The sequence below is a fragment of the Salmo salar genome, chromosome ssa21 (assembly GCF_905237065.1).
Source record: "Salmo salar chromosome ssa21, Ssal_v3.1, whole genome shotgun sequence".
Classification (NCBI taxonomy): Eukaryota; Metazoa; Chordata; class Actinopteri; order Salmoniformes; family Salmonidae; genus Salmo; species Salmo salar.
The window spans coordinates 48,991,685-49,135,863 of NC_059462.1; the positions used below are offsets into that span (position 1 = coordinate 48,991,685).

The window sequence follows — 144,179 nt, forward strand, 5'->3', positions numbered from 1 at the left end:
TACCATTAACAGAGGAATAACAAAAAATGCAGTGTTTTCTTCCGAGAAAAAAAAAAGGAGATGGATGCTGGCTAGATTTTTTTCAGAAATCCTTGAAATAAAAACCTGTAATAAACTAAAAACAAAAAAATCCCTGTAATTTTCCTCTCGATTCCATTGCTGTTCCCTTGGTAACAAGCAAACCCTTGCCCTTCTGGAGCCTCCTGACATTCGCTTGGAATGTACCATTATGGCTGCTGTGGGGCGATAGGTAGATTTCCATTTCACTAATACTTTCGTTTGACTAAAAGGAGGTTATTTGAAAGACAAAAAATAACGTGCCATATCTGTTAACATTTCAAAAAGATTCATATTTCCAACGAATCTTCAGATTTTAGTATGCACATTGGCATACTGTGCCAGAATGTTACCCTTCAAATAAATCAAACTGGCAGTCGTAGAGCGAGCTGTCAAATGCTTGTTGCTTGTGTCAAATCTGTGCTACAAAGTAACGAAGAGAAATCAGGCACCTGGTTGTTTTCCTCTGAAAGTGTCTATAGCTAGGTAATACGACAATAATTAAGTGGACCATTGAACAGCACCTTGTCCTCTTTACTTCACGTGATGATGAGGTAAGCAGGTAGAAACGCTAGCTTCACCTTGTCAGACATGTTGTCTTGCTAGCGCGCTAGCTCGCTATGTCCCCCCAGACTTGTTGTGTCATGTATTGCAGGTTAGTAAAAGTGAGTACCTAGTAATAAAGTGTTATCCCTAAGAGACTAGCTAAATTGGAGTACAGAAGCTAGCATATTCTGCTTGTCATGTTAGCGCTTGCTAGCTATCAAAGTTCCAGCTACTATACAGTAGCTAGCTAGCTGTGACGTGTGGTGGTAGCTCGTTCACTGACTTTGGTAGATAGCTTGTAGCCTATTTTCCTTGCTAGCTCATGATGAATACAGTAACGGTAGCTCCCAAGACTTCAGATACCGATACTTATTGTTTATTGTTGGTGTTTATTGTTTATTGCCAGCTATAAACTTACATTACAAGTTACTTTGATGACATCTCTTGGTTTTCGGCTTCAAAGTGGGTGGGGGGGAAGACTTTAAATAGAGAGACGTTTACGTTAAAAACCTTTTGCCAGTGTAAACATTTTTGGTTGTCCACCTTATGAGAAAGCATTGAATAAGCTAGTGGAGAAAGTGCTGTTATGTTAGAGATGTTCTTGATTACACATCCAATATTTAGTTTAGTAAATTATTATATGTATTTATATGTAACAGTGAACAATAATGCTTCCAAATCAAAGGAGGAGTTATGTTAAGACTTGGGTCTAGAGATCATCTGAGATAATCACAGAAGGTTGGCGGCACCTTAATTGGGGAGGACTGGCTCATGGTAATGGCTGGATCGGAATCGGTGGAATGGTATCAAATACATCAAACATATGGTTTCCATGAGTTTGATGTCATTCCATTTGTGCCGTTCCAGACTTTTATGAGCCATCCTCCCCTCAGCAGCATCCATGGGTAATAATGCTTATCAACAGAGCATACAGGTTTGGCATCAGATCAGTGTCTGCAGCTAGCCTGGCTGTCAGTCTGAGCCTTTCAGCCATTTTTTTGCACAGCAAATCTGTTCTTGATATGCTATTGGCCAGAGCCTGCTGGGAGGGTCTTCCTGGAGGTGGGTGGGCAGGCAGGAAAAGGGGTGGCTGGAATTGTTTCAGCCAGAGAGTTAAGCAGACAGTCTTTTACTGCACTGTCGTGGAAAGAAAATCCCTGTCTAGGCATGGGCCCGAGCACAACTATACATATGGTGATTATATTTAGACAGAAAGTAATTAGGAGAAGTCGGACTGCTAACCCAGACTGTGGTGGAGGCTAGAAAGACTGGAGAGCTCCAACACTGCATGAGGTGAGAGGATTGTTTCCCTGGCTCCTCTGTTTTCCTGACTAGTTCATAAAGGAATTTGCTGCATTCTGCTGCATACCATGGGTGAGAGGGAGAGATAGGGGACTTCACTCGTAGAGATGGTTAGAATCTGCTTCTCTTGACATTGCTGCTGCTTATAATGGTTGTTTATCTCAAATGTTCAAATTTAGCTGGTCAGTGTGGGGAATGTACCTCTCCCATCCTGCCAGGAAAGAACAAGGTGCTCCCTTTATGCCTGCCTGCTCTGCAACTTCCTGTGGCGTTTCACTACTTACCCAGGCTGTCTGTCCTGTGTCTGACTGACTTTAACTGTGTGTGTGTGTGTGTGTGTGTGTGTGTTTTTTTACAAGGTTTGTAGGAGTGTTATGTACAGGGTTGTGGAGGACTGAGGGCCAACACATCTCATAAGCATGATTTATTCTCTCAGGCAACAGGTGTTCGTTAACCTGTCATCAATGCAAACACAGACAGAATACACCAAGGAAAGTAACTGGAGAAGGACTGTCACAAATAGGGACATGGAAGGTTTACCTACTCTACATTCCCAATACAAAGTTGTAGGTTGGGCTGGTGTACAGTTTTTTTTTTTCTAGGGCTGGGACCTCACGATACGATATTATCACGATTCTTGCAATTCTATACAGTATGCATTGCGATTCGATGCTGCCATTTTATTGCAATTTGCTGTTCCAAACGCAGTGCTCTGTATATGTCTGCTGCAGAGAGACAAGTGAGAGTATGAGAAAATTTGTTTTGATGGGTCATGGGAATAAAAATGCTGAAAACATGTTGGCTCACTTTAAAAATAAGATGGAGAACAAACTATATGTTTAAAAATACCTGAGTTTTGGGGCAGTTACAGACGACTAGCGCTAGCTAACACTGCCTATCAGAACAAAAAAACGAAGTATTGATATAATATCGTCCAAAATGATTTTGCGATATGTAGCTGAATCGATTCTTTCCCCATCACTAGTTCTCCTGTACTATAGGATAATTATTGAAGCTAGACTATGATCTTTTTTTATTGGAAGTTATTAATGTTGCAACTTTCAAATACATTATTTGACAGCAGTGCTTGAATGACAACTTTTTATTTTCACTCAAAACCAGTGCTATTTCAAACTGTTTTGGAAGCTAAACTTAATTAAAAAAATATAAAAATCTCAAGCCAAGAAATTTACAGCATACACTATAGGAAGGGTTTATTTAATGTTGTATTAGTTTGGTCTCCGTGGTTACTGTAGATACAGTAAGTACTGCTGATTGTCTCATACAGCAGTGTGATTGGAGCCTTAGTAACAATATGTCACACCCTGACCTGAGAGAGCCGTTTTTCTCTGTTTGGTTAGGTCAGGGTGTGATGTCATATATTTCTTTGTGTTTGGCTGAGTATGGTTTCCAATCAGAGGCAGCTGTCTATCGTTGTCTCTGATTGGGAATCATACGTAGGCAGCCCTTTTTCCCTCCTTCAGTTGTGGGATCTTGTTTTTGTACAGCTCAGTGAAAGCCTGCAGAACGTGACGTTCGTTTTCCTTTGTTTGTTATTTTGTTTAGTGTTCTGAGTATAAATAAAATGTAATCATGAGCACTTACCACGCTGCACCTTGGTCTCTTCCTTACGACGATCGTTACACATGAAGAAAATTCAAGTCACGCCAGTTCAGTTGGTAGTTAAGACTATTATAATATGAAGTTCATGCTCCTGCAGACTCAGTAAATAGCTACCTGCATTGTGCCTGGCTGAAAGCTAGATGGTTTACAGTAGTAACCTCTGTAACTGTTAGGCCCTAGAGCCAGTTGCTCATCCCAAACAGACATAACAGGATGCCAGAGTTCACACTGACCGAACTAGCCCATCAATCTATAGATAGGCCTAGACCTAGTTTAATTTGTATACACAGCGGATAATTTGACTCCATTAACAAATTTAATGAGAAATTTGCCAAGACCTCTCACATGTTATCAAACTAGAGTCAATCTTTTCATGAGATCAGTCTCTCAGTCTGTAGGAAAGTAGGCTATTTTTAAGTGTCTAAGTGTCATTCTCTGGTCCATAGGATTATTTAAGGCTGTCCCTTAATTTGCATTTTACATCTACCTTTAGGGAATCCAGCTGTCTTTAGGGCATCCCGTGTTTTAGGGCATCCCGGGATAAGTATAAACACTCAAAACCAGGAGCTGAACAGAACCAGGACTACTGCAAAGCAGGATAGGCCAGGAGCAAAATAAGTGTCTCTCTCTCACTGACAACCTTCCAACTGAATTCACAAGTGTTGCAGTGCAGAGCCTCCCACACTAAAATAAAGGTCAAACTATTCAGTGATACTGTTGCATTTCTGTATTTCCGTTGCCCTGATATGTTTTGTTAATAACCGCAAAACCACACACACTTTCTCTACAGTACAGAAAATACAGAAGACTTACTGTTTACAATAGAATAATACCTCTCACGAGAGATGTGCAAGCCTACCTTCAGTTAGTCCTTACAAGCTATTTAAAGTTGCTTGAGAAAGAAACAGATATCACAATTACCCCAATTACATACATTTCTGTCTATTAATTAAATTGTCATTTTTTTTCTGTGACCTGATGTCCTACTTTTTTTTCCCACCAGCGACAGCAGTTAGAATGTGAAGGATATTGTTGTTGGCACTTTAATCATTTACTTCAATTGTAAGTAGCTTAGGTGTCAATTTATTTACCTTCAACCTTTTGTTCATGATGTAGCATAATAAAATGCATTCAGTAGCTCTGGCCATGCCTCCCCAAAAATAGTCTCATCAGCAATATCATGCTGACATTGAGGCTAACATTTTAATCTCTTCTGCCCTTCCAGGATGTCAACAAAATGTATATCGTTGCCTGTGACTATTAGACTCAGGGACCTTTACTCTTTTTGGGCTCCTTCTCCTGGGGTACCCCCAGCTGCTCTGGCTCCCGCCAAGCATATTGATACATTTATCTTATTGGACTTGTCGGTCTGAATAGAAAAGCTGCCTGGAGATGGAGTGCACAGAATGAAAATGTCATAAGTCAAAGGCTGAACACAGATTCAAGGTCAGAAGCATTAGTCAGTCAAATATGTCACTCTGATTAGATGATGGCTGCTGTGTGTGAGGCTGGTGGCTGGGCTGTGGATTTATCACAGAAAACGCATGCACATCTCTTGTAATGTCAAAACAACATATCAGAGACAGGGATTTTTCTGCCATGGAAACCCTTAGGCGGATCCAAATTATAAAACTTGTTTTAAAAAAAATACATTTTCGGGAAGGAAAAACGCTTTCAGTGTAAACCTAAACGACTAAAACCAGATGAACAGTGCGTTCGGAAAGTATTCAGACCCCATTACTTTTTCCACATTTTGTTACGTTACAGCCTTATTAAAAAATTGATTCAATAATTTTCTTCCCCTCAATCTACACACAACACCCCATAATGACAAGGCAAAAACTGTTTTTTAGATTTGTTTATACATTTATAAAAAACAAAAACATAACTGCAATATTACATTTACATAAGTATTCAGACCCTTAACTCAGTACTTTGTTGAAGCACCCTTGGCAGCGATTACAGCCTCGAGTCTTCTTCGGTATGACGTAACAAGCTTGGCACACCTGTATTTGTGGAGTTTCTCCCATTCTTCTCTGCAGATCCTCTCAAGCTCTGTCACGTTGGTAGGGAGCTATTTTCAGGTCTCTCTCCAGAGATGTTCAATCGGGTTCAAGTCCGGGCTCTGGCTGGGCCACTCAAGGACATTCAGAGACTTGTCCCGAAGCCACTCCTGCGTTGTCTTGGCTGTGTGCTTAGGGTTGTTGTCCTGTTGGAAGGTGAACCTTTGCCCCAGTATGAGGTTCTGAGCACTCTGGAGCAGGTTTTCATCAAGGATCTCACTGTACAGTCGTGGCCAAAAGTTTTGAGAATGACACAAATACATTTTCACAAAGTCTGCTGCCTCAGTTTGTATGATGGCAATTTGCATGTACTCCAGAATATTATGAAGAGTGATCAGATGAATTGCAATTAATTGCAAAGTCCCTCTTTGCCATGCAAAGTAACTGAATTTCCACTGCATTTCAGCCCTGCCACAAAAGGACCAGCTGACATGTCAGTGATTCTCTCGTTAACACAGGTGTGAGTGTTGACAAGGACAAGGCTGGAGATCACTCTGTCATGCTGATTGAGTTCGAATAATAGACTGGAATCTTCAAAAGGAGGGTGGTGCTTGGAATCATTGTTCTTCCACTGTAAACCATTTTTACCTGCAAGGAAACACGTGCCATCATCATTGCTTTGCACAAAAAGGGCTTCACAGGCAAGGATATTGCTGCCAGTAAGATTGCACCTAAATCAACCATTTATTGGATCATCAAGAACTTCAAGCAGAGGGGTTCAATTGTTGTGAAGAAGGCTTCAGGGCGCCCAAGAAAGTCCAGCAAGCGCCAGGACCGTCTCCTAAACTTGATTAAGCTGCGGGATCGGGGCACCACCAGTACAGAGCTTGCTCAGGAATGGCAGCAGGCAGGTGTGAGTGCATCTGCGCGCACAGTGAGGCAAAGACTTTTGGAGAATGGCCTGGTGTCAAGTAGGGCAGCAAATAAGCCACTTCTCTCCAAGAAAAACATCAGGGATAGACTGATATTCTGCAAAAGATACAGGGATTGGACTGCTGAGGACTGGGGTAAAGTCATTTTCTCTGATGAATCCCCTTTCCGATTGTATGGGGCTTCCGGAAAAAAGCTTGTCCGGAGAAGACAAGGTGAGCGCTACCATCAGTCCTGTGTCATGCCAACAGTAAAGCATCCTGAGACCATTCATGTGTGGGATTGCTTCTCAGCCAAGAGAGTGGGCTCACTCACAATTTTGCCAAAGAACACAGCCATGAATAAAGAATGGTACCAACCCATCCTCCGAGAGCAACTTCTCCCAACCATCCAGGAACAGTTTGGTGACGAACAATGCCTTTTCCAGCATGGAGTACCTTGCCATAATGCAAAAGTGATAACTAAGTGGCTCGGGGAACAAAACATCAATATTTTGGGTCCTTAATCCCATTGAGAACTTGTGGTCAATCCTTGAGGCGGGTGGACAAATAAAAACCCACAAATTCTGACATACTCCAAGCATTGATTATGCAAGAATGGGCTGCCATCAGTCAGGATGTGGCCCAGAAGATAATTAACAGCATGCCAGGGCGGATTGCAGAGGTCTTGAAAAAGAAGGGTCAACACTGCAAATATTGACTCTGCATCAACTTCATGTAATTGTTGATAAAAGCCTTTGACACGTATGAAATGCTTGTAATTATACTGCAGTATTCCATAGTAACATCTGACAAAAATCTAAAGACACTGAAGCAGCAAACTTTGTGGAAATTAATATTTGTCATTCTCAAAACTTTTGGCCACGACTGTACTTTGCTCCGTTCATCTTTCCCTCGATCCTGACTAGTCTCCCAGTCCCTGCCGCTGAAAAACATCCCCACAGCATGATGCTGCCTCCACCATGCTTCACCTTAGTTATGGTGCCAGTTTTCCTCCAGACGTGACTCTTGGCATTCAGGCCAAAGAGTTCAGTCTTGGTTTCATCATACCAGAGAATCTTGTTTCTCATGGTCTGAGAGTCCTTTAGGCATACTCCAAGTGGGCTTTTACTTTTTACTGAGGAGTGGCTTCTGTCTGGCCACTCTACCATAAAGGCCTGATTGGTGGAGTTCTGCAGAGATTGTTGTCCTTCCGGAAGGTTCTACCATCTCCGCAGGGGAACTCTGGAGCTATGTCAGAGTGACCATCTGGTTCTTGGTCATCTCCCTAACCAAGTCACTTCTCCCGATTGCTCAGTTTGGTCGGAGAGGCCAACTCTAGGAAAAGTCTTGGTGGTTCCAAACTTTTTCCATTGAAGAATGATAGAGGCCGCTGTGTTCTTGGGGACCTTCAATGCTGTAGAAATGTTTTGGTACCCTTCCCCAGATCAGTGCCTCGACACAATCCTGTCTCAGAGCTCTACAGACAATTCTTTCGACTTCATGGCTTGGTTTTTGCTCTGACATGCACTGTCAACCGTGGGACCTTATATAGACATATGTGTGCCCTTCCAAATCATGTCCAATTAATTGAATTTACCACAGGTGGACTCCATTCAAGTTGTAGAAACATCTCAAGGATCATCAATGGAAACAGGATACAGCTGAGCTCAATTTCGAGTCTCGTAGCAAAGGGTCTGAATACTTATGAAAGTAAGCCATTTCTGCTTTTATTTTTTTATGCATTTGCAAACATGTCTAAAAACCTGTTTTCGCTTTGTCATTATAAGGTATTGTGTGTAGACTGAGGATTTTTATTTATTTAATCAATTTTAGAATAAGGCTGTAATGTAACAAAGTGTTGAAAAAGTCAAGGGGTCTGAATACTTTCCGAATGCACTGTATGTAGAAAAGATAATGGACCTATATAATTTTAAATTAATTAATCTTTGAGAACTAACAATCACCAAAATAAAAGCTAGACAGTCAGGGGAAGTTATACAGTATTGATTTTGGTATTAAGTTTGAGCAAAATAACACAAAATGCATTGAATTGCAGGAAATGATCTTTAAAATTGCAATGTTTTCTCTCAGTTGAATGACAGAATATGTAGAATCCTTGGAAATGAGCTTTAAAACTGCAAAAATGTATCTCGGCTCCATGAAGAAATTCTGAGAATTGCAGGAAATTGGCAAAATCATTGCCGCCATGCAAAGAAAATACTGAACATGAAAAAATATTCCTGCCGAGGCGCACATTGAAGATGGTAGAACAGTCCACGTTTACTTTTCCTCAAGTAATTTAATAGAAAAATCTGACGACCCCATAGTAGAATAGTTTCTGTTTACCTAGTCGGCTTGTTCTTGAGATATTTTTCTCGTAGTGCATTTCAGTTATGAATACCATAACTTATTGCACTTGCAAAAACAGCAGTTTTAATGGCCTTTGTTAAAAAGAGGGGGTTTCCAGCTTACCATTCCTACATTATTTATTTCTCAACTCCTAGATATGCGTGAACTGCGCCATTTTAAACCCAGAGTGTTTAGCAGCAGCATGGTTAAGCATGTTACTGTTCTGCAATTAGCAGTGAGAGCATAGGGGAGAGGGGCTAAATGTAACACTGGTCAATTGTAGGGTAACTTGGGGGTACAATGCCACTCTACCTCAAAACAATTTTGGGGGAGTGACTTAAATTGTGATGAGACAGATTATATTTTTAGTTGAGCAAGAGTAATTGTGGCATGACATGGTTTATGTGAGAAGTACAGGCCATGGGGTGTGTTACCCTAACAGATAGGCCTACATTATATTAACTGTGTTTATGAAAGTTTTTTGGCAAATAAAATGTATTAATAGGATAATAACTAGTTAAAATATCACATTTGGGATCTGGCTAATGATTAGCCCAATAGGGTAAATGCAGATAGGGAACTCCATGCTTCAGCCTATTTATTTGTACTTTGCTGCATCAGTTAGGCTACAGCTGATAATGTTTATTGCTAATAGCATACCTGATAATATGGACCATGCATAGGCTAAATACAGTGCATGGTCCAATATGTTATAATAATTTTAACAATGTGTTATTGGGCTAATTTCTAGAGGTGGACATTCTATTTTAGATGGTATCAGCATTCTTTTATTTTGATTCATTTTGGAGTATAATGTCCCTTTAAAAATTCACATACCCCCCCTTCAACCTTTTTCCCCCCCCACTGCTACACATTTGTCCAGAGTAAACACTGCTATGCTGTAACCCACCCTGCTTTCACAACTGTAGCGTTGAGATTGCCTCAGTTTCATCAGTTGAAAAGAGGCCTTAGCCACTCGAGCAGCATAACATGAAAGTAAGCCTATAGTATAGCAATAATTATAGTATAATAAGAGTACTAATTGTATTTTAAACAAATAACTCTTTCCTATCTTCCAGATCACCAACAGAAAGTGCTTTTCAGAAAACATCTCCAACTTCAACCTGCTCTCTGGTCTAAATGTGCATGGGAAGCCAACCCTCCCTTCTAGGCCAGGCCTGAGCAGTGACGGGATACTTCAGCTGCAAATCTTCATCCGCTTCCAATTCATTTCTGAACGACTCCAGTGGCTAAGGTATCCCAAGGAGAAAGATTTACTGGAGGGGAGAACTACCAAAGCACAAATTGTGAGAAGTTGGCAAAGTCAATACCAGGCAAGTCTTCATTAATATTCTTTCAAGGAGCTCCATTGCCTCGACATACCATTAATGAGAGCGTCCTTGTCAGTGGAGGAGTATAGACACACAGTTGTGTCACAGAGCAAGCCCTCAAACCTTCCAGAGGTCTCCCATTGGTGCAAACTGATTGATGAGTGATTGCTCGTTGATCGATTAGCCTTCCTCCCGGCTGATGCAGTGAGGCCAGTCTGGTTGCTTCATATGATTTGAGAACTTTTCAACCACTAATCAGAGACAAAAGTTGTGAACTTTTTTTTATGTGTGGCCGTTTTTTGAGTTAAGAGTCAACTCAACTGATACATTGGACTGGCAGCGTTCGATTGGAACCTCTTGACATGGCTCTCAATATATCTTCAATAAGGGACACAAAATGGCTGACATTGGAAGTGTGTCGGCAGTTTCAGAGAGGAACTTGCTCACGGAGTGATGAGGAATGCAAATTTGCACACCCACCAACGAGCTGCCAGGTTGAAAATGGAAGAGTTATTGCCTGCTTCGACTCGTTAAAGGTAAGGAATGTCATGCACCATTCTTCTGTTACATTCATGACTCTGCTTTATGTGCCAAGAGACTGATATGTAGGAGCCTAAACAGATAATTACATTCTAAAGTGTTTACTGTAAGGAAATGGAGACAGAATCTGTACTGTACTGTTTATTCTAAGCAAATTTGGACATCCCACACTACTACGCCCCATGGGGTGCAGGCTATAGCCTTGTGCTGGCTTCCAGTGGGATTACTGCATTCTCCCTTTCACCTGCGGCTGGGTTTGACTGTCTGCGGCTGGGTTTGACTGTCTGCGGCTGTGCTTGGCTGTCTGCGGCTGTGCCTGGCTGTCTGCGGCTGGCTGTCTGCGGCTGGGCCTGGCTGTCTGCGGCTGGGCCTGGCTGCCTGCGGCTGGGCCTGGCTGTCTGTGAGTCAAGCCCAGCCGCAGGCCATCTGCGGATGGGCCTGGCTGTCTGCTGCTGAGCCTGGCTATCTGTGGATGTGCCTGGCTGTCTGCTGCTGGGGTTAATCCACAGAGAAGCTCACACTACCACCGCAACACAATGCTGCCCACTGGATTATTCTGATGTTCAATCTCCTTACCTCCACTGGCCATTTTAAACACGGTGTGCCAGGGCAAAGGGCCTGGTCCCTGTTGGTCAAGGCTGGTGCTCAACCAACCATCAACAGGAATTGCTACAAAGGACCTATTTTCCAAAATCCCTCTTTAGGTTTTGGTCCTTTTTTGAAGGGTTTAAAAGACGGACATAGTGTTGCAAGTCACTTTTTCTTATTGCTATGGGTGGCAGGGCAGTGGTGGCTGCTGAGGGGAGGACGGCTCATAATTATGTCCTGAACGGAGTCAATGGAGTGGCATCAACCACATGGAAACCACGTCTTTGATGTGTTTGATACCATTCCATTGACTCCATTCCAGATATTTATTATGAGCCGTCCTCCCCTCAGTAGCCTTCACTGGTGGCAGGGAATTTAGGGCCTGACTAGTTGCCCAGCCATTAATCTTATAAAGAGTCACACTGTTGCTCAAGCTCATTCCAGAACAGTGTAGGCATTGAGCTGCTTGTCCTCCAATTCTTGTATACCTACCATCCAACTCATGTGACAGCCTACTTACTGGGCCCTCTGAGACTGGAGTGATCACATCACAAGGCTGGTGATAGAACCTTGGGGGAAGTCTACTCAGAACTTACAGGTTTCTTCATAACAGAGACTTGTGTGCATCTGAATTGAGTTTGAAGTGTAGGTGGACAAGGTTTTACGACTGGGGACAGTATATTGAGTGTACTACTCTCGTTCCCAAAATAAATCATTTTCTTAAAGCTGCAATATGTAACTTTTTGGACGATCTGACCAAATTCACATAGAAATGTGTGTTGTAGATCTGTCACTCATTGAAGGCAAGTCTAAGAAGTGGTAGATCTGTTCTATGTGCTGTATTTCTATGCTTCCCGTTCTTAAGTTCCGTTTTAGCGTCTTTTACTTTTGGTTTTGTACACCAGCTGAAAATACAAGAGTTTTGGTTTAATAAAAATGTATTTCAGTGGTTTAGATGGTACAATGATTCTCTACACAGCTTGTTTTGGCACATAAACAGAAATTAGGAAAATGATTTAGAATTTTAGCAACCAGGAAAAGGCACAGCTATTTCTGCATATTGCATCTTTAACTTTTGTTGTTTATTCTGAAATATTGAGGTGTGCTAGCAAGGCTACATTAATGCCTTTAGCAAACAGGATTAACATCCTCTCTTTCTCAACCCACCCACACGCTTCAATTCAGCCAGTATTGTCTGAATTGTTATGTCACCGTTGCTCTTCTAATGAGAGAGTATTCAGTTGTTGTTTTTTGACGACACTTGAACTGATTTGAATGACACTAGGCTAAATGTCATCACTTCTGGGTTCTATAATTTGTTAATTTCTAAGGTGAATTGATTTCCTGCTGCGGTTCAATTGAAAAAGGCTAATGATTCCTAATCAGGATTTTGATTTGCATGAACGACAATCCGTGATGATATTAGGGGATACATATTAGCCTAAAACGTGTAGGACTATCTGCACTGTTAAGAGTAAGAGAGGATCTGTTGTTAGCCGATGGAAGGGGGATGGGAAGAGATTGGCTAGAAAATATACAAATGCCTCAGTCATGTGATGATGTCACTATTCTGTTGAATAGCCTGTTGTCTAAAGAGAGTAACTTGAGTGTAGTCTGTTCCCGACACTTCCATTGGCTCAGCTTTGACAGTGGTTTCCACTGTGATTTAGCCTTGCCCACAATCCATATTGATGACAATAATTTGGTCTGTGTTTATATTTGACCTATTTCACACATGTATGTGTAAATTGGTCATGTGTTTTTTGCATGTCCCAGCACCCCCTGAGAGATCCTTGTAGAGCGGTGTCATGGCCAGGGTCTTACATTATTAACGGCAACTCTGGAGCAATTAGGGTTAAGTGCTTTGCTCAAGGGCACATGAACACATTTTTCACCTTGTCGGCTCGGGATTCGATCTAGTGACCTTTTTGTTACTTGCCCAATGGTCTAACCGCTACCTGTCGCTCAAGTTGTGTGCTTCAGTAAACTGAATGATAGGCAAGCCATGTTGGCCCACGTTGACAGTTTGGATGTAATATCATAAGAAAAACCAGTGTGTGTTCAGCTTGTAAATTTGATGATAGGCTTACTCCCTTATCAACCTCCCATAGCAAAAGTAATCTGATAAATTATTTTGGAGGTGAACCATTTTAATAAATGCTGACTGGAGCTTAGGCCTAACTCTGAACAACTGGTGAGGAAGCATCTCCTCTTATGGTTGTTACAAGGCTGTTCTCGTCCTGACTCTTCCCCTAACATGCTTAACTGCATGGGATTCCACTATCACAGCAGAAATCCATTCATGACAGTAACTACCAGGGTTTTTTCTCGTTCAACAAGGGGCGAGGCAAGGGGGCATGGAATTTGGAGAAAATGTTGCTGTTTTAAAGGACATTTCCTGTGATTCTACATATTCTTTAATGGAGCTGAGAATTTTTGCCGTTTTAAAGCAAATTTCCTGTAATTCTATGCATTTTGCCATGGCAATGCTGTGTTATTTTGTGCAAACATAATATCAAAATCAATACATCTAAATTCTAGGGCTGGAGGATATCAGTATCGCGATACTCGCTCATATCGTGGAAAGAAAACAAAACACAAAGTGGATTTAAGTTTAGGAAAACAGCCCTGATGTTGGAAACAAACATCATTATATTGTCATCCTGAGTCAACATTTATTTATTTCCCAAACTTATAGCAAACAATATTTTACATACAGCAGGTTTTTAAAGGACAAAAGAGTATGGTCAGCTTCATGTTTTGATTTTTGGCATGTAAAAAAATATTGCGACAATGGTATCGTCACAGCCCTACTAATTTCATTGTTTTTGGCATTTCCAATTGTGTCTGACTGTCTGACTTTTATTTAGGTGATAGTTAGTTCTCAAAGATTGTAAAAAAAATATGTAGGTCCTTTTCTACATAGTTTATATCTGGTTTAAGTTTACATTGAAAGTGTTTTTCCATTAAAAATACGTATTGGATTTGCTGTTTGTTTGGTTTTATGTTTCAGATTATTTTGTGCCCAATAGAAATTAATGGTAAATAATGTATTGTATAATTTGAGTAACTTTTATTGTAAAAAAATTATATAAAATGTTTCTAAACTCTTCTACATTAATGTGGATGCTACCATGATTACGGATAGTCCTGAATAAATCGTGAATAATGAAGAGTGAGAAAGTTACAGATGCACAAATATCATACAGCCCAAAAATGCGAACCTCCCATGTTATTGTAATGGTCAGAGGTTAGTTAGCATGTATTGGGGGTATAACACATTCCTTCGACCTCATGGCTTGGTTTTTGCTCTGACATGCATTGCCAACTGTGGGACCTTATATCGACAGATGTGTGCCTTTCCAAATCATGTCCAATCAATGGAATGTACCACAGGTGGACTCCAGTCCAGTTGTAGAAACATCTGAAGGATGATCAATGGAAACAGGATGCACCTGAGCTCAATTTCGAGTCTCATAGCAATTCCAGGGGGTTGCCTGCCTCTTATCGGAATCAACAGGTTGAGAAGCCATGCCTTTCTGACCTGATGATTTCCTCCCCAGAAACCGGGTTGGGAATCAGGCCTTGTTTCTCCCACTGCTCATAGCCTAACCCAACACTGCTGTGCTGGCTGGGGGCTGGTTGGCTGGGGGCTGGCTGGCTGGCTATCAGTCATGATCTGACTGAGAGGAGCAGTTTCCTGTGGGCTGGTCCCAGGAGACTGTGCTGAAGCTGGGTCAGAGGAAGCCTCTGAAGACCGAGCAGAGAAGGGAAAAGTGCTGCTTATGCCTGGAGCTAGCAGCCAGCCCCCAGCCAGCCAGCACAGCAGTGTTGGGTTAGGCTGTGAGCAGTGGGAGGAACCAGGCCTGATGCCCAACCCTGTTTCTGGGGAGGAAATCAGCAGGTGAGAAAGGCATGGCTTCTCATGCCTCAGATAAGAGGCAGGCAACCCCCTGGAATTGTAGTAGGGAGAAAACCGTTTTTTTTAAAATGTTGGCTAATTTATTAAAAATAAAAAACAGATACCTTATTTACATAAGTATTCAGACCCTTTGCTATTAGACACGAAATTGAGCTCTGGTGCATCCTGTTAACCATTTATCATCCTTGAGATGTTTCTGCAACTTGATTGGTTGGTGTCCACCTTTTGTAAATTCAATTGATTGGACGTGATTTGAAAAGGCACACACCCTGACCAGAAAAGGGGTCATTTTGGTATTGTAGTTTGGTCAAGACGTGGCAGGAGTGTGTTTGTTTTGTTGCATGTTTTATATTTCTATGTTCCATTCTATGTTGTGTATTTCTTTGTGTTGGCCTGGTATGGCTCTCAATCATGGACAGCTGTACATCGTTGTCGCTGATTGGGAGCCATACTTAGGTAGCCCTTTTTCCACCTGTCTTTTGTGGGAAGTTGATTTTGCATTGCTGTGTGTGTAGCCTGCAAAACTGTCTAGCTGTCGTTCGGTTTCTTGTTTTTGTTTAGTGTTCAATAAAAGTTAAAGATGAGCACTCAATCCGCTGCGCCTTGGTCCATTCACTACGACGGCCGTTACACCCGTCTAAATAAGGTCCCACAGGTGACAGCGCATGTCAGAGCAAAAACCAAGCCATGAGGTCGAAGGAATTGTCCGTAGAGCTTCGAAACAGGATTGTGTCGAGGCACAGATCTTGGGAAAGGTACCAAAAAAAATGATGCAGCATTTGAAGGTCCCCAAGAACACAGTGGCCTCCATCATTCTTAAATGGAAGAAGTTTGGAACCACCAAGACTTTTCTTAGAGCTGGCCGCCCTGCCAAACTGAGCAATCGGGGGAGAAGGGCCTTGGTCAGGGAGGTGACCAAGAACCAGATGGTCACTCTGACAGAGCTCCAGAGTTCCCCTGTGGAGATGGGATAATCTTCCAGGAGAAACACTATCTCTGCATCTCAGACTGGGGCGAAGGTTCACCTTCCAACAGGACAATGACCCTAAGCACAAAGCCAAGACAACGCAGGAGTGGCTTCGGGACAAGTCTTTGAATGTCCTTGAGTGGCCTAGCCATAGCCCGGACTTGAACCCCATCGAACTTCTCTGGAGAGACCTGAAAATAGCTGTGCAGCAACACTCCCCATCCAACCAGACAGAGCTTGAGAGGATCTGCAGATTGGGCGATACAGGTGTGGCAAGCTTGTAGTGTCATACCCAAGAACTCGAGGCTCTAATCACTGCAAAAGTGCTTCAACAAAGTACTGAGTAAAGGGTCTGAATGTGATTTCAGTTTTATGTTTTTATATATTGATTAAAATGTCTAAAAAACAGTTTTTGCTTTGTCATTATGGGGTATTGTGTGTAGATTGATGAGGAAAAAATATATACTTTATTCAATTTTAAAATAAGGCTGTAACAAAATGTGGAAAAAGAGAAGGGGTCTGAATATTTTTTCACATTGTTAGGTTACAGCCTTATTCTAAAATGTATTTAATTATTTTTCATCAGTCTACACACAATACCCCAAAATGACAATGCAAAAAACAGGTTTTTAGAAGTGTTTGCAAATTAATTAAAAAAATGTACAGCACCAGTCAAAAGTTTGGACACACCTACTCATTCAAGGGTTTTTCTTGTAGAATAATAGTGAAGATGTCAAAACTAGGAAATAACACATATTGAATCATGCCGTAACCCAAAAAAAGTGTTAACCTCTCTAGGGTAGGGGGCAGTATTTCACGGCCGGATAAAAAACGTACCCGATTTAATCTGGTTATTACTACTGCCCAGAAACTAGAATATGCATATAATTATTGGCTTTGGATAGAAAACACCCTAAAGTTTCTAAAACTGTTTGAATGGTGTCTGTGAGTATAACAGAACTCATATGGCAGGCAAAAACCTGAGAAGATTCCTTACAGGAAGTGCCCTCTCTGACCATTTCTTGGGCTTCTACACTCTCTTTATTGAAAACTGAGGATCTCTGCTGTAACGTGACACTTCCTACGGCTCCCATAGGCTCTCAGAAGGCACCAAACCGCTGAATGATGCCTTTGCAGGCCCTGGCTGAAAAACAGTAGCGCATTTGGATAGTGGTCGATCAGAGAACAATGAGACTGGGGCGCGTGCACGAGGCGACACCATGTTTTTATTTTTTCGTCTTTGAACGAAAACAGGGTTTCCCGGTCGGAATATTATTGCTTTTTTACGAGAAAAATCGCATAAAAATTGATTTTAAACAGCGGTTGACATGCTTCGAAGTACGGTAATGGAATATTTAGAATTTTTTTGTCACGAAACGAGTCGGGCGCGTCACCCTTCGTCACCCTTCGGATAGTGTCTTGAACGCACGAACAAAACAGAGGATATTTGAACATAACTATGGATTATTTTGAACCAAACCAACATTTGTTATTGAAGTAGAAGTCCTGGGAGTGCATTCTGACGAAGAACAGCAAAGGTAATCAAATTTTTCTAATAGTAAATCGGAGTTTGGTGAGGGCCAAACTTGGTGGGTGTCAAAATAGCTAGCCCGTGATGGCTGGGCTATCTACTCAGAATATTGCAAAATGTGCTTTTGCCGAAAAGCTATTTTAAAATCGGACATAGCGATTGCATAAAGGAGTTCTGTATCTATAATTCTTAAAATAATTGTTATGTTTTTTGTGAACGTTTATCGTGAGTAATTTAGTAAATTCACCGGAAGTTTGCGGTGGGTATGCTAGTTCTGAACGTCACATACTAATGTAAAAAGCTGTTTTTTGATATAAATATGAACTTGATTGAACAAAACATGCATGTATTGTATAACATAATGTCCTAGGGTTGTCATCTGATGAAGATCATTATGATTTGTTTAACCTCTTTAGGGTATGTGGGACGAAATCGTCCCACCTACTCAACAGCCAGTGGAATCCCGTGGCGCGTTATTCAAATACCTTAGAAATGCTATTACTTCAATTTCTCAAACATATGACTATTTTACACCATTTTAAAGACAAGACTCTCGTTAATCTAACCACACTGTCCGATTTCAAAAAGGCTTTACTACGAAAGCAAAACATTAGATTATGTCAGCAGAGTACCCGGCCAGAAATAATCAGACACCCATTTTTCAAGCTAGCATATAATGTCACATAAATGTCACATTTAGCTGACGACCCTTCCAACTCCGCCCACCGGCATCCTAATAAGGAAACAAGAACAGAGAGAATATGGCAGAGTGGGAGGGTCGTCACAGTCACTACAGTTACCTCCCAACACAACAGGATGTAGCCTAAGCTAAAACTGTATCATTGTACTAACAGCTATATTGAAAGTAGCAGCCGGAATATTAAATGGAACATCCATTCCATGCCTCTTGAATGGCTGTCAATTTAGCTAGCTGTGAAGTGTGAACTGAATCTAGGCCTAATTTCCTCCTGACACATTTGGGGGGAATTGAGATTAGAAGACTTTAGGTGGTTTAAACTAGGCTGACACCAGAATGACTGACTATTCTTTTGCTGGAATGTGGTGAGCAACGCCAATTTTTATTCTGCGCATGGAACTAAAGCTGAAAGTCTTATTACATGTCTCTGCTCAGAATCACTTTTAATCCCCATTAACCTGCATCCCAAACAGGACTGAGGAGCAAATATTAATTGTGTATTTTGTGCTCAGGCTGCTCCTTCAGCTTTTCGGGCTGTCTTGTTTATTGCATGGTGTTTAACATTCAGTGTGTGGGTGGGGTGGCCAGCGCAGTATAGCACAACACGCTGTTATACTGAGATTAGTCTGATTTGTCTGCTCCACGTCTGCTGCCGTGCTAGCGAAAATTAATGTACAGAGCTGCCACCAGATACAGTACATCACAAAAATGGCTCTTGTGTTTCATGATCTTGTACTTTCAGCGCCTGGTAGATCATATATTGTGAAGCCTGTTTTTAGATGTGGAGAGTTTACGCCAAGGGAAAAAATAAAACCTCTTGTTACTGAGTTATATCTCCTCCAAATAGCCTAGCAATTGTTGAAGTCAGCTATTCGCATCATTCTCTAATCTGAGACAATGTGTGATATGAGAAATTGATAATCAATGTATAAATTGATCACTGAACATCTGCCCCATATTAAAAGGTGACTTTCTTTGACATTAGATGGATGAAACATAATGTATCATTCTGAGATTAGAAATAAATGATTAAAAGCCAGTGTAGCCTAAATCCAAGATTTTTAACATTTGTTCTACCTCAGCAAATCCTTGTGCATTATTCTAGAACAGCAGTGCACTGAGGGCTAGCCAAGGACACCAGAGGGGTGGACAGAGTCCACTTGTTAAACGGAAGGGAACTCCACCAATGCTTAACATTTCACACTAGGAACAAATCTGTCACAGCAAACAAGCAGGCGAAAGAAGTAATGGAGCCAAGGACAGACTGAGAGAAGGACTACTTTAGAGATTTTACATTTTAGTCATTTAGCAGACGCGCTTGTCCAGAGCGACTTACAGTAGTGAATGCATACATTTCATACATTTTTTTCTTCTTCTCCGTACTGGTCCCCCGTGGGAATCAAACCCACAACCCTGGCGTTGCAAACACCATGCCCTACCAACTGAGCCACACGGGACCAAGAGATCAGATCTACAGTACATTAGAGCATTTTTATGATGAGGGGGGTAACTACGTCACCCCTAATTCACCCCTTTCCTCTCAGCAGTCAGCACCTGCTTCACCTTCTTTTCAGAAGAAGGCTAAAGCAAATTGAGGCGCCTGTGCGTCACCCAGGGTCATTATGTTTTATCCCTTATTTACGGCAGTGTTTTTACAGCAGCTGAGACTGCCAAGTCCCCATAATCCCGCGCCGGTCCCCCATAATCCCGCGCCGGTCCCCCCATAAGACTGCCCCGTGCCCCCATAAGACTGCCCCGTGCCCCCATAAGACCACGCACTCCCTTTTAATGTGTTGAGGACCAGTAAATATGTCTGCAGAAGAGCTGAAAGGCCATGCATTGTACAGATGAAAATACTATCGTATTAAAATAATGGCTTCAAACCCAGAATGACCCCAGACATTTACAGTACCTCATCTATACCTGTTTTATGCTCACTCAATTTACATAAATCTATAGGCTAGTACTGTATCCTCACGTTTTGCTTGTGTCTTCCAGAGACCTTTCATGCTGCTAACGTCATTATCATTGGTTATTTATCCACTCCTGGCCTAAGCACTGCATATTGATTTGACATTTCATCTTAACTTGAATAATGTACACTGAGTGTACAAAACATTAAGAACACCTGCTCTTTCCATGACACAGACTGACCAAGTGAATGCTATGATCCCTTATTGGTGTGACTTTTTCACGCTAGGTTTTTCATGCTCAACAGTTTCCAGTGTGTGTCAAGAATGGTCCACCACCCAAAGGACACCCAGCCAATTTACCACATCTGTGGGAAGCATTGGAGTCAACATGGGCCAGCATCCCTGTTGGACACTTTCGTCACCTTGTAGATTCCATGCCCCAACAAATTGAGTCTGTTATGAGGGTAAAAAGGGAGGGGTACAACTCAATATTAGGCAGGTGTTCTTAATGTTTTGTACACCCAGTGTATATTCATGTCAATATGTGACCCGTTTCAGGAAGCTAGGCATATGTCGCATGTCAGTACTTCACAGGAGAGGCATTTGAACGGCTTTATTTTTTTTTATAGCAAAATACGTTTCATGTGAACTTTCATGTGCCTTAATAACAAACTTGTATTCCATCTGTAAATACAAATAAAATGGTTAAATTAAGAGCCTAGTTGGTTTAGCCACGGAAAAAGACAGGAATCTTCCCACTAGCCATGATTGGCTGACATAATGGATGGGCTGGACATGCCGGGAGATGAGTTTGGATTGGTCTGCCATGTAGCGTGCTTCTGTCTATAATGTCAGCTGCTCAATATATGTTGATAGTCCTTTTTACCGCAGCTGTTTTGAAAGATATAACGTTAGCCATCGAGAACTACAAAAGTTTTGCTTCTTTTCGCAACAACATTGATGCCCTGAATTTAGCAGGCGCTATAGACAGATCAGTTGGAAAAAGTTGTGATGGGCTACTTTCTGCACACCACGGTCAGTGTGAAACCGGAGTGACCTGACAACGCTGGTCAAACGAGATGTACACTACCGTTCAAAAGTTTGGGGACACTTAGAAATTTCATTGTTATTGAAAGAAAAGCAAAAAAAAAATTGCCCATTAAAATAACATCAAATTGATCAGAAATACAGTTTAGACATTGTTAATATAAATGACTATTGTAGCTGGAAATGCCAGATTTTTTAAAGTGGAATATCTACATAGGCATACAAAGGCCCATTTCTCAGCAACCATCACTCCTGTGTTCCAATGTCACGTTGTGTAGGCAAATCCAAGTTTATCATTTAAGAAGGCTAATTGATCATTAGAAAACCCTTTTGCAATTATGTTAGCACAGCTGAAAAGTGTTGTTCTGATTTAAAGAAGCAATAAAACAGGCCTTTAGACTAGTTGAGTATCTGGAGCATCAGCATTTGTGGGTTCGATTACAGGCTCAAAATGGCCAGAAACAAAGCACTTCTGAAACTCGTCAGTCTATTCTTGTCCTGAGAAATGAAGGCTATTCCATGCGAGAAATTGCCAAGAAACGAAAGATCTTGAACACTGTGTACTACTCCCTTCACAGAACAGCGCAAACTGGCTCTAACCAGAATAGAAAGAGGAGTGGGAGGCCCCGGTGCACAACTGAGCAAGAGGACAAGTACATCAGAGTGTCTAGTTTGAGAAACAGACGCCTCACAAGTACTCAACTGGCAGCTTCATTAAGTAATACCCGCAAAACACCAGTCTCAACGTCAACAGTGAAGAGGCGACTCCGGGATGCTGGCCTTCAAGGCAGAGTTCCTCTGTCCAGTGTCTGTGTTCTTTTGCCCATCTTAATCTTTTATATTTATTGACCAGTCTGAGATATGGCTTTTTCTTTGCAGCACTGGAGCAGTGGCTTCTTATTTGCTGAGTGGACTTTCAGGTTATGTCGATATAGGACTTGCTTTACTGTGGATATAGATACTTTTGTACCCGGTTCCTCTAGCATCTTCACAAGGTCCTTTGCTGTTGTTTTGGGATTGATTTGCACTTTTCGCACCAAAGTACGTTCATCTCTAGGAGACAGAACGCGTCTCCTTCCTGAGCAGTATGACGGCTGTGTGGTCCCATGGTGTTTATACTTGCTTACTATTGTTTGTACAGATGAACGTGGTACCTTCAGGCATTTGGAAATTGCTCCCAAGGATGAACCAGACTTGTTGAGGTCTACAATTTTTTTCTGAGGTCTTGGCTGATTTCTTTTGATTTTCCCAATGATGTCAAGCAAAGAGGCACTGAGTTTGAAGGTAGGCCTTGAAATACATCCACAGGTACACCTCCAATTGACTCAAATGATGTCAATTAGCCTATCAGAAGCTTCTAAAGCCAAGAAATCATTTTCTGGAATTTTCCAAGCTGTTGAATGGCACAGTCAATTTAGTGTATGTAAACTTCTGACCCGCTGTAATTGTGATACAGTGAATTATAAGTGAAATAATCTGTCTGTAAACAACTGTTGGAAAAATGACTTATGTCATGCACAAAGTAGATGTCTTATCCGACTTGCCAAAACTATAGTGGTTGAAAAATGAGTTTTAATGACTCCAACCTATGTGTATGTAAACTTCCGACTTCAACTGTACCTGGACACTTGTTTCTCAATTTGCTTCTTTTTTTTATAATCATGATTTATTCAAACAGTAATATGCAATTGACCAAAAATATACCAGCTTTCTGAAGAGGCAACAACGGAACGGGAATGCCCCATCTGTGTGTGTCAGGACTCAACATAAAGTGCCTTCAGAAAGTATTTGTACTCCTTGACCCCTTATTCCACATGTTGTTGTGTTATGGCCTGAATTCAAAATTGATTAAATATAAAACATTTTCTCACAATACCCCATAATGACAAAGTGAAAACATGTTTTTAGAAATGTTTGCTAAATTATTGAGAATTAAATATCTCATTAACATAGTGTATTCAGAATCCTTGACTTTTTCCACATTTTGTTAAGTTACACCCTTATTCCCCCCCAAAATAATCCTCAATCTCCACACAATACCCCACAATGAAAAGGCAAAACCAGGTTTATACATTTTTGCAAATGTGTAAAAATAAAATAAAAATAGATTAAAACTTTAATATCATTTTTACATAATTTTTCAGACCCTTTACTCAGTACTATGTTGAAGCACCTTTTGGAAGTGATTACAGCCTCTAGTCATCTTGGGTATGAATCTACAAGCTTGGCACACCTGTATTTGGGGAGTTTTTCACAAATCTCTCTGCAGATCCTCTCAAGCTCTGTCAGGTTGGAGGGGGTTGCACAGCTATTTTCAGGTCTCTCCAGAGATGTTCGATTGGGTTCAAGTCCAAGACTTGTCCCGAAGCCACTCCTGCGTTGTCTTCGCTGTGTGCTTAGGGTTGTCCTGTTGGAAGGTGAACCTTCACCCCAGTCTGAGGTCCTGAGCGTTCTGGAGCAGGATTTCTCTGTACTTTGCTCTGTTCATCTTTGCCTCGATCCTTACTAGTCTCCCAGTCCTTACCACTGAAGAACATCCCCACAGCATGATGCAGCCACCACCATAGGGATGGTGCCAAGTTTCCTCCAGACATGACGCTTGGCATTCAGGCCAAAGAGTTCAATCTTGGTTTCATCAGACCAGAGAATCTTGTTTCTCATGGTCTGAGAGTCTTTGGGTGCCTTTTGGCAAACTACAAGTGGGCTGTTGTGCCATTTACTGAGGAGTGGCTTCTGTCTGGCCACTCTCCATAAAGGCTTGATTGGTGGAGTGCTGCAGAGATGGTTGTCCTTCTGGAAAGTTCTTCCATCTCCACAGAGGAACTCTGGAGCTCTGTCAGAGTGACCATCGTGTTCTTGGTCACCTCCCTGACCAAGGCCCTTCTCCCCTGATTCCTAAGTTTGGCCTGGTGGCCAGCTATTGAAGAGTCTTGGTGGTTCCTAACTTTTTCCATTGAAGAATGATGGAGGCCACTGTGTTCTTGGGGACCTTCAATGCTGCAGAAATGTTTTGGTACCCTTCCCCAGATCTGTGCCTCGACACAATCCTGTCTCGGAGCTCTACGGGCAATTCCTTCTACCAATTTCTTTGCTCTGACATGCACTGTCAACGGTGGTACCTTATACACAGGTGTGTGCCTTTCCAAATCATGTCCAATCATTTGAATTTACCACTGGTGGACTCAAGGTTGTAGAAACTTCTCAAGGATGATCAATGGAAACAGGATGCACATGAGCTCAATTTTGAATCTCACAGCAAAGGGTCTGAATCTTTATGTAAATAAGCTATTTCATTATTACATTTTTTTTACATTCGCAACAATTTCTAAAAACCTGTTTTCATTTTGTCATTATGGGGTATTTTTATTAAAGTGATAGGCCAAAGAACATTTGAGAATTTAGATAATTTCAATAAATTAATGGATAAGACTTCTAGGAGTAGAAGATGGCGCCGGAGAAGAAGGCTGACATTTTACGTGTTCCTATCCAATTGTGTTTTTTTTGTTTGTTTCTTTGCGTTGTTTGTAACTTATTTTTTAACTTATTTTGTCTCGAGGAAGTCTCAAGGTTTTGCTCGCCTGAGGTAGAGTATCTCATGATAAGCTGTAGACCACACTATCTACCTAGAGTTTTCATCTGTATTTTTCGTAGCTGTCTACATACCACCACAGACTGATGCTGGCACTAAGACCACACTCAATGAGCTGTATTCCGCCATAAGCAAACAGGAAAATGCTCACCCAGAGGCAGCGCTCCTAGTGGCCGGGGACTTTAATGCAGGGAAACTAGCACAGCCTGGCATATGTTCCGGGATTCCTCTGATGGTATTGAGGAGTACACCACATCAGTCATTGGCTTCGTCAATAAGTGCATCGATAACGTCGTCCCCACAATGACCGTACATACATACCCCATCCAGAAGCCATGGATTACAGGCAACATCCGCACTGAGCTAAAGGGTAGAGCTGCCGCTTTCATGGAGAGGGACTCTAACCTGGAAGCTTATAAGAAATCCCGCTATGCCCTCCGACGATTCATCAAACAGGCAAAGCATCAGTACAGGACTTAGATCGAATCATACTACACCGGCTTTGATGCTTGTCGGATGTGGCAGGGCTTGCAAACCATTATAGACTACAAAGGGAAGCACAGCCGAGAGCTGCCCAGTGACACGAGCCTACCAGACAAGCTAAACTACTTCTATGCTCGCTTCGAGGCAAATCATTCTGAAACATGCATGAGATCACCAGATGTTCTGGAAGACTGTGTGATCACACTCTCCGTAGCCGATGTGAGTAAGACCTTTAAACAGGTCAACATACACAAGGCCAGACAGATTACCAGGACGTGTACTGTGATCATGCGCTGACCAACTGGCAAGTGTATTCACTGACATTTTCAACCTCTCCCTGTCCGATTCTGCAATACCAACATGTTTTAAGCAGACCACCATAGTCCCTGTGCCCAAGAACACTAAAGTAACCTGCCTAAATGACTACCGACCTGTAGCACTCACGTCTGTAGCCATGAAGTGCTTTGAACGGCTGGTCATGGCTCACATCAGCACCATTATCCCAGAAACCTTAGACCCACCCCAATTTGCATACAACCCTAACAGATCCACAGATGATGTAATCTCTATTGCACTCCACACTGCCCTTTCCCACCTGGACAAAAGGAACAGCTATGTGAGAATGCTATTCATTTAGTACAGCTCAGCGTTCAACACTATAGTGCCCTCAAAGCTCATCACTAAGCTAAGGACTCTGGGACTAAACACCTCCCTCTGCAACTGGATCCTGGACTTCCTAACAGGCCGCCCCCAGGTGGTAAGGGTAGGTAACAACACATTGGCCACGCTGATCCTCAACACAGAGGCCCCTCGGGTGTGTGCTCAGTCCCTTCCTGTACTCCCTGTTCACTCATGACTGCACGTCCAGGCACAACACCATCATTAGGTTTGCCGATGACACAACAATGGTAGGCCTGATCACCGACAACGACGAGACAGCATATAGGGAGGAGGTCAGAGATCTGGCCGTGTGGTGCCAGGACAACAACCTCTCCCTCAACGTGATCAAGACAAAGAAGATGATTGTGGACTACAGGAAAGAGGGCCGACGGGGCTGTAGTGAAGCAGGTTGAGAGCTTCAAGGTCCTTGGTGTCCACATCACCAACAAACTAACATGGTCCAAGCACACCAAGACAGTCTTGAAGAGGGCACACCAAAACCTATTCCCCCTCTGGAGACTGAAAAGATTTTGCGTGGGTCCTCAGATCCTCAAAGGTTCTACAGCTGCACCATCGAGAGCATCCTGACTGGTTGCATCACTGCCTGGTATGGCAACTGCTCGGCCTCCGACCGCAAGGCACTACAGAGGGTAATGTGAACGGCCCAGTACATCACTGGGGCAAAGCTTCCTGCCATCCAGGACCTCTATACCAGGCAGTGTCGGAGGAAGGCCTTAAATTGTCAAAGACTCCAGCCACGCTAGTCATAGGCTGTTCTCTCTGCTACCGCACGGCAAGCGGTACCGGAGCGCCAAGTATAGGCCCAAGAGGCTTCTAAACATTTAACCCCTAAGTCATAAGACTCCTGAACATCTAATCAAATGGCTACCAAGACTATTTGAATTGCCCCCCCCCCCACCCCCCTTTTACACCGCTGCTGATCTCTGTGTTATCGTCTATGCACAGTCACTTTAATTACTTTACCTACATGTACATATTACCTCAATTACCACGCCTAACCGTTGCCCCCGCATATTTACTCTGTACCAATACCCCCCTGTATATAGTCTCGCTATTGTTATTTTACTGCTGCTCTTTAATTACTTGTTTCTTTTATTTGTTATTCTTATTCGGATTTTGTAAAAAAAAAAAAATTACTGCATTGTTGGTTAGGACTTATAAGTAAGCATTTCACTGGTCTACACCTGTTGTATTCAGCGTATCTGAATAATAACATTTCCCTTTGGTTTAGTTCCTATTGCAACTAAGACAAATGACTGAATGGATGACATACTGACTGACTGACTGAACTGAATGAAGGATGAATTAAATGTTCAAATATGTTGGAATGATGAGTTGCACACATCATGCATGCTCTGCATTTTATTTTGCTAGTAGGCAAATAGGCCTACATTAGGGTATAATGACTATGGTTGAATCCCTCCAGAAGGGCATCTTCTGAGGCTGAGGGGTGCTTTTCTGAAGGCGCATGGTGCTGTGGTGAGATCTCAAGCTCTTCAACTGGGCAGCAGTGTCGTGATGGAGGGATTAGCCTATACAGAGACTACCTAAGACCTCTGCGACAAAGTCCATACGTTCATGACCCGATGCATGTAAATCATTTTAAATTCATGTTAACCCCTCCTACAGAATATGCTTTGGCAAGATTGAGTAAAAAAAATGTATATCAAAATACTAATAATTTTTGGGGGAGTGGCAAAGACTCCAGTTGTCATACATAATTAATAGATTCACCAAACAGCTATTATTAATCTGTTTCATTATTCCTGGTAGATACTACTGGTTAAGATTCATTATTCCTGGTAGATTCTATTGGTTATGATTGCGAACAGAGAATGGGATGGTGCAATATTGAATTAGTCCTATTCTGATAAGGTGCATGCATGGGGATGTCCACGTCACCCAGAGATATGTCTATGCTGTAGAGATACCTAGCGGACTGAAACTTCACTGTGTTATGCTTGTCGACGTAGCACTCCTCACAGGCCGTTTGGTGTACGTTTTTTTTTTTTGTGAGATGAAACAGCCGAAAGTCTGAAAGGTATTATTGTACTTCAGAAATTAAATATAAGATTTGTTCAAGCCTTGAATGTTAGTCCGTAATCGTAACATTGTGTTTGTATGTTAACTGATGAAATTTCACGTTTACATTTAATGTTTCACTAATGGCTTTTCTTACAATCCTAACATTTTACGTACAGATTTTCATACAATGCTAACGATACGTACGTTCAACCTTTTGGCAGGGATCTCGCTCCATAAAAACCGGTAACGAAGATCACGGCAGTGACTCAACCCATTAAATTCGAGTATAGTCTGGTACGACGTGACGCACCCCTCCTAGGGACAGCATGGAAGAGCACTAGTAAGACAGTGACTCAGCCCCCGTAATAGGGTCAGAGGAAAGGCAGACCAATCCATAAGCATTTAGCTCTATAGGAGAAAGCCCTGCCTACTGATTTCCTGCAATGGTAAAAGTTTATGCCTATCAACTTTGTTCATTATTATTCTCATAAATTACTCCTAGTGTGTCTGTGGATAACCTCCTGATCATAGTGAGAAACACTTATGACAATAAAGCATTTCAAACTGTTTTCCATTCCATTACTCTGGTCCCATGTGGCTCAGTTGGTAGAGCATGGTGTTTGCAATGCCAGGGTTGTGGGTTCGATTCCCACGGGGGACCAGTACGGAAAAAAAAAAAAAAATTGTATGAAATGTATGCATTCACTACTGTAAGTCGCTCTGGATAAGAGCGTCTGCTAAATGACTAAAATGTAAAAATGTAGCAGTGGTTCCCAAACTTTTTAAAGTCCCGTACCCCTTCAAACATTTAACCTCCAGCTGCGTTCCTCCTCTAGCACCAGGGTCAGCTCACTCTCAAATGTTGTTTTTTGCCATCATTGTAAGCCTGCCACACACACACACACACTATACGATATATTTATTAAACATAAGAAGGAGTGTTTAGGTTTTGTCACAACCTGGCTCGTGGGAAGTGACAAAGAGCTCTTATAGGACCAGGGCACAAATAATAATAATAATATTATAATAATCAATAATTGTGCTCTTTATTTAACCATATTCTTATAAAACCTTATTTGTTCATCGAAAACTGTGAGTAACTCACCACAGGTTAATGTCAGTCTTAGATCCTTGCAACTCCACGAGGTGAGATCTTGCATGGACCCCCAGGCCGAGGGAGATTGACAGTTCTTTTGTGTTTCTTCCATTTGCGCATAATCGCACCAACTGTTGTCACCTTCTCACCAAGCTGCTTTGCAATGGTCTTGTAGCCCATTCCAGCCTTGTGTAGGTCTACAATCTTGTCCCTGACATCCTTGGAGAGCTCTTTGGTCTTGGCCATGTGGAGAGTTTGGAATCTGATTGATTGATTGCTTCTGTGGACAGGTGTCTTTTATACAGGTAACAAACTGAGATTAGGAGCACTCCCTTTAAGAGTGTGGTCCTAATCTCAGCTCGTTACCTGAATAAAAGACACTTGGGAGACAGAAATCTTTCTGATTAAAAGGGGGTCAAATACTTATTTCCCTCATTAAAATGCAAATCATTTTATAACATTTTTGACATGCGTTTTTCTGGATTTTTTTGTTGTTATTCTGTCTCTCACTGTTCAAATAAACCTACCATTAAAATTATAGACTGATCATTTCTTTGTCAGTGGGCAAACGTACAAATCAGCAGGGCATCAAATACTTTTTTCCCTCACTGTATATAGTTTTTGGGGCCTTTTCCCCCAGCATTGTCCCAGCCATATCCGTGACAGCAGGAAGAATTAAGTCATCCACAGTAGTATGGGACTTTCCTGTCCTAGCCACTCGGTAGCTCATAATATAAGACGCTTCTAGCCCCTTCTTATTATTGGTATCTGTTGCTTTTATACATGTCTTACTACTTGAAAGTCGTCTTAATTCTCGCTCAAAAAACTCCTGTGGCTTATTTTTCAAATTGGCATGTTTTGTTTCTAAATGTCTGCGCAAGAGTTAAGGTTTTATCGAGTTCTGAGATAGTACTTTTGCACACACGCTACAGGTCAAAAGTTTTAGAACATCTACTCATTCAAGGAATTTTCTTTCATTTGACTATTTTCTACATTGTAGAATAATAGTGAAGCCATTAAAACCATGAAATAACACACATGGAATCATGTGGTAACCAAAAAAGAGTTAAACAAATCAAAATATATTTTATATTTGAGATTCTTCAAATAGCCACCCTTTGCCTTGGTGACAGATTTGCACACTCTTGGCATTATCTTAACCAGCTTCATGAGGTAGTCACCTGGAATGCATTTCGATTAACAGGTGTGCCTTCTTAAAAGTTAATTTAGATAACCCTATTTGGTAAAAGACCGAGTCCGTATTATGGCAATAACAGCTCAAATAAGCAAAGAGAATCAGGCCTTCTTGATCGAATTTCTGCAAAGAAACCACTACTAAAGAACACCAATAATAAGAAGAGACTTCTTTGGGCCAAGAAACACAAGCAATGGTCATTAGACCGGTGAGAATTTGTCCTTTGGTCTGGTGTCCAAATGGGAGATTTTTGGTTCCAACCGCCGTGTCTTTGTGAGATGCGGTGTGGGTGAACGGATGATCTCCGCATGTGTTTTTCCCACTGTAAAGCAAGGAGGAGGAGGTGTTATGGTGTGGGGGTGCTTTGCTGGTGACACTGTCTGTGATTTATTTAGAATTCAAGGCACACTTAACCAGCATGGCTACCACAGCATTCTGCAGCGATACGCCATCCCATCTGGTTTGGGCTTAGTGGGACAATGATTTGTTTTTCAACAGGACAACGACCCAACACACCTCCAGGCTGTGTAAGAGATATTTTACCAAGAAGGAGAGTGACGGAGTGCTGCATCAGATGACCTGGCCTCCACAATCCCCCGACCTTTAACAAATTGAGAGGGTTTGGGCTGAGTCACCCGCAGAGTGAAGGAACAGTAGCCAACACGTGCTCAGTATATGTGGGAACTCCTTCAAGTCTGTTGGAAAAGCATTCCAGGTGAAGCTGGTTGAGAGAATGCCAAGAGTTTGCAAAGCTGTCATTAAGGCAAAGGGTGGCTATTTGAAGAATCTCAAATATAAAATATATTTTGATTTGTATTAAAAAAAATTGGATTCTACATGATTCCATATGTGTTATTTCATAGTTTTGATGTCTTCACTATTATTCTACGATGTAGAAAACAGTAAAAAATAAAGAAAAATCCTTGAATGAGTAGGTGATATAAAACAATTGACCGGTAGTGTATAACACACTGTGGCTGAGGAAAGACACTACTTCCAATATAAGTGAACTCCAAATCAATGTAGTTCTCATCATATTTGCGCCTCTTCGAGGGTCCAACGTCCTGTCTGTTGTTCTGTGCTTTCCCGGATAAGAGGGCAGTAGCTCTTCAGCTGCATCAGATTCACAACAGTCCGTGTCCATGCTAGCTGGGCTAACAACAAATGTAGAATGACTGATGCTAGCATTGGATGTGCTCGTGGAAGCAGAACAACTTGTCGTTGACAGGTGCACGTGTAGTATTGCTGGTAGTAGCAGTACCACCAGTAGAGTTGGTGTGTGTCTCTATGGGCGCGGGCCTTACTTTTTTTTAACCTTTTATCAATTTTCGAGCAAACGGAATGTGCAGCAGCTATGTTTGGCAACATACGGACCGTTATTGGAATTCCCGTGAGAAAGTAACGGTTAATGTGATTGGATGTTAATTATTTGACTAGGCTACCTGTATTTAACATTGTGTTGTTATTTTGCTGAACACTAGATGGTTTAATTTTATTTTTGGCAGTGAAACAAGGCTTCTCAGGCGAGGAGAAAAAACTCACCCAAATGTATAGCCCCGTTGGAAAATATAAATGGACTGTTTGAAAATGTGATAAAAATAAATAAAAAAATAAAACATTTGAATCACATTTTTATTTGGCGTACCACTGACGGCATTGCGCGTACCCCAGTTTGGGAATACCTGCTCTACAGGCATCCATCTCTTGTGTGCATTTGTCTTGGGGCGCAGTGTGCTCCTCTCTGTCAATCATACTGCCTCTGCAACAACAATAGCATCAGCCAAACTACCATACTATCTGTCCCCACAGAAAAACATTTCAAGTGTGAAGGTGTGATTCTGTGTCACTATGATTGAGTTTCCTGATATTGCATTAGTGTCCTGTCCTCTGAGCTGAATGGTCTTGGTCTGATAGGGGCGTGGGCTACTGCATCTTCAGGACATGATTGAGGCTCAACATGAATCTTTCATGAATGTTCTGGGGATGGTCTTTTGTGTCTTATTTTTATGGACGTCTTTGTCGCTTTCCTTGGTTGTCAATGAATTCTAGTGACCCTGTCCAGTAATGATGCTTCACTTTATGTAAAATAAATATGTATATTGTATTTATAAAGCTGTAGGCATAGACTACTCATGTTAGACTTAGGCCTACGTTTAAGGGATTTATCTTGTCTAATAGTTAGCTTTCTTTTGTGTTTTTACTCTTATTCCAGGGTCGTTGTTCAAGAGAAAACTGTAAGTACCTTCATCCACCTTCTCATTTAAAAACCCAGCTAGAGATTAACGGACGCAACAACCTCATCCAGCAGAAGACGGCAGCAGCCATGCTAGCCCAGCAGATGCACTTCATGATCCCAGGCACGAGCATGCAGCCTGTAGTAAGTACAGTTTATTATAAACTGGGTGGTTTGAGCCCTGAAAGCTGATTGGTCGAAAATCGTAGTATATCAGACATTATAAACTGGGTGGTTCGAACCCTGAATGCTGATTGGCTGTGGTATATCAGGCCGTATACCACGGGTATGACAAAACATTTATTTTTACTGCTCTAATGTGTTGGTAACCAGTTTATAATAGCAATAAGGCACCTCGGGGGTTGGTGACATGGCCAATATACCACGGCTAAAGGCTATATCCAGGCACTCCGCGTTGCGTTGTGCGTAAGAACAGCCTTTAGTCGTGGTATATTGGCCATATACCACACCTCCTCGTGCCTTATTGCTTAATTATACACCATCCAAAAACTCAGATCCTTCATTTCAGATGTGTAGTAGTGTCTGTACTGACTGCTGTCCCTTCTCTTTTACAGCCTGCGTTCAATGTCACCCAGGGGCTTGGTACGAGCCCAGGTCTCAGCTACTCTCCTTACCTTACACCCATGACCTCCATGAGCCATGGGATGAGCCTGATACCCACGGAGCTGCTCCCCAGCACCCCAGTCATGGTCCCTGGAAGCCCCCCGGTCACACTCCAGAGCTCCAACTCGTCCTCCTCTTCCCCCTCACAGAAGCTATTGCGCGTCGACAAACTGGAGGTATCAAATCACCTTCACAAGAACAAGGCCGTATCATTGTCTGAGATATGCTGTATTAATACACTGAGTATACAACACATTGAGAACACCTTCCTAATATTGAGTTGCAGCCCCCCCTTTTGCCCTCAGAATAGCCTCAATTCATTCAATGGCATTTACATCTTTTGTCTTGCCCATTCACTCTCTAAATGGCACACATACACAATCCATGTGTCAATTGTATCAAGACTTCAAAATCCTTCTTTAACCTGTTTCCTCCACTCCATCTACACTGATATGAAGTGGATTTAACAAGTGACATCAATAATGGATCATAGCTTTCGTATGGATTCACCTTGTCAGTCTATGTCATGGAAAGAGCAGGTGTTCATAATGTTTTGTACACTCACTGCACACTCATTACGGAATGCCTGTTGACTGTCAAACAGGGTACATTTCTAGGGTGCTATTACTTCATCCATCTCTTCCTGTGTGGTTGTCCTATTGTAGGTGTGTCGTGAGTTCCAGCGGGGGACCTGTGCGCGAGGCGAGACGGACTGCCGCTTTGCCCACCCCAGCGACAGCCCCATGATCGACACCAGTGACAACACGGTCACCGTCTGCATGGACTACATCAAGTCGCGCTGCTCCAGGGAGAAGTGCAAGTACTTCCACCCCCCTGCACACTTACAGGCCAAAATCAAATCCTCTCAACACCAGGTCAACCATACGGCTGTGGCAGCCCAGGCAGCAGCTGCAGCCATGGTAAGATGCTTCCCTCCAGACCCATGTGCAGCAGCATAGAACACACACCATTGGCCTATATAGCTACTATAATACTGTAGCATCCCTTCTGATTAAGGGCAACTTGTCCTATTCATTTTAAAATGCAATGTCTTCTTCATTCACAGCAGTAGGCCTACTATCTTAATCCTATTCAATAACCCTTTGTTGGTTGATTAGCTAACTTATTGAATGTGGAGCACTGCTTTATTTATAATAATAATAATAATAATTTAGTGGGTGCTTATATTTGTCCTATTTCACACATGTACAAGTATGTATGTATACTTATGTTTGAATTGGAAATGTGTTTTTTGCTTACCCCAACTTCCCCTGAGAGTGGGTCACAGCCAAGCGCCGCCATTATCAACAGCAACCCTGGAGCAGTTAGGGATAAGTGCCTTGCTCAAGGGCACAACTGCAGATTTTTCACCTTGTCAGCGCGGACATTTGAACTAGCGACCTTTCTGTTTCTGTTCCAATGCTCTAACCGCTGGGCTACCTACCACCCTATTTTTATTTCCAATGTAGCTACATTAAAGATTGTTACATCTAATATATGCTCTTAAGACTCAAAATGTAATTTGCCAAGTAAGTAGTAGTCCTCAATTGCCTTTAAACTGTCACATAGCATAAACATACATTTGTGTATCTCATTATGTGACGCTAATCTTTTACCTAGCTGTTTAACTAACCTGTACCTAGCTGTTTAACTAAATATAACCTTTACCTAGCTGGTTCACTAACATTTACCTAGCTGGTTCACTAACCTTTACCTAGCTGGTTCACTAACCTTTACCTATTCGTTTAACTAAACTTTATCTAGCTGTTTAACTAAATGTAACATTTACCTAGCTAGTTAACGAACCTTTACCTAGCTGGTTAACTAACCTCTATCTAGCTATTTAACTAAAGCTAGCCTTTACCTAGCTGTTTAATTAACTAAAGATAACCTTTTCCTAGCTGTTTAACTAAAGATAACCTTTACCAAGCTGGTTACCTAACCTTTACCTAGCTGGTTACCTAACCCTTACCTAGCTGTTTAACTAACCTCTATCTAGCTATTTAACTAAAGCTATCCTTTACCTAGCTGTGGAACTAAAGATAACATTTACCTAGCTAGTTAGCTAACCTTTACCTAGCTGGTTAACTAACCTTTACCTAGCTGTTTAACTAACCTTTACCTAGCAGGTTAGCTAACCTTTACCTAGCAGGTTAGCCAACCTTTACCTAGTTGTTTAACTAACCTAGCTGATTAACTAACCTTTTCCTAGCTGTTTAACTAAAGATTAGCTTTGGCCGTCTCACTTTGATATCATGCTTTTTGATAATCTATGTTCGATTTGCCAGTTGCTGCAAAGTGAACCCTGTTTCTACAGTTACTGTCTTGTTTCATTGTGATCTATTGTCTGCTGTTGGTTTTGCCTTCATCTTAAACTTCCAAGAAGTTCCTAAGAATAAAGCCCTATCTGCTAAACATCCATAGTCAAATTCTCCAGCAGCAGCATTTGAGTAGCTGATTCAACAGTTAACATTACTCTCATGTACACAATGTACACATTTCACATAATGGCACATTCAGACTTCTATTTTGGCTGTTAATTTTAACAACATGCATGGCCTTACATAGACTGTTCTGTATCCTCCATCCTTGCTCTGCTATTTTGTGTTCCTCCATATATTTTATCATCAGTTATCATCTGTTTTCATTTTTTGCATGGTCTATGAATTACTTAAATACTGTTGTATTACAGCACTAGTATTACTAGAGTTGGTAAATGCTTTAGTACCTTTATACACTATATATACAAAAGTTTGTGGACACCTTCAAATTACTGGATTTGACTATTTCAGCCACACCCGTTTGCTGACAGGTGTATAAAATCAAGCACAGAGCCATGCAATCTCCATAGACAAACATAGGCAGTAGATTGGCCTTACTAAAGAGCTCAGTGACTTTCAACAGGGCACCTTCATAGGATGCCACCTTTCCAACAAGTCAGACCGTTGCCCTGGTCAACTAAGTGCTGTTATTGTGAAGTGGAAACTTCGAGGAGCAACATTGGCTCAGCTGTGAAGTGGTAGGCTACACAAGTGGTAGGTCACACACTCACTACCGAGTTCCAAGCTGCCTCTGGGAGCAACGTCAGCACAATAACTGTTCATCGGGAGCTTCATGAAATGGGTTTCCATGGCTGAGCAGCAACACACAAGCTTAAGATTACAATGCACAATGCCAAGCGTCGGCTGGAGTGGTGGAAAGCTTGCTGCCATTGGACTCTGAAACAGTGGAAATGTGTTCTCTGAAGTGATGAATCACGCTTCACCATCTGGCAGTCCGAGGGACGAATCAGAGTTTGGTAGATGCCAGGAGAACGCTTCCTGCCCCAATGCATAGTGCCAACTGTAAAGTTTGGTGGATGAGGAATAATGGTATGGGGTTGTTTTCATGGTTTGGGCTAGGCCCCTTAGTTCCAGTGAAGGGAAATCTTAAGGCAACAGCATACAATGACATTCTAGACAATTCTGTCCTTCCAACTTTGTGTCAACAGTTTGGGTAAGGCCCTTTCCTTGTTCAGCATGACAATGGCCCTGTGCACTAAGTGAGGTCCATACAGAAATGGTTTGTTGAGATCGGTGTGCAAGAACTTGACTGACCAGCATAGCCCTGACCTCAACCATATCAAACACCTTTGGGATGAATTGGAACGCCGACTGCGAGCCAGGCCTAATCGCCCAACATCAGTGCCCAACCTCACTAATGCTCTTGTGGCTGAATGGAAGCAAGTACCCACAGCAATATTCCAACATTTAGTGGAAAGCCTTCCCAGAAGAGTGGAGGCTGTTATAGCAGCAAATGGGAGACCAACTCCATATTAATATCCATGATTTTGAAATGAGATGTTCGACGAGCAGGTGTTCACATACTTTGGTCATGTAGTGATACGTCTGTAATGCTGAGGAATTTTGTAGTGTAGTGAAGGTACGGTTTTTGACTGAAACGATGAATGACCAATGTGTTTAACAAATTTAACAAAAAGTACAAATTTGGTACCTAATCTCACAATAAACAGAGCTCCACATTCTGTACATAAGTTATCATCAATTCAGTGGGTATATTGTTCTCTCTGTTCCCTATTTAGTATGACATGTAAAACACTCAAGATTACATGAATCAGACCTAGCTCTCAGTTGAGAAAAAATTCACAAGGGTGACCATTCACAGTAGCCTAGCTAATGCCAGTTAGCCTTTTACCTATTGTCTCTATTTCAAATTTATGTGTATTATGTACAATCCTGGTATAGCAATTGTCTGTCAATGAATGCATTACTAGAACGTTTATTTAGTAGACTAAACTGTATATTCAATTTGATAATGATTTGATAATTATGAACATATTTTGATCTACTACTGTTTCTGTTTTCTACATTAGAAAATAACCTCAGTCCTATTGTCGTTGCACAGTATTGTTGTGATTCTAAATTCTATTAGATTAAGCTATTAATGAGTATGGTAAATGCTTACATACTAATTCAGGAGTCAGTCATATGTTTCCTTGAATCAGTTACATTTGTTTATTGTGCATGCCTATTGTTTTGTATGTGGTGGTAAACTGCATTCAGATTATTTTTGTTTTCTCCTTCTCACCTATCCACAATGCAATGCTGTCCCCATGACGCACCTCTGCTTGCTGTTACCTGTATGTTAATACGCTTGAATCCCATTGGCCCACTGCCATCATGTGCTCGCTGTCTGCTATTAAAAGACTCAGTCGACTGCCAAAGCAATGAAGCGACCCCTCGAGGCAACTGTAGACCTGGTACTTTGACCTTTCACCTTTTGCTTTGCATGTAGCTATTAATTGTACTGTAGCAACTCACATAATTTAATTTCTCATTTTTGTTTTTATAACTTCTTAAGAATCCTCTAGTATGTGTACAGAATCATTCACCGTCAGTTATCATTCAGTAATTTAATAGGTGTTAAATTAACAGTATGAAGTTTTAGACATTCACTAATTTGATCATAAATACCTTTATTTTGTCATGTAATAGTTGTATACAGTTTTGCTCTACCATTTGGCAATGATTGTAATATTATTTACATACAGTATAAAGCTCATAGCCAGTGACATTATTTACATACAGTATAAAGTTCATAGCAGTAATATTATTTACATACAGTAAAAAGCTCATAGCCAGTGGATTTTTGAGAGCTACTGTTAAGTGTTTTATCTGTGTTGTGTTAACATGTTCTTTGTCCTCGGCAGGCGTTCCCTTATGGCTGCCTGCAGCCCCTACCAAAGAGACAAGCACTGGAGAAGAGCCACGGGGCCAGCTCCTTCTTCAACCCCAGTATGTTGCACTACCAGCAGGCTCTGGCCAATGCACAGCTCCAGCAGACAGCTGCGTTCTATCCCACAGGTATGATTCATAGCTCCACAGCCCAGTTTTCTGAGTATAATCCATGGCTCCACAGCCCAGCTCTCTAAGGATGATCCATGGCTCCACAGCCCAGTTTTCTGAGTATTATCCATAATCCATAGCTATTTTATTTAATCCAGCTCTCTAAATATAATTCATGGCTCCACAGCCCTGCTGTCTAAGTATAATCCATGGCTCCACAGCCCAGCTGTCTGAGTATAATCCATGGCTCCACAGCCCAGCTGTCTGAGTATAATCCATGGCGACACAGCCCAGCTGTCTGAGTATAATCCATGGCTCCACAGCCCAGCTGTCTGAGTATAATCCATGGCTCCACAGCCCTGCTGTCTGAGTATAATCCATGGCTCCACAGCCCAGCTGTCTGAGTATAATCCATGGCTCCACAGCCCAGCTGTCCCTTTATGACTAATGAGGACTTTATAATTATATAATTCACTCCTCATTCGCTCCCTGCTAATGTTTGGTGGTTATATCTGTTTAAGGTGTCTGTTTGTGAGTCAGGTGTCTTTCCTTGTTTTTCTGCATTCCTAGCTATGATGAAGTAATGCAACACCTTGTAATTTGAGCTGTTAATTATTTGCAAATGATGCACATTCAATGTCACTGTCACATGCGTAATAGTTCAATGTCCTGGCAGTTAGATATATCAGTGCGTCCAGATGACATCATCCAGGTTGGTTGAAGGAGACCTGCTTTAATCAAATGTATCAAATTCAGGCCATTGGCCTACATTGTTGTGATACAGTAAGTACATGGCTAAGTAGAACCCCATATTAATATACCATTATAAACTGGGTGGTTCGAGCCCTGAATGCTGATTTGGCTGACAGCCGTGGTATATCACGGGTATGACACAACATTTATTTTTACTTCTCTAATTACGTTGGTAACCAGTTTATAATAGCAATAAGGCACCTCGGGGGTTTGTGGTATATGGCCACTTCACTTTGCGTTGTGCATAAGAACAGCCCTTAGCCGTGGTATATTGGCCATATATACCACACCCCCTCGGGCCTTATTGCTTAATTATATCATGAGCTTAGCTCTTTCTCTCATCATGGCCTTCCTCTGACAGCCATAATCAACAGTAACAGCCACTATGCACTCTTGTTTGATGCTTTATCGCCCTACTAAATTAACTACTGTACTGCCTGGCTGCCCTAGCACTGATTCCCATGTCAGTCGACAGGAGCTATTTTATTCTGCAAGTCTCATCTACACCCTACACTTAAACCCACACATTATACTTCTAACACACATCGGTTGTCATGGGCTTGTATCTGTGTATGCTCGCCAAGCTAAAGAACCCTTGGTTTACATTGAGGGGTTAATGTCTGGCTTGTATTTGGTTTTTGAATGTGTAAAAGCATGCTGAAAACTAGCTAACCTGTTTTTCTCCCTCATTTTCCCCTACTCACTTCCCACTGCACAATCACACAGGGTCAGTGTTTTGCATGTCTCCTGCTACCGGCGTTGGTAGGTCCCTTGTTTCTTTTTTCTGATATCACCTCTAATGAATGGAGAATATGGGTGGAATGTTCTCTCTGTTGGTTTAAAATACTTTCCTGTTACTCCAATGTTCTCTTGGGTAAATGTTCTCTGGGTCAGGGGGTAAGGGTGTTTTATATACGTATATACGTTAGGAACCAGTACATGTTTAAATCACCTGTGGGAAAGTGTATTTTATAACAACTTTCAGCATATATTGTTTTTCTCGGTTAGCTATATCCGTGACAAAGCTCTGGCTTTTATTTTATACTCTTCGCCTTCACTGAGTGGCCTACTTTTTTCTTATGATTATTTAGTTTATTTGTTTTGTGTCTGTTGTTCTCTGCAGTGATAATCATACCGTTGTAGATAATACAAGTATTCAAAATATGTGACATCAGTTATAAGCGCTGCTGGTTGATATTTATAGTTCTTTACTGCTCTGTGGATTAGGACATTTGATCAGTTTCCCAGAGATTTTATTGGACATGTCTTGGTCTTTCCTCTATTTGTATAAAAAGGGAACTTATTTCTAACAAAGCAGTGAAGATACCATCCTAATGATGATATAAGCAAAACATCATTTTTCCATGTCGTAATTGCAAGCGTTTAGTTTCAAATTGTCTTCTCTGGGAATCAGACAAATATCTGACAAATTTCCTGAACTGTTACTTAAAACAGCTTTCCTCCATTATTTATCCCATGCTTTCTTGCTTTGCACTGTGATTGCATAACCCTTTGCACTGTGATTGCATAACCCTTTGCACTGTGATTGTATAACCATTTGCACTGTGATTGTATAACCCTTTGCACTATGATTGCATGACCCTTTGCACTGTTATTGCATGCCATCTGCTGGTCTAACCTAGGGATCCTGAGTGGCGCAGCGGTCTAGCAGCGTCACTACAGACCCGGGTTTGATCCCGGGCTGTATCACAACCGGCCGTGATCGGGAGTCCCAAAGGGCGGCGCACAATTGGCCCAGCGTCGTCCGGGTTAGGGGAGGGTTTGGCCGGGGTAGGCCGTCATTGTAAATAAGAATTTGTTCTTAACTGACTTGCCTAGTTAAATAAAAGAAATATACAAAAAAATTGTTAAATCAAGGTTACATTAAAATAAAAACCTAATGATGGCTTGCTGCTGATGTTTTGTACTGTATTCACCATGCGAAGAAGAAATAGACTAAATGTTGCTATGGTTACCATAATGCTCCAGCTACCTGTTCATTGCTTCCATGGTTCCCTTCCTGAAAAAGTACCCATGATGTACAGTGCTACGCCTGCTACTGTCTCTGCAGCAACTACTCCTGCCACAAGTGTTCCCTACGCAGCAACAGCACCAGCCAATCAGGTTTGCTCCTTTTTTAAAGCTTTCTTTCATGAATCCCTGAGCTCTGAATAAGTGCTGATCATGACATCATCAAGGCTCTCCTGCCTGTTGCCTTGCTTATTAGCAAGCTTGACTAGAATGATTCTACATGCTGTATTAAAATATAGTAATGACAGAACGCACTTAGAGAGCTCTCATCTGCAAATAGTAGTTTGTTGCAGAACTTCCTTAATAGTTTTTTATTTAGTGACAATTGATTTTTATTTAATTCAGGTGTGACTATAATTCTGTCAAGTGATGGGGGGAAAAAAAGCTCTAGATAAGCTTATGGGTTGAACCAGCCTAAATTAGCCCCTCAGACTGAAGAGACCAATTGAATGAATTAAAGCTTAGAATCTGCTGTTATTATCACAAGAAGGACTTAAGTGTGTGTGTGTGTGTGTGTGTGTGTGTGTGTGTGTAGAGGGCTGGGCGTTATGGACAAAATATATCACTGTATTTTTTTTTAAAAGTCGGACCGTATTTGATGGTAATTTTATGTTTTTGAATAATAAAAGTTCTTAATGTGCTTCATGAGTAGTGTGTGACCCTAGGGTGGCAACACATACTTTCTTAAGTGATTTGAATGGGTTTTCTGCCATTCTGATTGAAGTTGAATTGAACTGTATCAAACAATCAAAAAAAATTGTCGACATTTTCATAAATTTCTGCATTTCTTTTTCTTGTACTCATTTGAGATCATTTCCACACAATGGGCTGGACGATATGGGCAAACAATTCTTGGCCTTATTTTTGGCCTTATTAATATTTTTTTGGGGGGGTGAACTGTTGAAATCATGGAAATAGAATGATTATTCTAGTTCTGTAGTTAGAATATAATAGTTGGCACTTTGAATACAGTGTTCTTTGACATGACAATTAATTAAAATGCCAGGGAGGAGTTATTGTGACAGGGTAGGAAGCCAAAGTGTTGGTCAGTGTTTCCTAGCGGACCCTATAATATTTGGTTACATATTGAATGTATTCTCTTAGCTACTTCATGTAGCGAACACATTCATGCTTCCTCTTTGATTTAGAAGATACTGTTGCACAAACAACATGCTGATTTAGGTGTACACCATCACCGGTATTATCAGGCTAACAAAATTTAGGCCCAACTTGCTAAGAAAACACAAACTAGTTGTTTGAAGATGTAAGAAACACAAACTAATAGTGTAGTTATAGAATGTTAGTGGATTTATATTAAGAAGCAAAGTGAAAACAGCCTTGATGTCATCAGTGGTTTAGTGGATGGTATACCCACTTATTTTTCAGTGGGCATTGCGTATACTCACTTATTAATCCCCACTGATACATATCAAAGTAGTGTAGTGGAGGTATATGATGTATAAATACATTTTGCAAACTCCATCTCATGTGCTAGAGAAACACACTTCAATTAAAGGGGAACTACTCACAGCAATCAACATTTCTTCGATTTCCCCCCCAGACCTCAAAAGTGGTCTCCTGATGTGGTTTAAGCATTGTTATGGACTTAGAATATACCATTTGTTGTTTAAAAAGTAAATAGAAAAAAATAAAAAGGTCTGACTTTGAGAACGAAAATCTGAAAATAATGGGTAAAAATCTGAACCTATGAATTTCTGAATCAGTTTATCTGTTTCAATAGTAGGCCTACTATTATCCTACTGCACAGTACAGCTTGGGTTGGCCTGACTGTGAAAGACCAATATGGGCTTCATCATTTTAGATCATTCAGAGTGTATGTCACTGCTTCTCATAGAATGTTTCACACAGTGTGCCTTTCCTTTGCCCGAACGGGCCGTTCGGCAAAAATAGTGGCAAAATTAGAGTATACCCACTTCTCAAGGCACCGCTACACCACTGGTTGTCGTCAACATTGTTGCATGTGCTGCATTGACCATGCAGACTGAACGAAGTTCCTCGTGGTCGAGGAACAACAAATGCGATCCTTGAGTACCAGGGGGCGGAGGCTAGGTCTGTGTGGAAAGTAGTACGGAGAGAGATGACTCAAGTAGCGAAGTAAACTATAAAAATGGACGTTACACACAGCGTATCACATTTAACAAACCAAACATTCAAATACCGTTATAGAAAGTAAAGTAAAAACCCAAACCGGTCCTGCATCAATACCGATATATAGTACAATACGGTATACCACCCAGCTCTAGTGTGTGTGCGACAGGGCTGTCACATGTGCCTGTGACTTCCCTGTGTTGCCTCTTTTAGACACTTCCACTTGGGGGTCAGGTCAGATTCTGGGAGAACATTAAAACATACACATACTTGCAAACCACCAGCCTTGTCCTGAAGCTTATTCTGCTGGATGTTTTGGTATTTTCTTCACCCAGGTTGTTAATATGGAATATACACTGAGTGTATAAAACATTAGGAACACCTGCTCTTTCCATGACATAGACTGACCACGTGAATCCAGGTGAAAGCTATGATCCCTTATTGATGTCACTTGTTAAATCCACTTCAATCAGTGTAGATGAAAGGGAGGAGACAGGTTAAAGAAGGATTAGAAAGCCTTGAGACAATAGAGACATGGATTGTGTATGTGTGCTATTCCAATATTAGCAAGGTGTTCCTAATGTTTGGTATACTCACTCAGTGTATGTGTGTGTCTCCCAAGTGGCGCAGCTGTCTAAGGCACTGCATCTCAGTGCAAGAGGCGTCACTGCAGTCCCTGGTTCGAATCCAGGCTGCATCACATCTGGCTGTGATTGGGAGTCCCATAGGGCGGCGCACAATTCGGCCAGAGTTGGCCGGGGTAGGCCGTCATTGTAAATAAGAGTTATTGTTCTTAACCGACTTGCCTAGTTAAATAAAAGAAATATACAAAAAAAATCTCTAGCTAGGCTATACATTATTTTTTTTACTTTCTCTGATTTCAGTTAGTTTGAGATTTGCAACATTTTACTTTGCTTTTTTGTTGTCGATTTTTGTTATTTTTATTTTCAATGTTATTACAATAACCTGGGTATGTAAACTACTGCCTCAGCTCTGAATCTTATCTGAAGATGTCTCAACTCAACAGAATTATGTTTGTTTTACATGCAGGATTTAAATGTATATTTTACCCATGGTTTTCTTTGTTTCGTCAGCATTGTTTGATTATACTGGTCACAGTTTTGCTACTGTTCTACTTCTGCAGATAAGAACTATTTTTCTTTCATCATTTCCTGCCATGAATCTTGTACAGAACTGCATCAGTACTGTTTTTGTCTTCCAAAAACTCACTGGCACTGTTACTTGGACCTAAGGGCAATCGGTCATGTTGATTTTGAATGCCACCAATTGAGTAACATGATGTCTCAATCTCTGCTCCTAAAACAGATCATCCTCAAGTAACTAACAGGAAAGGAACAGAGTGTCAAGACGCTGCCCTTAGAGGTCCCAAACAGTCCGTCTGTAAATACTACATTTGCTCCACAAGAGAACTACAGCAACCTGCATGCTGAGAAGAAGATTAGAGGCAATGTATAACATTGAGCTATGGTAAAATATATATATATATATACAGATGACATACCAGTGTTGCTAGGACTACTACCATTACTGATATGTAAATGACTGATTTTATTATATGTATACACACATGATTGGGGATTCTGAAAATGTAATTGTAAAGGTATTCAACAATTACATTTATGACCTTTTTAATGTTTTGCTAAAACTACACAACACTCACCCAAATCATTATTATTATTTTTTTCAGAAATGATTGTGCATCTAAGTGTTTGATTAATTTTATTTAAAACACAGATCATTGAAAAGCTCTCTTGTTTTTACCCCATATACAAATTTCCACTTGGCCTGTGCATCAGGCTGGAAGGAATGCTCTTCTTGTTCTTGTAAAGGATGAATGTGACGGAGGATGCATAGTCTGTTGTTGTTTATCTGATGGTTGTTCTCTGAGTATAGGATCACTGCTCCCCCTCCCGGTGTGCCTTGGTCCCTTTATGATGAAGGAATAAGACATGATAATAGCAGAACATTGAATTCTTCTTCCTTATGGTGGCCAAATGGCAGTGATTTAATCAGTCACTAATTCCAGAATTGATAATGAATCTAGCGATCACTGGTTCCAAGTGTCTGTTTGCGCTGCACTGTTTGCGTTATGTCTATTGGGCCTTGAGTGTTTTAGCATTCATCCAAGAAACACCATATACCAGATGTGCCAATGACCTAGCAGAGTGATTGGTGGGCTGAAAATAAGCCACCTTAGAGGAACATTGTAAGAGTTTGGTGAGCTATTACAGACATTTAAAGGGTTAGGTGGTTATACTCCCAAGGCCACAGACATTAAAAGGGGACCAGAATGATACAACTTCAAAAGAAAGGTATAGTACATGTGATCTTTGTTAAAAAAGGCTGACTTACACATGATGGGAGGTCACTTGTTAATCCTGTCTTATTTTAACTGTAGAAGTGCCTAAAGTAATGTATATAACATGCATCTTGAAAAGGCTCTATGTGAAAAAATATTCCACATTAAATAGAAAACCCTCACAATTTCTCAAAACACTCCACAGTCTCACAATAATCACTTCTGGAAGAAAATGAACACCTGTTTTGTGTGATGTGAATTCAGTGCATTGATACTCTTTGTACAGTGGGTTAGTTTTTACTGCTTTAACGTTTCATTGATCATTGACTTTTTTGTTTGTTTTGAGATGTCAATATCTGACAGATCTGAACATGACTGCTTTGGCATGATGTTCAGTGAGGGTTCATTATGTAACATGGTTTAGCTTCATTCTTAATGAGTTGAAAGTGTTTTGCAACTAAAAAAAAGTGATTGGAGATGAGATTAGAAAAACGGATATGTATGGTAATTCTATGTTGCTAATTCATTCTTCTCTTTATACAGCTGTCTTTATCATATCCTCACGTTTACTGCATTGATATCATAGTCTAACATCTTTCAAGTAGAATGTATCACAATATATGTTTTAGTGGTAGGACGTGGTCACATTACAAATGTAAGGAAACTCATAAATCTACATATGTTATTGTCAAAGCTTCATTGTATTTACAAACTGGTCTATAAAACTAGCACTTACAAACACAAGACAGATTTATCCACCAGTCCAAAGTCTATACCTGTTACTTACAGTAGGGTATAGAAGACTAATGAAGCCAGTTATTTACAGAAGGATATAAAAGACAAAAACAAAGTTAAAAATATTGAACTATTTACAATGTATCTACACGTACCATTATTTTACATTTTTGCTCAAACTTGTATGTTTTTATTTGATCTTGAAATAACAGTTAAAAATTTCACACAGGTGCAAACTCTAAATGTTACCCAGTCTTTCATTCTCCCCTTTTCATTTTGTGTGTGAGTGAAATCTGTAGATGTAAAACAAATAAAAAATAAATCTTAACAGTATCAAGGACATTTTTTCCATGATGTTTGATCAATTCAGACAATCAACAATGAGACTCCTTTACGCATGTCCTTACGATCTTTGTCCTTTTCCAACACTTTTTTTTATTTAACATTTTCAGAAAAGTTAATTTTTATGTAATGTTTGATGGAAATAAATGGAATATACTTAGTTTTATTTGTTTAACATTAGTTATTGAACAATGTTGTATTCTATTTTAAAATGAATGTAATTTATTAAGCTGAGCTTTGCTCTGCTGGTGGTTCCTCAAAAGGACCTGTCCTGTCACGTTAGCCTATGAAAAACCATCTGTGATCAGGGATGGAATGTTGGAGCTACCAATGGCAAGCTTCCACATCTCATCTTTGTCACTGCCTTGTCACTTATACAGGACAACACACTGCAGTACGAGCAAGGTTGTAGAATTGCTTTTATTATGTAAAAAACAGTTTATTGTATAGGTCACAGTCTACCAAAAAATAAACATTTAAGTAAATGTACTTTTCATTGTAGTACAGTATAATTTCATAACTATATTAATTTGACTCCTAAAGTTGCAATTACGGAAGCTCTGTATTTTTGGAAATGATGTAATTGTTATGCTTTTCTAGAGCACTGCAACACACTAGATTGTATTGCCGGAATCTGAACATTTCCTATTTTATGGCAAAAACAATATTTTCATTATCATGTTGCCTTGGTATCACAGTACTATATTCATTTTGCATTTGACAGCCTACCCATGGCATTTACATACCCATTAATACATGTTCTAATCTTTCTATTCCACCAGATAAAAAGCGTCCCTGGACTCATACAGACAAGGGAAAACTCAAAAAAGCACTTTTGTTAAACATATAGTCGTGGGTATGGCTAATGTGGCAATGATTCTCCTAAATTATGTCAATTGTTGACCGAAGGCGTCTTTCACAAGAAAAAATGTTTCTATGAAAATGTGTGTTTATTTCAACTTGATTTTTGCTAAATGTTTTGAATGTTATTATAGCTAGATAAATCTGCACCTGAAAATCAGTCGAGATTTTAGACCACTCAATCAAAAGATTTGGACAGTCAGAATGTGTTCACTTTTACTGACCCAATAGTAACATGATTCCTTAGCACTTTGTGAACAGTTGGTAAACTGATCTGAGCAGACTAGCTTATTAGTGATCTTTGCCTTGCCTTTTGATGTATTGTTCTTAAGTTGTTCTGTGTTAGGACTCATGAAATATAAGGATTGTAATTAGTCTATTGCAATTTGTGAAATATGCTGTTTTAATTCTCACTACAGTACATTTTCATTTTGAGGTCAAAATGGTAGATTGTAAAGAGTGCAGTCAAATATTTCACTGAGAAAAGCTTGATGATGAGAAAACTGACAGGTGCCATTCTAAATGGTGGTGCTACAGTTACTGCAGGGTTATGTTTAAACTGCTGTGCTGGTTCACATATGGTTCCATCTGTTGTGCCGTACTCTAGAACAGAGGGGACAAACCCTTACTAATTTTGAATCTGTTCATGTGGCAATTTTAAATGTTTTATTTGTGCTCATTTATGTTCTATACAGTAGTTTTGGTAAATGCAAAATTGTGTAAAATCTAATGTTAAAAAATAAATAAAAGTTTAAGTAAATGCCAAGTTTCTGATTCCTTTGTTTTGGTGATTCACATAGGAAATAATAGGCCTATTTATTTAGGGTATTTTATATAAGCAGAGGACATTATTTCAAAAGCCCAAATAATGAAATGCTCCACCTCAGGAATTCAATGTACATGTTAGGTTTAGTCTTATCCCATTTCCTATGACAAAAAAAAAACATGAATTATTGGGTATTTTTGGATGAATATGCTAAGTTGTTGCCATTTGTATCACATAGTCTGTCTATGCAAATCTGCATCTGATAACACATCTTCGCAGATATTGCAAAGACATTGACTCATCCAAATACATCCACGTCCTGCTGTCTAGTTATTTATAGTCCTCTATACAGTCTAGTCCAAGATGGTATTTTGCTAGCCTCCACTTTCACATTGTACTGCTGTTTGTTTGAAAGACAGCTACTTTTTTGATGCATGTACACGGCTTGTAGCGTTACCATCGCAACAGCATCCAGGCGCACATTCCTTCTCTTGGATACACATCCTCAAACTGCTTCTGTGATTGGATGAGCGCCCCGAGGATGTCACTTGGCTACCGAATGATGGGAAATTTAACACATGAACGGAAATCCAGCCCTAGAATTTTACTGGCCGTTTCCGTGTTGCATTCAGATAGTCATAAGTGAGGTTTACAGCAAATAAAGGTAGCCATTGGGCTCCTGGTACATCTTTCTAGTGGCGAAGACCCGTCTCCTTTTCGTTGGTACGGAAGCCGAGAGGACTGGTTGGTTACGCGGCGGCGGTGGGTCTCCACCCGAGAGTATGGCGGCCAGGATTGTATTGGTGAGCGTATAAGGACGGGAAGCGATGGTGAAAATAATCAAAGAAGAACGCTTGTATTCTTAACTTTTAAAATAGTATTTATTTATCAACATTTGTTGAGTTAATACGCGCCAGTCTTCCAGAATCCGTCATCGGGAACCGTCCTGTTTTTTCTCCAATGTCTTTGCTGGAGCAAGTTTTGTTTTTATGATGCATAGAATGGTAAGCGAAGCGTTTTGATAGCTTTTAATGCACATTTTGAAGTTGTAATCGTTTGGATGCAAATAGTCATGTCTGGTATGCCTGGGGGAATTTCTACAATGAAATCCATTTTCGGTCAGCAAGGCTTTGTGCTCTGCTTTTGTATTTGCCATTGCTGAACGGTGGTAAGGAAGGCAATATTTTTTATATCCGTTCAAAATGGAACAGGAATAAATGCCATTTGGGCGGGGATATTCTACTCTATGTCTCGCGGAGAGTGATAGCTTTCGACAATCTCTTGAAATCATCAACTAACAAGGGAGCAATGCGCGAGTACAAAGTGGTGGTCCTTGGCAGCGGTGGGGTCGGGAAATCCGCCCTCACTGTTCAGTTTGTCACCGGGACTTTTATTGAGAAATACGACCCGACCATTGAGGATTTTTACCGCAAAGAAATCGAAGTGGATTCCTCACCCTCTGTTCTGGAGATTCTTGACACTGCTGGTACTGAACAGTTCGCATCCATGCGGGACCTTTACATCAAAAATGGCCAAGGCTTCATACTGGTCTACAGTCTTGTCAACCAGCAGAGCTTCCAAGACATCAAACCCATGAGGGACCAGATCATCAGAGTGAAAAGGTGGGTGGTTTTGGATCAAATTCATGTATTATGGAAGGCCAACAGTAGGCCTATTTCTCATTGTAAACATGCATAGATGTCAATGTATGATAATGCCTGCTTGTATTTTCCCACTGATAGCTGACAACTCATCTGTCACATTGACAGAAAACATCATTCATATCTCAAATGGTACTACACAATCTGTGAAGAAGCACCTTTGTGCAGAGTAGACACAAAAATGACTACTTTTGAGGATGTGGCCTGTGATGATACAACACTGCCTACTCTGGCCTATTGAAGCATGGTATAGCCTACTACTGCAAACCCATTGGGCACAGACGTCAATTGAACGTCTATTCTACGTTGGTTCAACGTCATTTCATTGAAATGATGCGGAAACAGCGTTGTTTCAACCAGTATGTGCCCAGTGGGTAATCTCTTCAAGTGGTGCTGTATCATCCAACACTAGCCTATCTATCTCTCTGAAGGCAGTTCAACCGGGTTCTTCAACAATATAAATGATATAGCCTATTTAGCATAGTTTTTACAACATATCTGTGTCTTATTTTGTATGGTAGGAGGCATATGGTTGGGCATCTTCTATTTTTCCCCTATAGCTCTAGAGCCATTTTAGTAAGAAGTCCATGCTGTTATTTCTCCTCTGTTAGACTTTACTGTACTACTGAACTACACCAGGCCCTGGACATCAGTAGATCTGAGACCAGTTTCCCCTGCACTTATTACAGTGGAGATAGTGTCTGGCTGGCTGGCTTTCTGTCTGTCTGTCTGACTGGCTACCTCAAATGCAGCTCTGCTCTGTGTGTTTGATGGGCTGTCCATAAAACTGTATGCTGGATGAGCCTGGATGCTGCAACCCCAGTGAAATAGACAGTTGGAATACCTAAGAGTCACATCTCCAGTGCCTCTGCAGAGAGAGACAGAGGCCTGATTCTAACAGACAGACAGACCCTCAAAATGGCAAGAGTCGCAACGTTTGGAGGATCACACTGAGGCCTGTTTCTGAAGAGAGGAAGTTATGTTTTTAATTATTGTCGCAATCTGTTTGGAAGGAATGAAACAGAACAGGCAGGACTCATGCGTGTGAAAAGCACTGATCAGCACTGTCATTATATGGGTGGTCCAGGCCATCTTTAGTGTCCGCATGCATTGTCCTTACATTGTCCTTACATGTTTATAATCATGCTACAATAATGAGACATGCTATAAAGATGACTCGGTTATCCCTTAGCTTAGCAAAGTAATTCATAAAGGCAGAGTGTGCAGTGGCCTAATTTGTGGCGGACTTACAAAGTCACACAAGAAATGAGTCATCCACTCTCAAGACCTGGTTAAAACCTTATACAAATGCACTCACCATATGAATGCCATAGTATCGTCAAACCTGGGCTACATTCACATGTTGGTGTTTCCCTCTTCTAGAGTTGGTGTGAAGTGGGGATTCAGCCTGCACTGAGCTGTGGCGCTGGGTACATCACTCATTGTAGGTGTCAGTGTATCTGACAGGGTGAACGGAGGGAGTCTGATGAGCTACAAAGAGAAGAGGCTCTCTGCCCACCGAGAAGCCTCTCAATGGAGGAGTCTGATGAGCTACAAAGAGAAGAGGCTCTCTGCCCACCGAGAAGCCTCTCAATGGAGGAGTCTGATGAGCTACAAAGAGACGAGGCTCTCTGCCCACCGAGAAGCCTCTCAATGGAAAAGTCTGATGAGCTACAAAGAGACGAGGCTCTCTGCCCACCGAGAAGCCTCTCAATGGAGGAGTCTGATGAGCTACAAAGAGACGAGGCTCTCTGCCCACCGAGAAGCCTCTCAATGGAGGAGTCTGATGAGCTACAAAGAGACGAGGCTCTCTGCCCACCGAGAAGCCCCTCAATGGAGGAGTCTGATGAGCTACAAAGAGACGAGGCTCTCTGCCCACCGAGAAGCCTCTCAATGGAGGAGTCTGATGAGCTACAAAGAGAAGAGGTTCTCTGCCCACCGAGAAGCATCTCAATGGAGAACTAGATTAACAACACAGAACTACTAAATTACTCAACTTTTCATTTGCACCCTTCCATTGGCATGTTACAATCCCCTCAGTCTTTGCATATGAACAACGTGGTCTCAAGTAATCTGATTTCTCCGAAATATCATTATCTGGAGCTGAAATTGCCTTCTCCAATATTTACTACCACAATTGCCATGACCAATTTATGAGTTAGTCTCCTGGATATCTTGGCGTTTGTTTGTTTTCAATAAGCTCACTATCGCGCTGAGTTTGAATTGCATTTAAAACCATTCACATCAATTCCTGTCCTGACTAGATGAAAGAATGACATCAGCATGTTTCCCCCATAAAGAGGTGAGTACAGGGAGAGGTATGTTTATCCATAAAGAGGTGAATACAGGGAGAGGTATGTTTTCCCCCATAAAGAGGTGAGTACAGGGAGAGGCATGTTTCCCCCATAAAGAGGTGAGTACAGGGAGAGGCATGTTTCCCCCATAAAGAGGTGAGTACAGGGAGAGGTATGTTTTCCCCCATAAAGAGGTGAGTACAGGGAGAGGTATGTTTTCCCCCATAAAGAGGTGAGTACAGGGAGAGGTATGTTTTCCCCCATAAAGAGGTGAGTACAGGGTGAGGGGAGGGAGGCTGCCTGGCTGGCGGGGAATCATCCCCTAGTGTGTGTGTGTGAGTGCGTGTGTGCGTGCGTGCGTGCATGCGTGCATGCGTGCGTGCATGCATCAGGTCTGGGCCAGCAGTTTGTGGAGTCAGACACACACCCAAGGACTGTCTCAGAGTCTCTCCTCAAGTCTGGTTGCACTTTCCTAAGGCATTCAGGCTACTTATTATTCCACTGTAAGACACACCAATACCCCATCACAGCCCCACAGGAACAAAGGCAATGCCCATTTATGGACAATAAACCAACCCTTTGCATGACAGTTGCCCATATACAGTGTGTAGTCACACTAATCATAAATGTATCGACAACATGTTATGACTTTGTAATTACCTTATAATTATGTAACACCTCTGTTCTCCTCTGTTAAGCAACTACAAAATGGTAACACAATGTTGTTAATGGGGTAATTGTAGTGTTATTACACAGGTATAACAAGTAAAGTGTAGCGAGGACTAGAGGTCGACCGATTCTGTGTTTTTTTTTCAACGCCGATACCGATTATTGGAGGACCCCAAAAAAACGATACCGATTAATCGGCCTTTTTTTATTTTTAATAATGACAATTACAACAATACTGAATGAACACTTATTTTAACTTCATATAATACATCAATAAAATCAATTTAGCCTCAAATAAATAATGAAACATGTTCAATTTGGTTTAAATAGTGTTGGAGTGTTGGAGAAGAAAGTAAAAGTGCAATATGTGCCATGTTAAAAAGCTAACGTTTAAGTTCCTTGCTCAGAACATGAGAACATATGAAAGCTGGTGGTTCCTTTTAACATGAGTCTTCAATATTCCCAGGTAAGAAGTTTTAGGTTGTAGTTATTATAGGAATTATAGGACTATTTCTCTCTATACCATTTGTATTTCATATTCCTTTGACTATTGGATGTTCTTATAGGCACTTTAGTATTGCCAGTGTAACAGTATAGCTTCCGTCCCTCTCCTTGCCCCTACCTGGGCTCGAACCAGGAACACGTCGAAGCATCGTTACCCATCGCTCCATAAAAGCCGCGGCCCTTGCAGAGTGTAACGCTTTTGGTTTGGAGACGTAGCAGAGTCAGGCGCAGGACACAGGTTGAGTTAAAAAACAAAGTCAAAATCTCCAACAGCAAAATAACAGTGTGAGGAGAAACACCTCCAACAACCACTGACAAAGAACAATCACGGACAAAACAGAAATGGAAGCCAGAGGGTTAAATAAGGAACATAATAAGGGAATTGAAAACAGGTGTGTATAATTAAGACAAAACAAAACAAACACGGAAACATGGATCGGTGGCGACTAGTAAGCTGGTGACGTCGACCGCCCAAACAAGGAGAGCGGCTGACTTCGGTGGAAGTCGTGACACAGAGCAAGGGGAACAACTACTCCAAGTCTCAGAGCGAGTGACGTCACCGATTGAAACGCTATTAGCGCGCACCCCGCTAACTAGCTAGCCATTTTACATCGGTTACACCAGCCTAGTCTCGGGAGTTGATAGGCTTGAAGTCATAAACAGCTCAATCAAATCAAATTTATTTAATCAAATCAAATTTATTTATATAGCCCTTCGTACATCAGCTGATATCTCAAAGTGCTGTACAGAAACCCAGCCTAAAACCCCAAACATCAAGCAATGCATGTGAAAGAAGCACAGTGGCTAGGAAAAACTCCCTAGGAAAAACTCCCTAGAAAGGCCAAAAACCTAGGAAGAAACCTAGAGAGGAACCAGGCTATGAGGGGTGGCCAGTCCTCTTCTGGCTGTGCAGGGTGGATATTATAACAGAACATGGTCAAGATGTTAAAATGTTCATAAATGACCAGCATGGTCAAATAATAATAATCATAGTAGTTGTCGAGGGTGCAACAAGCACGTCCGGTCACAGGTCAATGCTTGAAGCACAGTGAAGAGCTGCTGGCAAACGCACGAAAGTGGTGTTTGAATGAATGCTTACGAGCCTGCTGCTGCCTACCATTGCTCAGTCAGACTGCTCTATCAAATATCAAATCATAGACTTAATTATAACATAATAACACACAGAAATACGAGCCTTTGGTCATTAATATGGTCGAATCCGGAAACTATCATTTAGAAAACAAAACGTTTATTCTTTCAGTGAAAGACGGGTGGCATCCCTAGGTCTAAATATTGCTGTTACATTGTACAACCTTTAATGTAATGTAAATAATTATGTACAATTCTGGCAAATTAATTACGGTCTTTGTTAGGAATAAATGGACTTCACACAGTTCGCAACGAGCCAGGTGGCCCAAACTGCTGCATATACCCTGACTACTTGCACGGAACACAAGAGAAGTGACACAATTTCCCTAATTATAAGACATTCATGTTAGCAGGCAATATTAACTAAATATGCAGGTTTAAAAATATATACTTGTGTATTGATTTAAAAAAAAGGCATTGATGTTTATGGTTAGGTACACATTGGTGCAACGACAGTGCTAAAGCATCACCCGTTTGGCGAAGTAGGCTGTGATTCGATGAGAAATTAACAGGCACCGCATCGATTATATGCAACGCAGGACACACTAGATAAGCTAGTAATATCATCAACCATGTGTAGTTAACTAGTGGTTATGTTAAGATTGATTGTTTTTTATAAGATAAGTTTAATGCTAGCTAGCAACTTACCTTGGCTTCTTGCTGCCCTCGCATAACAGGTAGTCAGCCTGCCTCGCAGGCTCCTCGTGGAGTGCAATGTAAGGCAGGTGGGTAGAGCGTTGGACCAGTAACCGGAAGGTTGCAAAAATGAATACCCGAGCTCACAAGGTAAAAATCTGTCGTCTGCCCCTGAACAAGGCAGTTAACCCACCGTTCCTAGGCCGTCATTGAAAATAAGAATTTGTTCTTAACTGACTTGTCTAGTTAAATAAAGGTGTAAAGAAAATATATATATTGTCCAAAATCGGTGTCTAAAAATACCGATTTCCGATTGTTATGAAAACTTGAAATCGGCCATAATTAATCAGCCATTCCGATTAATCGGTTGACCTCTAGGGAGGACATACAGTATTTCAATTTTGCAGATCATCCTATGCCCTATGTGTTTACACCTTGTAGCCGTGACATCTGTACTTATGAAATGTAGTGAAAAAAATTATTCTAAAACTAATTCTGTCTGGTCTCTCATTCCAATTAGACTCAAACCAATTGGCCTACTATGCCTCCAGGGGTGTTGATGACGCGTTAGTGGTCATGCTGATCAATATCTTCCAACTTTTAGAAAAGGCAAATAGCCTAGTGAAAATTGTAGTCATTGACTTCAGTAGCACGTTCAACACCATCCTACCCCACCTACTGGTGGATAAGCTGGTGAACTTGGGTGTCAACTCTCTACTGATCAAGTGGATTAATAGTTTCCTTGTGAACTGTACTCAACAAGTGAAGTTTAACTCCGCCATCTCTACATCTAGAAAGGTGAATATGGGAGACCCTCAAGGTTGCGTACTTTCACGGACGCAGCCCACACGTTTTGTAAATATGCAGATGACACCGCTGTTGTGGGTTACCTCCAAGCCTCTCCAAGATTTTGACAGAGAAACGTTTCCTCCACCCAGATCAAGCCTCTCCAAGGTTTTGACAGAGAAACGTTTCCTCCACCCAGATCAAGCCTCTCCGAGGTTTTGACAGAGAAACGTTTCCTCCACCCAGATCAAGCCTCTCCGAGGTTTTGACAGAGAAACGTTTCCTCCACCCGTCAAGCCTCTCCGAGGTTTTGACAGAGAAACGTTTCCTCCACCCAGATCAAGCCTCTCCGAGGTTTTGACAGAGAAACGTTTCCTCCACCCAGATCAAGCCTCTCCAAGGTTTTGACAGAGAAACGTTTCCTCCACCCAGATCAAGCCTCTCCGAGGTTTTGACAGAGAAACGTTTCCTCCACCCAAATCAAGCCTCTCCGAGGTTTTGACAGAGAAACGTTTCCTCCACCCAGATCAAGCCTCTCCGAGGTTTTGACAGAGAAACGTTTCCTCCACCCAGATCAAGCCTCTCCAGGGTTTTGACAGCGAAACGTTTCCTCCACCCAGATCAAGCCTCTCCGAGGTTTTGACAGCGAAACGTTTCCTCCACCCAGATCAAGCCTCTCCAAGGTTTTGACAGAGAAACAGCAAAATTCGTCCAGTGGTGTGCAGATAACTTTCTTGAAATAAACGTTAAGAAAACAAAGAAATGGATATGGATTTGAGAAGGAACAAAACTCCACTATCCCTGCGAAGATCAATGGGGAATCAGTCGATAGAGTGACCACATATAACTACCTGGGAATCGAAATAGACAAACTGAAATTCAATGACTGTGACTTTGCAAAGATAAAGAAATTGCAACATAGAATGTAATATTTTTATGCAAACTGAACCATTTACATGTTAATCGCCATATTTTACAAATGTTCTATAAATCTGTCCTGCAGAGTGCTGTCCTTTGGTCTGATATGTGTGTTCGGGAACATGTGAGTGCAAGACCAAGTCAAGCTTCAGCGCTTAATTAAGACTGCAGGAAGGATCATTGGTATAGATCAAGAATCAGCCACCTACCTGTATACACAACTCATCCTCCTAAAACTTGAAAGCATTTTACAGGACAGTAATCATCCCCTTCACTCAAAATTCAGCCACAGCAGCAGCCAGACAAAATCTAATTAAAACAGATAGATATGGGGACTCTTTTAGTCTGTTGGTCCCTCGAGTATACAGCATATTGCACTTTCACTGTACATGTGTAGCTATAGCACTTTGAATTAATTATTTTGTGTCGTTTCTGTGTTTTCATGTTTTATGTACTGTCTTTTTAAGCACATGACCAAACGAATTTACCCCTGGTGGGATAATAAAGTTGATCTGAATCTTTAGGGTTGATGGGATAGAGTATCGCTGAGATTGTGGTGACCGTTGTCTAACATGCAGCTCTCTCCCGTCTTAAGCAGTGAAACAGTGTTTGTTTGAAGAGAAGAGCATGTTCTCTGGAGTTGAACAGTGTGTTTACAGTGAATGTTTACACAGTAGAGGTTACACTGGGGATTCTATGTGCTGGGGCGTCCAGACCGTGACCCCTTAGCTGTTCCCATGGTTGCCTCGCATGACGGCACCACTACAAAGATGAGCATCATATCCACAGATGGTGTTCACTGTCCACTTTGTTTAGGGACATAAAATTACATTCTACGACAAAATGGATGAAAATACAATCATACTGACACCATCTAAAATATAATTTCCACCTCCAGAAATGAGCAAAATTACATATTGATAAAATGATTTGTTTAAATGATTTGTACATTTTGGTCCACATTATCAGGTAGGCTATGCTATTAGCAGTATTCGTTATCACCTGTAGCCTAGCGGATGCAGCATAGTGGCTATAAATAAATAGGCTGAATCTACATTTATCCTATTGCGCTAATCATTAGTAAAGTCCTGCATCGCGTCGTATATCCACAATTCCCTGCAGGTGAGTCGCAAAAAAATCAGCTGGCGGGTAGAATGAAAACATTCTTTCAACCCGTGGGTCTGCTCGCTGTTCAGAACAATTACATTGCGGGTCGGGAACGTTTTAAATCAAGATAATACACATTTAAAATCCCTAGGTGCTTGTTGTGTTACATTAGCATTTTTTGTTTTTTAAACAGACGCTCTTATCCAGAGCCTTGTTCAAGGGCACATCGACAGATTTTTCACCTAGTCAGCTCGGGGATTCAAATCGTCAACCTTTCAGTTACTGGCCCAACTCTATCCGCTAGGCAGGCAAGGCTACCAGCCACCCACGCATTGAGTCTGGAGCAGGGAACTTTCCCTTATTTGTGTGGTGAAAACCTGCTAATTTGTCCACGAGCAGAGTTGAGGTTCACTCTCTCCACATGAGAATACGAGAAGTTGCCAAGTTTACTTTCCCTGGAAAGCTCACACGAAAATGGCTAACGTAGGCCTAACCGGTTAAATAAAAAGAAAGGTTACGAATAGAGAATAGGCACTGAGAAACGACACTGAAATCCCCAGTTTGGAAGGACAACACGGTAGATGGATACACAGCCTGCACGAAGTGCAAGCAGTTAGGTCTATTTGTTTTCGATAATTCAGTTAATTATCATTAAATGATTGCATTAATTTTGTTAATTAGACCATACTCAGACTGTTTAAAGTGTAAACCAGTGCGGATGGTAAGAGCTTGAGCAGCCTCCTGAATAAATGCAGCCTGTATTATATTCTGTGAATTTTCTCCCGATAGCACTTGCAATTTATTTAGCATAGAACACACAAAAAGTCGACTAGGTAAATAGATTAACTATTCTACTATGGGTTGTCATATTCTATTCATTTGCAGAGGAAAAGTAAATGTGGACTGTTCCAGCACTTTGTGCAGGCTGTGTAACCATCTAATTTACGCTGTTGTCCTTCCAAACTGGGGATTTCACGGTGTCGTTGTAGCCTATTCTCTTCTTGTAACCTTTTTATTTAACCGGTTAGGCCTACGTTAGCCATTTTCGTGTGAGCTTTCCAGGGAAAGTAAACTTGCCAACTTCTCGTATTCTCATGTGGGGAGCGTGAACCTCAGCAGAAATATTTTCATGTTCCATATTTTTTGGGGCGGTGGCGGCAAGAATTTTGCCGTGGCGCATAGCGAACAGCTAAATGACTGCACATAGAAACACTGATTAGCTTACATTCTGTTCCTAGTAGTAGATCAGGAAATGACTCAACCTCTTGTCTGAATCATTAGCCATTTAATTTACCATCATATTGTAATGGAAGAGTAGGCTGTCAAATAGTGTAGTTGAATGATTCATAGTCATCCAGCTTTTCTCAAACTCTGTCCTCCCGGACCCCAAGGGGTGCACTGTTGGTTTGTGCCCTAGCACTATACAGCTGATTTAAATAATCAACTAATCATCAAGCTTTGATCATTTGAATCGGCTGCGTAGTATTAGGGCAAAAATCAACACGTGCACCCTTTTGGGGTTCCCGAGGACCAACTTTGGGAAGCGCTGGAGTAATCAGTCTGTATATATAGTATAACATAGGAGTGTAATAATATAAGTGGAGAGGATATTAAAATACGTTCTGGGCACTGCTGGATGTCACCTGTGGTGACTAATTTCCGCATTACCAAATGAGGAGTTACAAAACACACCAGTCCGAGTTAAACTACATCTTTAATACTTAAGATACTTTTGCAAAAGTTCTTGACCCCACCAATGCATTCTCTCGAATGAATCATTTAATGAGGTGCTTACAGAATGGCTCAGGGATCTTTTATAGCAACGATACAGCCCCTTCAATGTACATTGACAAACCACAGATACTTAGTAACAGTTCACAAAGGTTACGTTTTGTATGACAGATATCCATAAAACACATCAGACAGTAACTGCTATGTCAACCTGGTTCATTAAGTAGCCCAGTATCTGGTCTCCTTAGAACTGTCCCTCTCAGGTACGGTATAGAACGAAAACACCATTTCATCCAATGGCATATATCAATTGTCAACTCTAGATACTCCCATCTCAAGCAAACCCCCTCTTGACCCTACTCCTGGACAGGCTCACTGGAGGGAGTGAGCCTCTAGGCCATATATTATCACAGGATAAGTGTGAGATCTAAGAGACCATGGTCCCAGACACTGCCATAAACCTCCCCACAATAAGGAAAAGGAGGGTGTGACTTGCTCACAGACATTGTGGAGACAAGTCATTGGTTCCCCAGTAATCACGCCATCCCTTCACATGGTTTAAGCATAGGTAAAGACACATTCCCATGACGACAAGTCTGACCTCTCCTCTCTCTGGGCCCCAAGTGTCTGAGCCCCAGCTAAGGTAGACATGCAACTGAAAAGACACCAGAGTCCAATGGACACTTTCTAATGACAAGTACCTCAATAAGCATATTATACTAATAAAACATCTTAATTATCTATGTTACCCAACTAATTCTGATTCGTCCACGACACACCACACCCTCCCAACGTACAGAGGGGTGAAAGTAGAGTGGGGCTTTATTGCACAGCCCAGCCGGCAATCCTGACATCTCCTCACGACCACGTGGCCAAGGAGGCCCCATGTCTCTCCTCCAAGGCTACACGCTGCACTGGGGATTATGCAGCTGTCACTGCTGTTCACTTAGCCCCTCCTGTCCTCGTCACTGTCTCAAACAGGAGCCGTCACCGCCGCCTGCCAGGTCGGAGGCGCTGGTGTGTGCAACGCCAGTACCGAGCCCTGTCAGCGCGTATCAGTGTTTGGCGCCCGTCATTGGCACAGAGCATCATTAACAGAGGTCATGGGGCCTGATGATTAGCTCCTTCCCCATGCCTGCTGGGGGATCATCACTCCCCAGCAACAGTAAGCCATGCACAGGTTATACCAGCTGACGGGTGACACAGATGGAGCGCATAGAAATGGAGGAGGGACAGGAATGATTTACCTTCTGGGTAATGTTGTACTTCTTGCCATTGTCAGCCAGAGGACTTAGGTTGTTATGGTGACAGGGTCAGAATGAGACCACAGAAGGTTTTGTTGTTCTCAGAGTACACTTATAGTGTAGTTGAAGGCAGGACTCACCCTATGTCGCAGTGATCTACAACTGAAGAATATACCAATCAAGTCAACAGAGTTTGCCATGTGTCGATTGGTTAAAATGATCATGGCTATATGGTTTTCCAATAGTGTCCTAATTTCTCTTAGCATTCAGGTGTATTACTTTGGCCTGTATCTTTGTTATTGTCAAGCCCTTGTCTCAGTGTGTTGAATGCTGTAACAGAGAATAACACTATTAGTAAAAGTCCCATGATGGTAGTGGCTGCCCGTTACTGCTGATCACTTATTAACCATAATTTATTCACATTACTAACATGCCATGAATTCTCTCCTGCCAGCGGGATATTTCTATAGCAATCAAATCAAATGTATTTATAAAGCCCTTTTTACATCAGCAGTTGTCACAAAGTGCTTATACAGAAACCCAGCCTAAAACCACAAAGGCCCCAAACAGCAAGCAATGCAGATGTAGAAGCACAGTGGCCAGGAAACACTTTCTAGAAAGGCAGGAACCTAGGAAGAAAACAGGCTCTGAGGGGTGGCCATAACACCTGTGTCATTAGATGGAGACATATCCTATTTGATAGAATGTCAACTTGTAAAGAATCCCCCAGGTTCATCGGTTTCATGTGAATTTCAATAACTCTGTCAATGTTACCCCTGTCAAGACCACCCACACATTTGTTTCACCCAGATCAAGTTGAACCTTTTTATATGAATTGATGCAGGAAACTACTTGTCTATTTTTCTAAGCCTGGCTTCAGCGTCACACAAACAGAGCTACTCAGAGATGATTGAAGTTCAGTCACAAGTGAAAAGGGCAAGTTAATAGAAAATAATGACATAGTTTGCCTTGTCAGCCAAGCAGTTTAGTAGTAGTGGTGATATAAGTGATTGCACTGTTGTTGAGAGAGACAGTAATGTTTGACGCTTTTACTGGTATTGTTGAAGATGACTGAGCGGGAGAGAAAATAACAATTACAAACAGAGAAACATGCAGCCTCAAGCTCACCTTTTTTTGTATTTTGTTGTTTTATGTCACAAATGCATCACACTTCTATGTATCCTTAAATTAAGTGGTATGCGTACGACGTGTTACCAGAAAACGTCATGTGTTTGCTGCATTTCTAAGTTTTATTGGTGACAATTTACAGTTACCGAAGGTTATCTATACTTTTATTTACTTCATTATGATTATGATGATGTGTATAGGTTCATGCTCCATTGTGTGTGCCACTTCTTATGTGGAACCACAAATCTTTATGTGGAACCAGAGATCAGGGGAGAGAGGGTGAAACCTACTGACTGTGTCACTCCAAGCCACAGTTTCTATTTATAAAACCCAGAAATTAGACCAATCTAATCTTAGCTACTGTACTCCTCCTCTCCCATATTTTCATCTAGCATGGGGGGAAAGTAGAACACATTTCAAATTAAACACAGTCAGTATTCATTTCAGATTTGGTGAAGTTGATTAATTCAGATATGTTATGTCATTTGTAAGTGTTTGGTTTCTTTCCTGCCCTTTGATTTAGGAAATTATTCAAAAATGTCACTGAACCTCCAATAAGAGACCATGACTGTGTCACGTTCGTTGTAATAATGATCGGACCAAGGCGCAGCGTGAGTAGCGTTCCATATAATCTATTAGAAAGTGAAACTTTGGAAAAATACAGAAACAAATAAAGAATAAATGAACCGTGACATAAACAATATCCCATAATCCCCAAGTGAAAAACAAGCTACTTAAGTATGATCCCCAATTAGAGACAACGATTACCAGCTGCCTCTTAATTGGGAATCATACAAATCACCAACATATAAAATAAAACATAGAACCCCATATAGAAATAAATAAACGAGATCACCCCCCAGTCACACCCTGAACCACTTCACCATAGAGAAACAATGGCTCTCTATGGTCAGGGCATGACAGTAACCCCCCCCCCCAAAGGTGCGGACTCCGGCCGCAAAACCTGAAACCAAAAGGGAGGGTTAGGGGGGTGTCTAGTGTCGATGGCAGCTCTTGTGCAGGACGAAGAACCCTCTCATCCCACGGATCGGCCGGCATCGGAGGCAACTCTGGTGTGGGACAAAGAACCCGCTCAGCTCGCGGATCCACCATTCTTGGTGGTGGCTCTGGTGCGGGCCGAATAACCCGCTCATCCCTCGGATCCAGCCATGGACCCAGGCTGGACATTGTGCCTGGACTGGATCTCAGTGCAGAGGAAGACTCCCGCCATGGAGCGGGACTGGATGTTGTGCCTGGACTGGACACCAACGCAGAAGAAGACTCTGTCCTTGGAGCTGGACTGGACGCTGGACCTGGACTGGGCATTAACGCAGAAGAAGACTCTGGCTTTGGAGCTGGACTGGCCGCCGTGCTTAGACTGGGTATCGGCGCAGAGGAAAGCTCCGGCCATTGAGCTGGAGGCTCCAGACCGTGGACCGTCTCAGGAGGCTCCGGGCCGTGGACCGTCTCAGGAGGCTCCGGACTGGGAACTGTCGCCGGAAGCTCTGAACTGGGAGCCGGAAGCTCTGGACTGGGAACCGTCGCCGGAAGCTCTGGACAGGGAACTGTCGCCGGAAGCTCTGGACTGGGAACCATCGCCGGAAGCTCTGGAATGGGAAGGCGCACTGGAGGCCTGATGCGTGGGGCCGGCACAGGTGGCGCCAGACTGGTAACACACACCTCAGGGCGAGTGCGGGGAGCAGGCCCAGGACGTACCTGACTGAGGACACGCACTTCAGGAAGAGTGCGAGGAGGAGGCACAGGACGTACTGGACTGGGAATGCGCACTGGAGACCTAGTGCGTGGAGCCGGCACAGGTGGTGCCAAACTGGTGACACGTACTTCAGGGCGAGTGCGGGGAGCAGACACAGGACGCACTGGGCTGTGGAGGCGCACTGGAGACCTGGTGCGTAGAACCGGTGCAGGATATACTGGACCATGGAGGTGCACTGGAGGTCTGGAGCGTAGAGCTGGCACAACCCGTCCTGGCTGGATGCTCACTTTAGCCGGCAAGTGCGGGGTGCTGGCACTGGACACACTGGGCTGTGAAGGCGCACTGGCGACACAATGCGTAGAGCTGGCGCAGGATATCCTGGACTGTGAAGGCCCACTGGAGGCCTGATGCGTGAGGCCGATACAGGTAGCACTGGACTGGTGACACACACTTCAGGGCAAGTGCGAGGAACAGGCACAGGACGCACCGGACTGGGAAGGCACACTTGAGGGAGAGTGCGAGGAGTAGGCACATGACGTACCGGACTGGGGACACGAACTTCAGGGAGAGTACGAGGAGGTGACACAGGGCGTACTGGGCTGTGAAGGCGCACTGGAGGCCTGATGCGTGAGGCCGATACAGGTAGCACTGGACTGGTGACACACACTTCAGGGCAAGTGCGAGGAACAGGCACAGGACGCACCGGACTGGGAAGGCACACTTGAGGGAGAGTGCGAGGAGTAGGCACATGACGTACCGGACTGGGGACACGAACTTCAGGGAGAGTACGAGGAGGTGACACAGGGCGTACTGGGCTGTGAAGGCGCACTGGAGACCTGGTGCGTATAGCCGACCTCAATTCTACCAGAACTTTAACACACTTCTCAGGACGAGTACGGGGAGCTGACACAGGTGGCATTGGACGACTAACAAGCTCCTCAGGGCGAATGCGGTGCATACTATGCCAAACCAACAGCTCTCTCTTCCCGCTCCTCCAATTTATCCAACAATTCCTCGAAAGTCTCTAAATCTCCCCTCCGTTCACTCTCCTCCAATTTATCCAATAACTCCTCAACGGACTCTGACTCACCCCAATATTCTTCTTCGCTCGCCCCTCGGCCTCGCCGACCAACCCATGTGCCCCCCCCCACAAAAAATATATTTTGAGGTTGCTTCTTGGGCTTTTGTCGTGGCCGCGAACCCTGTCGTCGTCGCTGTCCTTCCTTCACCGCTTGCGTCTCCCGCCATGGAAGGCGATCCTGTCCTGCCAGGATTTCTTCCCAAGTCCAGGATCCCTTCCCATCCAGAATCTCTTCCCAAGTCCAGGACTCCTTCACCTGGTCATGCTGCTTGGTCCTGGTCGGATGGGATATTCTGTCACGTTCGTTGTAATAATGATCGGACCAAGTCGCAGTGTGAGTAGCGTTCCACATAATTTATTAGAAAATGAAACTTTAGAAAAATACAAAACAAATAAAGAATAAACAAACCGTGACTACAATGCAACTACACATAAACAATATCCCATAACCCCCATGTGAAAAACAAGCTACTTAAGTATGATCCCCAATTAGAGACAACGATTACCAGCTGCCTCTAATTGGGAATCATACAAATCACCAACATATAAAATAAAACCTAGAACCCCACATAGAAATAAATAAACTAGATCACCCCCCAGTCACGCCCTGAACCACTTCACCATAGAGAAACAATGGCTCTCTATGGTCAGGGCGTGACAGACTATGAGGTGCCCCAATGTGGGTGTGTTTTTGTCTTCTGAGAAAAGCAACAAATCAGCCTTAGAGCTGCAGTCAGTATATACAGTTGAAGTCGGAAGTTTACATACACCTTAGCCAAATACATTGAAACTCAGTTTTTCACAATTCCTGATATTTAATCCTAGTAAAAATTCTCTGTCTTAGTTCAGTTAGGATCACCACTTTATTTTAAGAATGTGAAATGTCAGAATAATTGTAGAGAATGATTTATTTCAGCTTTTATTTCTTTCATCACATTCCCAGTGAGTCTGGGAGTTTACATACACTCAATTAGTATTTGGTAGCATTGCCTTTAAATTGTTTACTTGGGTCAAACGTTTCGGGTAGCCTTCCACAAGCTTCCCACAATAAGTTGGGTGAATTTTGGCCCATTCCTCCTGACAGAGCTGGTGTAACTGAGTCAGATTTGTAGGTCTCCTTGCTCGCACACACTTTTTCAGTTCTGCCCTCAAATTTTCTATAGGATTAGGGTCAGGGCTTTGTTATGACCACTCCAATACCTTGACTTTGTTGTCCTTAAGCCATTTTGCCACAACTTTGGAAGTATGCTTGGAGTCATTGTCCATTTGGAAGACCCATTTGCGCCCAAGCTTTAACTTTCTGACTGATGTCTTGAGATGTTGCTTCAATATATCCACATCATTTTCCTGCCTCATGATGCCATCTATTTTTTGAAGTGCACCAGTCCCTCCTGCAGCAAAGCACCCCACAACATGATGCTGCCACCCCCGTGCTTTACAGTTGGGATGGTATTCTTCGGCTTGCAAGCCTCTCCCTTTTTCCTCCAAACATAACGATGGTCATTATGGCCAAACAGTTCTATTTTTGTTTCATCAGACCAGAGGACATTTCTCAAAAAGTACGATCTTTGTCCCCATGTGCAGTTGCAAACCATAGTCTCGCTTTTTTATGGCGGTTTTGGACCAGTGGCTTCTTCCTTGCTGAGCGGCCTTTCAGGTTATGTCGATAACTGTGGATATACATACTTTTGTACCTGTTTCCTCCAGCATCTTCACAAGGTTCTTTGCTGTTGTTATGGGATTGATTTGCGTCTCCTTCCTGAGCAGTATGACGGCTGCGTGTTAATACTTGCGTACTATTGTTTGTACACATGAACGTGGTACCTTCAGGTGTTTGGAAATTGCTCCCAAGGATGAACCAGACTTGTGGAGGTCTTGGCTGATTTCTTTTGATTTTCCCATGATGTCAAGGAAAGAGGCACTGAGTTTGATGGTAGGCCTTGAAATACATCAACAAGTACACCTGCAATTGACTCAAGTTGTGTCAATTAGCCTATCAGAAGTTTCTAAAGCCATGACATCATTTTCTGGAATTTTCCAAGCTGTTTAAAGGCACAGTCAACTTAGTGTATGTGATCTTCTGACCCACTGGAATTGTGATACAGTGAGTTATAAGTGAAATAATTTGTCTGTAAACAATTGTTGGAATAATTACTTGTGACATGCACAAAGTAGATGTCCTAACCGACTTGCCAAAACTAGACTTTGTTAACAAGAAATTTGTGGACTGCTTGAAAAAATGAGTTTTAATGACACCAACCTAAGTGTATGTAAACTTCCGACTTCAACTGTAAGTGGGCCGTCTAACATCTTCCACCTAGCGATGACAATAGTGCATGTCTAGCATTTGTCACTCGTTTCATTTCTAACTCCTGTTTTTGACAAACTAGTCTTGTCATATTCCAAGAATAGTATCAGAGCTTTACAGGAAACGGGAAGGAGTGGATATCCTCCTGCTACCTTGAGACAGTCGGAAGGGGATCCAAGGAGATTGTTTTCAGGGGCCTGGAGTAATATCTCAGCTGTTGTCTGCTTTTGTCATTCATGATTCATCCTCCCAAATAGCAGAGGGATCCTTTTGGCACATCCAGCCATTAGGGCTATACATCCCGCCATTAGGGCTATACATCCCGCCATTAGGGCTGTACATCCCGCCATTAGGGCTGTACATCCCGCCATTAGGGCTGTACATCCCGCCATTAGGGCTGTACATCCCGCCATTAGGGCTGTACATCCCTTCATTAGGGCTGTACATCCCGCCATTAGGGCTATACATCCTTTTTGGGATCAGGACCCGGAGCTGTTTTCTTCCGCTGATGGTGATGTATTTAAAAGTGCTCAGCCTTTAATGAATCCCCTTTCCCCTGGACTGTGGTGGATCTCATCAGCCTTAACCTCTAGAGGATAAAATCCCGTTAACAGGATTCGTTGGACAACAACCAGTGAGATAGCACGGCGCGAAATTCAAAAAAATAATAATCTCAAAATTAAAATTCAAGTATTATACGGCATTTTAAAGATACTCTACTCGTTAATCCAATCACATTGTCCGATTTCAAAAAGGCTTTACGGTGAAAGCAAAACATTAGATTATTTTAGCATAGCACATTAGCAAAAAAAAAAAAAAAAAGCAATTTTCCAAGCACGGATAGCCGTCACAAAACCAGATATACAGCTAAAATTAAGCACTAACCTTTGACAATCTTCATCAGATGACACTCCTAGGACATCATGTTAGACAATACATGCATTTTTTGTTCGATCAAGTTTATATTTATATCCAAAAACCCAATTTCTACATTGGCGCGTGACGTTCAGAAAATGTTTTCTCCCCATAACTCCAGTGAATAGGCACATACATTTACAGAAGAACTCATAAACGTTGACAAAATTTATTACATTTATTTAAAGAATTAGAGATAATCTACTCCTTTATGCAACCACTTTGTCAGATTTCAAAATAACTTTACGGAAAAAGCACATTGTTCAATATTCTGAGTACAGAACTTAGCCTTCAATGCTAAGCTGTACAGTTAGCCTACAACCACGACGTCGACAAATCTCTAAATAATATGTTCTAAATATTTACTTACCTTTGCTGATCTTCGGCGGAATGCACTCGGATGGGCACCCACAAGAAATGTTCATTTGTTCTGCAAAGTCCATCATTTATGTCCAAATATGTCCGTTTTGTTGACCCATCCAGAACACTTTACAATGCCATGAGGCGTGGACGCAAATCCATAGACGAAATGTTCAAAGTTCCATTACCGTTTGTAGAAACACGTCAAACGATGTTTACAATCAATCCTTTAGGGTATTTTTTTACATAAAATTGCGATAATTTTACAACCGGGCAATAGGTATTCATCCCAGAAGAAAAATAAAAAACAACGAAGTCACGTGCACGTGCGTCATAAGACACTTGTCCTCAGACTGGCCAGTGATTGACTGAGCCACAATTTTCTGCCCGGTAACAGGTGACGGATGAAACCAGTTCCTAAAGATTGTTGACAGCCAATGGAAGAGTTAGGAGGTGCAACGTAAATCCTATGTCACTGTAGTTTTTCGAGGTATTCAAAAGAAAAACTACATTTCTAATTTCCCCCACTTCCTGATTCAATTTTTCTCAGGAACAAAAACAAAATTTCTTGCGGAAGTAGCAGTCCTGGGAGTGCATTCTGACGAAGATCAGCAAAGGTAAGAGAATATTTATAATACCTATTCTGAGTTTAGGTGACCCCAGAACTTGGCGGGTGTCTGTATAGCTTGCTTTGATGGCGAGCTATGTACTCAGAATATTGAAAAATTTGCTTTCGCCGAAAAGCTATTTTAAAATCTGACACAGCGGTTGCATAAAGGAGTACTGTATCTATAATTCTTAAAATAATTGTTATGTATTTTGTCAACGTTTATGATGAGTATTTTTGTAAATTGATGTGCTCATTCATCGGACTATTTTGGTGGGAACACATTTTCTGAACATCACGCACCAATGTAAAATGCTGTTTTTGGATATAAATATTAACTTTATCGAACAAAACATACATGTATTGTGTAACATGATGTCCTAGGAATGTCATCTGATGAAGATCGTCAAAGGTTAGTGCTTCATTTAGCTGTGTTTTGGGTTTTTGTGACATCTCCTTGCTTGGAAAATGGCTGTGTGGTTATTTTTGTCTATGTACTCTCCTAACATAATCTAATGTTTTGCTTTCGCTGTCAAGCCTTTTTGAAATCGGACAATGTGGTTACATTAAGGAGAAGTGTATCTTTAAAATGGTGTAAAATAGTTGATTTTTCGAGAAAATTTAAATTATGATATTTTTGCTGTTTTGTATTTCGCGCCATGCTATTTCACTGGCTGTTGAATAGTGTGGGACGGTCACGTCCTACCTGGCCCAGAGAAGTTAATGAATCCCCTCTCCCGTAGACTGTGGTGGACCTCATCAGCCTTAATGAATCCCCTCTCTCCTGGACTGTGGTGGATCTCATTTGTGCCCCTGCCCTGATTCATCTCAATAAAACCACCTGCATCAGCTCCAGTCAGACCCACTCCTCCTCAGCTGGGCGCCATTGTGTGAACTCACTGAGACAGACACACAGCCAGCCTGAGGTACAGGAGACTCAGGACAAACTCCATCTCACTGTGCAGGGACCTGGCTGGCCCTCTTTCACCATGTAGGCCAGGCTGGCTGGCTTTGTCTCAGCTAGGGCCTGATAAACCCATCAGCTGGGCCCAGACACCACCACGTAGCTCCCACCCTGCCTCCCTCAGCTAGGCCCAGGACTATATCAGTTGATGAATCTTGCATTATAAATAAGGGGTGTCTGGGAGAGCTGCGCTGGGTGTTTTGCAGCGACAGTGCTTTAGCCACATGCAGTCAGGCTGACAGACAGTGGGAGTGGAGTGTTTGCATGCTCGGCCGTGTATCTACGTTGAAGACTACCGCTCAAGACTTCAGAGTGGAGAATGTACACCCAACAGGCGCAAAACCTAAAATAGGGGCATAAGTATAAGCTACCCTGGACCTTTTCTGTCCACCCTCATCCTCCCTTCCTTCACCCAGCGCCTGGCCTAGAGAGCCCATTGTGCAAAGTCTCTGTGAGGCTTTGGTATCCGTGGCAGCCGTCCTCACACACCTCCTGGGATTGCAGGATTCCCCTCTGTTATTACGGATATTTATAGCCCTTCTCCAGATGATAAATATTTTTTTGGTGCTGCCTGTTCTGCTCTCCTGCATGGTGGAGTGGCTGTTCTGCCTTTAGACCGTTAGGTAGCCTATGAAATCTGTCATTATTTTAATGGATCCATATGTTTTCATTTGAATTATTTTCTCCCGTCCCGGCTGCTCCTCTCTAGCTCATCATCCATAATCATCTGGGGTTGTTTGGGGTTGTTCCCCGTGAAGTATAGAGTGCTGAGAAGCAGACAGCTGTGACAATAGAAGCAGGGAGAGATGCTGTGTTTGTAAGCTCATCTGAAATCATTTTCCATCAGAGCTCAGTGAGTCTCAGAGCCAGGCTCAAGTCCTTTACCAAATAGTGTTACTTTTGCTCTTACCTCTGCGTAAACACAGAAACACACACACACACACACGCTCTAGAATAAACACACGCTTCCATACCACTGTTCTCCATGTTCCCTGGGATCTCCAGGGCATTTCTTCCCATGAATGAGTGGGTTTGGACAGCAGGCTGTAATCCGAGGTGGTGAGGCGGTGAGGCAGTATATGAAGTCATGTGACGACAGCCACAGGCCTCCATATGAGTTGGGGCTGGTAGAGATGGCGCCGCCACCACAGCCCTGTTCAGAATAGAGACGCCCGCCCGTGGAGGGGACTGCCATTACCCCCCTAAATGCTGTGCCCCCTGTGGGTTCTCTCTAAATGGGCACAACCTCCACCGAGGCAGGGCCTGGTCAGGCCCTCCAATCTACACACCCTCAGCACTATGGTTAGGCCCTCTCAGTGATCATGGGGAGGGAGTGTATAGTTGGACTGCATGTTTTTACTGTCGCCACAAAAATGTGTTCCTGAATAACAGTGTTGCCCAATCAGGGGCCTCCAATAACTTGTTGGAGGTAGGAATGGTGTCTCCAGCTGTTTGAACAATCGAAGGACTGTACATTTTGGGTTCAAAAGGCTATTGTATTCCAGCCGTTCTGTAACGCTGTGTGGTGGCTGACTGTATTGTGCGTCACAGCCACACACAGTAGCTCACAGACCCCTGAACTCTGCTGTTTTAACCCCTGTAGTTCTTGGCTTGCCCACAGAATGAGGAAAGTGAAAATTAGGGTTCTGGATAATATATTCAGGAGTAGATCAGTTGAAGCTTATTTAGCACTTGAACCTGCAGACCATGGACCTCGTGAGAAGAAGCTCACGTTCCTCTACTTAAGAAAGTCACTGATTCTCTCAATCTCTCCAATGCTATGCATTTCCTTGTGTACCTGTTACCATAGCAATCAAGGACAAGTGTTTTCTGTCAAATAGTGTTAAATCATTTAGAGGAATTAATATTTCATACAGAGAGGCTAACCTTTGAAAAGTCTAATGAAGGTGTCTGGGAGCATGATTCTCCTGGGATGTTTGTGCTCAATAACATGAGAAGAGTAGTGTTCATAGCGGTGTGTTCTGGTTCATATTATAACTAGTGAGAGAGCTACTTGCAGATAAAGACTAAAAGCACAGCCTTTATTCTCTGTGATGTGTCCAAAATAGAGCTGCCTAATTCATATCAGCAGCTCCTCCCGACATGTCTACAATTAACTGAAATGTTGTCAATATAACCAATTTATTTGTATTGATCAATAAGATGCAGACATTTTGAATCATGTTCACTAAATGTTTGTGGTACTCTTCATTGAGAGTGTTAGTATTAAGACCTCAGGTCCTTCATTAGGAATATGATGTAACACTTGTCTTTCTGGCACTCGTGCAAGTAGCCCAGTTCCTCAGTGGCAGCACTCGCCCAATATTGACTCTTCCTGCCTCCAGGGGATTGTGGGTGATTTCGCCCGCTTCCTGTTGACTGCTGGGCTGGTTAAGTTGTCATTGATAGTGAGTTGTCATTGATAGTAATAGGAATATAGTATGTTGGCGGTATAGATTTCTTTCTCAGCAAGACACGTCTCAGAACTGAATTTGTCAGGCCTTTTAGATTATATATTTCAGGAAAATGTGCCACACGGATTTAATGTAATTATTTATGGTTTCAATGATTTATTGTCAACATGATGTGGCAGCAGAGAAGCTTTCATTATGCCTATTAAATTATTATTTAGGAGAGTGCAGAGTACATGACGTCAGGTACATGAAAACAGAAAGGCTGAGAAACTAGTCAGCACCCCTATATCTTAGTTCAACATCTCAGCAAATCACATCTCATTCTGATCTGCATTGACAGTGACTGACCTTGTATTCATGTCACATGATGGTTTCTGGTCATTTTCTGCATCTGTTTGTGTGTGTGTCATCTGCAGGTACGAGAAGGTCCCAGTGATCCTGGTGGGGAACAAGGTGGACCTGGAGAGTGAGAGGGAGGTGTCGGCCAGCGAGGGCCAGGCTCTGGCCGAGGAGTGGGGCTGCCCCTTTATGGAGACCTCGGCCAAGAGCAAAACCATGGTGGACGAACTGTTTGCCGAGATTGTTCGGCAGATGGACTATGCCGCCCAGCCAGACAAGAATGACCCATGCTGCTCCTCCTGCAATATACAATAGCCCCAGGGCCTAGGGGGAAATCAGGGGAGAAAGGACATAGCTCTAGGGCGACGCCAGGGGAGAGGACGTAGCCCCAGGGCCTAGGGTGACGCCAGGGGAGAGAGGACGTAGCCCTAGGGCGACACCAGGGGAGAGAGGACGTACCCCCAGGGCCTAGGGCGACGCTAGTGGCCAGTGGAGAGAGAACATAGCCCCAGGGCCTAGGGCAACGACCGGGGAGAGAGGGAGTCTTCATACAGGAAGATTCACAGAGAGGAGGACAATACTTACACCAACAACATCGACGATTAACAAACTCATGGTAGAAATGTGGTGGAATTGAACTCTTTGGTGCATAAAATCAGTCATGATGTAATTAATAATAATGATATGTTCAGAATTAATAGAATTAAATGAGGAATTCAAAGGATTTGTCTCAAGAGAAATTGACAAACAAACAGGACTAAAGAAAAGTGCACTCGCTTTATGTTATCTCTGTCTTGAGTCGTCTGTCGGAATTACTGAACAGGATGTGTACTCTTTATGCTGTTCTGCGATCATTAATATGTTTCTTTAACATAGTTTTAATTTTGTTGATATGACCCAGTTTTTCTCTCAGCACATCGAGCCTCTTTCTCCGTTTTAACTGACAGAGCAGAAGATAGCAACTGCATCGACTAAAGAGGAGGTAATCCCTCAGATCCACTTGTTTGAAACATTGATGAGTAATTGATTTGTGTACTAGGTTTCTCTGCGCAGGAAAAGAGAAAGCCTACCTACCTTTATCCAATGAGATGTTTTGTACTCATCACTAGGCCAGAATCAAAGAGCTGACTTGAAAGAGCCTCTTTTTAATTTTCTCTTTTATTTGTTTTGAGGAAGGGGGGAAAACTGGTGGAAAAGACAGTCTTGCTTCCTGTTTTCTCCTTTTGGAGGTGTTGTGTTAAGTGTAGAAGAGGTGTCTGTCACATAATCCTGTCATTTGTTTTGGTTTCAGAAAGTTCTGAATATTGTAACCGTTTCATTCAGATGGGACTAGGAGGACTCCATCTTTCAGTATTTGAATATCTCTACAGACTCTACAAACAGTTTACTTTTCAGGAATGGGTGCCATCCCTCATCATCCTCTCCATTGAATTTGATTTTAATTGGGTATCACAATGAAATGGGGTGCAACGTTTTCTCATCATCCCACTCCTATTTAAGTATTCAGAGTATTCAAATGTATAGTAGTAACAGTAATGATGATGATGATGATGATAATTGTTATTTAACAGTAGTGTAAATATTTTGTCTGGAAAGTGCCAGCTCCTATGAAGACACTGACTGAACTGTTGTCAACTGTATCAGTGGAGGCTGCTGAGGGGAGAGCAGCATTCTAATAATGGCTGGAACGGAGCAAATGGAATGCATCAAACACCGGAAAACTGTTTGATATCATTCCACTGATTCCGTTCCAGCTATTACCACGAGCCCATCCTCCCCAATTAACGTGCCACCAACCTCCTGTGAACTGTATGCATGGCTAGTAAACAAAAGAAGATGACTTTATTGTTTGAGATTATTATAGGCTGTGTAAACGTACAAACCAAACACATACACCTGGGTACGGACACTGTCTCAACTATACATTGTTGTAGGCCACGGGGAGCCAGACCTTCCCTGGGTTACCAGACCTTCCCTGGGTTACCAGACCTTCCCTGGGTTACCAGACCTTCCCTGGGTTACCAGACCTTCCCTGGGTTACCAGACCTTCCCTGGGTTACCAGACCTTCCCTGGGTTACCATTTTCATTGTTCATTTTATAATTTTTTTATGTCACCATTTACTCTTTCTCCCTCCCTAAATGAATGGATGAATGACACTTTAATTTAGCACCTAAACAATAAAAGTGTGTTTAGCACAATGCATTGCAGCGTGAATGACACTATTTCTATGTTTACTTATTGGAGTGAAAGGCACTCTACGCCATCACCGGGTTCTCTCTAAAGTGTTCTGGGAGAGAGAAATCTATTTGGAAGGAAATGGTTTCTGTTCCTTTGCCACCTCCAGTTCTAAATAGCACAGTCACTTTGTGAATTACAAGAACCCAACGTTGATTGCTACAGCAAGTGCACAATGCTTGATGAATTAAACTTTACTTTCTTCTTTGTTTATATGGGGGTTGTGTTTTTGTGTTCCTTGATGATGATGATGATAAGAATTATGATAATAATATGAAGAATACTTTATCTAAGGGACCAATACACACTACTGTTTAGCTTGCAGGTTGGTATTTACTGGGATGACTCATGTACTGGAGGCAGCTCTTATAATTATAATCATACAATCAGATTTTATGCCTAACCCTAACCTTAAATGAAGACCAAAAAGCAAATTGTTGTTTTAATTAATATTTACGATATATTTAACAATAAGGCACAAGGGGGTGTGGTATATGGCCAATATACCACAGCTAAGGGCTGTTCTTATGCACAATGCATCGCGGCATGCCTGGACACAGCCCTTAGGTCATATATCACACCCCCTGAGGTGCCTTATTGCTATTATAAACTGGTTACCAATGTAATTAGAGCAGTAAAAAGAAATGTGTCTTACCTGTAGAATACCACGGCTGTCAGATAATCAGCGTTCAGGGCTCGAACCACCCAGTTTATAAAACCAATTTTGACTTTGCTGCCTTCCCATCTAGTGGAAACCGCTCAGCTCTGCCTCCAGGACCAGATTCATCCCAATAAACATCAACCTGCTGTCGTGTCTTTGGCATCCTTAAACTGAAGACATGTTTATCAAATAACTCTCTGTAATTATTATTACGCGATTAAACTGATTAATCGTGTAACTGTAATTAACTAGGAGGTCGGGGCACCAAGGAAAATATTCAGATTACAAAGTTATAATTTTCCTAATATAACTTTCAGATATCATAATATCTGATCCACGAGTCTCCTGATTAATGACGTATTAGTATTTACCTCACGCAAAGTCTCATTCCAAACGTCGTAAATTGTTGGTTATCTGCACGAACCCAGTCTTCACTATGAGTCATCCATTCATCAATTGTCTTAACCTCTTAGGGCTAGGGGGCAGTATTTACACCGCCGGATAAAAAACGTACCCGATTTAATCTGGTTACTACTCCTACCCAGTAACTAGAATATGCATATACTTATTAGATATGGATAGAAAACACCCTAAAGTTTCTAAAACTGTTTGAATGGTGTCTGTGAGTATAACAGAACTCATATGGCAGGCAAAAATCTGAGAAAATTCCAAGCAGGAAGTGGAAAGTCTGAGAATTGTAGTTCTTCTTTTGATTCTCTATCGAAGCTACAGTGTCTGTGGGGTGACGTTGCACTTCCTAAGGCTTCCATTGGCTGTCTAAAGCCTTCAGAAAGTGGTTTGAGCATTTTCCTGTCACTGGGCAGATAATAGGAGCGCAGTTACTGAGTGGTCTGCCTGGCAACAAAGGGATTGGATATTCTCGGTCCCGCGAGAGCGCCCCTCCTTCTTTTTCTTCTTGAATGAATATGCTATTGTCCGGTTGGAATATTATCTCAATTTTACGTAAAAAATACCATAAAGATTGATTTTAAACAGCGTTTGACATGCTTTTAAGTACGGTAATGGAACATTTTGACTTTTCGTCTCTTGTTCCGCGCTCGCGCGTTATGCCTTTGGATAAGTGATCTGTACGTGTGGCACGTATTTGTACATAAATATGGATTATTTCGAACAAAAACAACATCTCTTGTGGAAGTAGCAGTCCTGGGAGTGCATTCTGACGAAGATCAGCAAAGGTAAGATAATTTTCTAATACTAATTCTGAGTTTAGGTTGCCCCGAACTTGGCGAGTGTCTGAATAGCTCACCGTGATGGCTGAGCTGTGTACTCAGAATATTGAAAAATGTGCTTTCTCCGTAAAGCTATTTTAAAATCTGACACAGCGGTTGCATCCAGGGGTAGTCTATCTATAATTCATAAAATAATTGTTATATATTTTGTCAACGTTTATGATGAGTATTTTTGTAAAATGATGTGCACATTCACTGGACGTTTTGGTGGGAATACATTTTCTGAACATCACGCGCCAATGTAAAATGCTGTTTTTGGATATAAATATGAACTTTATCGAACAAAACATACATGTATTGTGTAACATAATGTCGTAGGAGTGTCGTCTGATGAAGATCGTCAAAGGTTAGTGCTTCATTTAGCTGTGTTTTGGGTTTTATTGACACATGTCCTTGCTTAGAAAATGGCTGTGTGATTATTTTTGTCTATGTACTCTCCTAACATCTAATGTTTTGTTTTCGCTGTAAAGCCTTTTTGTGGTTAGATTAACGAGAAGTTTATCTTTAAAATGGTGTAAAATAGTTGTATGTTTGAGAAAGTTGAATTATGACATTTTGTTGTTTTTCAATTTGCCGCATTGATATTTCACTGGTTTGCGTCCCACCTAGCCCAAAGAAGTTAAATGTCCCAGTCAGACAGTTATAATATATACATATAATGTATCTAGTATCTAAAGTATGTCTCATACAGAGATGGAGAATATTTATTTGGGGGGGGGGGGGGTATTGATCTATCTGATCAAGTTGAGAAAGAATGTGTAGGCGTTTGTTTCAACTTTAGCAGTAGCCTGCTTGTAGTTGTACAGTACTGTATGTTCCAGTGTTTTTTTTTCTATGAGGAATATGGCCGTGGGTCTGGTGTATCACTGCAGTCCTCTCAGAGCCAACGCCAGCAGGTCACTACACTGCAGTCTGACTTCTCCAACCCACCCACAGTGTTCAGCACAGAGTCACTGGGAGACAGACTTTCAAAGAAATCCGAGCACAATCAGAGTTCAGCATCATCTATGGAGAACAGGCGGCAGCAAAAAATGCTTGAAAAGAGCGGCCATGATCTGTGGAGTGTAGGTGTATGAATTAAATAGGAGCTGACTCATGGTTACCTATTCAGCTCCAGACCGGAGTCGTACTCTGCTCTCGCTGCTCCCAGCAGCTGTGACACTCTGTGGCATGTTTGTTCCAGCTGAGATCCCCATCAGTATGTCAAATGTCAAGATGAAGAGGAGCGCTGCATGAGTCACACCATCTTCTGCCTCCCTGCCTTTAACTCTGTCACTGGGGGAACTTTAGTGACACTACGGAGAAGGCTCTCTTTCTCTTCCCCTTTAACAAACACACGTTCCCCACACTGTGAACTGGAAAGTAAAGGAGTTCATGGAGCCCGGATCAGGAGATCAGGGAAAACTCTCTGGAGACTCTCTGGAGATCAAAGAGATTCCAATGGATGGACCACACAAAAAGGGTTTCATTACATTGATCATTGGATAAGCCTTACATTGATCAGTGGAGCATTACAAAGTCTCAATGTGGTCCTGTCTTTCACATAACCCATAGATAAAGGCTAACATTTATTTTGTGGAGAATAAAAGTCTCAGTAGCTGAACGGGTTCACATTCAGGATCATGGGCGGTAATGGGGTTAGATGTAGAGAGACAAACCACAGATCAGGTAACAGCATCATAAAGTAATACAGAAATCGAACATGGAATGAACAGCTAATAGTTATAGGGGTTTTTGCTGGACTAGGTACATCTGTAGAGTGCAGGGCCAAACACATGCTTGGACAATGTGACAGCGTTCACAGCTCGAATGTGTTGATATGTTTACTCCTCATAAACTGCTAGGAAAAAGGCTTTCAAACGGGTTCTTTGGTGGTCCCCATAGGATAACCCTTTTTGGTTCCAAGTAGAACTATTTTGGGTTCCATGTAGAACCCTCTGTGGAAAGGGTTTTACATGGGGTGGCAGGTAGCCTAGTGGTTAGAGCGTTGGGCCAGTAACCGAAAGGTTGCTAGATTGAATCCCCGAGCTGACAAGGTTAAAATGTGTTGTTGAACAAGGCAGTTAACCCACTGTATCTAGGCTGTCATTGTGAAATAAGAATTTGTTCTTAACTGACTTGCCTAGTTAAATAAAGGTTTAAAAAATTAACGGTAACCAAAAAGGGTTTTCCTATGGGGACAACCGAAGAACCCTTTTTATAAGCCTTGTTTTATAAAAGTGTATGAGGAGGATTAAACACATTTGGGTTTTCCTATAGGGACAGCTGAATAAACGCTTTGGTTCTAGATAGCACCTTTTTTTCTAAGACACTACATCAGGTGGAATTCATTCAGCTCAACTGCAGTCAGAGCACCCCCACCTCCTGATAGAAAGAAGACGAGGGAGAGATAGAAAGAAGACGAGGGAGAGAGAAAGAAGACGAGGGAGAGATAGAAAGAAGACGAGGGAGAGATAGAAAGAAGACGAGGGAGAGAGAAAGAAGATGAGGGAGAGAGAAAGAAGACGAGGGAGAGATAGAAAGAAGATGAGGGAGAGATAGAAAGAAGACGAGGGAGAGATAGAAAGAAGATGAGGGAGAGATAGAAAGAAGACGAGGGAGAGATAGAAAGAAGACGAGGGAGAGAGAAAGAAGATGAGGGAGAGAGAAAGAAGATGAGGGAGAGAGAAAGAAGACGAGGGAGAGATAGAAAGAAGACGAGGGAGAGATAGAAAGAAGACGAGGGAGAGATAGAAAGAAGACGAGGGAGAGATAGAAAGAAGATGAGGGAGAGATAGAAAGAAGATGAGATAGAAAGAAGACGAGGGAGAGATAGAAAGAAGATGAGGGAGAGATAGAAAGAAGACGAGGGAGAGATAGAAAGAAGATGAGGGAGAGATAGAAAGAAGACGAGGGAGAGATAGAAAGAAGATGAGGGAGAGATAGAAAGAAGACGAGGGAGAGATAGAAAGAAGACGAGGGAGAGATAGAAAGAAGATGAGGGAGAGATAGAAAGAAGACGAGGGAGAGATAGAAAGAAGACGAGAGAGAGATAGAAAGAAGATGAGGGAGAGATAGAAAGAAGACGAGGGAGAGATAGAAAGAAGACGAGGGAGAGAGAAAGAAGACGAGGGAGAGATAGAAAGAAGATGAGGGAGAGATAGAAAGAAGATGAGATAGAAAGAAGACGAGGGAGAGATAGAAAGAAGACGAGGGAGAGATAGAAAGAAGACGAGGGAGAGATAGAAAGAAGACGAGGGAGAGATAGAAAGAAGATGAGGGAGAGATAGAAAGAAGATGAGGGAGAGATAGAAAGAAGACGAGGGAGAGATAGAAAGAAGATGAGGGAGAGATAGAAAGAAGATGAGATAGAAAGAAGACGAGGGAGAGATAGAAAGAAGATGAGGGAGAGATAGAAAGAAGATGAGGGAGAGATAGAAAGAAGACGAGGGAGAGATAGAAAGAAGACGAGAGAGAGATAGAAAGAAGACGAGGGAGAGATACAAAGAAGATGAGGGAGAGATAGAAAGAAGATGAGGGAGAGATAGAAAGAAGATGAGATAGAAAGAAGACGAGGGAGAGATAGAAAGCACTGGCCTGGGTAGGACTGGCATGAGGCCTAATGATTGTGTGTCATGGCAACCAGATGGCAACACATGAGTTGTGAATCTCACAGTGTAATTTGCACTGTGTAGGGGGATGATCTTGGCATGTGGTTGGCCATTTCTTATTTACAGATTTAAATCCATGTTTTCCCTTTTTCAAGGCTGACATCTAGCTTTCAAGCTTGAAAACATCCATAACAGCATCTCTTCGGAGCATTTGCTAAGAGTCTGGTAAGCCTATTTGTAGATTAATTGAGAGCGTTCATGAAGATTGATTTGGGGAGATTGCTAGTGCCCAATGGTCTCAGACTGGTTACTCATCATCTACCTATGTTTCCTCTGAGTTACTGTAAATGTATCATGCTTGAGAGAACATGAAATATGATGCATAATTCATGTATGAAAACAAAGAGCTAGTAAAGAGCCAAGCCTACAGTCCCCTGAGCAACAGCCCATTCAACCAAACATTAGAATAGAATACAATTGAATAGACATGTCATTGTAGAGCACAACACAACTTTCACACCAGTGTAACATTGTATGGGCCATTTCTGTCTGAAAAAGAGACAGCCTGCAAGAGAGAGAATGAGGAAGATGCAGGGTAGGTATTATGTTGTCCCGAGCAAGGGGCATCGTAAATTATGCCCCTAACTAGGAGGAATATTTTTCCCTCTGATGTATTAACAGGTTAAGGTGGACATACTGTATTTGAGTAACAGGTTTTAGTAACATGTTTGAGTAACAGATTTGAATAACATGTTTTTAATTATATGTATTTTTATTTTATTTAACTAGGCAAGTCAGTTAAGAACAAATTCTTATTTACAATGACAGCCTACATCAGCCAAACCCGGACGATGCTGGGCCAATTGTGCGCCACCCTATGGACCTCCCAATTATGGCCGGATGAGATACAACCTGGAATCCAACCGGGTTGTCTGTAGTGACGCCTCAAGCACTGAGATGAAGTGCCTTAGACCGCTGCGCCACTCGGGAGCCCAAAAGTAAGTAACAGGTTTGAGTAACAGGTTTAAATAACAGGTTTTAGTAAACTAGCCATGTGACAAGCCATGTAAAGGGCAAGTTGGTAGCCTACAGTCAAACATTCCTTTTCTCCCACACCCCCATAAATAACTCTCCAAAACTCTGTCACCTAGACAGAGTAAAATAATAGTATGTGAATGTTATCCATCTCTCTGGTGTTAACGACTCAGCAGCACTGGGAGGAGCAGACGGTTTCTGGCAGGGTTATGGTTAGTTTTTGTCAGGGTTAAGGTTAGGGTTAGTTTTTGTCAGGGTTAAGGTTAGGGTTAGTTTCTGGCAGGGTTATGGTTAGTTTTTGTCAGGGTTAAGGTTAGGGTTAGTTTCTGGCAGGGTTAAGGTTAGGGTTAGTTTCTGGCAGGGTTATGGTTAGTTTTTGTCAGGGTTAAGGTTAGGGTTAGTTTCTGGCAGGGTTATGGTTAGTTTTTGTCAGGGTTAAAGTTAGGGTTAGTTTCTGGCAGGGTTATGGTTAGTTTTTGTCAGGGTTAAGGTTAGGCTTAGTTTTTGTCAGGGTTAATAAGGTTAGGGTTAGTTTCTGGCAGGGTTATGGTTAGTTTTTGTCAGGGTTAAGGTTAGGGTAAGTTTTTGGCAGGGTTATTGTTAGTTTTTGGCAGAGTTAAGGTTAGGGTTAGTTTCTGGCAGGGTTATGGTTAGTTTTTGGCAGGGTTAAGGTTAGGGTTAGTTTTTGTCAGGGTTATGGTTAGTTTTTGTCAGGGTTAAGGTTAGGGTTAGTTTCTGGCAGGGTTATGGTTAGTTTTTGTCAGGGTTAATAAGGTTAGGGTTAGTTTCTGGCAGGGTTATGGTTAGTTTTTGTCAGGGTTAATAAGGTTAGGGTTAGTTTCTGGCAGGGTTATGGTTAGTTTTTGTCAGGGTTAATAAGGTTAGGGTTAGTTTCTGGCAGGGTTATGGTTAGTTTTTGTCAGGGTTAAGGTTAGGGTTAGTTTCTGGCAGGGTTATGGTTAGTTTTTGTCAGGGTTAAAGTTAGGGTTAGTTTCTGGCAGGGTTATGGTTAGTTTTTGTCAGGGTTAAGGTTAGGGTTAGTTTTTGGCAGGGTTATGGTTAGTTTTTGTCAGGGTTAAGGTTAGGGTTAGTTTTTGTCAGGGTTAAGGTTAGGGTTAGTTTCTGGCAGGGTTATGGTTAGTTTTTGTCAGGGTTAAGGTTAGGGTTAGTTTTTGGCAGGGTTATGGTTAGTTTTTGTCAGGGTTAAGGTTAGGGTTAGTTTCTGGCAGGGTTATGGTTAGTTTTTGTCAGGGTTAAGGTTAGGGTTAGTTTTTGTCAGGGTTAAGGTTAGGGTTAGTTTCTGGCAGGGTTATGGTTAGTTTTTGTCAGGGTTAAGGTTAGGGTTAGTTTTTGGCAGGGTTAGGGTTCGTTTTTGTCAGGGTTAAGGTTAGGGTTAGTTTTTGTCAGGGTTAAGGTTAGGGTTAGTTTCTGGCAGGGTTATGGTTAGTTTTTGTCAGGGTTAAGGTTAGGGTTAGTTTTTGGCAGGGTTAGGGTTAGTTTTTGTCAGGGTTAAGGTTAGGGTTAGTTTTTGGCAGGGTTAGGGTTAGTTTTTGTCAGGGTTAAAGTTAGGGTTAGTTTCTGGCAGGGTTATGGTGAGTTTTCATCAGGGTTAGTGTTCATTTTTGGCAGGGTAAGGGTTAGGGTTAGTTTTTGGCAGGGTTAGTCTAAGAACCGACGCTGGAGATGAGAAGCAGGTAATGAGAGTGAACATTTAATTTACACAGACATGGAACAGGACAGGACCAGCGCCAGAACCGGGTAATACAAAGACATACGACAATTAATGCTGAAGCGGGGAACAGAGCTGGGGAACAGACAGATATAGGGAAGGAAAAACAAAGGTGATTGAGTCCAGGTGAGTGCAATGAATCGCTGATGCACTTGATGAGGGAAGCAGGTGTGCGTAATGAAGGTGGCAGGAATGCATAATGCAGGGCAGCCTGGCGCCCTCGAGCGCCTGGGGGGAGAGTGGGAGCAGGCGTGACAGTTAGGGTTAGATTTTGGCAGCGTTAGTGTTCGTTTTTGTCAGGATTAGTGTCAGTTTTTTTGCAGGGTTAGGGTTATTTCTTGGCAGGATTAGGGTTTGTTTTTGGCAGGGTTAGGGTTAGTTTTTGGCAGCACCTCTCGTGTTTGAGCTTTCTTAATGGAGCATGTTAGGTGCTGCTCACACTGCCATCCTGGTCCGGTGCTGAGGTAGAGGGATCTGCAGGTGGCCTGTGATGAACCACTCTGGGGAGAGAGTCTCCACACTCCCCATTCCTGCCTCCTTTTAATGGCCTCTATCCACAAATACTGTACCTCCCCTCCCTCTCTGCTTGATCAGCTGTAACAAATATCCTCCCATCTTTCCTTCTCCTCTCCTTAAGTGCATTGCCAGATGTTGCCAAATGCTACCAGATGTGGCCAGATGCTGCCGGATGAATACAGTAGAAAGGGAGATATTAAATGAATGCACAGAACTCTACTGATCTATGTAAGTAATTGTGTTTAAGTAATCAGATGGGGAAACAAATGCATATTTTAGTAGCACGTCAAAGTCAAGTAGAACTGTAGTAATTGGCTACTTGTTTGACTGACAGTTTGACCTTCCATTGTCTAGCATAATTGTTCCCTGATTTTATTAAGGACAGCTCTGGTAATAGAATACAAACAACCAGTAAATTTCAAATGAAATGGAACTAATATTTTGCAGTGAACTTGACTGTCTAGCAAAATTAAAAATTAGAGAGTCAAAGATTCAGACTGTAATAGCAGGAGGCTAGGGGGATTTAAAAGTAGTATTTCCAGCTCTAATAACTTGGTATTAAAAGGTGGAGGAACATTGTGACATGACAGGAGATGCTAATGTGGATGGAGAGATGTCGTTGTAGAACATGGTCCTGCCTATAGATTTTTGCTCAGCTCTACATCTGTGACTCTACGTAGAGTTCATTATGCTGCCATGGGGGCAGTGTTGTGTAGGCAATGAAGCTGTTGCTTGGTTCTTTTATCTGATCTAGATTTTGTTACATTTTTTGTAATTTAGCAGAGCAACTTACAGGAACAATTAGGGTTAAGTGCCTTGCTCAAGGGCACATCAACATATTCCCCGCATCGACTCAGCTCAATGATTTGAACCAGTGACCCTTCGGTTATTAGCCCAATGCTCTTAACCGCTAGGCTACCTGCCAACAATTTTGCATTGATGACCAAATATAATCTCAGCAACTGTTTAAACAATAAACCAAACAGCATTTTGTTGAGAAGTAATAACTACGAGGCTATTTTGAAACTTGGTAGCCATGTGCTTTTTCTCCTTGATATGATGACATTCTATTTTTAGCTGATATTAAGCAGCATATCAACTTGGGATAATGTTGTAGGTTACACCGGCAATTATAAGAATAGCATATTATATTTAACTATAAAGCTGATTATTTCACATGGAGATGTGGGAAGCTAAAAAGGCTAGCTAACTTGCTATGTTTCTAGCCATGCTAAAGCCAGCTATCTACTACGGAGATATTGTATATAGTGAAGAGATGGTCTTGTCTCCGCCTTAACAAGTCGGTGTCCCAAAAGAAAGAAGGCAGGTGGTCTGCTTATCACTGTATTCTCATATGGACAGATTTTGACGGGAGTGGACCCTCTCTCTTTGCCTCTTCCTCTCTGCTACTACTAGCAAGGATAGACAAACAGTGTTGCCAACAAATTTCAGTGAGGATAAGTCATAGCACACAGCTGAGGCACGGCTGCGGTCTTAGAGTTTCCTTCTCCAGCCACACACCTACCACCCCTTGTGCTTGTCTGCCTGTTGTGCATCATTGCTGTGACTTCTGATGCACAGACAGCTTCTACCGCTCTCGTTTGCGGCAAAATTTGGGTTATATATATTTAGTTTTTGTTTCATACAATACAAGCTTATAAGTAAGTAAGTATTCAGACCCTTTGTTGTGAGACTCGAAATTGAGCTGAGGTGTACCCTGTTTCCATTAATCATCATTGAGATGTTTCTACAACTTGAATGGAGTCCATCTGTGGTTAATTCAATTGATTGGACATGATTTGGAAAGGCACACACATGTCTATATAACGTCCCACAGTTGATAGTGCATGTCAGAGCAAAAACCTAGCCATGAGATCGAAGGAATTGTCCGTAGAGCTTCGAAACAGGATTGTGTTGAGGCACATATCTGGAGAAGGGTAGCACAACATTTCTACAGCATTGAAGGTCCCCAAAAACACAATGGCCTCAAGCATTCTGAAATGGAAGAAGTTTGGAACTATCAAGACACCAAGCAATCGGGGGAGAAGGCCTTGGTCAGAGAGGTGACCAAAACACGATGGTCACTCTGACAGAGCTCCAGAGTTCCTCTGTGGAGATGGAAGAACCTTCCAGAAGGACAACCATCTCTGCAGCACTCCACCAATCAGGCCTTTATGGTAGAGTGGCCAGACGGAAGCCACTCCTCAGTAAAAGGCACATGACAGCCCGCTTGCAGTTTGCCAAAAGGCACCTAAAGGACTCAGACCATGAGAAACAAGATTCTCTGGTCTGATGAAACCAAGATTGAATTCTTTGGCCTGAATGCCAAGCGTCACCTCCTGAAGAAACTTGGTACCATCCCTACGGTGAAGCATGGTGGTGATGTTTTTCTGTGGCAGGGACTGGGAGATTAGTCAGGATCGAGGGAAAGATGAACAAAGCAAAGTACAGAGAGATCCTTGATGAAAACCTGCTCCAGAGCGCTCAGGACCTCAGACTGGGGCAAATGTTCACCTTCCAACAGGACAACAACCCTAAGCACACAGCCAAGACAACGCAGGTGTGGCTTCGGGATAGGTCTCTGAATGTCCTTGAGTGGCCCAGCCAGAGCCAGGACTTGAACCCGATCGAACATCTCTGGAGAGACCAGAAAATAGCAAAGAAGAGGATCTGCAGAGAAAAATGGGAGAAACTCCCCAAATACAGGTGTGGCAAGCTTGTAGCATCATACCCAAGAAGACTCAATGCTGTAATCGCTGCCAAGGAGCTTTGACAAAGTACTGAATAAAGGGTCTGAATACCTATGTAAATGTGATATTTCCGTTTTTTATTTTTAATACATTTGCAAAAATTTCAAAATGTCTGTTATTTGCTTTGTCATTATATGGTATTGTGTGTAGACTGATGAGAAGAAAAAAAAACAGATTTAAACCATTTCAGAATAAGGCTGTAACGTAACAAAATGTGGGGAAAAGTCAAGGGGTCTGGATACACTTACATTTTAGCAGACGCTCTTATCCAGAGCAACTTAGAGTAGTGAATGCATACATTTCATACATTTTTTTTTTCTCCGTACTGGTCCCCTGTGTGAATCGAACCCACAACCCTGGCGTTGCAAACACCATGCTCTACCAACTGAGCCACATGGGACCGTACTTTCTGAATGCACTGTAACCAACAAATCCAATTTCAATACATAATTGGGGCATTTATAATAGCGGATATACAGTGTATATACAGTGTACAGTGTGTGATTTTCTGTTTGGTCTCCCATCCACTGTGATGCAGCCTCTCTTCACAGTAGCATCTGAACAAACAATGCAGCTTCCTGTGGGTCTACAGATATATCAGTGCTCCTCTAAAAACGAAAGAGCTAGCAAGCCTCATTCACTAATAGCAGGGCATACACATGTTGCAGGGAAGCAAGGCTTATTATACTGACTACCTCACATTATGTCCTTCCAAGGAATCTGTCTCCAGTTCTTTGTTACAGCAATACATTCTCTGGTTGCGAGCATGAGTTCCTGTTCTGCTGTTGGCTGTCTGGTGTACAAATGAATGATTGTCACCGCCTCATTGAAATTATTTACTGTCCTCTCTGTGTTGTGAAGAATAGAAGCCTATTGAGTGAGATGTTTATGCAATAGTTTACTATAGAGGACATACACAGTGTTGTGCTACTTCAATCTTGTACTGTAACAGTCACCCTAGTCGTAGACTGTTCTCTCTGCTACTGCACGGCAAGCGTTACCGGATCAAAAAGTCTAGGTCCAAGAGGCTTCTACCCCCAAACCATAAGACTCCTGAACATCTAATCAAATGGCTACCCAGACTATTTGCTTTGCACTCCCCCCCCCCCCACACCCCCTCATTTACGCCACTGCTACTCTCTGTTATTATCTATGCATAGTCACTTTAATAACTCTACCTACATGTACATACTACCTCAATTACCTCGACTAACCGGTGCCCCCGCACATTGACTCGGTACCGGTACCCCAGTATATGGTCTCTCTATTGTTATTTTACTGCTGCTCTTTAATTAATTGTTCCTTTTATTTCTTATTCTTATTCATTTTTTTTAACTGCATTGTTGGTTAAGGGCTTGAATGTAAGCATTTCACTGTTGTATTCGGCACATGTGACTTATAAAATTTGATTTGATTTGATATTAAAATGCATGTCAGATCGCTACATCTGAGTCACTCTTTGACTGTTCCAACACCCTTGTGAATATGTCAACACTAAGGGACCTCTGCCCTGTAGGTTTAGTGAAGGGTTGGATTAACAGAGGGAAACAACTCAACAATTACAATCTTTCAATAGACTGGACTACAGAGCCTCTCACTGGACCTGTCTGATGCCAGGGAAAGCAGGAGACAAGGTAAGATACTTGATCAAACTGCTAAAGGCATAAATTATTACATGCCTGGTCCATCTCTCTCTCTCTCTCTCTCTCTCTCTCTCTCTGATGCCAGGGATAGCAGGAGGCAAGGTAAGATACTTGATCAAACTGCTAAAGGCATAAATTATTACATGCCTGGTCCATCTCTCTCTCTCTCTCTCTCTCTCTCTCTCACACACACACACACAATTTTTCATGCTCTCTCTAAGCCTCGAGAGAGGTTCTGTTCTGATGCTGCCAAGGCAGAGTGTGATTTCCACATCTCAGTCCCACAGAACACAAGGCGTAGGAGACTTCTCTTATTGCCAGTAGATCCAGGGAGAAGGTGGGCGGATGCCAAACAGCAAAGGCATGAAACAAGCCCAGCTCCATCCCTCCACCCCAGATACCACCAGGCGTCTGTATCTTTTATCCCTGTCCCCATCCCCATCTACACGCAGGAGTAGGCAGAGCGGAGGCACTGGTCAAAGCCCAGAGCAGAGTAGAGCAGAGATCTCCTGAATAAGAAACTAGGAATGCAGACATGCAGGGAAACTGGAGCACTGCACTGTATGTCTTGCATAGAGGAAGGAGACAGTTCTTTCATCTGTGAACCCTATGCTGCTAACGGGCTTTTCAGGGGGCAGGTGATCAAAATAAAAGAAATACTAGAACATACTAACTGCATCTGTAGCAAACTTTTTTACATGTATTTCTCATCACAAATGGTAAGCAAGCTAGTTACAGTGCCTCCTGAAGACATGATTTTACATTTTTACATTTTAGTAGACACTCTTATCCAGAGAAACTTACAGTAATGAATGCATACATTTCATTCTCCGCACTGGTCCCCCGTGGGAATCGAACCCACAACCCTGGTGTTGCAAACACCATGCTCTACCAACTGAGTCACACGGGACCACTTTTCCCATTGACATGGGAAAAGAGGGTAGGCTATCAGTTGATCATTGAGGAGATGCCTAATGTAAATCTGCAAATTGGCTAGCTAAAAAATGTTTTTACTGATTGTGATTTATCTTCTATGCTCTTAAATAATCACTTCATAATATAGCGTAATATTCATAATTTTTTAACTCACGATATTTGGCTGGCTGGCTAGTGGCTTGTGTGGATATTTTAGTATATGGTGGTTAGTTAGAGCAAACCTTTAGCCCCGTGACCCCAAAATGGAGTGGTTCAAACCTCGAGAACCCCATGCATGCGAGCACACGTGCAGACAATCGCTGAGAAAATGTTATTAAGCCTATAGCCATAAACAGCTATGCATTTTCAAAATGCAGGATACAAAAATAAGTTTTACACATTCATTTTTTGATGAAAAACAATAATGTTAGCAGCCAATATCTACGATGGATATCATGTCACTTCTCTGGAGTACAACGGCCTTTATCCACAAATCATCTCAGAAAATCTCCTAGGTTTAAAAAACAGTTTTAAGACAAAAAAACTCCCAGCTCAGAGTAGGTTTTAGGATGTTAAGACACTTCTTAGACAATGATTAAAATCAACTCATAAAAGTTTATCTCAGATGGTAATCATGACAATTTGAGGTACTGCAAAGGAAAGATAGTGATGAAGCTCATTGACATTGTCGCGATGAGGCATCGCCAGCTTTGAACTTCATAGCAGGCTTCAGACAGGTGCATTAAATGTTACAATGGTAAAACTTTGATATAATTTCCGCCTAACACAATCGCTTTGCCTACTCGTAATTATTGCCTAATGTGCATGCATAACCTTTTTTAAACTAATTCTGATGGTTTTTAAAAGCGGAATTTTCACAATATTACCGTTATGTCAAGACACTCGTTACCCTTGTTTAACTCTAAATCGCTTTGGCACAGTAGGTATCAAGTCACCTGCAGATAATGTTGCATACAACGTTGCAATCAACGTTTGAAAGATCTATACTTTTCTTAGAACACAATCAAAGTGAACATAAGCCCTAGATGCCTTTAATTTCCCATTTTATAGGCATGCCCAATTTAGGCAGATTTTTTTTAACAACGTGATTCTCTGTGTTGACTTCATGCGTCAAATTGTTAACAAATATGCCAAACAGGATTCCTAGGACCTTTTCTAAGATGCTTTGTGGATACTAATCTGGATATGCATGTCTGCCTTTGTGCGCTGATGCTGATGACTAGTCATTGGTCGAGCAATCAGGACGTAACCTTTTGGTTTTGAAGCTCAGGTGAGACAATCATATATTGCAATACTGTAGACCTATGTTTCAAAATTGGGCCCATATCCACAAAACATTGCTGATGTTTTGACGGTGTCGGAGGTGGAACTGCATTAGAGCTGTCAAATCCACAAGTTGTTCCCAGCATTATACCTAAACATTGCCATTGGGTGGTGGACCATTCTTGATAAACACGGGAAACTGTTGATCGTGAAACACCCAGCAGCGTTGCAGTTCTTGACACACTCAAACCGGTGCGCCTAGCACCTACTACCATACCCCATTCAAAGGCACTTAAATATTTTGGCTTGCCTATTCGCCCACTGAATAGTACACATACACAATCCATGTCTCAATTGTCTCAATGATTAAAAATCCTTATTTAACATGTCTCCTCTCCTTCATCTTCACTGATTGAAGTGGATTTAACAAGTGATATCAATAAGGGATCATGGCTTTTACCTGGATTCGCCTTGTCCATCTGTCATAGAAATGTTTCGTACACTTAATGTAAATCAAGTTATTCCTGTCACAGGTTTTGAATTATACTGACATCTTCTGGCCACTGCACAAACTGAAAGCAATCCCTGTCCTCTTTGTTTCACTCTGCAGTAAAACAAAAAAAGGGATTTGAGATCAAATGTTTCATATAAAGCGACATTATCCTCTCTGGGGTATGTGCGACGCTAGCGTCCCACTCGCCAACAGCCAGTGAAATAGCAGGGCGCCAAATTCAAAACAACAAAAATCTCATAATCAAATTTCTCAAACATACAAATATTATACACCATTTTAAAGATAAACTTCTCGTTAATCGAACCACAGTGTCCGATTTCAAAAAGGCTTTACGGTGAAAGCAAAACATTAGATTATTTTAGGATATCACATTAGCAAAAAAAAAATCAATTTTCCAAGCACGGATAGCCGTCACAAAACCAGATATACAGCTAAAATTAAGCACTAACCTTTGACAATCTTCATCAGATAACACTCCTAGGACATCATGTTAGACAATACATGCATTTTTTGTTCGATCAAGTTTATATTTATATCCAAAAACCCAATATTTACATTGGCGTGTGACGTTCAGAAAATGTTTTCTCCCCATAACCCCGGTGAATAGGCACATACATTTACAGAAGAACTCATAAACGTTGACAAAATTTATAACAATTATTTAAAGAATTAGAGATAATCTACTCCTTTATGCAACCACTTTGTCAGATTTCAAAATAACTTTACAGAAAAAGCACATTGTTCAATATTCTGAGTACAGAACTTAGCCTTCAATGCGAAGCTATACAGTTAGCCTACAACCACGGCGTCGACAAATCTCTAAAAATATGTTCGAAATATTTTCTTACCTTTGCTGATCTTCGGCGGAATGCACTCGGAAGGGCACCCACTTCCACAAGAAATGTTCATTTGTTCTGCAAAGTCCATAATTTATGTCCAAATATGTCTGTTTTGTTGACCCATCCAGAACACTTTACAATGCCATGAGGCGTGGATGCAAATCCATAGACGAAATGGTCAAAAGTTCCATTACCGTTTGTAGAAACACGCCAAACGATGTTTACAATCAATCCTTTAGGGTATTTTTTAACGTAAAATTGCGATAATTTTACAACCGGGCAATAGGTATTCATCCCAGAAGAAAAATAAAAAACAACGAAGTCATGTGCACGCGCGTCATAAGACACTTGTCCTCAGACTGGCCAGTGATTGACTGAGCCATAATTTTCTGCCCGGTAACAGGTGACGGATGAAACCAGTTCCTAAAGATTGTTGACAGCCAATGGAAGAGTTAGGAGGTGCAATGTAAATCCTGTCACTGTAGTTTTTCAAGGGATTCAAAAGAAAACTGCATTTCTAATTTCTCCCACTTCCTGATTCAATTCTTCTCAGATTTTTGCCTGCCATATGAGTTCTGTTATACTCACAGACACCATTCAAACAGTTTTAGAAACTTCAGAGTGTTTTCCATCCAAATATACTAATAATATGCATATTCTATTTTCTGGGCAAGAGTAGTAACCTGTTTAATTTGGGTACGTTTTTCATCCGGCCGTGAAAATACTGCCCCCTAGCCCCAACAGGTTAGCCCTCCTGTTCTCCACTCAAATGGTATCAAGAATATGCATATCCTTGCTTCAGGCCCTGAGCTATAGGCAGTTAGATTTGGGTATGTCATTTTAGGCAAAAAAATGAAAAAAAGGGTCCAATCCTTAAGAGGTACTAACTCATTAACATGCTGTTTTTTAAGACAACTTAACGTTTATACACCATACTAGGTACACACACTTTAATCATTTTTTGACAAAACAATATTGCTAATGTATACAATATAGTTGTTTATTAGACATTCTAACATATTGCGCAATGCCTAGGTACTAACATTTTTATATGCAACATTTGAACAACAATTTTGACCCCCTGTAGATATTCCTGCATCAGCAGTTGTCACAAAGAGTTTTACAGATACCCAGTCTAAAAACCTAAGACCAATCAATGCATATGCCGAAGCACAGCATCGAGGAAACACTCCCTAGAAGTCATAAACCTAGGATTAAAACTAGAGAGGAACCATGCTCCAAGGGCTGTGCTGAGTGCACATTTAAGAGATAATGTGCTCTTTATTGTTATTCAAGATGTTCCAACGTTCGTAGATGACCAGCAGGGTCAGATAATGACCAGGGTGGCTTAGAGTGGGCAAAAGTTCAACACTCAGGAGTAAATGTCATGTCATTTGTCTTTTTCAAAGCCTGAGAGAGAGAGAGAGAGAGAGAGAGAGAGAGAGAGAGAGAGGGGATCTATTACATAAAGATGCACATTATGTAACACATTATATGAATAATTCCCTAAAAATTGTATGTCCGTGTCTTTCAGAACTGTTGTAACACAAAACATTGAAACATTGTTAAATATTTGTTACTTTGGTATACATTGAGAGAGGTAGAGTCTGCACAACACTGCCAGGACCTAGGATCATGGGAGACACTCAAGTTATTTAATCCTATATCTCTTGACACATTCAGGACACTATTCCCACTAAACTACTGAAAGAGCTGCTTCCTGTGCTTGGGCCTCCTATGTTGAACATAATAACCGGCTCCCTATCCATCGGATGTGTATCCAAACTCACTAAAAGTGGCAGTAATAAAGCCTCTCTTGAAAAAGTCAAACCTTGACCCAGAAAATATAAGACTATCGGCCTATATTGAATCTCCCATTCCTCTCAAAACTTTTTGAAAAAGCTTTTCCGCACATACTCACTGCCTTCCTGAAGACAAACAATGTATACGAAACGCTTCAGTCTGGTTTTAGACCACATCATAGCATCTGTCCTCGTGCTCCTAGAGCTTAGTGCTGCTTTTGACACCCTAGCTCACCACATTCTTTTGGAGAGATTGGAAACCCAAATTGGTCTACATAGACAAGTTCTGGCCTGGTTTAGATCTTATCTGTCGGAAAGATATGTTTGTCTCTGTTGATGGTTTGTCCTCTGACAAATCAACTGTAAGTTTTGGTGTTCTGTTTAAGGACCACTATTGTTTTCACTATATATTTTACCTCTTGGTGATGTCATTCGGAAACATAATGTTAACTTTCACTGCTATGTGGACGATACACAGCTGTACATTTCGATGAAAATGAAGCCCCAAAATTGCCCTCCCTGGAAGCCTGTGTTTCAGTCATAAGGAAGTGGATGGCGGCAAATGTTTTACTCTTAAACTCGGACAAAACAGAAATGCTAGGTCTAGAGGGGAGAGTTTACAGTCTAACCAGACGTCTAGGTACTTGTAGTTGTCCACATGTCCTAAGTCAGAACCGTCCAGAGTAGTGATGCTAGTCGGGTGGGAGGGTGCGGGCAGCAATTGATTGAAGAGCATGCACTTAGTTTTACTAGCATTTAAAAGCAGTTGGAGGCCACGGAAGGAGTGTTGTATGGCATTGAACCTCGTTTGCAGGTTTTTTAGCACAGTGTCCAAAAAAGGGCCAGATGTATACAGAATGGTGTCGTCTGCGTAGAGGTGGATCAGAGAATCACCAGCAAGAGTGATATCATTGATGTAAACATAAAAAAGAGTCGGCCCGAGAATTGAACCCTGTTGCACCCCCATAGAGACTGCCAGAGGTCCGGACAACAGGCCCTTCGATTTGACACACTGAACTCTATCTGAGAAGTAGTTGGTGAACCAGGCGAGTAAGTAATTTGAGAAGCCAAGGCTATTGAGTCTGCCGATAAGAATGTGGTGATTGACAGTGTCGAAAGACTTGGCCAGGTCGATGAATACGACTGCACAGTATTGTCTTTTATCGATGGCGGTTATGATATTGTTTAGGACCTTGAGCGTTGCTGAGGTGCACCCATGACCAGATCTGAAACCAGATTCAATAGCGGAGAAGGTACGGTGGGATTCGAAATGGTCGGTGATCTGTTTGTTAACTTTGCTTTCGAAGATTTTAGAAAGGCAGGGCAGGATGGATATAGGTCTATAACAGTTTGGGTCTAGAGTGTCTCCCCCTTTGAAGAGGGGATGACCGCAGCAGCTTTCCAATCTTTGGGGATCTCAGACGATAGGAAAGAGAGGTTGAACAGGCTAGTAATAGGGGTTGCAACAATTTCGGCGGATAATTTTATAAAGAGAGAGTCCAGATTGTCTAGTCCAGATTGTCTTGCCCAGCTGATTTGTAGGGATCCAGATTTTGCAGCTCTTTCAGAACATCCGCTGTCTGGTTTTGGGTGAAGGAGAAGTGGGGGGGGGGGCTTGGGAAAGTTGCTGCAGGGGGTGCTGAGATGTTGGCCGAGGTAGGGGTAGCCAGGTGGAAAGCATGGCCAGCCTTAGAGAAATGCTTATTGAAATGATCGATTATCGTAGATTTATCGGTGGTGACAGTGTTTCGTAGCATCAGTGCAGTGGGTAGCTGGGATGAAGAGCTACAGTACGAACTCTGAAGATAGATCGGGGGCAATCAATTCACATAAGGTGTCTAAGGCCCAGCTGGGGGCTGAAGGGAGTCTATAACATGCGGCAACGGTGAGAGACTTATTTCTGGAAAAATCTTTAAAAGTAGAAGCTCGAATTGTTTTGGCACAGACCTGGATAGTTTGACAGAACTCTGCAGGCTCTGCATCTATTCAGTAGATTGCAACTCCGCCCCCTTTGGCAGTTCTATCTTGTCGGAAAATGTTATATTTAGGGATAGAAATTTCAGGATTTTTGTTGGCCTTCCTGAGCCAGGATTCAGACACGGCTAGGACATCCGGGTTGGCGGGGTGTGCTAAAGCAGTGAAAAAACAAATTTAGGGAGGAGGCTTCTAATGTTAACATGAATGAAACCAAGGCTTTTACGGTTACAGAAGTCAACAAATGAGAGTGCCAAGGGAATGGGAGTGGTGCAGGGGGCTGCAGGGCCTGGGTTAACCTCTACATCACTAGAGGAACAGAAGAGGAGTAGGATAAGGGTACGGCTAAAGGCTATAAGAACTGGTCATGTAGTGCGTTCAGAACAGAGAGTTAAAGGAGCAGATTTCTGTGCATAATGTACAGACAAGGGTATGGTAGGATGTGAGTACAGTGGAGGTAAACCTAGGCATTGAGTGACGATGAGAGAGGTAGAGGCGCCAGTTAAGCCAGTTGAGGTCACCGCATGTGTGGGGGGTGGAACAAAATGGCTAGTTTAGGCATATTGGGAAGGGCTGGATGCTCGACAAGGAAATAAGACAATAATCACTAACCAAAACAGCAATAGACAAGGCATATTGGCATTAGGGAGAGGCATGTGTAGCCGAGTGATCATAGCGTCCAGTGAGTAGCAATAGATGAGTCAGGGAGCCAATTCAGTAGTGCTACTATGCTAGGCGAGCTAGAGATACAGCGATTCAGACAGCTAGCGGGCTGGGGCTAGCAGACGGGCATCCGGGGACATCGCAACGGAAGAGCCTGTTGAAACCACCTCGGACGGTTACATCAGCAGACCAGTCGTGATGGATTGGTGGGGCTCCGTGTCGACAGTAAATTGTCCCGGCCAATTGGCAAATGAGGTATTGTAGCCCAAGAACTGGCTGATGGACCTCTTCGACTAGCCGGGAGATGGGGCTAGCTCCAGGCTAGCTCCAGGCTATCTGATGCTTGCTTCGGGACAGAGACGTTAGCCAGGAGTAGTTTCTCGGATAGCAGCTAGCTAGCTGCGATGATCCGGTGTAAAGGTTCAGAGCTTGTGGTAGGAATCCGGAGATGTGGTAGAGAAAAAGCAGTCCGATATGCTCTGGGTTGATACCGCATTGTGCAGACTGGCAGGAATTGACTGGGCTGAGGCTGGCTGATGGCCGAGTTAACAGTGGTGACCGCTAGCGGTGGCTAATTGACTACTAGCTAGTAGCTAGTTAGCTTGCTAGCCTCTGGTGGGGGTTACGGTTCGAAAGTATAAAAATAACAGCTCCGTACCACATTGGGTGAGGCGGGATGCAGGAGAGTATGTTCAGTAAGTAGATGGAAATTGAGATTAAAAAATATGCTAAATATACACGAAGAAAACGATATACACGAGACGGGACAAGACATTTACATTTACATTTAAGTCATTTAGCAGACGCTCTTATCCAGAGCGACTTACAGATTGGTGCATTCACCTTATAATATCCAGTGGAACAACCACTTTACAATAGTGCATCTAAATCTTTTAAGGGGGGGGTTAGAAGGATTACTTTATCCTATCCCAGGTATTCCTTAAAGAGGTGGGGTTTCAGGTGTCTTCGGAAGGTGGTGATTGACTCCGCTGTCCTGGCGTCGTGAGGGAGCTTGTTCCACCATTGGGGTGCCAGAGCAGCGAACAGTTTTGACTGGGCTGAGCAGGAACTGTGCTTCCTCAGAGGTAGGGAGGCGAGCAGGCCAGAGGTGGATGAACGGAGTGCCCTTGTTTGGGTGTAGGGCCTGATCAGAGCCTGAAGGTACGGAGGTGCCGTTCCCCTCACAGCTCCGTAGGCAAGCACCATGGTCTTGTAGCGGATGCGAGCTTCTGGTTGCACCCTCTACAACCACTGTGATTATTATTATTTGACCCTGCTGGTCATCTATGAATGTTTGAACATCTTGGCCATATACTGTTATAATCTCCACCTAGCACAGCCAGAAGAGGACTGCCACCCCTCATAGCCTGATTCCTCTCTAGGTTTCTTCCTAGGTTCCTGCCTTTCTATGGAGTTTTTCCTAGCCACCGTGCTTCTACATCTGCATTGCTTGCTGTTTGGGGATTTAGGCTGGATTTCTGTATAGCATTTTGTGACATCAGCTGATGTAAAAACATTTGATTGATTGGTTGATAGTATAGAGAGAGAGAGAGAGAGAGAGAGAGAGCGAGAGAGAGAGAGAGAGAGAGAGAGATAGAGAGAGAGAGAGTAATATTACACTATTAAATAGTAGATCATCACTCACAAACACAGATAACGCTTCATAGTTGTTTATAGTTTCATATCATAGTTTGATCATAGTTTGTCAAGGTTTCTAATTATAGTTTCTAATCACAATTTGAATGTAGTTGGCCATAGTTTCGAATCATAATTTCTAATCATAGTTTCTAATCATAGATTCTATTATGAGAGGTTTTGATATAGTAAGAGGGTCAAATAGAACCTAAGAGGGCAGAAACTATTGTCTACAAACAGTATGAATAAAAACAATGACTACTGCTCAATGGATAAATAAACACATTTTTTAAACATACATGTCATTACTAAATAATATATATATATCTATATACAAACATAACATTGAATATTCAACTCACTTTCAAAAAGCTCCATGAGCAAGAAAGGATTCCCAGATAATCTTTTAGATATTCTGTCTTCAGGATGTTCTGGGCTGATGGCTGTTGGAGAGGGGAGGGGCAGTTGAGTGAGCTGGGGCCTTTTATGACCCTGTCTATGGGAGCCTGTCAGCTTGTGACATGATGAGAGAGTGAAAGAGGGAATACCTGTAAGATATTTTGTGATTCAGCTCTATAAACACTAAGCTTTTTGTTACATTTCAGTCTTCTGTGAAGTATTTACAGTGTCATATCGTGATGCAAACTCAAAAATGAATATATTGTCTGAGGTGTATACTTTTGTTTCCCAGTAGATTTGTTTGACTGCCCCTGATTTAGCCCACTACATTAAAAGGTTGTTAAGGGGGTAAAATGATCTGTTTAACTTCCCTGGGCTAGTCAACAGCCAGTGGAATCGCGTGGCGCGAAATACAAATACCTAAAAAATGCTACAACTTCAATTTCTCAAACATATGACTATTTTACACCATTTTAAAGACAAGACTCTCGTTAATCTAACCACATTGTACGATTTCAAAAAGGCTTTACAGAGAAAGTAAAACATTAGATTATGTCAGGAGAGTACACTGCCAAAAATAATCACACAGCCATTTTCAAAGCAAGCATATATGTCACAAAAACCAAAACCACAGCTAAATGCAGCACTAACCTTTGATGATCTTCATCAGATGACACTCCTAGGACATTATGTTATACAATACATGCATGTTTTGTTCAATCAAGTTCATATTTATATCAAAAAACAGCTTTTTACATTAGCATGTGATGTTCAGAACTAGCATACCCACCGCAAACTTCCAGTGAATTTACTAAATTACTCATGATTAACGTTCACAAAATACATAACAATTATTTTAACCTGTTGGGGATAGGGGCAGTATTTGCACGGCCGGATAAAAAAACGTACCCGATTTAATCTGGTTACTACTCCTGCCCAGTAACTAGAATATGCATATAATTGTTTGATTTGGATAGAAAACACCCTAAAGTTTCTAAAACGGTTTGAATGGTGTCTGTGAGTATAACAGAACTCATTTGGCAGGCCAAAACCTGAGAAGATTCCAAACAGGAAGCGCACTCTCTGACCATTTCATGGCCTTCTTGATCATCTCTAAACAAAACAGGGGATCTCTGGCATGACGTGACATTTTCTAACGCTCCCATAGGCTCTCAGAAGGTGCCAGAATGATGAATGGTGGCTTTGCAGGCCCTGGCTGAAAAACATTAGCGCATTTTGTAAGTGGTCGATCTGAGGACAATGAGACTGGAGGCGCGTGCACGAGCCGACACCATGTTTACTTTCTCTCTCTCTTTGAACGAAAACAACGACTCCCGGTCGGAATATTATCGCTTTTTTTACGAGAAAAATAGCATAAAAATTGATTTTAAACAGCGGTTGACATGCTTCAAAGTACGGTAATGGAATATTTTGAATTTTTTTGTCACGAAACGCGTTGGGCGCGTCACCCTTCTTTACCCTTCGGATAGTGTCTTGAACGCACGAACAAAACGCCGCTATTTGGATATAACTATGGATTATTTTGAATCAAACCAACATTTGTTATTGAAGTAGAAGTCCTGGGAGTGCATTCTGACGAAGACAGCAAAGGTAACCAAACTTTTCTAATAGTAAATCGGAGTTTGGTGAGTACCACACTTGGTGGGTGTCAAAATAGCTAGCCTGTGATGGCCGGGCTATCTACTCAGAATATTGCAAAATGTGCTTTCACCGAAAAGCTATTTTAAAATCGGACATAGCGATTGCTTACCTGTTGGGGATCTTATCCCGATATCGGGATTCATTGTCAAGAGACCACGGCGGGAAATTCAAAAACTGCAAGAATCTAATAATTTCAATTTCTCAAACAATCAACTATTTCTCACAATTTGAAAGATAAACATCTCCTAAATCCAACCACATTGTCCGATTTCAAAGAGGCTTTACGGCGAAAGCATAAAGTTAGGTTATGTTAGGAGAGTACATTGAAAATAGCTGTGTGTAATGTTTTGTCAATTCAAACACAGGCGTCACCATAAGCGGATAACCAGCTAGAATTATACACCAACCTTTGACAATCTTCCTCAGATGACACTCCTAAGACATTATGTTACACAATACATGCATTTTTTGTTCCATCAAGTTGATATTTATATCCAAAAACAGCATTTTACCGAAGCGGTGAAAATCAGATTTTTTTTCTCTCAAATGCTTCCGGTGAACAACGTTACAAATCACAAAATTACTATTCGATAACATTGGTAAATTATATTATTGTCATTCAAATATTCATAGTTTAACATTTCGTAAATGCTACTGCAATGCCAGATTTCAAAATAACTTTACTGGGAAATCACAATTTGCAATAAACCGGGTGCTGTGCTAAGAACAATAGGCTAGGCTATACAGGTTAGCACCATATGTAACCATGTAATATCAAAATTACTATTGTCAATATTCCCTTACCTTTGATTATCTTCATCCATTGGCACTTCTAGAAATCCCAGGTCCACTACAAATGTGGTTTCTTTTGACAAAGTTCATAATTGATGTCCAAATAACTCCAAGTTGTTCCATGTTGTTAGCGCTTCGGTAGGCTACTAAAAAGTAGCGCGGGGGGGAGTCACGGCGAAAAGTAAAAAAAATAATCTATTTACATTGTTCAAACATGTCAAACGTTGTTTAGCATCAATCTTTAGAGCCATTTTTAACGTGAAACATCAGTAATGTTTCAACCCGACCTCTCCTGTGTCTTGAAAAACGTCTTTGAAAAATGTATGGCATCACATGATTGCGCAGGTGCAGCCAATAATGAAGTGACGACATCCCAGGGAGGTCAACTTCTCTTCCTTGCCATCCGGTCTCTGTTCATCATAGACGCTTCAAACAACTTTATAAAGATCGTTGACATCTAGTGGAAGCCGTAGGAGTTGCGAAATGAATCCTTTCTCACTATGGTATCTATAAAACAATGACACTAAATAGTACAGTCACAAAATTCAATTTTTTTTTAATCTATTTTTCACAGGTTTTTGCCTGCAATATGAGTTTTGTTATACTTACAGACACCATTCAAACTGTTTTAGAAAATTCAGAGTGTTTTCTATCCGAATGTGTTAATAATATGCATATCCTAGCTTCTGAGTTGGTGTAGGAGGCAGTTAAAAATGGGCACATATTTTTTTCAAAATTTCTCAATACTGCCCCCGAGCCTCAACAGGAGTTTTGTATCTATAATTCTTAAAATAATTGTTATGTTTTTTGTGAACGTTTATCGTGAGTAATTTAGTAAATTCACCGGAAGTTTTCGGTGGGAATGCTTGTCACATGCTAGTCACATGCTAATGTAAAAAGCTGTTTTTTTTTTATATAAATATGAACTTGATTGAACAAAACATGCATGTATTGTATAACATAATGTCCTAGGATTGTCATCTGATGAAGATCATCAAAGGTTAGTGCTGCATTTAGCTGTGCTTTGGGTTTATGTGACATTATATGCTAGCTTGAAAAATGGGTGTCTGATTATTTCTGGCTGGGTACTCTGCTGACATAATCTAATGTTTTGCTTTCGTTGTAAAGCCTTTTTGAAATCGGACAGTGTGGTTAGATTAACGAGAGTCTTGTCTTTAAAATGGTGTAAAATAGTCACATGTTTGAGAAATTGAAGTAATAGCATTTCTAAGGTATTTGAATATCGCGCCACGGGATACACTGGCTGTTGAGTAGGTGGGACGCAAGCGTCATACTGGCCCAGAGAGGTTAAGACTTATAGATACAGAACTCCTTTATGCAATCGCGGTGTCAGATTTTAAAATAGCTTTTCGGCGAAAGCACATTTTGCAATTAGTTGGGGTGTGTGTGTTTGTGTGTCTGAGGCCAGGCTGCGTGGATGGTGTCAGGTTACAGTAGGACCCTGAAAAGGACCAAATGCCTTCTTTTCTAAGAAAATAGAATGAACAGTCATTCCTTAAAAAATGTATTATACAAATAATAATGTATTGGGTATTAAAGTGTAGTATTTGTTTGATAATAATATGTACAATTTATAAGAAAATAAAACATTTAAAAAAAACATGTTGTATAGTCTAATATTGCACAGTGAACTTTTAATAATTGTAATATGTATGCATTTCTGTCCTAAACATTTAGAAGAAAATAAAAGGTTTGAAAGAAAATTGTGTTAACATTCAATGAATGACATCACTCTCTCTCTCTCTCTCTCTCTCTCTCTCTCTCTCTCTCTCTCTCTCTCTCTCTCTCTCTCTCTCTCTCTCTCTCTCTCTCTCTCTCTCTCTCTCTCTCTCTCTCTCTCTCACTCTCTCTTTCTACACAAGAGAAATTGGTTGGTTGGGGTGTGTGTGTTTGTGTGTGTCTGAGGCCAGGCTGCATGGTTGGTGTCAGGTTACAAGCGGAGAGAGATAAAAAAAAAACCTGATCAAGGAGAAAAAGTCTTTCCTACAAAACAAAATATTATATATTTAAACATTTATTGGGCATTAAAGTGTAGTATTGGTTAATAATAATATGTACGGTTTAGTAAAAAAACTTTACTGGTATAGTTTAATATTGCAAAGTAACTTTTAATACTAGTAATATGTTTGCATTTCTGTACTAAAGATTTTGAATAAAATGTAATTGACCTTTTATGAAATCTCTGTCTCTGTCTCTCTGATCTGTGTATCTCTCTCTCTCTTTCTCTCTCCACACAAGATAAATTGGTTCACTGGGGTGTGTGTGTGAGCGTGTGGTGTTTCTTTAATCTGTTTAATCTTTAAACTTTTTAAAAGAGTTCTCAACGATATATATTTTAATGGTCAATAGTTTGCTCTTCTAGGGGGTCCCTTAACCACAAGGGGGAACTGTATGTACACAAGGGGGAACCCCTAGTGTCTTTGAATCAACTGTTATAAACCGGTCATTTATATTTTTACATTTCTTTTATTTTATTTAACCTTAATTTAACGGGGCAAGTCAGTTAAGAACAAACTCTTATTTACAATGACGGCCTACTCCGGCCAAACCCGGGCGACACTGGGCCAATTGTACGCCACCCTATGGGACACCCAATCACTGCCGGATGTGATACAGCCTGTATTCGAATCAGGGACTGCAGTGATGCCTCTTGCACTGAGATGCATTGCCTTAATATTATAGACTACAAATAGAAGCACAGCCGAGAACTGCGCAGTGACACAAGCCTACCAGATGAGCTAAATAACTTTTATGCTCGCATCGAGGCAAGTAACACTGAAACATGGATGAGAGCATCATCTGTTCCGAATGACTGTGTGATCACGCTCAACGCAGACGATGTGAGTAAGACATTTAAACATGTACCTCGAGCATGCGCTGACCAACTGGCAAGTGTCTTCACGACATTTTCAACCTCTCCCTGTTTGAGTCTGTAATACCAACATGTTTCAAGCAGGCCATCATAGTCCCTGTGCCCAAGAACACTAAGGTAACCTGCCTAAATGACTACCGACCCGTAGCACTCACGTCGGTAGCCATGAAATGCTTTGAAAGGCTGGTCATACCTCACATCAACACCATTATCCCTGAAACCATAGGCCCACTCCTATTTGCATACTGCACCAACAGATCCACAGATGATGCAATCTCTATTGAACTCCACACTGCCTTTCCCCACCTGGACAAAAGGAACACCTATGTGAGAATGCTATTCATTGACTATAGCTCAGCATTCAACACCAAAATGCCCTCAAAGCTCATCACTAAGCTAAGGACCCCGGGACGAAACACCTCCCTCCGCAACTAGTTCCTGGACTTCCAGACGGGCCGCCCCCAGGTGGTAAGGGTAGGTAACAACACATCCGCCACACTGATCCTCAGCATGGGGGCACCTCAGGGGTGCCTGCTCAGTCCCCTCCTGTACTCCTTGTTCACTCATGACTGCACGGCCAGGCACGACTCCAACACCATCATTAAGTTTGCTGATGACACAACAGTGATAGGCCTGATCACCCACAACGATGAGACAGCCTATAGGGAGGAGGTCAGAGACCTGACCGTGTGGTGGAAGGGCAACAACCTCTCCCTCAACGTGATCAAGAGAAAGGAAATGATTCTATACGACATGAAAAGGAGAACCGAGCATGCCCCCATTCTCATCGACGGGGCTGTAGTGGAGCAGGATGAGAGCTTCAAGTTCCTTGGCGTCCACATCACCAACAAACTAACATGGTCCAAGCAAACCAAGACAGTCGTGAAGAGGGCACGACAAAACCTATTCCCCCTCAGGAGACTGAAAAGATTTGGCTTGGGTCCTCAGATCCTCAAAAGGTTTTACAGCTGCACCATCAAGAGCATCCTGACGGGTTGCATCACTGCCTGGTATGGAAACTGCTTGGCCTCTGACCACAAGGCACTACAGAGGGTAGTGCGTACTTCCCAGTACATCACCGGGTCCAAGCTTCCTGCAATCTAGGACCTCTATACCAGTGTCAGAGGAAGGCCTTAAAAGTTGTCAAAGACTCCAGCCACCCTAGTCATAGACTGTTCTCTCTGCTACCGCATGGCAAGCGGTACCGGATCGCCAAGTCTCTTGTGTGAAGAGAGAGAAAGCTGTCATTCATTGAAGGTAAATACAATTTTCTTTTAAAATATTTTTATTTTCTTCAAAATGTTTAGTACAGAAATACATACATATTACAATTATTAACAAGTTCACTATACAATATTAAACTATATTTTTTATACTAAACCTTTATATAAATCATACACGTTATTATGACACAATACTACAAATGCTTTCTTTTTGATGATAGATCAACCTTCTTGCCGTTAAGCCCAAATTCTGTCTTTAGGACAGAAGGGACCATCTTTGTAAATGTTCACGATGGTGGAAAAACTCTTGCACTTGTTTCATCATATCAAGCACCTTAAACCAATCTCGACACTTGAAGCTAAAGACAGACACAAAATAGTTGACCTCTGTGCAAGTGTTTGAAAATACATACAAAATAACAGATATGGTTGCATTTGCGCTATTGAATTTAGAACAACCTAAAATTGTAACTTTGGAGTCTGGACAATACGCTACTGAGGAGATTCGAATGGCTTTCAAATCATCTCGCCCGAAGACTTCCTCTTCGAATGCATACCCAGGCAGGGATGTTCCAAGCAGGGCCTGTTCGATCTGTTTTCAATCAATCATTCAATCAAATTGTATTTGTCAAATGCGCTGTATATAACAGGTGTAGACCTTACAGTGAAATGATTACTTACAAGCCCTTAACCAACAATGCAGTTTTAAGAAAAATAAGTGTTAAGTAAAAAATTTAAATAACAAATAACAAATAGTTAAAGAGCAGGTGTAAAATAACAGTAGCGAGACTATATACAGGGGATACCGGTACAGAATCAATGTGCGGGGACACCGGTTAGTCAAGGTAATTGAGGTAATATGTACATGTAGGTAGAGTTAAAGCGAATATGCATAGATAATAAACAGAGAGGGGGGGACAATGCAAATCGTCTGGGTAGCCATTTGATTAAAAAAAATATAATAATAATAATAATAATAAAAAAGTATAATAATGATAGTAATAATTGCTACACAACTCTCACCAGCAGGTGCCAAAAATTTAGGAACATACAAGACATGCCTTAAAATATGTTAATGAGACAGAGACTCTTTCCACACCAACAAACGTTTCCCGACAATGCACCATAATTAATACAGTAAGTTACTGGTGAAATTACAAAATCGGTTAACAGTGCAGAGCACGGATGCCCCACCCTTGACTTCAAAGCACTAGCAGAGAACTGGCGTAAACCGGGTCGTTACTACAGACTGGTGCTGACAACAGACAGTTTCATGTCACACCACCCGGGGAAGGCTGTCCCGTTCAGGTAAACCATAACCATCCCAGAGTTCCATGCCTCACCGGTGGCTGTATCGCTGAACCCGCTCGTGCCGCTCTCTGAAAAAGAAGAGGAGCGCTGTCGACATCCCGGTGATGCCCCCTACAGAAGAGGAGCGCTGTCGACCTCCCGGTGATGCCCCCTACAGAAGAGGAGCGCTGTCGACATCCCGGTGATGCCCCCTACAGAAGAGGAGCGCTGTCGACATCCCGGTGATGCCCCCTACAGAAGAGGAGCGCTGTCGACCTCCCGGTGATGCCCCCTACAGAAGAGGAGCGCTGTCGACATCCCGGTGATGCCCCCTACAGAAGAGGAGCGCTGTCGACATCCCGGTGATGCCCCCTACAGAAGAGGAGCGCTGTCGACCTCCCGGTGATGCCCCCTACAGAAGAGGAGCGCTGTCGTCCTCCAGGGGATGCCCCCTACAGAAGAGGAGCGCTGTCGTCCTCCTGGTGATGCCCCCTACAGAAGAGGAGAGCTGTCTACCTCCCGGTGACCCCCCCTACAGAAGAGGTGAGCTGTCTACCTCCTGGTGATGCCCCCTACAGAAGAGGTGAGCTGTCTACCTCCTGGTGATGCCCCCTACAGAAGAGGAGAGCTGTCTACCTCCCGGTGATGCCCCCTACAGAAGAGGTGAGCTGTCTACCTCCCGGGGATGCCCCCTACAGAAGAGGAGCGCTGTCGTCCTCCTGGTGATGCCCCCTACAGAAGAGGAGAGCTGTCTACCTCCCGGGGATGCCCCCTACAGAAGAGGTGAGCTGTCTACCTCCCGGTGATGCCCCCTACAGAAGAGGAGAGCTGTCTACCTCCCGGTGACGCCCCCTACAAAAGAGGGGCTCTGTCGATCTCCTGGTGAGGCCCTCCACATCATCTTCAAGGACTTTACTGTTAGGACTGGATCATCGCTCCCCTGCCACATAGATTGCCCGTTCCCACTGAATGGTACCAACCACTTCATCCTGACGTCGTTGATTCAACCAGTGTGCGCCCAGTGGGTGTAAAACACTGCAGTAAAACGATTTTAAAATGAGACTCTTTACTCCAGCATTATGGATTTGAGATCAAATGTTTCATATGAGGAGACATTATAGAATGTCACCTTTTATTTGAGGGAATTTTCAAAAACACCTTATGTACCTAGTCCCCCCATTTGAAAAAGTAATAAGTATTGGACAACTTCACTTGTAGTGTATTAGAGGTGGTAACCATTTAAACGTAATGTTCAATTAAATTATGTATTTAGATATTGGTTCCCTTACCCTGTAATCAGTCTATGAACTGCTCTAATGAGTGACTGCAATCCACACTTTGGTTTTGATAGTCACTGCCAACAAACAAGAATGTTATCATTTTCAGACAAAACACGTCTCTTCCTTCAGCACACTACTACAACAGTGTGACTGTTTTGGAATAAAATGTTCAATATATTTCCTTTAACATCCTCTGTGTTGTGTGCTTATTGTTTAACCATTGATATGATCTAGGTCATTTTGAGAACTTAAGGAGCATCAGGTACTGCTGGAATGTCTACCAATAGAATGTCCATCTTTTTGTGATAAATTACACTGGTCACTCAAAACACATTAAGTATTAAGAACGTAAGAATAATCCGCACTTTTGATTAGAGACTTCAAAACGACTTTACTAATGATTAGTAAATGGTTTATAAGGACATTTATTAAACATCTGCTGAATCATTATTACATCCTATAAAAGTTGTTTATAAATGTGTGAATAACTAGCTTACTAAAACAAATCTGGGAGTAATGATAAATGAATGAAGAATAAACTATTTACTAATCCATTATAAATGGTTTATTACAAAGTGTTATTATGAAGTCTTACTAATCTCTATATTAATTCAGACTCAACAGCATCTGAGAGAGCTGCTCTGGTGTGACCCCTGACCTGGCAGCAGTGATGTAGTGACAGTAGTGGTAGTGAGAGTAGTGGTAGTGAGAGTAGTGGTAGTGTTCATACCCAGTATGTTGAGGTTGAAGTGTCTGCTACAGTCTCCTGCTCTGTTGTGTTTAATCATTAATGTATATAGTAGTTATTTATAAATGTGAGAATACCTAACTGACTAACATTTAACAAATGTGGGAGTAATGATTAATGGTGAACAAACTGTAAATGCCTTACAAATGGTTTATTACTGAATGTTATTATAAAGTGTTACCCATACTTGCATATTCTTACATTTTACCATCAACTACTACAATAGACCATTGATTTAGACCTGGAAGTTATCTGATATCATGAGGTACTGTACATTTCAACTTTACTACACTTGTTAAAGACATTGTGTCCAATTAAGCCACTAGAGGGTAATGTTAAACAACATACAGACATCCTCAAAATGTACTTTTTGAATAATTACATACAATTTATTATTAAATAATATGGAACAACCACAGACTTTAGTATTTGGAATATACAACCCAAAATGACTACAATGTATTTTATAAAACAAGCTTAAGCCTTCTTATGCCTTCTCCAAGTCATTCCAATCCAACTCAGGAAAATCATTCTGTATCAACCCCACATGTATCTATGACGAGAACACGGAGCAAGGTAATGTCAATATATTGTTACATGAAAGAAGTAATAACAACAACAAAACAGTATAACATAATTATGTCAAACTAGGGAATAAAAACATAGGAACTATGAACGCCTTAACTTCACCCGAGTTAAAATACGTTTAGCTGTCACTTTGAACCATGGATAAAAGAAAGCATAAATTATTGGATTAATTAAGGAATTAACAAGTGGCAGAAAGCTGATGATGAATGATGATACATTGTCAACTAAAAGAAAAAATAAATAAAATTGAATTGGAATCCAACAAATGAGATAGTTGAAAACAACAATAGCTAGAGTTTTTGCTGCTTTTCTCTCAGACTTATTAGCCTGTACAGGTTTAACACCAGACACACCGGCAGCCTCTTTTGAAAATACCTTTCTGGCCTGTGATCTGGCCACCACAAAGATTTTCATATAAAGTGTTATAATAATAGAACATGGGACAACCATTGTAAATACAAGGTCAATGATATTACCCCACATAAACCCTTCAACAATAAAACATTCTTTCAAACACTGACTGGGTACCTGTACATTTACAAATATTTTTATAATAGCAGCATCATATATGATATAAAAACACCAGGTAGTTAATATACAACACATCATTCTTGTTATTGTTATTTTGGAGTGGTACAATAAGGGATCACACACAGCAACATAGCGGTCAATAGATATCAATACCAAACTGCCCAGAGATAAAGAAGCACATAAACAAGTGATGTAGAAATAAAACACACAGAAATATTCCCCAAAACCCCAGCATGGTTCCATTAATGCTACAGTCGTTGCTGGTATCACAATCAGTCCCACCAGGAGATCTGCCACAGCTAGAGAGAGGATGAGCAGGTTGGTTGGAGTGTAGAGCTGCTTGAAGTGAGAGATGGAGATGATCACCAGTATGTTCAAAAATACTGTAACTGCTGAAAGCAATGAGAAGAATATGTACAGTGTTATGTAGATAGATGTCGATAGCAAAGTCTTTCTGCAAGAAGAGTTTCTGTCTTGAAAACAGTATTGAACGTCTTCATGTTTCTCCATTTGTAGAAAATGATCAAAATGCTGAGGTCCTGCTCCTGCTTGGTCCTGTGTGTGACCCTGTCAGGTCAGACTTCTGACAAACTCTGAGCTCTGCCTCTCTATTTATCCCTGATTGACTGACAGCCACTCCCCTCTCCAGAGTCTCTCTGCACGCACGCACACGCACACACGCGCACACACGCACACACACACACACACACACACACACACACACACACACACACACACACACACACACCCATAGCCAAGTGAGCACAGAAACTAAGAAAAAAAATGGTTGGATAAAGAAATCATTTGTGAAAGCATGATGTAATGTATGACAGGATTGGATGTTGCTGTACCCACCTATCCTGTCCTTCAGCCTTACTGATAGTTAGACATGAGAGAAAGGGTTAATTTTCTCAAATTCTGAGCATTTTAATGGAAAAAATGCCATATTGGTGATGATTTGTTACATTTTTTTACATGGGAAATAGCATACATGTGTAAGACTAACCGTTTTGGATTTTGTCATTGCCCAGTTTGGACCAGAACCCACAACACCAGGAGACATGTCAGCACTCCACATGTTAGCTGGCCAGGGTTTATGGAAAAATATATACTTTGCTTGGCAAGTAATCTAATAGCCTAACAATGTGGAACTCTGTAGCTATCAATTGAACTATATACTTTCTGTAAAATATAAGATATTTAAACCCAGGCAGCTTTTAGGGACTCACTTGTGACCTTCTCTTGTTGGGTTAAACCACAGAAGAGTAGCCAGCAGTTAAAGCTTAAATTGTTCTGCATCGTGCCTCTCTCTGGGGTGGAAAGGTAACTTTTGAATGTAGGCTACATTGACTGGAATTATATGACACAGATTTAATAATTTGCAAGCAGAGACAGTTTTGTTGCAAACAAGATACACTGGTTAGGCATCTGAGAAATGTGGTAAGATGATATGTCTCTGTCCATTCTTCAGGGAAATTTCTATTTTCTAAATCAGCCATTCTTTTGGGTCTTTTTGAGAGCAACATTTTCTCTTGCAAGCAAGCTGATTGTTTTGAACTAATAAAAGTAATGTAGGCTATCTGTTTTTAACCAATCAACGCAAAATAGACATGGGTTACAAAACTAATTCACTAGAGACATTGTGATTTTATCTCAATAATGATGTTATTATCATTGCATTGATTATGTACTAACTAGATGTATTAAAAATGGTGTTCAAATAGTGTAACGTTAGGTCTATGATTGGGGATGCTGTTATAGAATTTCTGGTCCGCAGACTATTAGCTGTGGTATTAAAGGGGAATTTCAGCCTGAGGGAATGTGGGCTTGTTTTCATCATGTCCGAGGCATTTCTAGGAAAGTGAGATGTGTTTCATACATAATTGACAAGTAAATAAAAATGTATTCTTGCTTCGTGACATTCCGCAAAGGCTTTATGTTATACTGATCACACTATGTGATATGGTAGTGTCATGACGTTGGCCTGTGGGTAAGGTTTATGACCCCCCCATAAATACCTTTCTCCCTTCCCCTCTCTTTCTGACCCTACTGAAGGACTGTTGAATAGCCTGTGTTAAATATAGAGAGTCTGGGAACATCAAACAAATGGGGAAAAGGAACCATATTTTGGTAATAAAACCAGTTGGAAATATGCTTTGAAACTTAATGAGTATGGATGTCAGTTCGGTTGTCATCTGAGACATTATGACTGATGACAGGACGACATAAACTGTACCTGGGAAAGTATACACCCTCTAGTTATCAGAGTCACATGGAATTGTTATGCAATTGAAATGCTTGATATCGAAATTGTTTGTTAGGAGATTAAATGTAATTTTAGCTTCCAATTGAGAGAATTTGGTTTTCATAAGGAAAGTGCCCTGCTTGATCAGTGGCCCGCCCCTGTGAAGAGACAGGGGTCATAAACCTTGAAACACATCCTTCCCCCTCTCCACTATATAAGACAATGACACAATGTAACAATGGGTTCCACTACGTGAGGTCTGCAGCCTCTGCGTTACAAGGACACACATGTCAAGTACAGAACTAAGCCAACCTCGGCGTGAGCTTTGGTTGTGAACGGTATGAACTTTGAACTTATTCACTACAGAAGTGATACTTCCTAGCCGTTGAGTTAGCAGCGGCCGCTGTAGACGTGGGCTAGGAAAGGACGGACGACGGATCCAGTCTAACACAGACGAAGATACCACAACGTATCCAATTTACCACCAGAGACATTCTTCCGAGGACAGGAAGATCTCTCTTGGCCAACCCGGCCTACTATCTACGACCAATCTACCGAAGCGCAGTTCAGAATTAATATTTATTGCATTTTCCTTTTCCAAATGGGCGGTAATTTAGAATGCATAAGATTCTGTATTTACGATAGCATAGCTGTTTCTTTGTTCCTCAGTCTTCCCGCTCTTTCATTCAAGCCCAACCCCCTTTCTTTGTGTAACAAGCCGCCATGTCGGCTCCGTCCACCAGGGGCATTTTCTGTATGACATAATTTTGTATTGCTGATTCAACTTGTTAGCCAGGGTTCGTGAAGATAACCAAGAATTTACAACTTTCATTATGAGATTGAAATAAGGTGAGGATTAAGATGACGGCTATTGATGTAAAATATTACTAAGTCTTTTAAGAGCTTATTCGGAAGATAACGGCTCTATAAACGTTCTTCCGTGGTGCCCCGACTTTCTAGTTAATTACATTTACATGGTTAGCTTAATCAGGTAATATTAATTACAGAGAAAGGATTTTATAGAATAGCATGTCATATCACTTAATCCGGCATAGCCAAAGACACGACAGTAGTCTTTGTTCGATAGAGCCATTGCACGTCTTTCAGCGATGTCCCAATTGGCGGATTCATTGTTAATATACAAGCAGACATTTTTTTTCCAGTCTCTAAAAGACTACAACTTTTGCTAGGCGGTGGTTCGTGCTCTGGCCCCGGTCCCACCCACAAGGAGTGCTTTTTTGAAAAGGAGGTAGACACTAACAACACAATCCTTTGGTCATAAAATGGCTTCAAGTGACTCCTCTCATCAACACAAATACATTGATGGAGCATTTTTTTCTGTTCTATTAGCTACATATGGGGACATTCAACCATACATATTCATCCGGAATGTAGCGAAGAGGATTCAAAACAAAGAGTTTTTGTATGAACGACACACAGCAATTTCAGAAGTTCTCTTTCACCATTCTACCTACCAGAGATTTACCCTGATGCTGCCAATGGTTTGCGGCTATCAAGAAAGATGCTCCTTACGATGACCATACGTTAGAAACTCAACGACAGCAAATTCGAGCACAAAGAGGGTAGATGACAAATACTGTGCCTAGTAAGTTATTTTTCCTTCAAGCCACCTAGCTAACTTTAGTTTACCTACTGAAACCCATATTGTGTATTGCTGGCTAACATACTACTGTGTTACAGTGATGGGAAATCAAATTATTTATATTTTTAGCTAGGTAGCTAGCTAGGTAGTTAGCTAAGTTAGCTAAAAAACTACCGTTTAGCCATATATGGCTAAAAATAGATGAGGTTTTACAATCAGATATATTTTGTATGTCGATTGTAAAAGCTCTTTTTTGTCGTAGATATGGTTACAAAATAGCAAGCTACAACATTACAACCAGCCACTTAAAGCTAGGTTTTCCAGCAAACGTTAGCACAGGACTGGAGTTGGCTAGCTAACGTTAGACAGCCTGGGGCGAACTAACTTGTTATGTGCCAAACCTCGCGTTTTAAATTGTTAGCAAACATGTTTAACATTTGCAACTGTAAATAATTTTTACTAGCTAGCTATGTAACATAATTGACAAGGGTTGACATTTGTTATGATTATGGCTGTGGATGCATTTCAAGCTCACGGAATGATAGGCATGACACAAGATAGGATTCCAAACAGATGTAAATAACAAGTATTGTATATCCAGCAAGCTAGCTAATTATGTTTACTAGCAAACAGTGAGGAGAAACAATAATACAACAATTTACTTTTTTAAATCTCTAAAATTGAAGCTGGTTTTACTATAAAAATATTTGCCTAAGCATGCCTGATAGACATGGCTATAGGTAAGAACTGTCAAACAACCTACCTATGTACATTTGTACGGTCTGGTCACTCTGCAAAGGTTGAGGGTTATGCCAAACTTATTTCTATTAGGCTAGAAATTGTTGTAAATGTAATCTCTGTGCCTGTGCACACGTATGCATGTTCAAATAGTCTACCCTAATGTTAATGCAATATTGGCACAGTTCAATCTTCCTGGAGTGGATTCTAGATATGGAAACAATGTACAGAACTACATGTACAGATTACCTCAACTAGCCTGTACCCCCGCACTGTGATTCGGTATTGTTATTGTTATTGTGTTACTTTTTATTATTACTTTTTATTTTAGTCTACTTGGTAAATATTTTCTTCTGATGGTTACGGGCTTGTAAGTAGGCAATCTGGACCCTCTCTTTCTAAAATTATCCGCCGCAACCCCTATTACTTGCCTGTTCAACCTCTCTTCGTATCGTCTGAGAGCCATAAAGATTGGAAAACTGCTGCGGTCATCCCCCTCTTCAGAGGGGGATGACCGAAACTGTTACAGACCTATATCTATCTTACCCTGCCTTTCTAAAGTCTTTGAAAGCCAAGTTAATGAACAGATCACCGACCATTTCGAAACCCACCGTACCTTCTCCGCTATGCAATCTGGTTTCCTAGCTGGTCATCGGTGCACCTCAGCCACGCTCAAGGTCCTAAATGATATCATAACCGACATTGATAAAAGACAATACCGTGCAGGCATATTCAACCTGGCCAAGGCTTTCGACAGAGAAAAGAGTCGGCCCGAGAATTGAACACTGTGGCACCCCCATAGAGACTGCCAGAGTTCCGGACAACAGGCCCTCCGATTTGACACACTGAACTCTATCTGAGAAGTAGTTGGTGAACCAGGCAATGCAGTCATTTGCGAAACCAAGGCTGTTGGGTCTGCCGATAACAATGCGATGATTGACAGAGTCAAAAGCCTTGGCCAGGTCGATGAAGACGGTTGCACAGTACTGTCTTTTGCCGATGGCTGTGTGAAAAGTCTTACGGAGGGCAGTTCTTGCACAGTATGAATTGTTATGTATGGGAGATTGAGAAATGGCACCTCAATCACTCTCATACACAACAATCAATTTACTGTCTAAGCATACCCCTGCACAGACAAACCCCACTTCCACATCTCAAAGTACTGTCTATAAACCTCCCCCAGCCCATTGACTTTGACAGATCATTCTTGTCAATAGTAATCCTTTGCAGGGGATTTTTGTAGACATGTCTTTGTATTGTGTTTTAAGAATCTGAGAGAAAAATTAGGTGGTTGTGTCATTACTGTTGTAGTCTTGATTTTATACCTTTCAGTATCCCTTGCTGATTTCTGTCCCACAACCTTGTTGTGCTCGATAACCACAAGGTGTGTCTGCTCCTTCATGTTTGTGTACCCAAAATGCAGACACTTTGGGGTATTTTTCAGCATGGCTCTGTGGAATAACCTCCAGATAACCTGAGTTTTACAAAGAAAAAAGGTAAAAAGAGAAGAGGAGTAGATTAACTTGATTACATGGTCTGGAAGGTTCTCTGTGGTCCTCAGGCTACATCTATTCACATGTAACCCCATAACACAAACACTACCCAATTCATGTTTATGCCACAGAGCTACGGGTTGTAATGTTGGTGGAATCAGATTCTGTACCACCTACAACAAAATACACAACAATACACTATTTAGCCACCCCACTAATTGTATTGATCTCTATTAGACTGGCTAGCTTAGCATACCTAACATGAACATTTCAATATTGTCAGCTTGCTGTTGGCTAACTTGCTCCACTAAGTTGGCAGTAAGATTGCTAGTCAGCTGAGGCTGGCTGAGAACCAAATAACCAACTATATATGATTTATACACATTCATCATTTCTACTAACACACAGAGAGTGAATTAATTATATTTTTAGTAAGGGAGTGTTTTCCAGACAAGGGTGTAATAGATGGCTACCAGATTGCTACTCTTATTTACCTTCAATCAAGATTCTTCTGTTTTGGTGTGAAAAAAACAACAAAAGAATGGGTTTTTGTTCGATGGTATCGCATCACTTCTCAGCTGTCGTCGAAATGGATAACACATTAATTCAGCCTGAAAATCCCTATGATAATCTTTGGTCATCATAAGGAGCATCTTTCTTGATAGCCGCAAACCATTGGCAGCATCAGGGTAAATCTCTGGTCGGTAGAATATATTTATATTATATATATATATTATATATTTATTCAATGTTTATTCACAATGAATAAATGGCTCAGTGGAAACTGGTAACTGCTGAATACAGGCCTCATGTTGTGTGGTGTTACTTGGAAGAGGACCTCTGATACAGGGCTTGTAAGAAATAAATGTTCTCACTAGATATTCAATATTAAGTATCAGCCAGGAAAATGAAAGCAGAGCTCATCTCGCAGGAGCAAATAGAACATGTTTGCTAAGCAAACAAAATAGTAGGAACAAGCTAACGGATGCTAAACTGAACCGATATACGAGGCAGTGTTATGTTACAGCTTGTGTAGTACAGCTCTCTAGCAGTTGATCTGGACACAGGCACACATGTGCATGTACGCAAATACAGTATAAATGCATATGTGGAAGTTGTGGACTTTGCAGTATTTTTTTGTATCTTTTACTGCCTTTAAGTAGATAAGATAACAGCATCTAAAAATAACTTCAGGTAAAGCCTGAAACTGTCTTTGAAAACATGCATTAGGAGTGCCTGGCCATACCCCCAATACTCCTATATACAGTTGAAGTCGGAGGTTTACATACACCTTAGCCAAATACATTTAAACTCAGTTTTTCACAATTCCTGACTTTTAATCCTAGTAGAAATTCCCTGTCTTAAGGTCAGTTAGGATCACCACTTTATTTTAAGAATGTGAAATGTCAGAATAATAGTAGAGAGAATGATTTATTTCAGCTTTTATTTCTTTTATCACATTCCCAGTGGGTCAGAAGTTTACATACACTCAACTAGTATTTGGTAACATTGCCTTTAAATTGTTTAACTTGGGTCAAATGTTTTGGGTAGCCTTCCACAAGCTTCCCACAATAAGTTGGGTGAATTTTGAATCAGATTTGTAGGCCTCCTTGCTCGCACAAGCTTTTTCAGTTCTGCCCACAAATTTTCCATACGATTGAGGTCAGGGCTTTGTGATGGCCACTCAAATACCTTGACTTTGTTGTCCTTAAGCCATTTTGCCACAACTTTGGAAGTATGCTTGGGGTCATTGTCCATTTGGAAGACCCATTTGCGACCAAGCTTTAACTTCCTGACTGATGTCTTGAGATGTTGCTTAAGTATTCCACATAATGTTCCTCCCTCATGATGCCATCTATTTGTGAAGTGCACCAGTCCCTCCTGCAGCAAAGCATCCCCACAACATGATGCTGCCACCCCGTGCTTCACGGTTGGGATGGTGTTCTTCGGCTTGGAAGCACCCCCCTTTTTCCTCCAAACATAACGATGGTCATTATGGACAAAGTTCTATTTTTGTTTCATTAGACCAGAGGACATTTCTCCAAAAAGTACGATTGCAAACTGTAGTCTGGCTTTTTTATGACGGTTTTGGAGCAGTGGCTTCTTTCTTGCTGAGCGGCCTTTCAGGTTATGTCGATATAGGACTTGTTTTACTGTGGATATAGATACTTTTGCACCTGTTTCCTCCAGCATTTTCACAAGGTCCTTTGCCGTTGTTCTGGGATTGATTTGCATTTTTCCTGAGCGGTATGACGGCTGGTGGTCCCATGGTGTTTATACTTGCGTACTATTGTTTGTACAGATGAACTTGGTACCTTCAGACATTTGGAAATTGCTCCCAAGGATGAACCAGACTTGTGGAAGTCTACAATTTTTTTTTTTCTGAGGTCTTGGCTGATTTCTTTAGATTTTCCCATGATGTCTAGCAAAGAGGCAGTGATTTTGAAGGTAGGCCTAAGTGTATGTCAACTTACGACTTCAACTGTACAGTGTATGTTTTGTATCAACAAGACACAACCATAGTAAAATGTTTGACAGATAATCTATGACAAATCAACACTATTCCTTTTTAGGTTGTAAAATGGGACTTTCTAGAGGGCTTTTTTACTATTATTATTATTTCAATGTTGTTATTATTGAAGGACAGTAGTTGCCATATTATTATTGTTACTACGTATTGTTTGTTTTAGTTCATTTTCATTTGGACACTCTTGAAAATGACATTGTGCATCTACAGATTTTCATCTAAATAAATGTCAAATATCATTACCTATTATCCCTAGCAATAGCAACAGGTGCTTTCCCATTGAGTGGCAACAGCTTTCCTCGCCATGCACTTCATAGGGACAGTAAATCTATCGGAGGATCTTTCCGACACCTTAAAAATACCCTCGTCTGGGGTATCGGATGGCCGATTTGGGGATCGGGTGACAGGGGGACCCTCGTAGCTTTCATAAGCAACCCTGTCTCTTGTTGGGATGCTAATAGGCTAGTAGCTATGCTAATAGCTGACTGGTACAGTGTTGGATTGCGGCTGTCACATGATGTGACGAACCTTTTAGCTAAAGTTCAGCAGACTGGTATAGCTGGCGAAGGATTGCCAGACCTATTTGGAAATGCATACTTCACTGCCTGGGAACCCAAAGCCTACTGGTTGCCTCATGTTTTCAGTGGAGTATAGGATGGCTAACATTGAGCATAAACTATGTACAAATACTAGAACTGTATATAAATACATGTGCAATTAAGCTGCTCTTACTTTCCATAGCTATGTGTCAGGCTAGTATCTGTGTCAGTGCAGCACCCAGCACTAAGCAGGAACAAACTGGATCAAACTGGATTTCAATTGAGAGATGGGTATAATGCTAGTGGTGTTAAACTGCATTTCGTTAAATATTGAACTGTGAGAACTAGGCCATTGGAAGATACAATGGCCTAAGCCATTGGAAGTACAAAAAAATTAAAAAAAATACATGAAATGAAATGTATGCATTCACTACTGTAAGTTGCTCTGGATAAGAGCGTCTGCTAAATGACTAAAATGTAAATGTAAATGTAGAATGGTGAAAGAGAACTTCTGAAATTGCTGTGTATTGTTTGTACAATGACATCATCCAAGTTTGTGGGCACGCCTCATCTACTTTAGCGGGCAGTATCTGCATTCACTATAAATGCCAGACTTTTTGGTTCACTATGAGCAGACGGATACACTTCCTGATTCTACCAGTAAAATTAATATGTTCTTGTTTTAGCTTGTGTTTTGGATAATTGTGATGTTTATGATAAAGCATAATGTCGTTAATATTGTAATGAATATGTTCCGTGGCAGAGCCAGGGTGAAATTCCCCTTTAAAAAATCTGTCATAAATTACTAAAATTGAATGAAATCCGTTCATAAAAAGCAATTTTACCAGGAACAGCAAATATTGCATCTACACTGTTCTTCCACTAAATGTGTTTTTGTAACATTTTCAGTGGAAATAGTTAAGGTAGTCCTTGTGCATACAGTTGCATGGTTTGTTTATCTTTGCAAATTATTCGTTTTTGTTTGACATTTTAAGGTAAAAAATCTGAGTCTCAGAGTCACTCTGTTAACCTAGAATTGCTTCTATACTTATGTGTCATCCTATGATATGGGCTTTATGTTGCACATTCGCTATAAGCTAAACCTCTTCACAGACTTCCTTTGTTTTAATTTAAAATCTTTGGTTGTGTTCTCCTGCTCAGATGTTGCTGACGTATGCCAGATCTTACAACACCTGCATTCGTATTGTATGTATCAATTAGAACTTGTAAGGGCTTGGGTCTAGTATCCTGAATTTCCGCCTGACTGATGTGCCCAAAGTAAACTGCCTGTTACTCAGGCCCAGAAGCCAGGATATGCATATAATTGGTAACATTGGATAGAATACACTCTGAAGTTTCTATAACAGAATTGATATGGCAGGTGAAAATCCGAATAAAATCCAACCAGAATTTTTTTTTTCAGCTCCCAGGCTCTTATTATGGAAACCTATTGTTTTCATATATCTCTGTAACCCAAGTTGCAATTCCTATGGCTTCCACTAGATGGCAACAGTCTTTATTCAAGGTTTCAGGCTTCTCTTTTGAAAAACGAACAAGTATTTGGAGTTTTTGTAATGGGACCACCTGAAGCAAAACAGTCTTTTGGAGCGCGCTTACCAATTTTCCTTTCCTATTGAACATAGTACTTTCCATGTGAAATATTATAGTTTATTTACATTATAGACTACCTGAGGATTAAATAGAAACGTCAATAGAATGCCAACAACTGCTCTTAAACGCTAGTAAAACTAAATGCATGTTTTTCAACCGATCGCTGCCGGCACCTGCCTGCCCGCACCCGCCCGCCCGACTAGCTTCACTACTCTGAACGGTTCTGACTTAGAATATTCGGACAACTACAAATACCTAGGTGTCTGGTTAGATTGTAAATTCTCCTTCCAGACTCACATTAAGCATCTCCAATCCAAAATTAAATCTAGAATTGGCTTCCTATTTCACAACAAAGCATCCTTCACTCATGCTGCCAAGCATACCCTCGTAAAACTGACTATCCCACCGATCCTTGACTTCAGCGATGTAATTTACAAAATAGCCTCCAACACTCTACTCAGCAAATTGGATGCAGTCTATCACAGTGCCATCCGTTTTGTCACCAAAGCTCCATATACTACCCACCACTGCGACCTGTATGCTCTTGTTGGCTGGCCCTGGCTTCATATTTGTCGCCAAACCCACTGGCGCCATATATAAGTCTTTGCTAGGTAAAGCCCCGCCTTATCTCAGCTCACTGGTCAGCATAGCAGCACCCACCCGTAGCACGCGCTCCAGCAGGTATATTTCAATGGACATCCCCATAGCCAATTCCTCATTTGGCCGCCTTTCCTTCCAGTTCTCTGCTGCCAATGACTGGAACAAATTGCAAAAATCACTGAAGCTGGAGTCCTATATATCTCCCTCTCTAACTTTTATCACCAGTTGTCAGAGCAGCTCACAGATCACTGCACCTGTACATACCCCATCTGTAAATACCCCATCCAACTTCCTCATCCCCATACTGTTATTAATTTTTTTGCTCCATTGCACCCCAGTATCTCTACTTGCACATTCATCTTCTGCACATCACTCCAGTGTTTAATTGCTATATTGTAATTATTTCGCAACTATGGCCTATTTATTGCCTTACCTCGCATATCTTACCTCATTAGCACACACTATATATAGACTTTCTATTGTGTTATTGACTGTATGTTTGTTTATTCCATGTGTAACTTTGTGTTGTTGTTTGTGTCGCAATGCTTTGCTTTATATTGTCCAGATCGCAGTTGTAAATGAGAACTTGTTCTCAACTGGCCTACCTGGTTAAAAGAAAGGTGAAATAAAATAAAAAATAAAATGATTACTCAAATTTAAAAAGGAACCTGTTTCATTACTCCTTTACTCAAAAAAAGTTATATTATTACATAACATTTCTTTTGTATCACGTTAAGTGCTCAGAACACGCCTACTCACAGGCCCTGAACTTCCCCTCACTGCTGCTGTGGGGGTTTATCATGGCTTGGCGATCAACAGAGTTAACCAGATCAGAATACTTTTCTCCTGCCATTTCACTCCTGTAGGTCATAAACCAACACTATCCATTTTTCTTTAAACAGCAGCTTTGAGACCATGGCTCTCATTTTTGATGGCCTGTCCATTTCCTCCATATATTGAACATAATCCATAGTGTTGCAGCATCCAGTGAGGAAAACTGCAATGGTTTGTAAAGATTTAGACTCTTCGACCATGATGGATTGGACAGCCAGCTGAGAGCTTTCTAAATTTAAGCTGTGGCAATTCTATACTCGTCTCCAAAGTGTTTTTCAGAAGCCTTTTGTCCTCTGCATATCCTCTGTCAGCCTCCATATGTTGGCAACTGCGGACTAGATGTCTGGGTTGTACCACAGTAAATTTCTCCAAAAAGTACAGCCCGTCTTTGCTGTTCTCTGTCCTGCCTTCAATAGCATGTTCAAAGGCACGTACAAAGAACCTGTAGTCTAGTGGGTCACCCTTAAACACTGGTACACTAAGAGGTGGTAATGAGGACAACTTCTTCTGCCTCACCAGAATATCAGTAATATTATTTTGGTGTTGTATAATGTTGACAGTACTGTCCATGTTATCAGCTCCACCATGTATGTCTGGGTTGATAGGCCTTCCTCCCCCAGATGGAAGTTGCAGCGGACTATCTTTTGGTCTTAAAACAGGCTCTGCCCGTGTGTTAGTTGACCTACGATGAACAGAGTGGTATGTCGTGGTAGCACTTTGTTGCAATATACTCATTTGACCCTGTCCCTGTGCAGTATGAGCAGACATCGTGAACAATGGGGATCCCAGTTCAGCCATGGTGTGTGATTATGTGCTATGGATTCCTTTGACAGTCTGAGTGGTGGTGGGGAAAGTTTTGATTTGTGTAACCTTCCCCAAGGTATCCTCAGGCCTTCCCATTGCATTCCGGTTATTGTTCATTCCATCACTTGATATTATTTCCATTCCTTGAGTGATTTTATACTCATTGAATACATTCAATGAGTATAAAATCGCTGTTAGCCAATATTTCAGTTTCAAGCTCCAATTCCTCCGTTTGTCAATGCTTTTTCTTCTTTTCAATGTGAGCAGTAATGTTGCCTTTTCATCCTACGTCTTGAGCCTGGTAGAACATGTGGTGCATTGCCCTGAGTGACTGCTGTGTTATGAAACATTTCCGTGTTTTGATGAGACAGTGGAAATTTTCTTTATTTTTAATTTTTTTTAAGTAACCTTTATTTAACTAGGCAAGTCAGTTAAGGACAAATTCTTATTTACAATGACGGCCTACCAAAAGGCAAAAGGCCTCCTGCGAGGACAGGGGCTAGGATTTAAAAAAAACTATTTAAATATATAGGACAAAACACACATCACGACAAGAGAGACAACACTACATAAAGAGAGACCTAAGACAACAACATAGCATGGCAGCAACACATGACAACTCAGCGTGGTAGAAACACAACATGACAAATACATGGTAGCAACACAACATGGCAGCAGCTCAACATGGTAGCAGCACAAAACATGGTACAAACATTATTGGGCACAGGCAACAGCACAAATGGCAAGAAGGTAGAATCAACAATACATCGTGTGAAGCAGCCAAAATTGTCAGTAAAAAAAGTGTCCATGATTGAGTCTTTGAATGAAGAGATGGAGATGCTGCTAGCGTTCCAGTCGCTAGCAGCAGCGAACTGAAAAGATGAGCGACCCTGGGATGTGTGTGCTTTGGGGACCTTTAACAGAATGTGACTGGCAGAATGGGTGTTGTATGTGGAGGATGAGGGCTGCAGTAAATATCTCAGATAGGGGGGAGTGAGGCCTAAGAGGGTTTTATAAATAAGCATCAACCATTGGGTGTTGTGATTCTTATACAGTGATGACCAGTTTACAGAGGACTATAGAGTGCAGTGATGTGTCCTGTAAGGAGCGTTGGTGGCAAATCTGATGGCTGAATGGTAAAGAACATCAAGCCGCTCGAGAGCACCCTTACCTGCCAATCTATAAATGCTTCTCCGTAATCTAGCATGGGTAGGATGGTCATCAGAATCTGGGTTCGTTTCCCTGCTGGGGTGAAAGAGGAGCGATAACGATAGAGGAAACCAAGTCTAGATTTAACTTTAACATGTGCTGAGAGAAGGACAGTGTACCGTCTAGCCATACTCCCAAAGTACTCGTATGAGGTGACTACCTCAAGCTCAAAACCATCAGTGGTAGTAATCACACCTATTGCCTGAGCTATGTTGTTGATGTCAATTGAGAAGAGCGCGGGGCCTCGGATCGAGCCTTGAGGTACTCCCTTGGTGAAAGGCAGTGGCTGAGACAGCAGATGTTCTGACTTTATACACTGCACTCTTTGAGAGAGGTAGTAAGCAAACCAGGCCAACAAGCCCTCAGAGACACCAATAGTCCTTAGCCGGCCCACAAGAATGGAATGGTCTACCGTATCAAAAGCTTTGGCCAAGTCAATAAAATAGCAGCACAACATTAGTTAGAATCAAGGGTAATGGTGAAATCATTAAGGTTGCAGTGACACATCCATAACCTGAGCAGAAACCAGATTGCATACCAGAGAGAATACTATAGACTTCAAGAAAGCCAGTCAGTTGATTATTGACAAGTTTTTCCAACTCTTTCGATAAACAGGGCAAAATAGAAATGATTGTGTGCCTGTAACAGTTAGGATCAGCTTCATCTCCCCCTTTAAATAAAGGATGCTTCCTTTGCTTCCTTACAAGCAATGGGAGCCTCCCCAGAGAGGAGAGACTGGTTAAAAAGGTCAGAGATAGTCCTGGCGATGATGGGGGCAGCAACCTTAAAGATGAAAGATGACCCAGATGTTTTTTTGGGGGGGTCAAGATAAGGAACTCCTTTAGCATCTCAGAGTCAGTGACTGCCTGCAGGGAGAAACTTTGTAGCGGGACAGGGGAAAAGAGGGAGGAGCATCGGTGCTAGTCACATTAGAAGGGATGGGAGATGAGGAAACGTTGGACGGGCAAGGTGGCATGGCTGAGTCAAATAGGAATCCTGACTTAATGAAGTGGCGATTAAAGAGCTCAGCCATGTGCTTCTTGTCAGTAACAACCACATAATTAACATTAAGGGACATGAGCAGCTGTGAGGAGGAGGATTTATTCTCCAGGTCTTTAAAAACCTCTACAGGATCCGTGTCCCCCCCACGGGACGGTTGCGCTAAAGTGCGCTAATGTGATTAGCATGAGGTTGTAGGTAACAAGAACATTTCCCAGGACATAGACATATCTGACATGGGCGGAAAGCTTAAATTCTTGTTAATCTAACTGCACTGTCCAATTAACAGTAACTATTACAGTGAAAGAATACCATGCTATTGTTTGAGGAAAGTGTGCAGTTATGAACTTGAAAATGTATCAATAAACCAATTAGACACATTTGGGCGGACTAGATACAACATTTTGAACAGTAATGCAATGGTTTATGGATCAGTCCAAGACTTTGCACATACACTGCTGCCATCTACTGGCCAAAATCAAAATTGCGCCTAGAGTCCAAAGTCATATAATGGCCTTTCTCTTGCATTTCAAAAAGATGAAACATTAACAAAAATTGTATCATCTTTTACCAGATGTAATGTGTTATATTCTCCTGCATTACCTTCAAAGTGTTTCCTTTCAAATGGTATCAAGAACATGGATATCACTACAGACACCCTGGTTTGAATTCAGGCAATAGTATCAAGATCACTGGCTGTGATTGGGAGTTCCATAGTGCGGCGCATAATTGGCCCAGCATCATCCGGGTTTGGCCGGTGTAGGCCGTCATTGTAAATAAGAATTTGATCTTAACTGACTTGCCTAGTGAAATATACATATTTTCAAATATCCTTGATTTTGGTCCTGAGTTAGATTTGGGTATGTCATTTTAGGCGAAAATTGAAAAAAGGGATTGAAAAAGCAAAAGAAATGGCACGCCATCATTATGTCTGAAACACAGGCTTCCAGGTCAGGCAATTTTGGAGCTTCCCCATGTTTCAGTGAAACAGCACCACTGAGGAGCATCCTGCATCGTAGTTAAAATAATCACAGTACATACTGTTCTATTACTGTTCTATGATATCAAAGGAAAAAAAATATGTTCCTTGTTAGAAGTAACGTCTTTGTTGTTGCAGGTCATGTTGTGCTTCACATTACCGTCTCTGGAAAACACACACTGTATCAAATAAAATCAATGTTACATGGACAGAATACAGGTGTAAACGGTATATGGAAATGGTTACTTGCATATCTGCATAGCAGCAATATCAAAAATGTGTCCAGATAAATATTGAATAAATATTTTATAATTATTAGATGATTCTTACACAGACACACTGGGTCATGTGAAATTAATGCTATAACCACAACCCAGTCACATCTATCTAAGTGGCTGGGTCACTATTGTCTAAACATGTACACATGTTCATGAAATACAATAGATGACTGTAAACACCCCTAGACACACCTGGCTAACTTGACGGGCCATGTAATAATCTAGAGTATTTTGTTTAGACATAGCTAGCTAGCTAAACAATGAACCTAAATGGTGCTTTCAAGACAACTGGGAACTTGTAAAAACTCAAGGTCAAATCAAGACGACAGTGAAGTTCAGGTCGGAAAGTCTGGGGTCTAGAAAAAGGCCTGAATTCCCGAGCTGTTTTTTTCCCAGTTGTCTTGAAAGCACTGAAGTCGGATGTCAGAGATTTCCCAGTTCCCAGTGATTTTGAACGCGGCAATACTCCCTACCTTGACTGATTGCCATAGCGAACCACCAGGCAGCTTAAACTAACCAACTTCCTTCCATGTTAGCTAGGTAGCTAACATTAGTTTGCTAACATTACGCTATAACAAACAATGCAAATAGATATCCGAGATATTAATAATATTACTACATACATGTAACGTTAGCTAGCCTCTATGGGCTAGGTGGGACGCTTGCGTCCCACCTACGTAACAGCCACTGCCAGCCTGTGGCGCGATTTTCAAAACCTTAAAAATCCTATTACTTCAATTTCTCAAACATATGACTATTTTACAGCCATTTAAAGACAAGACTCTCGTTAATCTAACCACACTATCCGATTTCAAAAAGGCTTTACAACGAAAGCAAAACATTAGATTATGTCAGCAGAGTACCAAGCCAGAAATAATCAGACACCCATTTTTCAAGCCAGCATATAATGTCACCAAAACCCAGAAGACAGCTAAATGCAGCACTCACCTTTGATGATCTTCATCAGATGACAACCCTAGGACATTATGTTATACAATACATGCATGTTTTGTTCAATCAAGTTCATATTTATATCAAAAACCAGCTTTTTACATTAGCATGTGACGTTCAGAACTAGCATACCCCCGCAAACTTCCGGGAATTCGCTAACATTTTACTAAATTACTCACGATAAACGTTCACAAAAAGCATAACAATTATTTTAAGAATTATAGATACAGACCTCCTCTATGCACTCGATATGTCCGATTTTAAAATAGCTTTTTGGTGAAAGCACATTTTGCAATATTCTAAGTACATAGCCCAGGCATCACGGGCTCGCTATTTAGACACCCGGCAAGTTTAGCACTCACCATAATCATATTTACTATTATAAAAGTTTGATTACCTTTTGTTGTCTTCGTCAGAATGCACACCCAGGACTGCTACTTCAATAACAAATGTTGGTTTGGTCCAAAATAATCCATCGTTATATCCGAATAGCGGCGTTTTGTTCGTATGCGTTCCAGACACTATCCGAAATAGTAAAGAAGTGTCGCGCGCATGGCGCAATTCGTGACAATAAAATTCTAAATATTCCATTACCGTACTTCGAAGCATGTCAACCGCTGTTTAAAATCAATTTTTACGACATTTTTCTCGTAGAAAAGCGATAATATTCCGACAGGGAATCTCCTTTTCGGCAAACAGAGGAAAAAAATCCCAAAGGCGGGGGCGGTCGGGGTCATGCGCATAAGCCCAGTGTCCCTTGATCGGCCACTTGAGAAAGGCGATAATGTGTTTCAGCCTGGGGCTGGAATGACGACATTCTGTTTTTTCCCCGGGCTCTGAGCGCCTATGGACGACGTGGGAAGTGTCACGTTAGAGCAGAGATCCTTAGTAAATGATAGAGATGGAAAAGAAGTTCAAGAAATGGTCAGACAGGCCACATCCTGTAAAGGAATCTCTCAGGTTTTGACCTGCCATTTGAGTTCTGTTATACTCACAGACACCATTCAAACAGTTTTAGAAAATTTAGGGTGTTTTCTATCCATATGGAATAAGTATATGCATATTCTAGTTACTGGGTAGGAGTGGTAACCAGATTAAATCGGGTATGTTTTTTATCCAGCCGTGTCAATACTGCCCCCTAGCCCTAACAGGCTAGCAAGCCAGCCAGTTAATGTTAGCTAACTAGCTAAGAGTACACCTTAACTTAGAATGAAAATGTGTCATGACTGCCGCCACAGTCGGTTCCTCTCCTTGTTCGGGCGGCACTCGGCGGTCGACGTCGCCAGTCTTCTAGCCATCGCCGATCCACTTTTCATTTTCCATTGGTTTTGTCTGTTTCCCACACACCTGGTTTTCATTTCCAAATTACTGATCATGTATTTAACCCTCTGTTTCCCCCATGTCTTTGTGTGTGTTTGTTTATTGTTAGGGTCGGTACGTTTCCGGCTGGTTTGTTCCGGATGCTGTGTTCACCCGTGTTGTATGGCAACCATTATTGTTCACACATTGGTTTTGTTACTTTGTGCTATTTTCTTTAGTAAAGTGCATTGTTCACTCATCTCTGCTCTCCTGCGCCTGACTTCATGCACCAGCTACACCCACTGCCTGACAAAATGACTTTCTGACAAAATTAGAAACGTATAATATCTGAAAATGTAGCTAGCTAGACCCATATATAGTACATGGATGAGCGCTTCTCCCTCTCTGTCATGGATACCATGTTTGCCCTTAGTTTGAAGATGTAATTCGTAGACAGGTGTTTTATACAACAGCCTTCTGTGTTCTCTTTTTGACTCCTCTGCATATTCGCAATCAAAAGCCAGAATTGTCTACATCTTAGCTATCATACTCTGCTTCCATCGGCCATTTCACTGATTTCAAAACTCGGTCAACTTCTTCCGTGACAACAACACCGTTGATTGCCGTTTCTTTCCCATCACTGTCATCAAAAGACTCTACAATGTCTGGTTCAATGAAAATGTGTTTACCTAAATCAGGGATTTCCTCATCGTCTGATACATTTTCAGAATCAGAGAGAGTCAAAATGGCACGATCGCCCTCCAAAATTTGGAGAGCTGTAGCAACACTGTAGCAACACTTCTTGATATCTTAAAAAACAGCTGAGGTAGAAATGGTTATTTACACATACTGAGCAGCTCATGTTATAGACAGACGCACGCTACATGACAGACGCATGCTACATGCCGAACTAATCTCTCGGTATGTCCAGCCCATCCATTATCTCAGCCAATCATGGTTAGCGGGAAGGTTCATGTCTTTTTCCATGGCTAAACCAACAAAGCTTGTAATTTAACAATTGTTTTCATATTTATAGACTGCATACATGTTTGTTATTAAGCCACATGAAAGTTCACATGTTCCAGCATATATGTATATTTTTTGTTATTATATATTTTCTTCTACTTTTTACCCCTTTTTCTCTCCAATTTCGTGATATTCAATTGTTAGTTACAGTCTTGTCCCATCGCTGCAATTTCAATACGGACTCGGGAAAGGTGAAGGTCAAGAGCCATGCGTCCTCCGAAACACGACCCTGTCCAAGCTGCACTGCTTCTTGACGCACTGCTTGATTAACCCGGAAGCCAGCCGCACCAATGTGTCGGAGGAAACACTGTACAACTGGCGACCGCTGCCAGCAGCATACCACCCTGCATTCCACTGTTGGCTTGTTTCTGAAGCTAAGCAGGGTTGGTCCTGATCGGTCCCTGGTTGGGAGACCAGATTCTGCCTGAAGTGGTGTTGGAGGGCCAGTAGGAGACACCCTTTCCTCTGGTTTAAAAACAATATCCCAATGCCCCAGGGCAGTGATTGGGGACATTGACCTATCTAGGGTACTGTCTTTCAGGTGGGACATTAAACAGGTGTCCTGACTCTCTGTGGTCACTTAAGATCCCATGGCACTTATTGTAAGAATAGGGGTGTTAACCTCGGTGTCCTGGCTAAATTCCCAATCTGGCCCTCATACATCACTGTCACCTAATCATCCCTAACTTGCAATTGGCTCATTCATCCCCCTCCTCTCCCCTGTAACTATTCCCCAGGTCGTTGCTGTAAATGAGAATGTGTTCTCAGTCAACTTTCCTGGTACATTAAGGGTAAAAAAAAATAAAACATCTGCATGCATTTACCCGGCCCGCCACAAGGAGTCGCTAAAGTGCAATGGGACAAGGACATCCCGGCCTGCCAAACCCTCCCCTAACCCGGACGACGCTGGGCCAATTGTGGGCCGTCTCATGGGTCTCCCGGTCGCGGCAGGCTGCGACACAGCCTGGGATCGAACCCAGGTCTGTAGTGAAGCTTCTAGCACTGCGATGCAGTGCCTTAGACCGCTGTGCAGCTCAGGAGGCCCCCAGAAGGCATTTCTGCCATGAAACCCATTTTGATAAAAAAAATCTGTGTTTACGTTCAAATGCCTCTCATGTGAAGTAGTGATGTGCGACATACACCTAGTTTCCTGAAATGATTCACATACAGAGATTAGGTAACAATTTACAATAACACAATGTAAAAAAGCGTTTATAATGAATTAGTAAATAGTTTATTCATCATTTATTAATCATTACTCCCACATTTGTAAATGTTAGTAAGGTAGTTGTTCACATGTTTATTAATAAGTGATAACTAGTAAGCTAGTTATTGACACATTTATTACTAAGTGATGAATAACCTATTTACTAATCCATTATAAATGCTTTATTACAGTGTGTTATTATAAAGTGCTACCAATTAGGGTTACAGTATGAAGGTTGTAACATCTCAAAAAGCAAACTGTCTACTTTGAGTAAACAACTTGAAAAGGCCTTATCAGAGGCCTGATTCAAGTAGTGAAAACAGTGCTGCGTTTGTGAAGCAAGCATTTAGCATGTAAGATGTGTCTATATTGATCCTGGATCATATTATATCTGGGTTAATCCTGCATCATATTATATCGTTGTTGATCCGAGATCGTCATATCAGTGTTGATTCTGGACCGGACATATATCAGTGTTGATCCTGGATCATTGTTTAGATGTGTTGATCCTGGACCATGCCCCATGAAAACTGAGAGAGGCCATATAAACAAATACCAGTTCAGTTCTGTATTTATGAAAATTACTTGTTATCTGTCTAACCCTGACCCTAACCCATAGAGAGAGGTGTAGGTTTGAGACTTAAATTAGGTTAGGGGAGGTGTACTCTGAAAACCAACCTCCATGAATATCTTGATTTAAATCCCCTAGAGTTTAGTGTAGCACCGGTGCGACAATGTAAGAAACATAATAAAAAAATCCCCTTCAAAATCCGTCAGTTTAAACTAGATATGTCTGCATGGGCTGTGTTTCAATCCACCGCATCCGCCTATGGCGGTCTTCAACAACTGCAGTGAAAGGTGGCCGATCTACAGCGGTATTTGACAGACCATGAGAAATCCGAAAATCTTCTCACAAAAAAGTCTGTAGTGTCCGGACTGTCTGGCCTACAAATTAATATGACCACTCTAAGCCCCAGGGGAGTCGTCTGAAGTCGGTACCGTTAGTGTGCCAACTTCAGTTTGTAGCATCCAAACCGTTTGGGCTACAAACTAATGTGAAAAGGGAAGATTCTCATAAACACCATGGGTTCACCCTTTTGCTCTACTACCCCCAGTTTTGTGACAATGCAAAAAAAGGGGTTAAATATGTGTAAAAAAAAAATCCCTTCCCTTTTGCCAGATTTTGTTACGGTACAGGCTTATTCAGAAATGCATTCAATTAATGTTTTTCCTCATCAATTTACACACAATACCCCATAATGACAAAGTGAAAACAAGTTTTTAGAAATGTTTGCTAAGAAACTGAAATAGCTTATTTACATACGTTTTCAGACCCTAGGCTATGAGACTCGAAATTGAGCTCAGTTGCACCCTGTTTCTATTGATTATCCTTGAAATGTTTGTACAACTTGATTGGAGTCCACATGTGGAAATTCAATTGATTGGACATGATTTAGAAAGGCAAACACTTGTCTACGTAAGGTCCAGTCCATGTCAGAGCAAATACCAAGCCATGAGGTCAAAGGAATTGTCCGTAGAGGTCAGAGACAGGATTGTGTCAAGGTACCGATCTGGGCAAAGGTACCAAAACATTTCTGCAGCACAAAAGGTCTCCAAGAACACAATTGCCTCTATCATGCTTAAATGGAAGAAGTTTGGAACCACCAAGATCTCTTCCTAGAACTGGCTGCCTGGCCAAACTGAGCAATCAGTGGAGAAGGGCCTTGGTCAGGGAAGTGACCAAGAACCCAAAAGTAAGTCTGACAGAGCTCCAGAGTTTCTCTGTGGAGATGGGAGAACCTTCCTAAAGGACAACCATCTCTGCAGCACTCCACCAATCAGGCCTTTATGGTAGAGTGGCTAAACGGAAATCACTCCTCAGAAATCACCCCCCACCCATCTGTTAAATGACTGAAAAGTCAAATGTGAAGCAGAGGTGAGTCAGACTCATGCTCTCGCAATGACGTAGCCCTGCCTGGTACTTCAAAGTCAGGGTCACCCTCAGTCCAAGAGGTACTTTCCTCTTGGACTATTGGTTAAGATGTTTCTTCTCCACACAGGATACCGAGTTTCAGATCAGGTTCACTTTCAATGTTTATGCTGTATTGCGGCCTTATTAGGTCCCTGGAGTAAAGCGTCTGTGTGTCTCTAACACCTTTAATTGGTGGAATTCCTTAGAGTTTTGGACCTCATTATTCCAGAGCCTTGCATACAGGTAATAACTGGACCCTCTGATGTGAGAAACTTAACAAAGTCAAACTAACATCATTAAAGAGGAGTTCACTTACAATATTGTGCCAGTGACATCAGTCACAGAGCACAGGTTGAGTTTTGTTGACGCAATATGCTCTTAGAGAATCATGAGTGCCAAAGAGATGAAATTACAGTGTACTAGATGTTTGTATGTGGTTGTGTGTGTGTGTATGTGTTTGTGTGTGTCTGTCTGACTGTGTGTGTGTGTGTGTTTGTGTGTGTGTCTGACTGTGTGTGTGTGTGTGTGTGCGCACGTGTGTGTGTTCTTGTTTGACACCTTTAATTGGTAGAGTGATGTAAGTGTCATTATTACAGAGCCTTGCATGTTAGTGCTAACAGGTCCCTCTTGAATCTGAGACCACAACATCTGATTAGACAAAAACTATGATTGGGTTAGAATATTGCAGAGTGATCTCTGGCAAATATTATGTGTCCCAATGATGTAACTGTCTCCCTCGACTTGAATCATTGTTTCATAATTCAGTTCAGATGGAATGTTCCTATGAAATGCCATTAGCACATGGACCATCTTATCAATTGCCTGACTGTCAAATTTCTAATGCACTGGCCAAATGACATATGCCTTGATGTGTCCTGTAGTTTCGCAAGGCCATCCTTCTGAATCTTATTTTGTTGTCTTCGATATTCAAAGTCTAAAGAACTTCAGTTTCACATTTTGCATTTGAATGGCAGGGCTGGCATCTAACGCTCACAGTTAATTTAGCATCTTATGATAGCTAGCTTGTTGCTGAACATTTTTCAGAAACACAACCTCAGTTTGGAGCTCCATATAGGCAAAATATTCGATTGGTTTGATAAGTGGCAACCTGCCACCAGTTCTCAGAACCTTTATAAAACCTTATGAAAGGGTTCTTTATGGCACCATAAAGGTTTCAATTAGAACCTTATGGCCATGATTCTTTATACCTTTAAAATCAATTTTTATGTCATTTTTCTCGTAAAAAAGCGATAATATTCCGACCGGGAATCTGCGTTTAGGTAAACAGACGAAAGAAAATAAAGCATGGGGTCGACTCGGGCACGAGCCTGAGTCTCACAGTACTGTGACCAGACACTATCCAAACGCGCTACTTTTTTTCAGCCAGAGCCTGCAAAGCCACGATTCAGCATTTTGCCGCCTTCTGAGAGCCCATGGGAGCTGTAGGAAGTGTCACGTAACAGCAGAGATCCCCTGTAATGGATAGAGATAATCAAGAAGGGCAAGAAATTGTCAGACAGGGCACTTCCTGCATGGAATCTTCTCAGGTTTTGGCCTGCCAAATGAGTTCTGTTATACTCACAGACACCATTCAAACAGTTTTAGAACCTTTGGAGTGTTTTCTATCCAAAGCTAATAATTATATGCATATTCTGGTTTCTGGGCAGGAGTAATAATCAGATTAAATCGGGTACGTTTTTTATCCGGCCGTGAAAATACTGCCCCCTAGCCATAACAGGTTAAGAGAAAAATGGCATAAAAATTGATTTTAAACAGCGGTTGACATGCTTCGAAGTATGGTAATGGAATATTTAGAATTTTTTGGTCACGAAACGCGTCGGGCGCGTGACCCTTATTTACCCTTCAGATAGTGTCTTGAACGCACGAACAAAATGCCACTATTTGGATATAACTATGGATTATTTGGGACCAAACCAACATTTGTTATTGAAGTAGAAGTCCTGGGAGTGCATTCTGACGAAGAACACCAAAGGTAATCAAACTTTTCTAATAGTAAATCGGAGTTTGGTGAGTGCCAAACTTGGTTGGTGTCAAAATAGCTAGCCTGTGATGGCTGGGCTATCTACTTAGAATATTGCAAAATGTGCTTTCACCGAAAAGCTATTTTAAAATCGGACATATCGAGTGCATAGACGAGTTCTGTATCTATAATTCTTAAAATAATTATGTTTTTTGTGAACGTTTATCGTGAGTAATTTAGTAAATTCACCGGAAGTGTTCGGTGGGAATGCTAGTCACATGCTAGTCACATGCTAATGTAAAAAGCAGTTTTTTTATATAAATATGAACTTGATTGAACAAAACATGCATGTATTGTATAACATAATGTCCTAGGGGTGTCATCTGATGAAGATCATCAAAGGTTAGTGCTGCATTTAGCTGTGGTTTGGGTTTATGTGACATTATATGCTAGCTTGAAAAATGGGTGTATTTCTGGCTGGGTACTCTGCTGACATAATCTAATGTTTTGCTTTCGTTGTAAAGCCTTTTTGAAATCGGACAGTGTGGTTAGATTTACGAGAGTCTCGTCTTTAAAATGGTGTAAAATAGTCACATGTTTGAGAAATTGAAGTAATAGCCTTTCTAAGGTATTTGAATATCGCACCACGGGATTACACTGGCTGTTGAGTAGGTGGGGCGCAAGCGTCCCACCTAGCCCATAGAGGTTAACTGTCTCTTCTTCAAAAACATGTTGAAAAATGTTTTATCTTAAATTCCTATTACTAACAAATAAAATAGGAATTTCTAATATAATTTGGGGGGAAATAACCTGTAACGGTCATCGTACGTATGTGTAGGATCCTTTTCCTTCCAAGATGTCCTCCCAAGTCCAGTACTCCTTAAGGTCCACATAATTCCTCCGTTGCTCCTTACCTCGCTGCTTGGTCCATTTGTGGTGGGAAGTTCTGTAATGGTCGTCGTATATACTGGACCAAGGCGCAGCGGGTTGAGTGCTCATCTTAACTTTATTAGAACACATACAAAATAAGAAACCGATCAAACGAACAGTGTTGCAGGCTAACACACAGCAGTACAAGAACAACTTCCCACAATGGGACAGGTAAAAACAGGCTACCAAAGTATGACTCTCAATCAGCAACAACGATGTACAGCTGTTCCTGATTGAGAGCCATCCCAGGCCAACACAAAGAAATTCACAACATAGATAGATCCTAGAATACGAAACATAGAACATAACCAAAAACCCTGGAACACTCTAAACAAACACCCCTCTACATAAACACATATACTAACATACCCCGAACCACATAAAACAAATACACCCTGCCATGTCCTGACCAAACTACAATAACAAATAACCCCTTACTGGTCAGAACGTGACATAACCGAACTCTACCAGGCAGTTGAGAAGTCAACAAGGTCAAACCAGCAACACCATTATAGAATGGCAATTTGTATAGCATTTTTACTAATCTCAACAAGGTTATCAAATCAAATCAAATCAAATTGCACTTGTCACATACACATGGTTAGCAGATGTTAATGTGAGTGTAGTGGAATGCTTGTGCTTCTAGTTCCGATTGTGCAGTAATATCTAACAAGTAATCTAACAATTTCCCAACAACTGCCTAATACACACAAATTTAAAGGGGTGAATGAGAATATGTACATATAAGTATATGGATGAGCGATGGCCAAGCGGCATAGGCAAGGTGCAATAGATGGTACAAAATACAGTATATACATGTGATATGAGTAATGTAAGATATGTAAACATTATTAAAGTGGCATTATTTAGAGTGGCATTGTATAAGTGACTAGTGGTCTCAAATGTAGGCAGCAGCCTCTCTGAGTTAATGATTGTTTTTTAGCAGTCTGAAGTCCTTGAGATAGAAGCTGTTATTCAGTATCTCAGTCCCAGCTTTGATGCGCCTGTACTGACCTCACCTTCTGGATGATAGCGGTGTGAACAGGCACTGGCTCGGGTGGTGGATGTCCTTGATTAATATTTTGGCCTTCCTGTGACATCGGTGCTGTAGCTGTCATGGAGGGCAGGTAGTTTGCCCCCGGTGATGCGTTGTGCAGACGACACCACCCTCTGGAGGGCCATGCGGTTGAGGGCGGTGCAGTTGCCGTAGCTAAGGATGATGTTAAAGAGTTTTAGTATAGCCAATTGGAATTTGTTGTCTGTATATTTTATCATTTCATTGAGGATACCATCAACACCACAGGCCTTTTTTGTGTTGGAGGGTTTTAATTTTGTCCTGTAGTTCATTCAAGGTAAATTGAGAATCCAGTGGGTTCTGGTAGTCTTTAATAGTTCATTCTAAGATTTGTATATGATCATGTATATGTTTTTGCTGTTTGTTCTTTGTTATAGAGCCAAAAAGATTGGAGAAGTGGTTTAACCATATATCTTTGTTTTGGAGATTGTAGTTGGGGGATATAGGTAGCACACAGGAGGACATTTTTCTCTGTTAAGATAATTTCCTTTTGAATTTCTAGCCAAAGGTAAAATGTTCCTGTTTTGATTAATTTAATAGAGTGAGTTAGGTCTGCTCTATACAAAATTAGCATACCCCTGAGTCCCTGTTTCACACCTGGTAGTTTGGTGGATGGGACTACCAGCTCTCTGTAACCTAGAGGGCAACCAGTGCGTCCGTCTCCTCTATACCATGTTTCTTGTAGGAGGACAATGTCTCCATTTCCGATTTCTTTGATGAAGTCCAGGTTCCTGCTCTTTAGGCCAAAGGCAGACGACCTCAGCCCTTGGATATTCCAGGATGAGATAGTGAAGGCTTTGTGTTCCATAAAGTCTCCAATGTTGTTGTTTGTGTGGTTTGGCCTCAGGCCAGTAAGTGTGAGCAGAGCCTGCTGAGCATCTGGTACATTCCATTGGCTTGGGCTAGTGTAAGAGTGGGGGTTGGGTAAGTTTGCCCACTCACGGCCTGGGCATATGTGTGACTTCCATCCCTCTGCTTGTAACACCCATAGCTTGTAACCTGACATCAACCATGCAGCCTGGCCTCAGAAACACACAAACAACAAAAACACACCCTAATGAACCAATTTGTCTTGTGTAGAAAGAGAGAGCGAGAGAGAGAGCTGTTATTACAGAAATGCATACATATTACAATTATTACAAGTTTACAATGCTATATTAGACTATAGAACATATTGTTTTAAATGTTTTCTTTTCACATTTTGATGTAAATCGTACATATTATTGTCAAACAAATACTACACTTTAAAACCCAATAAATGTTTAAATATACCATTATTTTTTGTAGGAATGAATAATGTTTATTTTTATCTTCTTAGAAAAAAGGCTTTTGATGACATTTCATGCTCCTACTGTAACCTGACACCATCCACACAGCCTGGCCTCAGACACACAACACACCCCAACGAACCAATTTTTCTTCCGTAGAGAGAGAGAGCTGTCATTTATTTAAGGTAAATACAATTTTCTTTTAAAATATTTGTATTTTCTTCTAAATCTTTAGTAAATAAATGCATACATATTACTATTATTAAAAAGATCCCTGTACAATATTAAACTATAACACTAAGGATTTTTACTGAACCTTTATATAAAATGTGATGTCGTATATTTATATATATATTTATTTTTTTATCCCGGCCCCCGTACCTGCAGGAGGCCTTTTGTCTTTTGGTAGGCCGTCATTGTAAATAACAATTTGTTCTTAACTGACTTGCCTAGCTAAATAAAGGTTAAATAAAACTAAAATAAAAACATCATGCATGTTATTATTACACAATACATGTCACGTCCTGGCCAGTATAAGGGTTAATTGTTATTGTAGTTTGGTCAGGACATGGCAGAGGGTATTTGTTTTATGTGGTTCGGGGTGGTGTGTTTGTTGAAGGGCGTTGGATTTATTATTTCCGGGTTTTGGTTTATGTTCTATGTTTAGGTATTTCTATGTTTAGTCGAGTGAGTGTATATCTATGTTAGGTTAATGGGGGGGTTGGGACTCTCAATTGGAGGCAGGTGCTTCCTCGTTGCCTCTGATTGAGAGTCCTATATATGGGTAATTGTTTGGTGTAGGTTTTGTGGGAGATTGTTTCTTGTCTAGCGTATGTGAGCCGGAGAAGACTGTTTGGTGATCGTGAGTTCGTTTTGTTATTTTGGTGTTCATTTTTGAGTTTAATAAAAGTTCAAGATGAGCAACCACATACCTGCTGCATTTTGGTCCTCCTTTCCCAACGACAACCGTGACAATACATCACCTTATTACACAATACATGTGTATTTGTATAATCGTTTTTTTGTAGGAAAGACTGTTTATTATTATTTTCTTAGAGAAAAAGAAGAATCAGCATTGTCCTCCTTTTCAGGGGCCTTTTGTAACCCGTCACCCCATCAGTCTCCAAATCCCCGTCTTCAAGCTGCGAGGGCCTCAATACATTGCCTCTTCCACTCTGGCTCTCCATGGGCTTCCAGGATTTGTATGTTTCCTTTTTGACAATAGATCAACTTTCTTGCCGTTAAGCCCAAGTTCTGTCGATAGGACAGAAGGGACCATCTTCGTATGTGTTCATGATGGTGGACAAACTGTTGTAATTATTTCGTCATATCAACCACCTTAAATTTTTTAATAAGTAAAAAATACAAAAATACAAAAATTAAAGAGCAGCAGTGAAATAACAGTAGCGAAGCTATATACAGGGGGTATCGATACAGAGTGAATGTGCGGGTGCACAGGTTAGTCGAGGTAATTGAGGTGATATGTACATGAAGTTAGAGTTAAAGTGACTACGTATAGATAATACACAGAGAGTAGGGCTCCAGAGTGGCGCAGCTCAGTGCTAGAGGCGTCATTACAGACCCTGGTTCGATCCTGGGCTGTATCACAACCGGCCTTTATCGGGAGTCCCATAGGGCAGCGCACAAATGGCCCAGTGTTGTACGGGTTAGGGGAGGGATGGACAGCGGTAAAACGTCATTGTAAATAAGAATTAGTTCTTATCTGACTAGACTACTTAAATAAAAAAATAATCAAGCAGCAGTGTAAAAGAGGGGTGGGGGCAATGCAAATAGACTGGGTAGCCACTTGATAAGCTGTTCACGAGTCTTATGGCTTGGAGATAGAAGCTGTTAGAAGCCTCTTGGACCAAGACTTGGTGCTCCAGTACCTATTGCTGTGCGGTAGCAGAGAGAACTCTATGACTAGGGTGGCTGGAATCTTTGACAATTTTTAGGAACTTCCTCTAACACTGCCTAGTATAGAGGTCCTGGATGGCAGGAAGCTTGGCCCCAGTGATATACTAGGCCGTACGCACTACCCTCTGTAGTGCCTTGCAGTTGGAGGCTGAGTAGTTGCATTACCAGGCAGTGATGCAACCAGTCAGGATGCTCTCAATGGTGCAGCTGTAGAACCTTTTGAGGATCTGAGGACACATGCCACGTATTTTAAGTCTCCTGAGGGGAAATAGGCTTTGTCGTGCCCTCTTAACGACTGTCTTGGTGTGTTTGGACCATGATAGTTTGTTGGTGATGTGGACACTAAGGAACTTGAAGCTCTCAACCTGCTCCACTACAGCCCAGTCAGTGAGAATGGGGGCGTGCTCGGTCCTCCTTTTCATCTCCTTTGTCTTGATCGCATTGAGGGAGAGGTTGTTATCCTGGCACCACACGGCCAGGTCTCTGACCTCCTCCCTCTAGGCTGCCACATCGTTGTCAGTGATCACGCCTACCATAGTTGTGTCCTTAGCAAATTAAATGATGGTGTTGGAGTCGTGCCTGGCCTTGCAGTCATGAGTGACCAGGGAGAACAGGTTGGGACTGAGCACACACTCGTGATTGGCCCCCGTATTGAGGATGAATGTGGCGGATGTGTGGTTAGCTACGCTTACCACCTGGGGTGACCTGTCAGGAAGTCCAGGATCCAGTTGCAGAGGGAGGTGTTTAGTTCCAGGGTCCATAGCTATTGATGAGCTTTGATGGCACTATGGTGTTGAACGCTGAGTGGTTGTCAATTAATAGCATTCTCAAAATTATTATAATTTTTTATTTAACCTTTATTTAACCAGGCAAATCAGTTAAGAACAAATTCTTATTTACAATGACGGACTACATGGTATTTCTAAAATGGTATTTCTATACCTAGTCCCCAATTCAAGTCGAGGCAGTTACGCAGAACATTGCTGTTAATTTATAATTTACAACATTGCAAATTCAACTTAAAAAATGGTGTTTTCCAGCTAGCCTAAAACATTGAGATTGGGGAGTGGATGTCCTCAGTATTTGCAATGTACTCAAAGTGGAGTCTGTCATACGAAGAAGGAGAAAGCAACAGAAAGCATGAAACTTGCAGAAGCCCAAGTAAATGTCCAGAGTCTAGCACCAAGTGACCATATTTCTGAAACTCCCACACAGGTGTTCTTTTTGTCCAGGTTGGAAAGGGAAGTGTGGAGTGCAATAGAGATCTGTGGATGTGTTGGGGCGACATGCAAATTGGAGTGGGTCTAGAGTTTCTGGGATAGTGCTGTTGATGTGAGCCTTGACCAGCCTTTCAAAGCACTTCATGGCTACAGACGTGAGTGCTACGGGTCAGTAGTCATTTAGGCAGGTTACCTAAGTGTTCTCGGGCACAGGGACTATGGTGATCTGCTTGAAACATGTTGGTATAACAGACTCAGTCAAGGACAGGTTGAAAATGTCAGTGAAAACACTTGCCAGTTTGTCAGTGCATGCTCGGAGTACACGTCCTGGTAATCCGTCTGGCCCTGCGGCCTTGTGAATATTGACCTGTTCAAAGGTCTTACATTGGCTACGGAGAGCGTGTTCACACAGTCGTCCAGAACAGCTGATGCTCTCATGCATGCTTCAGTGCTGCTTGCCTCGAAGCGAGCATAGAACTAATTTAGCATGTCTGGTCGTGCCACTGGGTTCGTGCCACTGGGCAGCTCTCAACTGTGCTTCCCTTTGTAGTCTATAATAGTTTGCAAGCCCTGCCACATCCGACGAGCGTCAGAGCTGGTGTAGTACAATGTAATCTTAGTACTGTACTGACGCTTTCCCTGTTTGATGGTTTGTTGGAGGGCATAGCGGGATTTCTTATAAGCTTCCATGTTGGAGTCCCGTTTCTTGAAACAGGCAGCTCCACCCTTTAGCTAAGTTCAGATGTTGCCTGTAATCCATGGCTTCTAGTTGTGGTATATACGTACAGTCACTGTCGGGACGATGTCATCGAAGCACTTATTGATTAAGCCAGTGACTGATGTGGTGTACTCCTCAATGCCATCGAAGAATCACAAACATATTCCAGTCTGTGCTAGCAAAACAGTCATGTAGCTTAGCATCTGCTTCATCTGACCACTTCTTTATTGACCGAGTCACTGGTGCTTTCTGTTTTAGTTTTTGCTTGTAAGCAGGAATCAGGAGGATAGAGTTATGGTCAGATTTACCAAAAAGAGGGCAAGGGAGAGCTTTGAATGCGTGTCTGTGTGTGGAGTAAAGGTGGTCTAGAGTTTTACATGGCACCCAGACCAACAGCTCCGATATTTCTGTCTATTTCTCATGAGAATCTCTGGGATTTGGGTCTTGTCGGGTGTCTGAAGTAAATCCTTTGCGTCCAACTTTTAAAGAAAAAATCTTTAGGAGGTGAGTAATTGCTGTCTAGAAGCTCTTTTCGGTCATTGGAGACTGTGGCAGAAACATTATGTACAAAATAAGTTACAAATAACACGAAAAAAGACACAATAGCACAATTGGTTAGGAGACTGTAAAACGGCAGCCATCTCCTCCATCGCCATTATCATGATGGCTGAAAAAGGTTGCTGAGAAAGTTGTGTGTGAAAGTCTTCACTGTTGAATCGCCCGGTTGGAAAATGTAACCCATATGGCCTTCACTCATATCAATCCTACCATTAAAACAATCAGGTGCATCACAAAGAATGTCATCGATTGTTTTATCATTGTCGCCCAGGCATGAAGGACACAATACACCTAGAATTCGTCTAGGAGACATATTTTCTGTGGTTTATCTCTCTTGTGGTTTGTTGTCGCTTGTAGTGTTCCCAGGAAAAGTCTAACACTTATTTATAGTCATGCAAATTGCTCACAAGCTCACTACACAGCAGCTCCATAAGTTAACTACAACCATTCCCATCTGTTTCAAATATTCAAACACATTTTCTTTAATTTCAACAAGGTCACTTCACGACACATCAATCAATCACCACTTTTCATTTCAGACATGTGCTTTACTTCAAAGGAACAGCTGTACTATCAAGTTACATATCACACCCTAAATAGTGTGAGAACATCCGGACAGGATGTCCTTAAAAGTTCATAAAAACAGGACTCAGGAAAACTCATCAATCACTTTTTGACAGCAACCGTCCACTTTATTCTCTCACCTGCCACAAGACCCACTGGTTCATTTTAATTTATAAAACCCTCTTAGGCCTCACTCCCCCTTATCTGAGATACCTACTGTAGCCCTCATCCTCCACATACAAAACGCGTTCTGACAGTCACATTCTGTTATAAGGTCCTCAAAGCACACACATCCCTGGGTCGCTCTTCTGTCAGTTCGCTGCAGCAAGTGACTGGAACGAGCAGCAAAAAACAATCAAACTGGACCGTTTTATCTCTCTCTTCATTCAAAGACTCAATCATGGACACTCAGTTGTGTTGTCATGTGTTGCTGCAATGCTATTTTGTTTTAGGTCAATCTTTATGTAATTTTTGGGTGTCAATCTTCTCGTGATCTGTGTTTTGTCATATATATATATATTTTTATCCCAGCCCCCGTCCCCGCAGTAGGCCTTTTGCCTTTTCGTAGGCCGTCATTGTAAATAAGAATTTGTTCTGAACTGACTTGCATGGTTAAATAAAGGTAAAGAAAATTATGAATAATATTATAATATATATATATTAACAATAATTGCTACAGAACCCACAAATGTACGATTCTACAAGACACACCTTAAAATATATTAATGAGCCAGAGACTCTTTTCACACCAACAAACGTTTCCCGACAATGCAAAAATAATTAATACAGTATGTTAGTGGTAAAATTACAAAATTGGCTAACAGTGCAGAGCACGGATCCCTCACCCTGGACTTCAAAGCAGAGAACTGGCGTAAACTGGGTCATTACCACGGACTGGTGCTGGAGCTGTCTCCACTCCCTGACAACGGACAGTTTCATCTCCTACCACCCGGGGAAGGCTGTCCCATTCCGGTGAATCGTAACCAACTCAGAGATCCTTTTCTCACTCGTGGCTGTATCTCTGAAACCCGCTCTTGGAAGAAGAGGAACGCTGTGGACCTCCCGGTGAGGCCCTCTACAGAAGAGGAGCGCTGTCAACCTCCCAGTGAGGCGCTCTACAGAAGAGGAGCGCTGTTTACCTCCCGGTGAGGCCCTCTACAGAAGAGGAGCGCTGTTTACCTCCCGGTGACGCCCTCTACAGAAGAGGAGCGCTGTCTACCTCCCGGTGAGGCCCTCTACAGAAGAGGAGCGCTGTCGACCTCCCGGTGAGGCCCTCTACAGAAGAGGAGCGCTGTCGACCTCCTGGTGAGGCCCTCCACAGAAGAGGAGTGCTGTCAACCTCCTGGAGAGGCACTCTAAATCAAATTCAAGGACGTTTCTGGCAGGACTGGATCATCGCTCCGCTGCCACATAGATTGCCCGTTCCCACTGAACCAACCGCTTCGTCCTGACAACGTTGATTCAACCAGTGTGCGCCCAGTGGGTGTAAAACACTGCAGTAAAACAGTTTTTAAATGAGGCTCTTTACTCCAGCATTATGGATTTGA

General features: G+C 41.6%; 3 protein-coding genes across 13 annotated transcripts; 2 read left to right on the forward strand and 1 right to left on the reverse strand.

Annotated features, from left to right (window-relative positions):
* The first annotated feature begins 309 nt into the window (after positions 1-309).
* Positions 310-48,509, forward strand: LOC106582447 (muscleblind-like protein 2a). Of its 11 annotated transcripts, none has more exons than XR_006761234.1 (11): positions 310-611; positions 9,871-10,658; positions 32,609-32,773; positions 33,205-33,429; positions 33,919-34,173; positions 37,959-38,012; positions 38,463-38,616; positions 40,078-40,113; positions 41,341-41,475; positions 44,818-44,979; positions 47,671-48,509. XR_006761234.1 is itself a non-coding variant. In XM_014165562.2 (10 exons), exons 2-10 carry the CDS (start codon positions 10,485-10,487, stop codon positions 44,830-44,832), a joined length of 1,173 nt encoding a protein of 390 aa, XP_014021037.1. In that variant the 5' UTR covers positions 310-611; positions 9,871-10,484; the 3' UTR covers positions 44,833-48,509. The 11 variants fall into 11 exon arrangements, 8 of the variants coding, with proteins under 8 accessions (XP_014021037.1, XP_014021042.1, XP_014021041.1 ...); XR_006761231.1 differs by having other exon boundaries at positions 41,381-41,475; XR_006761233.1 differs by having other exon boundaries at positions 44,818-48,509.
* A 550-nt stretch (positions 48,510-49,059) lies between these two features.
* On the forward strand, positions 49,060-75,494 carry LOC106582448 (ras-related protein Rap-2a). The gene is made up of 2 exons (XM_014165573.2): positions 49,060-50,137; positions 73,122-75,494. The coding sequence occupies exons 1-2, from the start codon at positions 49,824-49,826 to the stop codon at positions 73,357-73,359; spliced, it is 552 nt and encodes a 183-aa protein (XP_014021048.1). The 5' UTR covers positions 49,060-49,823; the 3' UTR covers positions 73,360-75,494.
* A 32,946-nt stretch (positions 75,495-108,440) lies between these two features.
* LOC106582431 (trace amine-associated receptor 13c-like) lies at positions 108,441-110,061 on the reverse strand. The gene has a single exon (XM_014165537.2). It carries the CDS (start codon positions 109,995-109,997, stop codon positions 109,038-109,040), a length of 960 nt encoding a protein of 319 aa, XP_014021012.1. The 5' UTR covers positions 109,998-110,061; the 3' UTR covers positions 108,441-109,037.
* Positions 110,062-144,179: the final 34,118 nt, after the last annotated feature.

Coding starts and splice junctions, on each gene's coding strand:
- LOC106582447 (XM_014165562.2), top strand. CDS start 10,485: ATGGCTCTCAATATATCTTCAATAAGGGACACAAAATGGCTGACATTG. Junction 38,617..40,077: donor AGCTGCGTTCTATCCCACAG/GTATGATTCATA, acceptor ACAATCACACAG/GGTCAGTGTTTTGCATGTCT. Junction 40,114..41,380: donor GTCTCCTGCTACCGGCGTTG/GTAGGTCCCTTG, acceptor TTCCTGAAAAAG/TACCCATGATGTACAGTGCT.
- LOC106582448 (XM_014165573.2), top strand. CDS start 49,824: ATGCGCGAGTACAAAGTGGTGGTCCTTGGCAGCGGTGGGGTCGGGAAA. Junction 50,138..73,121: donor CAGATCATCAGAGTGAAAAG/GTGGGTGGTTTT, acceptor TGTCATCTGCAG/GTACGAGAAGGTCCCAGTGA.
- LOC106582431 (XM_014165537.2), bottom strand. CDS start 109,997: ATGGAGAAACATGAAGACGTTCAATACTGTTTTCAAGACAGAAACTCT.